Genomic DNA, 144,179 nt, shown 5'->3' on the forward strand with positions numbered 1-144,179 from the left:
GGAAGAATGAATGTTAGGAAGAGAACTAGGATAGTCTTCTTTTTCTTTTTGTGTTATTAGAGAACAAAAAATAAATATAAGGTACTACATTATTTCTCATATAGTAATACATGTTTTTCCACTGCTTAATTAAAAAAAATGAAGTAAATTTTTTTCAAACAGGCTAAATAAGAAAATTGATTGAAATTTATATTGTTTTACATTATTCACACTCATGTCATCACCTTATATTTATTTGATTTGAGAGAATTGTACTATTCTAAGGAATTCAGCATGTTATAAGAGTTAGGCTAATTTCCCTTTGCACACTAGTTTGTTTGGGATTCAGTTTCTTTTAGGTAACCTGAAATAACCACATGTTCCAAAACGATAATTTACTATAGTATAACATGATCTAGTATGCAGAGAATTCATCAGATTTTTTTGTGAGCTTAGAACCATGAGAATCAACAGACAGACCAGATGTTTTATGGGCTAAAAAGAGATACGATGGCAGTGTTGAGTGAGATTATCTAAGTGAGAATACCTGCACTTCCTGGGTGTAATGGTGAGTATGGATGCTTGAGTTTCACATTGTTAAGTCTGGCACTGAACAAAAAAATCCTATTCAAATCTTGTCTCTATAATACAGCACAGAGGAATAATTTTAGTCTGAACTCTGGATGCAGTGTAGAAAAGGATAGATACACTATGGCACTAACTCAAATGAATGGTAGTTTAAGTAGGGCAAAGGAACATAAAGACTGGAATATATGTATATTCAAATTACCCATCTGCACCATCTTAGGCATTTCTGCATGCTTATGACCCAGGAACATTTTAATGAGGTGCTCACTCTCAGTACTTGAGCTAATTTTCTTCTCCTAAAACACTATATTTGATGTGATTCTAAAAGAAAAATAAGAGAGGACTGAATATTTCATAAGTATATTTCAGAGGAAAAGCCCTCTCTTTATAAACCATCTCAATGGGCATAGTTCTGTTATTGATAACGTGTAAGACTAATGCATGTACCCATAACTTTAATTAAAAATAAATAATATAACTGAGATAGAAAAATGCATCCTCAAAATATCAGTTTTTATTGTTGACTTGTTCATGTGGAAAAAATTATAAAATTATAAAATGCTAGATAGTAAAAGGTAAAGATATAAGTAAAAGTAAACATGTAAATCACGTCAATTTTAAAAGTATTTTATATCTGAAAGCATACTTATAAATGTTAAGAGCAGTCAACACTCTAATCAAACCATTATATATCTGATTAAACATTTTAAATAGAATCAAGAATTAGAAAACCTTGGCCCATAATCCATAATATTGATCTCATCACATGGAGAAATATGACTTAAGTAAACTGCAAGCTTGAATTTTTGTAACAACTATCAATTCACAGACAGTGGAAAAACTGTAAATAATAAATATATTAGACCATCAAAAAATGAAAGACTTTAGAACATGCATATGGTTAATGCATTTGTATGTTAAATTACAATGTACAGACTTTTAAGAATGTTTATGAACATATCGTGAATTATGACAAGCTTCCTTGAATGAAAGTTATATTTATTATATCTATGATTTTTAAATTTCTAATTACCATAGATAAAAAATATTTTCCTATACGATCTCAGCTATATGTAAAAATGATACAGGCCTCAGTCTTCTCTTTTGTGAAATAAAAAATATTTCCTCAATCTACTTTCATGTTGAAAATTGTATGATTTTTGTCAATGAATAACAAAGTAAGACAACAAAAGATAAAAAGACAGACAGAAGACCTAAAAGACAGACAGAAAACAATTAACAAACTGACAATTGTAACCCCTTACCTATCAATAGTTACTTTACCGTGGTGCCCTGCCCCAGTTGACACGAATATGTAATGCCACACTGCTCTGGCTGGTGGCACATGGGGGTGAACACAAATCCTTCCGTCACTGCCCTGATGAAATGCTGTGGCTGGCACCCCCATTCAGAGACTTGTGGCCAGCAGACTGGGAACACATTGGCCCCTCCAGTGCAGCACATTCCTAACCTTAAGGGGCCAGGTGACAAAGTTGGGGGCACAATACCAGCACCCCCAGAGTTACAGCATGCAGGCCAGAAGTGGTGAGTTGAATCTTTGCCCTCTAAAATCTTCTGGATATGATGCCAGTCAACTGATCCCAACTTATACCACAATTAAACCTTCAAATGCACCAGAGAAGATAAAAGCATAAATCCTCATCCAAAGAACAGCAGCTTCAAAGACTAAAGGAACATCAGCCCACACAGATCAGAAAGAACCCGTGAAAAAACTGGCAACACAAAAAGCCAAAGTGCCTTATTACCTTCAAATGACTGCACTAGATCTTCAGCAATGGTTCCTACCCAAGCTAAAATGACTGAAATCGCAGACATAGAATTCCAAATAGGGATAGAAATGAAGATCATCAAGATTCAGGAAAGAATTGAAATCCATTCTAGAGAATCTAAGGAATACAAAAAATATAGATGAGCTGAAAGATAAAATAACCATTTTAAAACAAAACCAAACTGATCTGGTAGAGTTGAAAAACTCACTTCAAAAGTTTTATAATACAATCTCAAATATTAATAGCAGAATTGAACAAGCTGAGGAAAGAATCTCAAAGCTTGAAGACAACTTCTCTAAAATGACTCAGTCCAACAAAAACAAAGAAGAAAAATATAAAAAGAATGAACAAAACCTCTAAGAAATATGGAGTTATGTAAAAAGATGAAATCTATGACTCATTGGCATCCTTGAAAAAGAGGGAGAGAAAGCAAGCAACATGGATAACATATTTAAGGATATCATCCATGAAAATTTCTCCAACCTCACTAGAGAGGCCAACATTCAAATTTAGGAAATAAAGAGAAACCATGTGAGATACTATACAGAATTATCATCCCCAAGACACATAGTCATCAGATTCAATAAGGATGACATGAAAGAAAAAAAATGTTAAAGGTAGATAGAAGAGAGAAGCCGATCACCTAAAAAGGGAACCCCATAGGGCTAACAGTGGACTTTAAAGAAGAAACCATACAAACCACAAGACATTTGAGCCCTATATTGAGAATTCTTAAAGAAAATGTATTCCAACCAAGAATTTCATATCTAGCCAAACTAAGTTTCACAAGGGAAGGAGAAATAAGATTTTTTTTTTTCTTTAGACAAGCAAATGCTAAGGGAATTCATTACTACCTGATTTGCCTTACAAGAGACCCTTACCAGAGTGTTAAATATGGAAAGGAAAGACCATCACCGACCATCAGAAAAACACACCTTAAGAGCATAGACCATTGACACTTAAAAAGAAACTACACAATCAGCTCTGCATAATAACCAACTGACAACATAATGACAGAGTTAAGTCTGCATATATGAATATTAAGTTGGTGCAAAAGTAATTGCGCTTTCAGACAATGAATTTTAAATTCTTATAACTAGTCTTAAACACATCTTTGTTAATCAAAGTATGAACCATTACAATCAACACATTTTTGCTAACGAGAAATAAGTGTGTTTATTCCTGTAGCATAAAAATCTGTGCTTAGGGATTCAATGAACTCTTGGAAAGCATTTTCTGCATCTTGCTGGTTGTGGAAGCATGTTCCTTGCAAAAAGTTGTTGAGATTCTCGAAGAATTGGTGGTTGTTCATTGGCAAGGGGTCAGGTGAATATGGCGGATGAGACAAAACTTCGTAGCCCAATTTGTTCAACTTTTGAAGCATCAGTTGTGCAACATGCAGTCAGGCATTCTTGGGGAGAAGGATTGGGCCCTTTCTGTTGCCCAATGCCAGCTGCAGGCATTGCAGTTTTTGGTGCATCTCATTAATTTTCTGGCTGTATGTCTCAGATGTAAATTAATGAGATGCACCAAGAATGCCTGACTGCACATTGCACAACTGATGCTTCAAAAGTTGAACAAATTAGGCTACGAAGTTTTGTAATTTGCTGGGATTCAGAAAACTGTAGTGGATCAGACCAGCAGCAGACCACAGAATGTTAACTATGACCTTTTGTTGTGCAAGTTTGGCTTTGGGAAGTGCTTTGGAACCTCTTCTAGGTTCAATCACTGAGCTGATCATCACCAGTTGTCATATAAAATCCACTTTTCATCACACATCACAATCTAATCAAGAAATGGTTAATTGTTGCATAACAAAAGAGAAGACGACACTTCAAAATGATGATTTTTCTTTTTTTTGGTCAGCTCATGAGGCACTCACTTATCGAGATTTTTCACCTTTCAAATTTGCTTCAAATGGTGAATAACCATAGAGTGGTAGACATTGAGTTTTTTGGCAACTTCTCATGTCGTTGTAAGAAGACAAATTGTTCTCAGTTGGTTGTTGTCAACTTCTGATGGCCAGCCACTACACTCCTTATCTTCAAGGCTTTCTTCTCCTTTGTGAAACTTCTTGAACCACCACTACACTGCAGGTTTGTTAGCAGTTCCTGGGCCAAATGCGTTGTTGATGTTGTGAGTTGTCTCCACTGCTTTATGACCCATTTTCAACTCGAATAAGAAAATCACTCAGATTTACTTTTTGTCTAACATCATTTCCACAGTCAAAAGTAAACATAAAATAGACAGCAAGTAATAAATCATTAGCCAAAAAAAAGTGATAAATGCCCATTAAAATGATATATAATGTAATCACCTTTAAGAACATATTCCAATATCAAACAGCAAATTTCAACAATGCAAACTGCAATTATTTTTGCACTAAGGTCTGTGGGATTCATAATCCAAAAATTGTGGATAAAAAACAATACATACCATAGCAACACAGTACTGAAGTATGTTTGTGCGGTGGCTGGTAACATTCTTTAGTTTTCATGTTTAGCACTCCCTTAAGGATCTCTTATAAGACAGGTGTGGTGATAATGAATCATTTGAACTTTGCTTGCCTTAAAAAAAAATTTATTTCTCTTTTGCTTTTAAGTATAGTTTGGCTGGATATGAAATGATGGGTTGAAATTTATTTTCCTTAAATGTGTTGAATATAGACCCCCAATGTCTTCTGGCTTTTATTGTTTCTGATGAAAGATTCACTGTTAGCCTGATGGGGCTCTCTGTAGGTGACCTGCCCCTTCTTTCTAGCTGTTTTTAATATTTGTTCTTCATGTAGACCTTGAACAGTCTAACTATGTGTCTTGGAGATGGTTTTCTTGTATAGTATCTCACAGGAATTCTCTGAATTCTTGAATTTAAATGTCAAACTCTCTAGTGGAGTTGAGGAACATTTCCTGGACAATATTCTCTATGTGTTTTCTAAGTTGCCTGCTATTTCAGGGACACTAATCAGTCATAGGTTTGGTCTCCTTACATAATCCCATTGTTCTCAGAACTTTTGTTCACTTTTTAATATTCCTTTTTTAAAATTTTGATTTGACTGAGTTGTTTAGGAAAACTAAACAACTAGTCTTCAAACTCTGAGATTCTGTCCTTGGCTTGGTCTATTCTGCTGTTAATACTTCTGATTGTATTAGGAAATTCTTGTAGTGAGTATTTGAGCTTTGTTAGATCAGTTTGATTTTTTTAAATAGATATTTAATCTTTTAGCCTTTGACTCATTTTAGTGGATTTCTTAGATTCCTTGGATCGGGTTTCTCCTTTCTACTGAATCTCAGTGATCTTCATTTCCATCCAGATTCTGAATTATAAATCTGCTGTTTCCGCCATTTCAGTCTGGTTAAGAACCATTGCTGGAGAGCTCCTGTAGTCATTTGAAAGAAAAAGAAATCACTTTGACTTTTAGAGTTGCCTAAGATCTTGCACTCATTCTTTTTCATCTGTGTGGCCTAATTTTTTTTTTTAATTGTAGTGTAACTTGAGTATAGTCAGTTGGCTTTATTTCTGTGTTTTCAGAGGGCTGAGGAATTGTTTGGGGTCTTTATTTGTGGCTTAATTTTTGCTTTTGGTTTCATAGTGTTCTATTAGCAAAGTGTGTTTTATGACGTTTGGGCTGTGATGCAGTAGATGGCGCTTAAATGTAGTGGCCGGTAAATTGGCTCTTACTCAGCTGCTGGCTCCTCTGTATTTGCTTGTATTTGCAACCATATTCCATCCTAAAGTCCTGAGAGTGTGGGCTCCTCCCTCACTAGAGTGCTGACCACAGATTTTAGCTTGGCACTGTTAGGCTGTGCACCACAGCCCTGGGGCTAGCTCAGGCTTTTTGTTCTTTCCCCAGCTTGGAGGCAGCAGGAGCAAGGACCTTGGCAGTGGCAGTGGCAAAGGGCAGAGGACCTTTCACTTGTCTCTGAGGGTTCCACCACAGAGAAACACAGAGTCACTGAAAATTGGAATAATCAGCCAAAGGTGTGTCAGTTCTGTTGTTGGCCCAAGCTGGGGGCCCCGCCTAGTAAAGAGCAGGGGCGTGAGGGGCTCATAGAAGACAGTCTGGTCCCTTTTCAGGGTGGTTCTAGCATGCTGGAGGTGCAAGTAAAGCACTCAGGCCTTTTGTTCCTTCTCTAACCTGATGTCAGCAAGAGCAGGTACTACTGCAGTGGCAGTGGTAGAGGGGCTGAGAGTTGTCTCTGAGAATTCCACCCCAGAGAGACATAAAGTTGCTGCCAATGGGAATGTTTAGCCTGGGGTGGGATGGCTGCATTAAGGCCCACCTAGGGGACCCGCCTTGTGAAGAGCAGCATATCGAGGGCTCACGGGGAAAGTATACCAGTCTCCTCTCCATATGAGGGCTGCAGTGTACTGGAGATGTGAGGAAAGAAATCAAGGTCTTTGTTCATTCCGAGCCTGGGGAAGCAAGGGCAGGTACCACTGCTGAAGCAATGGCAGAGTGCCTGTCAGTGTTCTCTTGAAATTCCACCTCAGAAAATCACAAAGCCACCACCCACTGAAGTGATAGGGTGGGGGTAGGGTGGCTGTACTGTGGACCCCGGTCAGGAAGCCCTATCCAGTAGGGAGTAGTAGGGCAAAGAGGCATGTGGAAAACAGCCCAGTTGCTTTTCCGTATGACAGTTCTGGTGTCCTGGAGGCTTCTAGCTGTTCTTGGGCTCTACATTCCCTCTTCTCCAGCTGGAGGGCCATGGGGTGGAGGCCATGGTAGTGGCAATCATGGCAGGTCTTTTGGTCACACCTGGAAGCTCCATCCCAGATAAATGGATAAAGGCAACTGGCTGGAGTGCTCAGGTAGGAGTAGAGTGGCTGTGCTGAGGTCCTAGGCCAGTGGGCTTTGTTTGGCATGGTGCAGTGTAGGTGAGGCCTACAGTTTGCTCCTCAGCATCGTGGATGTGGCCTCTATTATTGGGGGCATAAGAAAATGTTTCCTCCCTTGTTTGCACAGTTATAGCAGCTAACATCAGTATGCTCAGGGATCCAAGGTTCTTGGGGCTCCATGTGGGCCCGAGTGGTAGCTCTTCTAGACTTTCCACACCTTTCTCTGTCTGTCTGGAGGCCCTGTGGGAGGTGAGATTGGGGGGAATCTCCTGTGCCCAGGGTTGTAAAGGTTCATAGCATTATTGTGGGTCCCTGGGGGCTCTTGCTCACTTACATCTTCAATGAAGTGGGGAGCCTCTCTTGGCTCCATGCTGCTACTGGGTAGGCAGTTGTCCTGCTTCACTCCTTTCTACTTTCCTTGGGTCACATTGTTTCTTTGATGAATCCCAACATATTCTCTTTGGTGATCCAGTTGAAGAGCTAGTGTTCACTGGCCACTCTATCTCCTCTTCATGAGAGCAGTGCCCATTAGCTGCTTCCAGTTAGCCATCTTGGCACCTCCCAATGTAAGAGGCTTGTTTACACCAACATCACCACAAACACATAAGTAGTGTGTTGTGCTATGATGTTAGGACAGCTACAATGTCACAAGAAGTTTTCAGCTCCATTATTATCTCATAGGACTCATATATGAGGTCCACCATTAATTGTACCATTATTATGTGTCCCATGGCTCTATAGGCTGCCTACAAGAAACTCATCCATGTTTAAGAATATACATAGGCAAAAATGAAGGGATAGGAAAGAATATTCTATGTAAATAATAACCAAAAGAAAGCAGGCATGGCTATACTTATATTAGACAAAATAGGCTCTAAGTCAAAAACTGTCATGAGAGACAAGGAAAGTCATTGTATACTGGTAAAAGGGTAAATTTATTCGGAAGACATAACAATTACAAATATATACATACACAATATCAGAGTATATAAATATACAAAGCAAACATAGATCTGAAGGGAGAATAGAAAGCAATACAATAATGGTAGGAGACTTCAGTACTCTAGTTCTAATAATGAATACAATATCGAAACAGAAAATCAATCAAAGAACAGCACACTTGAATAACACTATAAACCAAATGGACCTAATAGACATACATGAAACGTTTCACCCAGCAGCAGCAAAATACACATTCTTCTCAAGCACACAATGAACATTCTCCAGGGTAGACACATGTTAGGTCACTAAACAAGTTTTAACAAACTTAAGATTGAAATCATTCCAAGTATCTTTTCTGACCACAATGGAATGAAACTAGAAATAAATAACAGAAGGAAAACTGGAAGATTCCCAAATATCTGGAAATTAAACAGCACACTCTTGAACAACAAATGGGTCAAACAAATCAAAAAAGAAATTAGAAAATAAGACAAACAAAAATGAAAACAAATTATACCAAAATCTATGGAATGTATAAAAGCAGTGCTAAGAATGAAGTTTATAATAGTAAATGCCTACATTAAAAAAGAACAAAGATCTTAAATTAACAACCTAAGTTTATACCTCAATAAACCAGAAAAAGGCCAAATCAAGTCCAAATTTAGCAGAAGGAAGAAAATAATAAAAATTAGGGCAGAAATAAATAAAATAGAGGCTTGAAAAACAAGTGTAAAAAGCAATGAAACCAAGATGTGGTTTGTTCTTTATGTTTTTAACTGACAAATAAAAATTTTGTATCTTTACTGCATACAACATGAGGTTTTGTAAACGTATTAATATATATTGTGAAATAAGTGATGCTATTTAACATAAGCATATACTTATGTTATATATACTTATATTACTTTGGTGAGAAAACTTACCTACTCTCTTAGCAATTTTCAACTATACAATAAATTAGTAACCATGATGTATAATAGATTTATTGAACTTATTCTTCCTAAGTGAAATTTTGTGTCCTTTGACTAACATCTCTTCAATCTTCCAACTCCCTAGCTGCTGGAAACCATCATTTTGCTCTCCGTTTCTATGAGTTTAATTTTTTTAGGTTTCACATATCAGTGAGATCATTTGGTATTTTAATTTCTGTACCTGGTTAATATCACTTAACATAATGTCTTGAGGTTCGTTCACATTTTCACAAAGGACAGGATTTTCTCATTTTGGAAAGCTCAGTAGTAATTCATTGTGTATATATACCACATTTTTTCATATCCATTCATTTATTGATGAAGGCTTAGGTTTATTCTATATCTTTGCTTGTGTGAATAATGCTGCAATAAACACAAGAGTGCAAATATCTCTCTGATGCATTGATTTTATATCCTGTAGATACATATGCCATAGTGGGATTACTGGATCATATGATACCTCTATTTTTAAAATTTTTAGAAAGCTCCATACTGTTTCCATAATGACTGTACTAATTTACATTGTCATCAAAATGTACAAGGATTCCTTTTTTCCACATCCTCCATAACACTTGTTAACATTAATCTGTTTGATAATAGACTTCTAACATGTGAGATAGTGTCTTGTAGTTTTAATTTCCATTTCCCCAATAATTAGGAATGTTGAGTATTTTTTCATATATTTGTTGGCCATATATTTGTATGCCTTTTGTTGAGAAATGTCTATTCAGGTTCTTTACCCATTTTTCAATCAGGTTATTTGTTTTCTTGCTATTGAGTATATTATATATTTTGGATATTAACTTCTTATCAGATAAATGGGTTTAAAATGTATTCTTCCATTCTGTAGTCTGTCTCTTCACTCTGTTGATTGCTTCCTTTGCTGTTGAGAAGTTTATTTTTATATTTGTTTTTTTCTTTTGAGACAGAGTCTCACTCTTTCGCCCAGGCTGGAGTGCAGTGGCACGATCTTGACTCACTCCAACCTTTGCCTCCCAGGTTCCAGCAATTCTCCTGCCTCAGCCTTACAAGTAGCTTGGATTACAGGCATGCACCATCATGCCTGGTGAATTTTTGTACTATTAGTTGAGATGAAGTTTTACCATGTTGGCCAGGCTGGTCTTGAACTCCTGATCTCAGGTGATCCACCTGTATCGGCCTCCCAAAGTGCTGGGATTACAGGTGTGAGCTACAGCGCCAGGTCGAGAGGTGTTTTAGTTTAATGTCATTTCATTGTCAAATTTTGCTTTTGTTACTTGTGCTTTTGAGGTAATATCCAAAACATCCTTGCCCAGATAAATGTTGTAGAGTTTCCCCCTATGTTTTCTTCTAGTAGTTTTATAGTTTCAGGCCTATCATTTTAGTTTTTCATCGATTCTTTGTTGATTTCTGTCAGTGGTGTGAGATAAGTGTCTAATTTTTTTCTGCTTATGGATATCCAGCACCAATTTTTGGAGAGCCTGCCCTTTTCCCAGCACCAATTTTTGAAGAGCCTGTCCTTTCCCTAATGTGTGTTCTTGGCACTGTTGTTAAAAATTAATTCCCTGTAGATGCATGAATTTGTTTCTGGGTTCTCCATTCTCTTCCATTGGTCTGTGTGTCTATTTTTATGCCAGTACCATGTTGTGTTAATTGTAGTAAATTTTGAAATCAAGTAGTGTAATGCCTCTAGCTTTGTTCTTTTTGCTCAAGATTCTTTTTGACTATTTGGGAGCTTTTGAGGTTGCATACAAATTTCAGAACTTTTTTTTATTTAAAAAAAATGCCAGTGGAGTTTTCCCAGCAGTTGTATTGAATCTGTAGATTTTTTGGGGTTGTATGGATATTTTACCAATATTATTTATTCCAATTCATGAATATGAGACATTTCTTGTTTTCTTCTTTATTTTTGTCTTCAACTTCTTTCATCAATATTTTATAGATTTCAGGGTACAGATCTTTCATTTCCTGGGTTAAATTTATTTCTTAGTATTTTATTATTTGTAGTTATTGTGAAGGCAAATGCTTTCCCAACTTCTTTATTGAATAGTTCATTTTTAGTGTATAGAAACACTACAAATTTTGTATACTTATTTTGTATCCTTCAAGTTTATTGAATCTTTTATTAGTTCAAATCCTTTTTGTTAGAGTCTTTAGAGATTTCTGTATATAACATCATGTCATCTGTAAACGAAGAAAAACTTACTTCTTCTTTCTGATTTGGATGCTTTTCATTCTTTTATCTTGTTTTATTGCCCTGGCTAGGACTTCCAGTACTGTGTTAAAGGTAAGTAGTAAGAGGGAGCATCTTTGCCTTGTATCTGATCTTGGAGTTAACGTTACACCATTACACCATTGAATATGATGCTATCTATGGGTTTGTCATATATGGCCTTTATACTGTTGAGGTACATTTCTGTTATTTCTTGAGAAATAATGCAGAATTTTATTAAATGACTTTTCTGCTTCTATTGAGATGATCTTAGTTTTTTCTCCCATTTTGTTAATGTGATGTATCACATTTATTTATTTGTGTATGTTGAATCATTCTTGCATCATAGTGGTAAATCCCACTTGACTATGATGAATGATCTTTTTAATGTGCTGTTGAATTTGCTTTGCTACTATCTTGTCAGGATATTTTGTATCTATATTTATCGGGGATATCTGCCTGTAATACTTTTTTCTTAGACTGCCCTGGTCTGGCTTGTGTATCAGGATAATGCTGGCCTCATTAAATGAGTTTGGGAGTATTCATCTATTTTACATTGAAAGAATTTGTGAAGAATTGCTATTAGTTGTTCATTAAATGTTTGTAGAATTCTGCAGTGAAGCCATTAGCTCCTGGGCTTTTCTTTGATGGGAGATATTTTGTTAATCAATTTCCTAATTAATTACTGGTCTGTTTAGATTTTGTATTTCTTCATGATTCAATTTTGGTAGGTTTTATGTCCAGAAATTAATCCATTTATTCTAAACTATCTGGTTTGTTGACACACATTTTTTTTCAGTGACCACTTATGATATTTTGGATTTCTGTGGTATCAGTTGCAATGTTACCTGTTTCATTTCTGATTTTATTTATCTGAGTCTTGTTTTTGTTTTCTTAATCTAGCTATGGGCTTATCAATGTTGTTTATCTTTTCAAAAACTAACATAGTTTCTTTGATATTTTCTATTGTTTATTTAGTTTCTAGTTTATTTCTGTAAATTATTATTTTTCTTTCTTTTTACTAACTTCAGGCTTCATGTGATTTTTTTTCTAGTTCTTTTAGGTGCAAGTTTAGATTATTTATTTGAGATCTTTATTCATTTTGATGTATGTGGTTAGTGCAATATACATCTATTTTAGAACTCCTTTTGTGACTTCTGATAAGTTTTGGTATATTGTATATCCCTTTGTGTTTTTCATATGTTTAGATTTCTTTTTCAAATTCTTCTTTGATTAATTATTAACGAGTATTTTCAGGGACAGAGACTGCTATGAACAAACAACATACAAAATGAATTAAATTGGACTCTTATCATACACTCTACACAAAAATAAACTCAGAATAGATTAAAGACAAATATAACACTTGAAACTGTTACTCTCCTAGAAGAAAACATAGGGAAAAAAGTTTATTGACATAGATCCAGGCAATGATTTCATGGATATGACACCATTGCACAGGCATCAAAGACAAAAATAAAGTGGGACTATTTAAAACTAAAATCTTTTGCACAGAAAAGGTAACAATCAGTTGACTGTAAAGGCAACATACAGAATTAGAGAAAAACAATCCCAAAGCATATACCAAATGAGAAATTAATATCAAAATATATAAGAAACTCCTACAACTCAATAGCAGGAATAAATAAATCAATACATAACTCAACTTGAAAATGAGCATAGGTCTTGAATAGATATTCCTTCCAAGAAGAACAACAAATGGGCAATACGTATATGTTGATATGCTCTACACCACTAAAGTTCTTTGAAACCAATAAGAACAAATACACAAGGTACCAGAATCTCTGGGATACCACTAAAGCACTGTTAAGAGGGAATTACATAGCACTAAATGCCCACAGGACAAAGCAGGAAAGATCTAAAATCGACAACCTAACACCACAATAAAACTAACTAGAGAAGCAAGAGCAAACAAATTCAAAAGTTTGCAGAAGGCAAGAAACAACTAAGATCAGAGCAGAACTGAAGGAGATAGAGACACGAAAAACCCTTCAAAAAAATCAATGAATCCAGGAGCTGATTTTTTTAAAAGATTAACAGACTAGATAGACCACTGGCCAGACTAATAAAGAAGAAAAGAGAGAAGAATCAAATAGACCCAATACAAAATGATAAAGTGAATATCACCACTGATCCCACAGAAATACAAACTACCATTAGAGAACACTATAAACACCTCTATGCAAATAAACTAGAAAATATAGAAGAAATGAATAAATTCCTAGACACATACACCCTCCCAAGACTAAAACAGGAAGAAGTCAAACCCCTGAACAGACCAATAACAAGTTCTAAAGTTGAGGCAGTACTTAATAGCCTACCAACCTAAAAAAGCCCAGGACCAGACGAATTCACAGCCGAATTCTACCAGAGGTCCAAAGAGGAGCTGGTAGCATTCCTTCTGAAACTATTCCAAATAATGGAAAAAGAGAGACTCCTCCCTAACTCATTTTTATGAGGCCAGCATCATCCTGATACCCAAACCTGGCAGAGACACAACAAAACAAGAAAATTTCAGGCCAATATCCCGGATGAACACCAATGTGAAAATCCTCAATGAAATACTGGCAAACTGAATCCAGCACCACCATCAAGTCAGCTTCATCCTTGGGATGCAAGGCTGGTGCAACATAGGCAAATCAATAAACATAATCCATCACATAAACAGAACCAATGACAAAACCCACACGATTATCTCAATACATGCAGAAAAGGCCTTTGATAAAATTCAACACCACTTCATGCTAAAAACTCTCAATAAACTAGGTATTGATGGAACATATCTCAAAATAATAAGAGTTATTTATAACAAACCCACAGCCAATATCATACTCAATGGGCAAAGGCTGGAAGCATTCCCTTTGAAAACCGGCACAAGACAAGGATGCCCTCTCTCATCACTCCTATTCAACATAATATTGGAAATTCTGGCCAAGGCAATCAGGCAAGAGAAAGAAATAAAGTGTATTCAAATAGGAAGAGAGGAAGCCAAATTGTCTCTGTTTGCAGATGACATGATTGTATATTTAGAAAACCCCGTCATCTCAGCCCAAAATCTCCTTAAGCTGATAAGCAACTTCAGCAAAGTCTCAGGATACAAAAATCAATGTGTAAAAATCAGAAGCATTCCTATATACCAATAAGAGACAAACAGAGCCAAATCATGAGTGAAGTCCCATTCACAATTGCTACAAAGAGAGTAAAATACCTAGGAATACAACTTACATGGGATATGAAGGACCTCTTTAAGGCAAACTACAAACCAGTGTTCAAGGAAATAAGAGAGGACACAAACAAATGGAAAAACATTCCATGCTCATGGATAAAAATAATCAATATCATGAAAATGGCCATACTGCCCAAAGTAATTAATAGATTCAGTGCTATCCTCATCAAGTTACCATTGACTTTCTTCACAGAATTAGAAAAACCTATATTAAATTTTATATGGAACCAAAAAAGAGCCTGTACAACCAAGACAATTCCTAATCAAAAAGAACAAAGCTGGAGGCATCATGCTACCTGAGTTCAAACTATCTTACAAGGATATGAACAGACACTTCTCAAAGGAAAATAAACATATGAAAAAGAGCACATCATCACAGATTATTAGAGAAATGCAAATCAAAACCACAATGAGTTACCATCTCACACCAATTAGAATGGCAATCATTAAAAAGGAAATAACAGATGCTGGAGAGGATGCCGAGAAATAGGAACACTTTTACACTGTTGGTGGGAGTGTAAATTAGTTCAAACATTGTGGAAGACAGTGCGGCGATTCCTCAAGGATCTACAACCAGAAATACCATTTGACCCAGCAACCCCATTACTGGGTATATACCCAAAGGATTATAAATCATTCCATTATAAAGACACATGCACACGTATGTTTATTGCAGCACTGTTCACAATAACAAAGACTTGGAACCAACCCAAATGCCCATGAATAATAGACTGGATAAAGAAAATGTGGTACATATATGTCATGGAATACTATGCAGCTCATAAGTTTTAATTCCTATGCAACACATATATATATTTTTTTTAATTTGGGAAAAATAAACTGAAGCTTTCATTTAAATACCAAACCAAAGTGCTATCCTGCCCTTCCTTACCCGTGCTCTTGTCATAAACATTAAAATATGTCTTGGACTCTTGGACCTTGCTTTCCAAAGAGTCAATGTACAAAGAGAAAACCCCTATACCTGTAAGCTTTCTTAGGTTTACTTTAGAGTATAGAAGCTTAGTCAGTGCCTGTCTTTTGTCTCATTGTTCTAATTTCCCCGGCTCCCTGCAGTTCTGCCTAATAATTGACCATAACTGCAAGAATATCCCATTTAATTCCTCAGCCAATATTGACATAAGCAAGTTATATACTAACAGTGTTCCATACCTTAGCTTGTCCTCCAGTTCTCAATCTGCATTTTGTTCAGTAATTTCATATGCTGCCTCTTTCATGGACCTTCAGCCCTCTGCTTCTTTAGAAATGATAAATAAGACTATGACTCTTCTCACAAGAATGCCATAATCCAGTTTTCTCTCAAAGAAAAGTAATGGCTTTGAGTTCCAGTCTACTGGACCAGAGCCTATATCTTGTCCAGCTTTTGGTGGGCTTCTTTTCTGGGGTACAAAGCAACTGTGTCCTTTGTAACAAGTGGCCAGGTGAGAAAGCAGTCACAAAGCTGGAACAGAGTAACATTTGGGACAAAAGCCTCGTGGAAGAGGTACACAGCAATTAACCCAGCCACTAATGTTTGCACTGAAGAGGTTGGCCAGGCAGTTTTAATACAACTCTGACTCTTGGGTCTTTCTGTAGGGAAATGTCTAATTCTATGGGCGACCTGTAGTACATTGGACTTCAGACAATGTGGTTCACACTCATGAGTTAGGATCTCTTTGATGTTCCTTACAGTAAGGCAACAAGTTTCTATTTTCAAGAAAGCACTGTTTCAGTTCAGTAACTCCTCCATTTCTCAACAGAGTCTAGGACTCGTAAGATATGAAGAGCAAAGTTAAAATTTATAGGACGGGACTTGAATATTATTAGTGATAATCTATGTGTAAGAAATTTGTACATGTGATAGACAAGAATAAACATTACTAGGAGTAAATGGAACTATTGGTTAAGAGTAAATCAACATCTTAGTCAATCATTTGTTACTGATTCAACAATATTTTTCAGCACGTAGTGTATGTGGGCTATTCAAGCACTGGGAATTCAACATTACAAGAAACAGGCTAAAAAGTCCCTGGGTAATGGAGATTTTAAATGTACTTCTTTTCTCTGAAATTTTACTCGGGAATAGAGAACAATAAATGAACTTAATAAAAGGTAAAGTTTTAAGGATAATCATAAAAGCAAGGTTACAGAGACAGAAAAATCTGAGATTGAAATGTGCCTCTATCACATACTACCTGAATAACAATGGGCAGGTTAATTAATTTGCATCAACTCTTAGCATCAACTTCTATATATGATAATCAGAAGTAATGAAAACTACTTTGGAAGATTTTTGTGAGCATGTAATAAGACAACATATGTAAGCCTACTAGTACAAGAACTTGATACACATCTTACCCTTTCCTTATGAGAATAGAAGAGGCATCCATACTTTTGTCCACCTGGCACAAGACACTCTTTTCCATTATCTTTGTCTACTCTGGATTGGAAACCCCTTTCTGTTTTATTTGATAAACTCATTATAATATTGTTCTTTTAACACTCCAAATTTAGTTCAGTTTAACTGGTATTTATTATTTACTTTGTGCCAGAAAAGATGCTAAATTTTGGAAATACAAAAATGAATAACAGAATTCTTCCTTTGTTTTTTCTCACAACCTAGTGGAAGAAATAGGCAAAAATAAATAAATTTTATGCAATGTGGTAACTGCTATTACAGATCTAATCCCAGAGTGCTATGAAAGGACATAGGAGGGACATCTAAGCCAGATTGGAGAGAAGGAGGTTCAGTGACAGCTTTGTGAAGCACATTATATATATAACAACCATTAATTCCCTAAAAATACGGAGATTCATGAATCCACAATTCTCTCAATTTTAAACTGAAGGCTAAGTGTCTAGGACAACACTTCAATATTCCTTTATAAGCATGCCATTTGTGTAGTACATCCTTTAATACACTCCATCAAGTGAAGCTCTTATTAGATTCATTAAGGAGAATGGACAACTCCATTCATGTAGCTTCAAAGGCAGTGATTTATGTCCAAAATGTTAGAGAGTCAGCATAATATAGTTTGGTAGTTCTCATTGTTGGTAGATAGCTGAAGTGGTTGAAGAGGGACTGGCTTAAGAAATACAGATGACTTGACCCTATTATCAATGAATTGAATCAAAATCCTTGGAGAGGAGGCCCAGACATCTGTATTTTTAAGAGCTCCCCAGTCAATTCAGATGCACAGTGAGTGTTAAAAATAAGTAGTATAGCGGTTTAAACAGCTTATACAGGTGTTCTCTTCATGGCTCAGTAATGAACTTGTCCTGTTACTTGAGTGAGTCATTTCATGTTTCTTGTCCTTAATTTCCTTCTCCACAAGATGAGACTGTCTCCAAGGTCTGACACTCTTATACCATGGCTCTCTTTCTTTATTTCTGGACAATATTTCTCCTGCTCATTCACTGCAAAACACACTTTGATATTTTGATTTGCGTACTATTTACTTTATTCAAGCACATGGTGATTCTCAAACTGATTTATACTGTGGAAGAAAATTAACATTCTCAAGGAAAAGATTTAGCCAAAGCACATTTTTTGAAGTCTTATGTAATTAAATCAAATTTAATAACAGTTGAGAACATATTTTCATGTAATGAAATAATCCAGATTGTGATATATTGGAAGGAGTTACTCTCCAAGGGACAGTACAATCAATGATAGATGGAGAAGAGTTAGAACAGCCAGACTTACTGACTTTTTAGAATTTAGTCTAAAGAAAAAATAAACATTTCTGGTGTTAAATATACTTCTTGTTTATGTTTCTGGAAAGGTAATCTAATCGATATTGAGAGAACTTGTTGATCTGGATAAATTTAAGGTTTCCTTCTCATAAAATGTATTTAAAATACAAGAATATACAAAGTACTGCATACAGGGCAATATGTCTATAATTCTGTGAAATAAATTAGAATGATTTAAAAACTAGAACCTCTGTGGCCAATAAAGTGATGCTGGCGTTAAGAATATTACTATCTGTGTTACAAGTTTTGAAGTAAATCAAATCCCCTGAAATGGCCAGATTATTTCTATTGTATTCTAAAAGAAAGTATATAGTCTATGAGTCCGAATGTTTGTCAATTGCTCCAGTTCATAAGGTCAATAGGCAATACTGTTCAGAGTACTTTATCTAGTGATAGCAGGAATAAATCATTGATAGGGATTAAAGCTTGTTTGGAAATAAAGCATAAATGTTTAACCCAGTACTATGTGCTAGTTCCCTCATTCAAGGTTATTCAAATTGGAAATAGTAGAATGAATGTTATAATAAAGGAACTGAAATCCAAAGTATCTGAAAATGTGGAGTACCTGGCTTCTTGGAGAGAGTTCAGGTTTTCAGGCCTGGATGAATTGGTTCCAAGCCTGAGAGAATGGCTTATGGACTATGAAAGACAGGTTTAGACACTGAAAGCCTGAGAAATAGAGACTATGTTTTCTCATTCCTTCCTGCTAATGAAAAAAAAAAAAAATCAAAGCTGTATACACATAGGACAAGGTTGTTTAGTGGAATAAGCAAAGACTTTGGAATGACATTAATGTGGCTTCAAATCCCAGCTATGTAATTCTAGCCCTGGGGATATCACTTTACATCCTGAGCCTCAGTTTTCTCAATTATTAAATAAAAATAACATGTCAATCTGGTACTATTGTTGTAAAGATAGAAGATAATAGAGATGTTCTTTGACACATGATGTGGTCATGTCCTAATGAACCCTTCATAATATGAAAATGTTGTCAGTTCAAAATGCATTTAATACACCAATCTTTCAGACCATCATAACTTAGCCTGGTCTACCTTAAAAGTGCTTAAACACTTACATTAGCCTACAGTTGACCAAAACCATCTGGCAACACGGCACACTACAGAGTATCAGTTGTTTACTCTTATGAAAGCATGGTGGACTGGGTGCTGTGTCTGGCTGCGGCTACCCATCACTGTGAAAGGGAATCATACTGCATATAGCTAGCCTGAGAAAAGATCAAAAATCAAATTTTGAAGTATGGTTTCTATTGAATGTGTATCACTTTCACACCATTCTGAAGTCAAATGATCGTCAGTTGAACCATCGTAAGTCAATGATTTTCTTTATATGAAAATGACCAAAATAAGTTTGTTACACTACAGGAATTCAACTAATGATAGACCCTCTATTATTAAAAACAGTCTGCCTTAGGCTTGCTTATTTTTGTACCCATTCTTGAGTTTCTGGAAGCCCTGAATAACTTTTTGTGAAGATATATCATAAATAACACTGACACCAATGTTCTTACATCCTCTGCATAAGTTTAATGAACTTCTGAAGTTCCATAAAAATATAGAGTGAAACTAGTTTCTCCCCTACTGGGAAAAAAGGTTTTAAAGGAGATATTTAAAAAATAATTTCAACTTTTCTTTTAGACTAAGGGGAAACATGTGCAGGCTTTTTACATGGACGTATTGTGTGATGTTGAGGTTTGAAGTATAAATGAGCCTGTCACCATGGCAGCAAGGATAATACCTAATAGAAAGTTTTTCAGCCCTTGCCTCCTTCCCTTTCTTCCCACCAGTAGTCTCCAATATCTATTGCTCCCATTTTTATGTCTATGCATACCCAATGTTTAGCTTCCACTTATAAGTAATAACATGCAGTATTTGGTTTTCTGTTCCTGCATTAATTTGCTTAGGATAATGGCCTCCAGCTGCACCCATGTTGCTACAAGGAATATAATATTATTTTTTATGGCTGCATAGTATTCCATGGTGTATATGTGCCACATTTTCTTCATCAAGTCCACCACTGATGGGTACCTAGGTTGATTCTATGTCTTTGCTATTGTAAATAGTGCTGTGATCAACATATGTGTGTATGTGACTTTTTGGTAGAATGATGTAATTTCCTTGACGTATATACTCAGTAATGGGATTGCTGGGTCAGATGGTAGTTATGTGTTAAGTTCTTTGAGAAATCTCCAAACTGCTTTCCACAGTGGCTGAACTAATTTACACTGTCCACCAACAGTATATAAGCATTCCCTTTTTCCCATAGCTTCACCAGCATCTACTTTTTTAAACTTTTTAAAAATAACCATTGTGACTGGTGTGAGATGGTATCTCCTTGTGGTTTTTCTTTGTGTTTCTATGATGATTAGTGATATTCAGCATTTTTTCAGACTAGTTACTTATTTGTCTTCTTTTCAGTAGTGTCCGTTCGTGTCCTCTGCCCATTTTTTAACAGGGCTATCTCCTTTTGCTTGTTGAATTGTTCCTATAGATTCTGGATATTAGACCTTTGCTGAATGCATAGTTTGTGAATATTTTCTCCCAATTCTGTTGGTTGTCTGTTTACTCTACTAATAGTTCATTTTGCTGTGCAGAAGCTGTTTAGTTTAATTAGTTCCCTCTTATCAATTAAGAATTAATTTTTTCATGTGCTGCTGGATTCGGTTTGCTAGTATCTTGTAGAGTACTTTTGCATCTGTGTTCATTGGGGATATTGGTCCATAATTTTCTTTTTTATTGTATTTTTGCCAGGTTTTGGTATTAGGGTGATGCTGGCTTCATAGAATGAATTAGGAAGAAAAACCTTCTACTCTATTTTTTAAAATAGTTTCAGTAGAATTGGTACCAGCTCTTCTCTCTACGTCTCGTAGAATTTGGCTTTGAATTTATGTAATTCAAGGCTTTTTGGTTGATAGGCTTACTACCAATTAAATTTTAGAACTTGATATTAGTCTGTTCAGGGCTTCAGTTTCTTTGTGATTCAATCTTGGGAAATTGTGTTTCCAGGAATTTATCTATTTTCTCTAGATTTTCTAATTTGTGTCCATAGAGGTGTTCATAATAGTCCCTGAGAATCTTGTATTTCTGTGGGGTTAGTTGTAGTGTTCCCTTTGTCATTTCTGATTGCATTTATTTAGATCCTCTCTTTTTTGTTAGTCTTGCTAGTGGCCTATCAATCTTCTTTATCCTTTCAAAGAAACAATTTTTGGTTTTGTTGATTCTTTATATGGATTTTGGGGTCTCAATTTTCATTCAGTTCTGCTTAAATGAGGTATTTTTTAAAATCATGCTAACTGATTTAATGTTTTGAATTCTCTCTGTAGGTAAAAAAGTCTCCTAGAGTGGTTTGTTTAAAAGACAAGAGTTAGTGTTTGTTTTGTTACATATTGTTTTGTTTTCCGGATGACCTATCATTCTGTTTTCCATCTAATCTTTTTGTGTGCTGGGCAAAAGTATTACCTCTGCGTGTTTACTATCCCATGAGTCAGTTACCAACAGTGATGATATATGTGTGTAGTTTGGAAAGTGGCTTGATAGAAAATATAAAATATAAATGTAAAATATTGCTTGCAATAAGTTTATTTGAAGCTATAAAGCACAGAGATCTTAATGACATTGTACAAGAAGAAGAGTTTTCATAGCATAAAAATGGATGTGATTGGAAACATATGGTTTTTCTCTCTCAACTACAGCTTAAAGACCCAGTGGTGGAAAGTTTCCTGGTTCTGTATTGTATGTACCTTTTTTCTTTGCACAAAGCAGGTGCTCGAAATAAATGTGCATTTAGTACTTGAATGAATGAATGAATGAAGAATATATTTCACAACCAGTGCATAAAAGTGCAGTTTGTAAAATTATGTGCAAATAGGTAGATCATCACGGCCTCAGTGTGAACCACTGGTGACCAAAGTTTGTAAATTCTCAACATAACTTGAAATAAGGCTATTGGCAATGTACATAAGTTGCACCTGAATTGAGATGAGCAAATCAAACTATTCAGTACATTTATATGAATACATTTGAATTCAAACATTCATGTCTTAGAAAATACAAACTAATCTTGGAGTTGCAGCCTTACCAACAACTGTAACAATTTGTAACAATTCACTTAATATTTATAAATCTATGAGTCCCTATGTCTTTTTCTTTTCTTTTCTTTTATTATTATTATACTTTAAGTTCTAGGGTACATGTGCATAACGTGCAGGTTTGTTACATATGTATACTTGTGCCATGTTGGTGTGCTGCACCCATCAACTCGTCAGCACCCATCAACTCGTCATTTACATCAGGTATAATGGGTTGCTATAAAAAAATACTATGAACTTGGTGGCTTATAAACAACAGTAATTTACTTTTTCCAGTTTTGAAGACTGAAAGTGTAAGTTCAGGGTGTCAGAACCCTCAGGTTCTGCTGAGGGTCCTCTTCCAGGTTTCAGACTGCCTTCTGGCTTTGTCCTCATAAGGCAGAAGGAGTGAGAGAGCTCTCTGAGGGTCTCTTTTATATGGAATCTAATCCCATATATGAGACTTCTGCCCTACTCAGCTCACAAAGGCCTCACCACCAAATATCATCACATTGGGAGGTAGAATTTCATCATATGAATTTTGGGGGAGACATAAACATTCAATCCATAACACTCTATAAAAATTAGAGATTTCCACTAAATAATCCTTAAATTCCCTTCTGTTACTCTTTACAATTATACACACACACACACACACACACACACACACACGTGTGTATGATGTATATGTATCTAGCTATTTATCTCTCTATATGTAATGTTATAATTCTATAATACCACTAGGTATGTGTTGTGTTTGTTCGTGTTATCACTGATGAATTTTGTCTGCCTGAAGATCTTTAGTGAGCCCAGCTAGCGCACATTCATGACATGTGGTTGCTTTGGCTGCAGGAATCTAAAACTGAATAAAGCCAAGAAGCCTGTTCTTTCTGATTCTCTCCAAAAAAGGTCAAACTAAATCTTCCATCATATAACTCTAATGCGAGGAAGCAAGAAGCAGAACTATATCCTGCCATTTGCCCCTTGCCCCTGCCTAAGGAGACAGACCAGAATTAAGGGATTTCAGGGCTCTGAACTGCTACTCTATATATATTTGGACAGGACACAAGTTAGTACTCTTTTCATAGATGAGCCCACCGGTAAATGACAAGTTTTCCTAGCAAATAAAATACGAGAGAGAGCACTTTTTAAAATTAGTCCATAGCAACATGCAAAATTTGATGAAAGAGGCTACAAATGATGTTGTTTATGTAAAAGCATTTTCTTTGCTAAATTAATATGGTTATAAATTGAAAAATAGTTTTATCTTCCTTTTATTGAGTGTGGTCTTTCACAGCAGTACTGGGATCACAATAATAATGGTATGCTAATAAAATACTGGACATATTCCTCTGCTATAGAATGTCTTTTAAAAAATCAAGTCAAAGAATTATATTATTTATTGATAAAAATCTTTAACATGAGATCTACCCTCTTAACAAATTTTTAAGTGCACAATACAATATTGTTAACTCTAGGCACAATGTTGTCCAGCAGATATCTAGAATGTATTTGTCTTATATAACCTAAATTTTATCCCTATTGAACAGCAACCTCCCATTCCATTACCCACAATCCATGGCAACTGCCACTGTACCTCTGCTTCAATGAGTCTGCCTATTTTACATTCCTTATATAAGTGGGGTCCTAAAGTATTTGTCTTTATGCAACTGGCTTATTTAATTTAGCATAGCGTTCTCAAAGTTTATTCATGTTGTTGCCAAGAGCAGAATTTCCTTCTTTTATCAGGCTGAATAATATTACACTGTATGTATGCCATATTTTCTTTATCCATTCATGCATTTATGGGCATTTGGGTTGTCTCTTTATCTTGGCCATTGTAAATAATGCTGCGATGAACATGGGAGTGCATATACCTCTTCCAGATCCAGATATCAGCAGCTCATAATTGCCATATGATACTTAGAATATATGGCAATTCTATTTTTAATTTGGGGGAACCCTCAGTACTCTTTTCCATAGATGCTGCACCATTTGTCGTTTCCACCAATGGTGTACAAGGGTTTGCCAACACTTGTTATATGTTATTTTTTGATAATATCTATCCTAACAGGTGTGAGGTGATATCTTGCTAAGGTCTTTATTTGTATTTCTTTTTTTAAAAATTATATTTTGAGTTCTGGGATACGTTGAAGAATGTGCAGGTTTGCTACATAGGTATACACATGCCATAGTGGTTTGCTGCACCCATCAACCCATCACCTACATTAGGTATTTCTCCTAATGCTATCCCTCCCCTAGCCCCCGACCCCCAGACAGTCCCCAGTGTGTGATCTTCCCCTCCATGTGTCCATGTGTTCTCATTGTTCAACTCTCAGTTATGAGTGAGAACATGCAGTGTTTGGTTTTCTGTTCCTGAACTTATGAGCTCAAGGTTGGGGCAAAGAGGTTGGGGCAAAGTTACAGATTAATAGCATCTCAGGGTAAGGCAATTGTTCAGGGTACAGGTCAAAATGGGGTTTCTTATGTCTTCCCTTTCTACATAGACACAGTAACAGTCTGATCTCTCTTCCTTTTCCCTACATGCCCGTTTTCATGATATTGATTCTTCCTATCCATGAGGATGAAATGTTTTTCCATGTTTTATATCTTCTCTTAATTCCTTGAGCAGTGGTTTGTAGTTCTAATTTAAGAGGTCCTTCACATCCCTTGTTAGCTGCATTCTGAGGTATTTTACTCTCTTTGTAGCAACTGTGAATGAGAGTTCATTCACTATTTGGTTCTCTGCTTCCCTATTGTTGGTGTAAAGGAATGCTTGTAATTTCTGCACATTGATTTTTTTTATCCTGAGACTTCGCCGAAGGTGCTTATCAGTTCAAGAAGTTTTGCAGCTGAGATGATTGGGTTTTCTAAATGTAAAATTGTGTCATCTGCAAACAGAGACAACTTGAATTCCTCTCTTCCTATTTGAATACCTTTTATTTCTTTCTCTTGCCTGATTTCCCTGGCCAGAACTTCCAATATTATGTTTAATATGAGTGGTGAGAGAGAGCTTCCTTCTCTTGTGCTGGTTTTCAAACGGAATGCTTCCAGTTTTTGCTCATTCAATATGATATTTTCTGTAGGTTTGTCGTAAAGAGCTCTTATTATTTTCAAATATCTTCCATCAATACATAGTTTATCGAGAGTTCTTAACACGAAGGTATGTTGAATTTTATCAAGGGTCTTTTCTGCGCCTATTGAGATAATCAAGTGGCTTTTGTCATTGGTTCTGTTTATGTGATGGATTACATTTATTGATTTGCATATGTTGAACCAGACTTGCATCCCTGGGATGAACCTGACTTGATCGTGGTGATTAAGTTTTTTGATGTACTGCTGATTTCAGTTTGCTAGTGTTTTATTAAGGATTTTTGCATCAATGCGCATCAGGAATATTGGCCTGAAGTTTTCTGGTTTTATTGTTTCTTTTCCCGGTTTTGGTATCCGGATGATGCTGGCTTCATAAAATGAGTTAGGCAGGACACCCTCCTTTTCAATTGTTTCAAGTTTCAGAAGGAATGGTATCAGCTCCTCTTTGTATTTCTGGTAGAATTCAGCTGTGAATCCATCCGGTCCTGGGCTTTATTTATTTATTTATTTATTTATTTATTTAATTTTTATTGTTAGGCTATTAATTAATGTCTCAATTTCAGAACTTTTTATTGATCTCTTCATGGATTTAACTTCTTCCTGGTTTAGTCTTGGTAGGGTGTATCATCCAGGAATTTACCCATTTCTTCTAGATTTTCTATTTTATTTGCATAGAGGAGTTTATAGTATTCTCTGATGGTAGTTTGTATTTCTGTGGGGTTAGTGGTGACATGCTCTTTATCATTTATTATTGTGGCGATTTGATTCTTCAAAATTTGCCTTTTTTTTTTTTTTTCCAAAAAAGCAGCTCCCAGATTCATGACTTTTTAGAGAGTTTTCATGTCTCTATCTCCTTCAATTTTTCTCTAATTTTAGTTATTTCTTCTCTTCAGCTAGCTTTTGGATTAGTTTGCTCTTATCTCTCTAGCTCTTTCAATTGTGATGTTAGGGTGTTGATTTGAGATCTTTCTAGTTTTCTGATGTGAGCATTTAGTGCTATAAAATTCCTGCTTAACGCTGCTTTAGCTGTGTCCCAGAGATGCTGGTATGTTTTCTCTTTTTTCTCATTGGTTTCAAAGAACTTGATTTCTGTCTTAATTTTATTATTTATCCAGGAGTCATTCAGGAGCAGCTTATTCAATTTCCATGAAATTGTGTGGTTTTGAATGAGTTTCTTAATCCTGAGTTCTAATTTGATTACACAATGGCCAGAGAGACTGTTTGTTATGATTTCATTACTTTTGCATTTGCTAAGGAGTGTTTTAGTTCCAATTATGTGTTCAACTTTAGAATAAGTGCCATGTGGCACTGAGAAGAATGTATATTCTATTGATTTTGCGTAGAAAGTTCTGTAGATGTCTACTAGGTTCACTTGATCCAGAGCTGACTTTAAGTCTTGAATGTCCTTGTTAATTTCCTGTCTCATTAATCTGTCTAATACTGACAGTGGGGTGTTTTAGTCTCCCACTATTATTGTCTGGGAGTCTAAGTCTCTCTGTAGGTCTCTAATAACTGGTTTTATGAATCTGGGTGCTCCTGTAGTGGGTGCATTTGTATTCAGAATAGTTAGTTCTTCTTGCTGAATTGTTCCCTTTACCATTTGTAATGACCTTCTTTGTCTTGTTTTAATCTTTGTTGGTTTAAAGTCTGTTTCATCAGAGACTAGGATTGCAACCCCTGCTTTTCTTTGCTTTCATTTTGCTTGATAAATTTTCCTCCATCCCTTTATTTTGAACCTGGGTGTGTCTCTGCACGTAAGATGGGTCTCCTGAATACAGCACACTGATGGGTCTTGACTCCTTATCCAATTTGCCAGTCTGCGCCTTTTAATTGGAGCATTTAGCCCATTTACATTTAAGGTTAGTATTGTTGTGTGTGAATCTGATAATTATATGTTTGGGGTTGATCTTCTCATGGAGTATCTTAATGGTGTTCTCTGTATTTCCTGAAATTGCATGTTGGCCTATCTTGGTAGGTTGGGGAAATTATCTTGGATAATATCCTGAAGTGTGTTTTTCAGCTTGTTTACATTCTCCCTGTTTCCATCTGGTACTCCAATCAGTTGTAGGTTCTGTCTTTATATGAAGTCCCATATTTATTGGAGGCTTTGTTCATTCCTTTTCATTCTTTTTTTTTTTCTATTCTTGTCTGTAGGTCTTATTTTAGTAAGGTGGTCTTCAAACTCTGGTGTCTTTTCTTCTGTTTGGTCAATCTGGCTGCTGGTACTTGTGTATGCTTCATGAAGTTCTCACGCTATGTTTTTCAGCTCCATCAGGTCATTTCTGTTTCTCTCTAAACTGGTTGTTCTAGTTAGAAATTCCTCTAACCTTTTATCAAAGTTCTTAGTTTCTTTGCGTTGGGTTAGAACATGCTCCTTTAGCTCATCATAGTTTTTTACTACTCATCTTCTGAAGCCTACTTCTGCCAATTCATCCATCTGATCCTCCATCGAGTTCTGTGCCCTTGATAGAGAGATGTTGTACTTATTTGGAGGAGAAGACGCACTCTGACATTTTGGGTTTTCAGCATTTTTAGAAACTGATTCTTTCTCATCTTCATGAGTGTGTCTAGTTTTAGTCTTTGAGGCTGCAGACCCTTGGATGGGGTTTTTGTGGGGGCCTTTTTGTTGTTGATGTTGTTGTTAATGCTGTTTCTGTAACTTTCTATTTGTTTTTAATTTCAGTACTCAGGTCCCTCTTATGTAGGGCTGCTGAAGTTTGCTGGGGTTTGCTTGCGCCTTATTCATCTGATTTCTTCCCACACCTGGAGATGTTACTCAAGGGTGCTGAAGAGCAGCAAAGATGGGTTCCTTCTCCTTCTTCTGGGACCTCTGACCTTGAGGGGCACCAACCTGATGACAGTAGGACTGCTCCTGTATAGGGTGTCTGACAACCCCTGTTGGAGGGTCTCACTCAGTTGGGTGGCAGTTGGGGAGCAGGACCCTTTTAAAAAAGCACTTTGTCCCTTGGTGGAGAAGGCATGTTTTGCCAGGGTGGGAACCTACTCATCTGGGCTGCTGGGATTCCTCAGAACTACCAGGAGGAGAGGGTAAGTCTACTGGTCTGCAGAGACTGTGGCCACACCTCCACTTAGGGGCTCAGGCCCAGGGAGATCTGACTTCTGTCCCTGAGTCTCTTGCCAGAGTTATTGGAGATCCTGCAGGGAAGACCTGTCCAATGAGGAAGGATGGGTTGGAGTAAGCCTGAAGGGGCACTCTGGCCACAGACTGCCACAGCTGGTGTGTTAGGCTGTGGGGACAAGTCTTGTGAACAAGCTATCCAGCCTCCCTGGCTCCAGCAGGGGAAAGGCACTGCCTGGAGCTATAGAAATGGGTGTCATCCTTCCCTTGCCCAGGGAGCTTAGTGTGTTGCAACTGCTTAGGCAGTTGCAAGTATCAGTACTGGCTGCTGCCCCTCCCCCAAGGAGCTCAAAGGGATGAGACAGGGACAGCTGATGGTGGTTGCCCCTTTCCCCAGGAGTTCAGTAGGTTTAAGCAGATTCCTGCTGAGAGACTGTAAGAATCTGTGCATTCTGGATTTGGGACACTAGGCCTTGGTGGCATGGGTTCATAAGTGGGATCTTCCGATCCCTGGGTTGCACAGCTCCATGGAAAAAACACAGTTTCCATGGCTGGATAGTGTGCTCACTCACTGCCTCCCTTGGCCGGGGGAAGAGAGTTCCCCTTCCCTGTGTGGCTCTCAGGTAGGCCGCAGCACCACACTGCTCTTCATTCTCTTTGTGGATCTAGCCAGCCTTCTAGTCAATTTTGATGAGAGTACCTGGATATCTTGGTTGCTAGTGAAGAATTCACATGCTTGTTATAGTTTTATCCTTGAGAACCTGGGAACACAACTGCTTCTAGCCAGCCATCTTGGCCCCGCCCCCTCAATAATTTTCTTTTAAAAACTTCAGTCTGGATATAAAAATAAATATTTGGCAAATAATTATTTTTTAATTTAAAAATAAAGCATAAATTTGATGATTTTTATTACTATTCTAAATTAATAATCATAGTGTGATACTGGCATAAGAACTGATATATACATCAATGTAACAAAGTTGAAAATCCAGAACTAAATCCACATATTTATGACAATTAATTTTCATTTGAAAATTCTTATTAATTTTTACTTTTTATGGATACATAATAGTTGTACATATTTATGGGTGAATGTGATATTTTGACATAAGCATACAATGTGTAGTGGTCAAACCTGGATAATTGGTATGTACTTTAACTCAAAAACATTGAGGCTTTTGAAAAAAAAAGAGAGCATTCCAAATCTTCTCTTCTAGCTATATTGAAATATACAATAAATTATTAGGTAAAGTTGCACTATTGTGCTATTGAACACTAGACCTTATTCCTTCTACCTAACTGTTTTTTTGTACCCATAAACCAACTCCTGCTTATAACCCACTCACTACTCTTCTCAGCCTCTGGTAACCACCATTCTATTCACTACATCCATGAGAGCAATTATTTTACCTCTCACATATGGGTGAAAACATGCAGTATATGTCTTCGTGTTCCTGGCTTATTTCACTTAACATAATCTCCTCCAGTTCCCTTCACGTTGCCACAAATGAAAAGATTTTATTTAATAGTTGCTGAATAATATTCCATTGTGTGTATATATGTATTTTATTTATCCACTTATCTATTGATGGACACTTATGTTGATTCCATATCTTGGCTATTATAATTTTCGATAAGGGAACCAAGACCAATAGGGGAACAAAACAGTCTCTTTAACAAATGGTTCTGGATAACTGAATATCCACAAGCAAAATAAATGTAGTTAGATTCTTACCACTCAAGATATGAAAAATAACTCAAAATGGATTAAAAACCTTAATGTAAGGACTCAAACTAAAATATCTGCTTGAAGAAAATATGGATGTAAATCTTCAAGAATGTGCATTATGCAATGTTTTCTTAAGTGTATCACTCAAATAAATGACAACCAAAGAAAAGGTGAATGGAACTTCACAAAAATTAGAAACAATTGTACATGACACAGGGACAATTATACATTATACAATTATACATTACACAGGGAGAAGGAAGAACAAGATGGCAGAATAGAAGTCTCCACCTGTCATCCACCCAACTCTGCAAGGACACCAATTTAACAGCTACCTACAAACAAACAAAAAGAAATCCTTTATAATAACAAAAAATCAGGTGAGCACTCATATTACATGGTCTTAACTTTCTATCACTGAAAGAGGAACTGAAGAGGTAGAGAGAACAGTCTCAAATCACTGATGCTAAGCCTTCTCCATCCTATTGCAGTGGTGGTGTGGTGCAGACAACTTTCCTGGGCCTGGGGGAGAACAATTGTGGGACATTAAACTCAGTGCTGTCCTGTTAAAGCAGAAATAAAAAATATACCAAACTCAGCTGATGCCCACCCACAGAGGGAACATTTAAACCAGCCTTTGGCAAAGGAAAATCCCCAATCTCAGCAGTCAAAACTCAATCCCTGCAAGCCTCACTACCACAGGCTAAAGTGCTCTAGCTCTCTTAAGTAAATTCAAAAGGCAGACTAGGCCATAAGAACTGCGATTCTTAGACAAGTTTAGTGCTGAACCAGGCTCAGAGGCAGTGGACTGGGGGGAGCGGGGGGAAGGGGTGTCATGCAACGTACTAAGACACCAGCTGGGATGGCTAATGCAATGCTGGCATTACCCCTTCCCTAACCCCAGGCTGCACAGCTTGTGGCTCCAAAGGAGACCCCTTTCATTCTTCTGAGGATAAAGGAGGGAAGCGTGAGAAGGAATTTGTCTTGCATCTTGGATACCAGTTCAGACACAGCAGAACAGGGTATCAGTTAGATGCATGAGGCCCTCATTCAAGGCCCTAGCTCCCAGATGATATTTCTAGACACATCTTGGGCCAGAAAAAAACCTGCTGTCTTGAAGGAAAGGACCCAGTCCTGGCAGCACTCATCACCTAACTGAAGAGGCCTGTGGCCCTTAATAACCAGCAGCAATACCCAGGTATTACCTTGAAAGCCTTGGGTGAGCCTCAGAGACATTCTGGCTTTAGTTGAGACTCAACACATTACCAACTGCAGTGGATATAGAAAGAAATCCCTTCAGCTTGAGAAAAGCAGAAGAAAGAGTAAAGCGAATTTGTCTTGGACTTTAGGTACCAGCTTGGCCACAGTGGGGTAAAGTGCCAAGTGGGTTCCTGAGGATTTCAAATTTGAGAATTTAATATTGAATGTCATTTTCTGGACCCGCCTTGGGTCAGAGGGGAGCCCACTGCCCTGAAGGGTGAGTCCCAAGCTATGCAGCATTCATCACAAGCTGATGTAAGAGCCCTTGGGTCTTAAGGGAACATTTGCGATAGGCTGGTAGTATTCCCCATGGACCTGTGGGAGTAAAGGCTATAAGATGAAGCTCTTCTGCCTTTGGAAAAGGGAGGAAAGAATGAGAAAGACTGTGTCTTGTGGTTTAAGTACCAGCTTAGCCACCTTAGCCACAGTACAGTAGAACACTAGGTAGATTTCTTACATTTTTGACTCTATTTTCAGACACCTGGATGGCAGCTCTGGATATATCTCAGGACTAGGGGATGGCCCCTAGTTATATACAATGGCCTAGTTATATACAATAGTTACATACTATATACATTGTTATATACAGTGGCCTAGTTATATACAATAGTTATATACTATACACATTGTTATATACTATACACATTGTTATATACAATGGCCTAGTTAAATACAATAGTTACATACTATTGTATATGGCCCTTAGCCATGTACAATTGATTCTCAGCAAATATCATACTGAATTTGAAAAACTGAAAGTCTTTCCTCAGAGATCTGGAACACCACAATAATGCCCACTTTCTCCACTGTTATTGAACATAGTACTGAAGTCCTAGCTAGAGTAATAAGGCAAGAGATAGAAATAAAAGGCACACAAATTGCAAAGAAACAAGTCAAATAATTTGTTTGCAGGTGATATAATCTTATATTTGGAAAAACCTAAAGAGTCCACAATAAAACTATTAGAACTGTTTTGGTACCAGTACCATGCTGTTTTGGTCACTGTAGCCTTGTAGTATACCTTGAAGTCAAGTAGCATGATACCTCCAGTTTTGTTCTTTTTGCTTAGAATTATCTTGGCTATATGGGTTCATTTTTGGTTCCATGTGAAATTTAAAGTAGTTTTTTCTAATTCTGTGGAGAAAGTCAATGGTAGCTTGATGAAAATAGCATTGAATCTATAAATTACTTTGGGTAGAATGACAATTTTCATGATACTGATTCTTCCTATTCATGAGCATGAAATGTTTTTCCATTTGTTTGTGTCCTCTCTCATTTTCTTGAGCAGTGGTTTGTAGTTCTCCTTGAAGAAGTCCTTCATGTCCCTTGTAAGTTGTATTCCTAGGTGTTTTATACTCTTTGTAACAATTATGAATGGAAGTTAACTCATGATTTGCCTCTCTGCTTGTACATTGTTGGTGTATAGGAATGCTTGTGATTTTTCCACATTAATTTGTATCTTGAGACTTTGCTGAAGTTGCTTTTCAGCTTAAGGAGTTTTTGGGCTGAAATGATGTGGTTTTCTTAACATGCAATTGTGTCATCTGCAAGCAGAGATAATTTGACTTCCACTCTTCTTATTTGAATTCCTTTTATTTCGTTTTCTTTTCTGATTACCCTGGCCAGAACTTTCAATACTATGTTGAAGAGGAGTGGTGAGAGACAGCCACCACACATCTACAACCATCTGTTCTTTGACAAACCTGACAAAAACAAGCAATGGAGAAAGGATACTCTATTTAATAAATGATGCTGGAAAAACTGGCTAGCCATATGTAGAAAACTGAAACTGGACCTTTCGTTACAAATTATACATAAATTAATTCGAGATGGGTTGAAGACTAAACTGTAAAACCCCAAACCATAAAAACCATAGAAGAAAATCTAGGCAATACCAATCAGGACATAGGTATGAGCAAATACTTCATGACTACAATACCAGAAGTAATTGCAACAAAAGCCAAAATTGAAAAATGGGATCTAACTAAACTAAAGAGCTTCTCCATAGCAAAAGAAACTATCATCAGAGTGAACAGGAAACCTGCAGAATGAGAGAAAAATTTTTGCAATCTATCCACCTGACAAATGTCTAATATCCAGAATCTACAAGGAACTTAAACAAATTTACAAAAAGTAAACCAACCTCATCAAAAACTGGACAAAGGATATGAACAGACACTTCTCAAAAGAAGACATTTATGCCATCAACAAACATATGAAAAAAAAGTCATTATCACTGGTCATTACAGAAATGCAAATCAAAACTACAATGAGATACCATCTCACGTCAGTCAGAATGGCGATTATTGAAAAGTCAGGAAACAACAGATGCTGGAAAGGCTGTGGAGTAATAGGAATGCTTTTACACTGTTGGTGAGAGTGTAGATTAGTTCAACCATTGCGGAAGAGTGTGGTGATTCCTCAAGGACCTAGAACCAGAAATACCATTTGACCCAGCAATCCCATTACTGGGTATATACCCAAAGGATTAGAAATCATTTTATTATAAGGACACATGCACATGTGTGTTTATTGCAGCACTATTTACAATAGCAAATACACAGAACCACCCCAAATGCCTATCAGCGATAGACTGGATAAATAAATGTGGCACAGGTACACCCTGGAATACTATGCAGCCATAAAAAAAAATGAGTTTATGTCCTTTGCCAGGGCATGGATGAAGCTGGAAGGCATCACCCTTAGCAAACTAACGTAGGAACAGAAAAGCAAACGCAGCATTTTTTCACTCATAAGTGGGAGTTGAAGATGAGAACACATGGACATGGAGCAAGGGGAACATCACACACCGGGGCCTGTCAGGGGGTGGGGGGCAAGGGGAGGGAGAGCATTAGCACAAATACCTAATGCATGTGGGGCTTAAAACCTAGATGATGGGTTGATAGGTGCAGTAAACTGCCATAGCAAATGTATACCTATGTGGAAAACCTCACGTCCTGCACATGTATCCTGGAACTTAAAGCAAAATTAAATAAATCCATACATACATAAATACATAAATAAAATTTAAAAGAAAAACTATTGGAAATGATAAACAAATTCAGTAAAGCTGCAGGATACAAAATCAACATACAGAAGTCAGTTGCATTTCCAGATGCCAAAGGAGAACAATCTGAAAAACAAATTAAAAAGGTAATTTTATTTGTGACATCCACAAATCAAATTAATCACAGATTGGAGGAATCAGTATTCTTAAAATGTCTATACTGCCTAAAGCAATCTACAGATTCAATGCAATCCCTATCAAAATACCAACGACATTCTTCACAGAAATAAAAATAATACTAAAATTTATATGGAACCACAGAAGACCTAGAATAGTCAAGGCTATCCTAAGGGAAAATAACAAAACTGGAGGAATAACATCACCTGGTTTCACATTATATTACAGAGCTATATTAAACAAAAAACTTGGTACTGGCATAAAAACAGAAACATAGACCTATGGAACAGAATAGAGAATCCAGAGACAAATCCACATACCTGTAGGTTTTTCTGTAAAAAAAAAAAACAAAAAAAAAAAACAAAAAAAAAACAAAAAAACAAAACAAAACACTCATTTCTTTTTTTTTACAAAAGTACCTGGAACATACACTGGGGAAAAGATAGTCTCTTCAATTAATGGTGCTGGGAAAACTGGATATCCATATGCAGAAGAGTGAAGCTAGACCCCTATCTCTCACCATATACAAAAATCAAAACAAAGTGAATTGAAAACTTAAATTTAATACCTCAAACTATGAACTAGTATAAGAAAGTTTGAGGGAAAATCTTCAAGACATTGGTCTGAGCAAAAATTTCTTGAGCAATATACCACAAGCACAAGCAACCAAAGAAAAAATGGACAAATGGATTCACATCAAGTTAAAACACTTTTGCACAGCAAAGAAAACAATCAGCAAAATGAAGAGACAACCTACAAAATGGGAAAAAATATTTGCAAACTACCTATCTGACAAAGGATTAATAACCAGAATACATAAGGAGCTCAAATATATCTATAGGAAAAAAATCTAATAATGCAATTAAAAATAGGCAATATATTTGAACAGACATTTTTTGTTCGTCTAGTCCAGCAAATGTCAAACACACCTAGAGTGAACTCACATATGGTGAAACACACCTATAGTGAACAAACAACTATTTATTTGCCATTTGTTTTAATAGAAAAACAAATGCCAAACAGACATATGAAAAGGTGCTCAACATCATTGATTATCAGAGAAAAGCACATCAAAACTACAATGAGATGTGATCTCACCCTAGTTAAAATGGCTTATATCCAAAACATAGGCAATAACAAATAATGACAAGGATGTGGAGAAAAATGAAATGCTAGCATGCCATTGGTGGGAATGTAAATTAGCACAAGCACTATGGAGAACAGTTCAGAGATTCCTCAAAGAACTTAAAATAGAGCTTCCATATGATCAAGCAACTCCATTCTTGTGTATATATTACAAAAAAAGAAAATCAGTATATCTATCAAAGAGATATCTACACTCCTGTTTGTCGCAGCACTGTTTACAATAACTAAGATTTGGAAGCAAGCTAAGTGTTCATCAACAGATAAATATATGAAGAAAATGTAGTAAATAAACAGAATGGAGTACTATTCAGCCATAAAAAGAAAGAGATTCTGTCATTTGTAACAAAATGAATGGAACTGGAGGTCACTATGTTATGTGAAATAAGCCAGGCAAAGAAAGAAAAACATTGTATGTTCTCACTTATTTGTGGAGCCTAAAAATCAAAACAATTGAATTCATGGAGATAAAGAGAAGGATGGGTACCAGAGATTGGAAAGGGTAGTGAAGTGTGTGGAAGGAATGTGGAGATAGTTAATGGGTACAAAATATAGGAAGAATGAGTAAGACTCGCTATTTTATGACAGTAGGGTGAGTATACCCAATAATAACTTAATTCTACATTTTAAAATAACTAATAGAATGTAATTGGATTGTTTGTAATGCAAGTGATAAATGCTTGAGGAAATGGATACCCCATTTTCCATGATGTGATTATCACACATTCATGCCTAGATCAAAACATTTTAGGTACCCCATAAATATATACCCCTACTGTGTAGCCACAAAAATAAAAAAATCTATACATAGGTATATAACACATACACACACATATACACACACACACATACATACACACACACACAAACAATTGTACTTTAAAGGACACTATGTATAAAATGAAAATATAATGCACAGAATAGGAGAAAACATTTGCAAATCATATATCTGATAAGAGGCTAGCATTCAGAATATATTTTTAAAAATCTTACAATTTAACAATTAAAGGACAAATCATCCAATTAAAACACAAACAAAAAATTGAATAAAATATTCCCCAATGATGATATGAAATGGGTAACAAACACATGAAAAATGTTAAACCTCATTAGTGATTAGGTAAATACAAATCAAAACCACAATGAAATCCTACTTCAACCCCACTAGCATGGATAAAATTTTAAAAATGGACAACAACATAAGGGAAAGAAAACAGTCACAAATACCCATTTATTATATAATTCCACTTATGTTAGATGTTTAGAATGGATAAATCCATAGAAATAGGAAGCAGATTAGTGTTTGACAGGAGCTGGATGGAAAGGGAGAATAGAGAGGGACTGCTGTTGCATATGAGGTTTATTTTGGGGGTGTTTAAGATATCTGAAAATAAACATCGTGATTTTTTGCACAACTCTGTGAATATACTATAAATCATGCACTTTAAAAATTTGAATTTCATGTTGTGTAAATTATATCTCAATAAAGCTGTTATTAAAAATATGATGGCTTTTGAGAAACTTACTGGAAAATATAATGCATTCAGGATGATATTTTCAAATTTTTCATAAACATTTCTACTTCCTAACAATTTGTAAGATTCCAATTTTACTAATTTGTTCCAAAGAAAATATGTACACACACACACACACACACACACATGCATGCACACAAGCATACATCTCCTAACACATTACACATTGCCAAGGAAAACAAACTCAGCACTTGTGGAAACTTAAATAAAAATGAGAAGCTTTATCTATGCAGAAATGTGGAATATTCTGTCATGAGCAGACATGGGAAAACCGAGCTTATTTTTTAACTTCTTGTGTTACAAGGTTCTGTGTTAAAGTGGTTGAGTCTGGTAACATAACTGGTGGCAAAAATCATTGGATATTTCAGTATTCATTTAGCTCAAAATGGAAATTTCAATACAACATCAATCAGTTGGCTTTATGACATTTCAGAGAATGAAAGCAGAATACAAGAGAGAAAGTCAAAATAATAATCTTAGAAATGAAGACTTTTCAGTGCTCTGGAGGCTGCTAGAGACGTGTGTGTGTGTGTGTGTGTGTGTGTGTGTGTGTGTGTGCTTACAAAAGCAAAGGAGTTTGTGCTAAAGGTACAAGAGTCAGAGGATAATTTAGAAAGATAACTTGCCAGACTTGCAAATAACTAATGTCCAAGAAGTTTAAATATTCATTTCTACTTTTCTGGAGGAACCTGTAATGTTTCCAAAGATCTTGATTGTTGAGCATCATAGAACAAAGACACAGAATGTCAAAAAGTGTCATAAAAGCCTGTCATTTTCTTTTTCTTTTTAACAGAGGTGAATAGGATGTAGGATATGTTATTTTCTTAATAGCTTTACTGAGGTATAATTGATATGTAATAAACCTCATTGTTTGTGTTTCAAGTGTATAATTGCGTGGTTTTGACACATGTTCACAACTGTGAAGCCATCACCACAATCATGAAAGTATCAAATCTAACATCGCCAGAAATTTTCTAGTACTCCTTAATAATTTATTCTTTCCATCTCTTTTCACACACCACAATATGTCTACACCTACCTCTATGACTACCCTCCCTTCCCCTGTGTGTAGCAGCTGCTAATCTGTTTTCTGTCACTATAGGTTACTTTTCAATTTCTAGAACTTTCTATTAATAAGTTTTTACATAATGTACTTTTTTCTTTTTCTTGCTTCTTTTACAGATCACATTACAGATGTTCCTTGACTTGCAATGGGCTATGTTCCAGTAAGCCCATTGTAAGTTTAATATATTGCAAGTCAAAATGCATTTGATGTACCTAACCTATGGAACATCATAACTTAGCTTAGTTTACCTTAAACGTGCTCAGAACACTTACAGTAGCCCACAGTTGGATGAAATCATCCAACACAAAGCCTATGTTATAATAAAGTACTAAATTTCTCATGTGATGTATTAAATACAGTACACTGCAGAGCACAGTGTTATTTCTTGACACTCATGGTGCTGTGGCTGACTGGGAGCTGTGGCCGGCTGCCACCGTACAACATTGCAAGAGATTATCTTTATTACTATATGAGTAGCCTTGGAAAAGATCAAAATTCAAAGTATGATTTTTACTAGGTGCATATCACTTTTGTACTCTAAAGTTAAGAAATTTTTAAGTAGAACCAATGCAAGTTGGGGACTGTCTGTATTTTGAGGTTCTTTTTTTTTTTTTTTTTTTTTTTTTTTTTTTTTTTTTTTTTTTTTTTTGAGACGGAGTCTCGCTCTGTCGCCCGGGCTGGAGTGCAGTGGCCGGATCTCAGCTCACTGCAAGCTCCGCCTCCCGGGTTCACGCCATTCTCCGGCCTCAGCCTCCCGAGTAGCTGGGACTACAGACGCCCGCCACCTCGCCCGGCTAGTTTTTTGTATTTCTTAATAGAGACGGGGTTTCACCATGTTAGCCAGGATGGTCTCGATCTCCTGACCTCGTGATCCGCCCGTCTCGGCCTCCCAAAGTGCTGGGATTACAGGCTTGAGCCACCGCGCCCGGCCTGAGGTTCTTATGTGTTATGTACGTCAAGAATTAATTCTTTTTATTGCATATACCACAAATTTTTTATTCTTTCATTTGTTGATCAACAATTTGAGGTTTATTAGTTTTAGACTATTAAAAGCAAAGCTTCTATAAACATGTGTGCATTAAGTCTCTGTGTGAACATAAGCTTTCATTTATTGGTTAATTTTTAAAAACATACAAGCCATTAAATGGTATCAGGAGTCAAGATTTTTATTAACTTAGTAATAGCATATCAATTTTTTTTACTTCAGAATGCATTTTTTTCTAGTGAAGTTATATAAAATCATTGCCACAAAATGGCAAAACTGCTTATTACTGAGTTAGTTTGTGTAATAATCTGCGAAATCATCAGTTGATACAATTATATAGTTGCCTTGTCATCCCATGTAAATTACTGTTTTTATTTTAAAATACATTTTATGTTAATGGTAGGTGTTTCTGAGTTGTAGGTGATCTTTTCCATTTACACTTTTCATTTCCTTTTTTGTCCCTGAGTGTGTATTATATGTAAAATAAAGAAATATTATTTCAAATTGTTTAATTATTTTTATTTTGCCCTCAAACTAATCACAATAATATTTATATTATTATATGGCATATTAGTCCATTCTTGTATTGCTGTAAAGAACTACCTAAGTCCAGATAATTTATTTTATAAAAGAGGTTTAAATGGCTCATGGTTCTGCAGGATGTACAGGAAGCATGAATAGTGAGGCCTCAGAAAACTTACAATCATGGAGAAGGTGAAGAGGATGGAGGCACTACTTACATGGCTGGAGCAGGAGGAAGATAGTGAAGAGGAGGTGTTATGCACTTTTAAACAACCAGATCTCATGAGAACTCACTCACTATCATGAGAACAGCAAAAGGAAATCTGACCCCATGATCCAATAACCTCCCATCAGGCCCCTCCTCCAACATTGGGAATTATAAGATTTGTGTGGGGAAACAAATCTAAAGCATATCATTTTGCCCCGGCCCCCAAAAAATCTCATGTCTTTCTCACATTGAAAATACAATCATCCCTTTTCCACAGTCCTACGAGTCTTAACTTATTTCAGCATTAACTCATAAGTTCACAGTCCAAAGTCTCATCTGAGACAAAGCAAGTATCTTCTGCCTATGAGCTTGTAAAATCAAAAACAAGTTAGGTACTTCCAAGATACAATGGGGCTACAGGCATTTGGTAAATACACCAATTTCAAAAGAGAGAAATAGGCCAATAAAAGGAGGCTACAGGCCCCATGCAAGTTCAAAACCCAGCAGAGTAGGCACTAAATCTTAAACCTCCAAAATAAACTACTTGGAGTCCATGTCTCACATCCAGGCCACACTGATGCAAGGGGTGGGTTCTCAAGGCCTTGGGCATCTCTGGCCCTGTGGCTCTGCAGGGTACAGTCCCATCAGCTGCTTTCATGAGCTGGCATTGAGTGCCTCCAGCTTCACCAGGCACATGGTGCAGGCTGTCAGTAGATCTACCATTCCTGGGTCTGGAGGATGGTGGCCTTCTTCTCACAGATCCACTAGGCAATGCCTCAGTGGGGACTCTGCATAGGGGCTCCAAACCTGCATTTCCCCTCTGCACTTTCCTAGAAGAGGTTCTCCATGAGGGCTCCACCTCTGCCACAGACTTCTGCCTGGACATCCAGGCGTTTTCATGCATCCTCTGCAATGCAGGTAGGAGCTCCCAAGCCTGAACTCCTGCCCTCTGTACACCTTCAGGCTGAACACCACTTAAATTTGCCTCTATGACCCAATCACCTCCCACCAGGTTCCTCCTTCAACATTGGGGATTACAATTCAACATGAGATTTGGGTGGGGACACAAATCAAAACCATATCATATAGTATAGTTATTTTTAATCTTTTGTTTCACTTGTGATGTATCTGAACATGCAAATTAAAAATTGTAATTTTAATAATATTCAAGTTGAAAAATTTGCCCTTTAAATTAATACCTTTCTTTTTGTAATGACATAAGGCATTAAGCAAGAATTATCCAGGTAAGTGCTTCAGCATTTCACTTGGCTGTATATGTGATGGCATTCATAAATATGGATTTGGACATCCTGCCTTCCATGAGAAACACTTTGTCATATAATATGAATGCACCTGGCAGCTGACAACTTTATCACATTATAATAGAAAAAATTGGAATTTAAGTGATCTTTAAAAAGAACAAAGTATTTTGAAAAACACTAATTTTCCTGCCACAATCCTGTTGAGGTTCTGTCCCATATCTTCTCTTTCTTTGACTATAACAATAATTTGCAAGATATTTTCTCAGTTTGGCCCACGTTGATATATTGTGAGAGATATATTGTGCCTTTTATAAAGATTTGGGTCATTTGAGACCAAAAGTAGCTTCACCATGTTTGCTGAAGAAAGGAAGAGAGGAAAGATAAGAATTGTGTTGCTTGCATCCTGCATATATTAGTATTGGTACATTTTTGAAGCAAATTTTAGATGAACCACTAATGTTATCTACTTACTGTCTTGTGAGAAACATCACATATGTAATCCCATACTAGGCTATAATCTTCAAGAAAATCTCACAGGATAATTAATAATATTATTGTCTTTGTACAGATTGCTAAGGTTAGAGAAGTTAAATAGTATGCCCTCAAACACACGAATAAAAAGGCAGAATGAAAGTGGAACTTGGATTTGATGAACTCCCTTGAAGAAGGGAGATGTTTATTTGATATTTTTTGGAGGTTAGAAACTTTGCTAGGTGCATTAAAAAGTTGTTTCAGAATGTAATCACCAGAGATAGCCCTATTAAGTAAAAACCATTAAGACCTACACTTTATTTTTTAACAAGGAATCCAATCACAAGGAGTTTTAATAATATGCCCAGTATCACACACACTGGATGCAAACAGAAGCCTGGGAAGGTAATCTGGGTTTTCTTACTCCTGACCCAATGTTCTTTCTTCTATGCTACACCTAACGCAATGTTAGGGGAATTATCTTGGGAAAACATGGACAATAATCATCTTTTCTGTGCATTTTACAAATTACCTGGGTCTCGGGTTTATGCTTTCTGCCAGAGTATTAGTAAGAATTCTGGAGTTTGAGAGAATTTGGGGAATGGAAAGAAGTTAACATGTTTGTGATGCTGTGCCAAACATAATGAAAAAATTATGTTTCATTAGATTCCAATTGATACCATTTTCTCATTTCTGTTTACAATCATTATAAGCAGATAATACAATCAATGGTTTTGGAACCAAAATCATCTTGAAAATTCATAAGCCATACACCTGCCTCCTTTTGCTCAGAATCTTAAAGAAAATCCATGGAGATTCACAAGATGGAAGGCCACAGATTTTAATCAAAGCTTATTTTTTTATTTTAATAAATTAGGCAAGAGAGCAATGTCACCCTTTATACAAAAGTATAACAGTGCTCAGATAAATGGAGGTAAATATCAAACTGAAGAAAACTCTATTAGAAAATAGATTACAGTTTATTAACAAAGATGTATGTTCATGGAATACCAATGTTATAACATTTTAGGTATTTTAATGTCTAATAATAGTTACTAATCAGAAGCATTATTTTTTAAAAATTTACAAAATTAATGGCAATATTAATTTTATTTAATATTCCAGACTGTTCAATAATTCTCAGGAATTCAAAGTTTAATTATATTTAAATTTGATGTGGAATAAATTCCCAATCATCATACTTTTAAAAAGTTAAATCTAGAGTAAGTATTGTTGAAGGAATTGTACAATTTAAATATACTGAGATAATGTACTAAAATGCCCATTTATAGCCATTTAACTTCAGAAAGATTTACATTATATTCAAGTCAAAGACTTAATGGAAGGTCAAAGATCTTGTAATTTCCTTGAATTATCAACTTCCAGCTCTATTTTTTGAAAGTAGAAAATGTTGATCTAATATATTTGACATCACTGAGGGAATCATATTTAAATACCCCAATTTCATCAAACATGAAATAATTTTTTTTATCGTTCAATGGCTGAAATTTGCATTTAAAATAATGTTAATTGCATTTTTAGAATTATGTAAAGAACATGTAACTATTGTAAAAATTGTATAATTTAAAAATCGTGTGAAAAGGAGCATTATCTCACTACTTAGAGATAATCCATTGTTATTTTAATGTATATTCTTTTCAGTTTTTTTGTCTTTATATAATATAATAATATAGGAATCTCACTCCACATATGACTTTGCAACCTGATTTTTCCCTTAATGTGATATTACTGAAATGATTTCTTCTGTCTTATGCTTCAGCCCACTCTGACACAACTTTTGTCCCCTCCATTCCAAGAAAACTGAGGTACCAAATGGACAATTGTCTGTGTTCATCTTTCAAAGCTCAAGCTGCACTGTTTAGTGTAACAGAAACAAGGCACATTTGGCAATTAAGATTGAGGTAAAACAAAAAGTTCAGTTCCTCAGTTGCAGTAGCCATCCTTCAAGTGCTTAGGAGCCACTTGTGGATAGTGGTTACTGTGTTGCACAGCACAGATATAAAATATTTCCTTCACCACTTAAACTTCATTTGGAGAGTTCGGAAACTTTTGACAGAGTTGTTCGCTTCTTGCCTCTCGGAAAGTTTCCCTTCTGCTTCTAGGAAAACACACTCCCCTGGTTTTCATCTTATGTTACTGAGGCCTCTTCCTGTGCTCCTTTGCTGAATCCTCTTCCTCCCATCTAAAAATGTTAAAATGTTATTGACTATAGTCTCCTTGTTGTGCTATCAAATCCTAGATTTTATTTATCATATGTAACTACTTTTTGTACCCATTAACCATCCCCATCTCCCTGCCACCAGCCTTCCACTACCCTTCCACCCTCTGGGAACCATCCTTCTACTTTCTACCTTCATCAGTTCAATAGTTTTGATTTTTAGATCCCACAAATAAGTGATAACATATGATGTTTGTTTTTGTAACACAAAGTACAAATGCTTGAGAGAATTTGTACCCCATTTTCTATAATGTGATTATTACACATTGCATGCCTGCATCAAAACATCTCATGTACCTTATAAATATATACACCTACCAAGAAAATAAAAATAAAAAAGTAAAAATAAAAATGTTAAAGTGCCCTAGAGCTTAGTGCCCTAGAAGTCCACAGACTTCTATTGCTTTCACTCTTGTACCCTCACTCAAGGTGATCATATCAAGTCTCATAGATTTAAATATCACCTATCAGCTGGCTACTCCAAAAATTAAATCTCCTAAACACTAACTTTGAAATCCAGACTTGTGTATTAATTGTCTACTAATTATCTTTGCATCCGACTGAATACATCTGAAACACACTTATTTCCAACTCTCCAAACCTATTATTCCCCAGGTATCCCTTAACTCGGTAAATGGTACCATAATCCACCTAGTTACTCGGTCTAGAAAAACAAAAGAGTAATTTTTTTAATAAATATCTTTCCCTCTACTGACATAGCAAATACATCTCTCTCTCCTAGTTCATAAAGAACAATGCTTAAAGCATAATGAAATAAAAAGTTCAAAAAAAGGAATGAGAAAAGTACCAACACATTAAGGGCTAATATAAAGAAAGTGGGCTTCGTGATGTTAATATCTGAAAAAAAAATCAAGGGGTTGTAAGTTTGGATAAAAGTAATATTTCATGTTAATAAAACAGGTATTCTAGATAGAAAATAAGGTTTATATCACAAAAAAGGAAACATTAATGAACGTGCAAAGAGAAACAGCAGACAAACCCACATTGGAATGATTTTTTTGTCATAGAATTTAACAAATCAAGGTAACCCAAATGCATAAGAATTTTATGAATTTAAATATTTCATTTAATTATCTTGTTCTAAAATATACTGTATTGTACCAGAGAATATATATTCTGTTCAAATATTAAATATCAACAGAAAAATAACTATTATCTTTAAAAGTATTCTATGCCAGCAACAAAAATGATAAAATCTCTTAGAATAACTTTGGAAAATGTGTTGGATCTCCATCAAGTAAACTGTAAAACTTTACTGTGGTAAATAAAAGACAAAATCTTCTATAAAAACAAGATATGCCATATTATTTGTTAGGAGGAAAATTTGACAAACTGATCTAAATATCATCTCTAAGTGCTAATGAGGTGATACAGCCAAGATAATTTTGAAAATAAGAATAATGAAGAGACCTTGCTTGCACTATTAGATTAAAAATATTGATGGAATATAAAGCTAAAATAAATCAACTTAGTACTGGTGCAAGAATAGCAAAAAATGTTTATGTAATCTACATCTTTATATATGTTGATAAACTTTATAAATCCTAAAGGTGTTATTTCAAATTAGAAAATAATGACAGACAATTGAAAAACTTCATAGGATAAGACAAAAAGAATCAACTACAATTTTATTTTTAAATTTCTGTATCTAAACAATCTCAAGAACACTTAAAATTGAAAGGTGAGTGAAATGCAGGTAACATTTGCAACATAGAGTAGAGTTCAAACCCTTGCTATGTAGAGTTCTAACAAATAAATGAGACAACTGCCTACATCCCAGTAGAAAAATGTTTGAAGGATAAAAATAGGAAATTCATAAATAAAGAATACAAAAGGTAAACCTATGAAAATAAATTGTATATTATTAAAAATTGAATAAATTTGCTTAGTATATTGTTAGCAATCAAAGAGATTTAAACATAGATACTTTGAAAAATTGCTTCTGTATCAAACTGGCCCAAATTTCTTTATGATAAAGTATTGAATATAGGCATATATCTGTATATATGTTTAAATATATATATAGATATACATAACTAATATATACACATAATATATACACACATATATTTATATATGTGGCATATTCTACTAACAATGTAAGTGTATATATACATATACCAAATATATATTTTAAAATATATACACTTTATATATATTTATATTTAAATATGTACGTATATTTAACAATATATACCATTTATATCTATATATAAATATGTATTTAGTATATAGGTTTGCTACATATATATATTTATGAAAGTATATTAATATATCTCAAGTATATATTAATATAATGATATACATATTTACTGATCCTTGAACAAAGTAAGAACTATTCAAACTTGCTGACTGCCATCAAATGAGATATTTAGATCATTCTTGTCCCACACTTTGTCCAAAATAATGACACAAACCTCTTTTCAGATATAGCAAGGCCTTTTTCTGTCTCCACCCACAAACTTTAGTTATGGAACTGTATTTCTCAGGATATAATATCTGTCTTAGGCTTCTTGACATGCTGTATTCTCAGAGTTGAAATCTCTATATAAATTTCGAATGAGTGGAGACGGGTGACGCAGTATAACAGCATTAGCCTTATTTCCAAAAGCAAGCAGCTTCCTTGAAGCAGAGAGAAGCCTAACCATTTCTGTCCTTGGTCCGATACTTGAGTATCAGATTCAGGGTACAAACAACCACAAAGAGATAAAGGATTTTCTATCTTTTTACTGGTTGGCATGCTTAATCTAGTTGTTGCTGGTAAGTCAAAGTTTTTGGTAATAGATTGCCAGTACAGAATTTTGCTTTAGCTCTTACCTTTTTAATGTCCTCATAAGTATTTTGGTGGGAGATAGAGAGAGGCTGAATCAGAATTTGCTAGGCATTTTAATTTTAAAATTGTGAACTATTGATCTTTTTCTTGACTGTGAAAGCATTCTTTGAATCTTACAGAGGAAGATGTAATTATTGTGCAATTGTTATGCATAATAAATATCTTTTTGGAGAAAACAGAGTATAATTTTTAAAACTACTCTAGTGGGATATATACCTATATACCTATATTCGCATGTCATGCAATTTATCTGTTTAAACTCTACAATTAATTTTGAAAATATATTCCGAGGGGGGCAGATGACTAGGTCAGGAGATTGAGACTGTCATGACTAACATGGTGAAACCCCGTCTCTAATAAAACCACAAAAAATTAGTCAGGCGTGGTGGCATGTGCCTGTAGTCCCAGCTACTGGGGAGGCTGAGGCAGGAGAATCGCTTGAACCTGGGAGGCAGAGGTTGCAGTGAGCTGAGATCATGCCACTGCACTCCAGCCTAGGCAACAGAGCCAGACTCTCTCTCTCTCTCTCCATAGTGGTTGTAATAGTTTACATTCCCACCAACAGTGTAAACGTGTTCTCTTTTCAGCAATCCATGCCAATATGTATTATTATTATTTTAATTATGGCCATTCTTGCAGGAGTAAGGTGTTACTGCACTGCGATTTTTATTTGCATTTCCCTGATTATTAGTGATGTTGAGCATTTCTTCATATGTTTGTTGACATTTGTATATCTTCTTTTGTGAATCATCTATTCATGTCCTTAGCCAACTTTTTGATGTGATTGCATGATTTTTTTCTTGATTTGTTTGAGTTCCTTGTAGATTCTAGATCTTAGCGCTTTGTTGCAGCTATAGATTGTGAAGACTTTCTCCCACTCTGTGAGTTGTCTGTTAAATCTGCTATATTTCTTTTGCTATGGAGAAGCTTTTTAGTTTAATTAAGTCCCATCTATTTATGATTGTTTATGGCACATTTGCTTTTGGTTTCTTGGTCATGAAGTCTTTGCCTAAGCCAATGTCTACAAGGGTTTTTCCAATGTTATCTTCTGTAATTTTCAGGGTTTCAGGTCTTAGATTTAAGTCTTTGATCCAAATGGAGTTGATTTTTGTATAAGGTGAGAGATGAGGATCCAGTTTCATTCTTCTACATGTGGCTTGCCAATTATACCAGCACTATTTGTTGAATAGGGTGTCGTTTCCCCACTTCATGTTTTTATTTGCTTTGTTAAAGATCAGTTGGATGTAAGTATTTGGCTTTATTTCTGGGTTCTCTATTCTGTTCTATTGGTCTATATGCCTATCTTTATACCAGTGCCATGCTATGTTTGCTACTATGGCCTTATAGTATAGTTTGAAGTTGGGTAATATGATGTCTATAGATTTGCTCTTTTACTTAGTTTTGCTTTGGCTGTGTGGGCTCTTTTTTGGTTCTATATGGATTTTAGGATTGTATTTTCTAGTTCTGTGAAGAATGATGGTATTTTGATGGGAATTGCATTGAATTTGTAAGTTTCTTATGGCAGTATGGTCTTTTTCACAATATTGATTCTACCCATTCATGAACATGAGATGTGTTTCCATTTGTTTGTGTCATCTATGATTTCTTTCAGCAATGTTTTGTAGTTTTCCATGTAAAACTACATGGAGCTCTGTCACGTCCTTGGTTAGGTATATCCGTAAGTTTTTTTGTTTGTTTGTTTTTTGTTTTTTTAGCTGTTGTAAACGGAGTTGAGTTCTTGATTTCATTCTCAGCTTGATTGCTGCTGGCGTATAGCAGAGATACTGACTTGTGTACATTAACTTTGTATCATGAAAGTTTGCTGAATTCATTTACCAGTTCAAGGAGTATTTTGGATGAGTCTTTAGGGTTTTCTAGGTATATGATTGTGTCATCCGTGAATAGCAACAGTTTGACTTCCTCTTTACTGATTTGGATGCCGTTTATTTCTTTCTCTTGTCTGATTGCTCTGGCTAGAACTTCCAGTACTATGTTGAATAGAAGCGGTGAAAGTGGGTGTCCGTGTCTTGTTCCAGTTCTCAGGGGAAATGCTTTCAACTCCTCCCTGTTTAGTATAATGTTGGCTGTGGGTTTGTCCTAGATGGCTGTTTTTGCCTTAAGGTATGTCCCTTCTATGCCAATTTTGCTGAGGATTTTAATCATAAAGGGATGCTGAATTTTGTCAAACGCATTTTTCTGCATCTATTTAGATGATCATGAAATTTTTGTTTTTAATTCTGTTTATGTGGTGTATCACATTTATTGACTTACATATGTTAAACTATTCCTGCATCCCTGGTATAAAACCCACTTTATCATGGTGGATTATCTTTTTGATATGCTGTTGGATTCTCTTAGTAATTTTTTGAGGATTTTTGCATCTATATTCATCAGAGATGTTGGTCTGTTGTTTTCTTTTTTTGTTATGTCCTTTCCTGGTTTTGGTATTAGGGTGATACTGGCTTCATAGAATGATTTAGGAAGGATTCCCTCTCTATCTATCTTTTTGAATAGTGCCAATAAGATTGGTACCAAATATTCTTTGAATGTCTGTATGATTCAGCTGTGAATCCATCTGGTACTAAACTTTTTTTTATTGGCAATTTTCTTATTACCACTTCAATCTTGTTCCTTGTTATTCATCTGTTCAAAGTTTCTATTTCTTCCTGGTTTAATCTACGAGGGTTGCATATTTCCAGGAATTTATCCATCTCCTCTAAGTTTTCTAGTTTATATGCATAAAGGTGTTCATAGTAGCCTTAAATGATCTTTTGTATTTCTGTGATATTGGTTGTACTATCTCCTGTTTTGTTTCTCATTTAGCTTGTTTGCATGTTCTCTCTTCTTTTATTGGTTAATCTCACTAATGGTCTATCAAATATATATATATATATATATATATATATATATATATATATATAGCAACATATATATGTGTGTATTAAAGAACTAGCTTTTTGTTTCAATTATCTTTTGTACTTTTTGTTTCAATTTCATTTAGTTCTGCTCTGATCTTTGTTATTTCTTTTATTCTTCTAGATTTGTGTTTGTTTTTTCTCTTTTTTCTCTTGTTCATTGAGGCGTAACCTTAGATTTTCTATTTGTGCTCTTTCAGACTTTTTGATGTAGACATTTAATGCTATGAACTTTCCTCTTAGCACCACTTTTGCTGTATCCCAGATGTTTTGATAGGTTGTGTCACTATTATTGTTCAGTTCAAATAAATTTTTAATTTCCATCCTGATTTCATTGTTGACCCAAAGATCATTCAGGAACAGGTTATTTAATTTCTATGTATTTGCATGGTTTTCAGGGTTCCTTTTTGAGTTAATTTCCAATTATATTCAGCTGTGGTCTGAGAGAGTACTTGATATAATTTACATTTGTTTTAAATTTGTCGAGACTTGTTTTGTGGCCTACAATATGGTCTATCTTGAGGAATGTTCCATGTGCTGATGAATAGAATGTAGATTCTGCAGTTGTTGTGTAGAATATTCTGTAAATATCTGTTAAGTTCATTTGTTCCAGGGTATAATTTAAGTCCATTGCTTCTTTGTTGACTTTCTGTCCTGATGACCTGTCTAGTGTTGTCAGTGGAGTACTGAAATCCCCCACTATTATTGTGTTGCTGTCTATCTCATTTCTCAGGTTTAGTAGTAATTGTTTTATAAATTTTGGACCTCCATTGTTAGGTGCATATATATATAGGACTGTGGTACTTTCCTGTTGGCTTAGTCCTTTTATTATTATACAATGTCCTTCTTTGTATTTTTTAACTGCTGTGGCTTTACAGTTTGTTTTGTCTGATGTAAGAATAGCTACTCAGCTGGGTGCAGTGGCTCACACCTGTAATCCCAGCACTTTGGGAGGCTGAGATGGGTGAATCACCTGAGGTCAGGTGTTCAAGACCAGCCTGGACAACATGGTAAAACCCTGTCTCTACTAAAAATATAAAAATTAGCCAGGCATGGTAGTGGGTGTTTGCAAATCCCAGCTACTCAGAAGGCTGAGGCAGGAGAATTGCTTGAACCCAGAAGGCAGAGGTTGCACTGAGCCAAGATCATACCAGTGCACTCCAGCCTGGGCAACAGAGCAAGGCTCTGTACTGAAAAAAAAAAAAAAGAAAAGAAAAGAAAAAAGCATAGCTACTCTGGCTTGCTTTTGATGTCCATTTTCACAGAATATCCTTTTCCACCCTTTTACCTTAAGTTTATGTGAGTCCTTATGTGTTAAGTGTGTCTCTTGAAGACAGCAGATACTCGGATGGAGAATTCTTATCCATTTTGTTTCTTTTAAGTGGACCATTTAGGCCACTTGCATTCATTGTTAGTATTGAGATATGAGATACTATTCTATCCATCATGCTATTTATTGCCTGATACCTTTTAAAAAAAAATTGTTATTGTTTTATAGGTCCTGTGAAATGTATGCTTTAAGGAGATTCTATTTTGGTGCATTTCAAGGATTTGTTCCAAGATTCAGAGTTCTTTTTTTCAGTTCTTGTAGTGCTGGCTTAGTAGTGGTAAATTATCTCAGCATTTGTTTCTCTGCAAAAGACTGTAACTTTCCTTCATTTATGAAGCTTAGTTTTGTGTGATACAAAATTCTTGGTTGCTAATTGTTTTAAGGAGGTTAACAACAGGACTCCAATCCCTTCTATCTTGTAGGGTTTCTGCTGGGAAATCTGCTGTGAATCTGATAGATTTTCCTTTAGAGGTTACCTGATGCTTTTGCCTCACAGCTCTTAAGATTCTTTCCTTCATCCTGACTCTAGATAACCTGACTACTATGTGCTTATGTGATGATCTTTTTGCAATGAACTTCCCAGGTGTTCTTTGAGCTTCTTGTATTTGGATGTCTAGATCTCTAGCAAGGCCACAGAAGTTTTCCTTGATTATTCCCTCAATTGCATTTTCCAAACTTTTTTATTTTTCTTCTTCCTCAGGAACACCAATTATTCTTAGGTTTGGTCATTTAACATAATCCAAACTTCTTGGAGGCTTTGTTCATTTTAGAAAAAAATTTTTTCTTTGTCTTTGTTGGATTTGGTTAATTCAAAATCCTTTTCTTTGAACTGTGAAGTTCTTTGTTCTGCTTGTTCCATTCTATTGCTGAGACTTTCCAGTGCATTTTGCATTTCTCTAAGTGTGTCTTTGATTTCCAGATGTTGTGATTGTTTTTTGTTTCTGTTATCTACTTCAGTGGAGATTTTTTCCATTCATATCCTGTATCTTTTTTTTTTTTTTAATTTCTTTAAGTTGGACTTTGTCATTCTCTCATGCCTCCTTGATCAACTTAACAATCAATGTTCTGCATTCTTTTTCTGGCAGTTCAGAGATTTTTTCTTGGTTTGGACACACTGCTGTTTAGCTAGAATGATCTTTTGGGGTTGTTAAAGGACCTTGTTTTGTCATATTACCATATTACCTTCTCATTTGTGTAGACTATGTCAGAGGGAAGATCTGGGATTAAAGGGCTGCTCTTCTGATTCTTTTGTCCTACAGGGTGCTCCCTTTATTTAGTGCTCCCCTCTTCCCCTAGAGATGGGGCTTTCTGAGAGCCAAATTGCAGCTATTTTTATTTCTCTTGTTGACATAGCCCCCCCAGGAGAACCACTAGGCTCTGGGCTGGTATTGGAGAGTGTTTGCAAAGAGTCCTGTAATGTGATCCATCTTAATGCTCTCAACTGTGGATAATAGCATCTACTTCAGTGGAGGTACCAGGGGAGTGAAGTGGGTTCTGTGAGAGACCTTGGTTGTATTTTTGTTTAGTGAGATGCTTTTGTGTTTGTTGACCTGCAGCCAGGAGGGTGCACTTTCAAGAGTGCATCACCTGCAGTAGTATAGGAAGGATACAAGCTTGCCCTAGGGTCAGGCAGGGGGCAGAGCCATAGAGATCTCAAGATATTATGTCTTTTGTCTTTGGCTACCAGGGCAGGTAGAGAAACACCATCAGGTGGGGGCACCAATAGACGTGTCTGAGCTCACACTCTCCTTGGGTGGGGCTTGCTGCAATGGCTGTGGGGAATGGGATGTGGTTTCCAAGCCAATGGATTTCATGTTCCAAGGGGTATTATGGCTGCCTCTGCTGCATCACACAGATAGCCATGGAAGTGGGAGAAAGCTGGCGGCCACAGGTCCCACCCAGCTCTCATGCAGCCTGTAATCTGAAAGGCCTGTCTCACTCCTACTGTGCCCCCACCCCCCAACAGCACTGAGTTTTTTTCCAGGCAGTTGGTGAGCTGGGCCAAAAACTTGCCCGAGGTTACAAATCTCACAGCTGAGAAAGCAAGCAAACTCCATTCCTTGGCTGTCCTACAGAGCCTGCAGCCGCAATCCACCTCCTTCAAAGGGTCTGTGGCTTCCCTATGCTTTCCTGGTATATTCCTGCCACAGTTCTTGAAGCAAAATTTACCATGTGAGTCTCTGGATGCTGCTCTGTCCATCTGAGTGGAGCAGCAAGTTGGTTCTGCCTCCTATTCACCATTTCCCATGTTTTAAACACTTTTTCTTTTCTTTCTTTCTGATTCTAGCCATCCTGGTGGGTGTGAAGTGGTATCACATTATAGTTTTGATTTGTATTTACCTGATGACCAATAATATTGAATATCTTTTGATGTGTTTCTTGGCTATTTGCACATCTTTCTGAATAAATGTCTATTCAAATCAATAGATTATAATTTCTAAAATTTATGGCATTTAATGTCAGTAGCCAGATATGAAATGATATTTGGAAAACATTTTAAAAACAAAACGCTTAATGCATCACATCTTCCTCTTTTTATTGCATTCTGCAGTTCTTTGTGTATTGATCAAATCTTATCAGAGACACTGTGTGAAACCATTAGAATATGCCTTATTTTCATGTTACATTTCTAATTATATCAGTCTGCTGATGTTAAGACCCCTTTATTTATGTTTTCTTACTTACACAAAAAGCACTGTTTCCTCATTTTTAGAATTTTGAACTAGAAAGTGCATTAAATATTATGGTAAATTTAAATTACAAAACAAAAAGCCTGGTTTCTTAAACCAAATTCATCTTTAAAAATATAGAGGATTTATTTGGGACAGACCAACATAATTCAGACATAAACTTACTTGGTGCCTATGTCTACTGGGAAAATACTTCAATAGTACTATTTTTATATTGTAGACTATTTGTTCTTTCTCCCTGTCTTTGGTGCTACTAGGTCTAGTTGTGAGCCTGATTGGACCATGTGCTCTTACTACCCCCTGTGGCTTCTAATCAACCTACAGTTGAACCTACTAATAACAGAAAATTTACCACCTTTAGAAACAGCTCTCTTCATATTTGGACAACTTTGACATAAAGGAGAATTATTTTCCTACTTCTTTAATCCTTCTGATTTATAAAGAAAAAGTGAGGACAGATTGCTAAAAAGGAAATTCCATTTTGGTTACAACTGTTTACAATAAGGGCTATAGTGGAAATGAAATTATAGTGAAAATAAAATGAAGGGAAACTACTCTTCCTTACATACATATACTTTTTTCAGCATGCTCTGAGGGCTGTCCATTTGGCTCCATAGCCTACACTATGTCTTTAATTTCTGGCCCCTTTTTGCACTATTCACTTGCCTTCTTTTTCCATCCACTGTATTGTGCCAAAAAGCAATTCCCCACTTGTAGGAATGCTGACTTAGAGAGAAGTATTTCTCCACAAATATTTTTCCAAAAACTTCCTAATATTTTCTCTGCCACATATTTTATGCAATATGACCTTTGGCTCATTAATCAAATTTTATATGCCTTCTTAGAAATCTATCTGCTGACTATTTGTCCCAAATAAAAAATTAAAAATAAGATTATTTTGAGGGTAGATATTTAGGGAGGTGGGGGAAAGTATTTGAGATCATTTTATGGATTCTTCTTCTCAATGAGGAGAGAGTGAAAAATTCGACGGTTAATTATTCAAACTTATGTGTGTGTGCCGGTGGGTGTAACTGTCTATTCTTTTCTCAATTTACATTAAGTGTAGAGCACATTCACAAATACTTATTAACTGAATGATAAATCTTTCCTCAATAATAAAAAGTTCTGATCACAGTTCAGAAAGGAGGGAGGGAATCTGGGGTTACAATTCAATTGTTTGAAAGAAAAATTTAATTCATACAGAAGCTTGTTGCAGAAATAAATTGCCCCTAATGTGTTATTATATAAAGGCTTCCTTCCTGCTCCCTCCTATTACCTGAAGGTGGCATCCTTTTATAAACTAATTTTTCATTACCATGCATCACAGAAATGCATGTCCATCTTGCCAACATACATAATACTACAAAGGTCAAACCACCACGGTAAACCACTTCACCTCGCAGAATATATTAAGCAAGAAAATTAAAGATTATTTATGCCCATCTCAAAGATGACAACAAAAAGAAAAATGGGAATCAAGTCTCATCATACAGCTGTATAACCAGACCTTTAACAAGAATCAGAAGAACATATAAACAGAAGAGATCTTGTCTTAAATGTTAACTTTTGTACTTTATCAAAGAATGAATTAAAATGCTTCAAAACTTCTGCATGCTAATAGTACCTGTGAACCGAAACAAACTGCCAGAATATAAAGTATATTGCTTAAAAATAACTGCATCTAAAAGGAAGTTTTTAAGGAGAAGTTATTCGATAATTACTATTACAATCCCCTGTTTAAAGTGACCCTTTTCAGAGGTTCCATATCTCCCATGACAGTCCTGGGCAAAGAATAACTTCCAGCATTTCAAAAATGTCTCAGAAATGCCAAGTAGCTGATTTGTTCTTGGCTTTGCTCAAGTTATGTGTTTTATAATCCATTAAAAAATAAAAGCAAATTTAAACTTCATCTACCCTTGGAACAAACCCTAGATATTACATGTGTTTTGTCTACTCTGGCCCACACAAGAACAAAATGTCAGAGATGAGTTTTTAGCGTAGAGAGTAGACATTGTAAGACTGTGCTTCATTGAGGCACACTTGAAAAGCAACCAAAACTGTGACTCAGAATATGAAAAGTTTGAAACTAAATCATTTGATAATAACACAAAATGATTTAAGAATGTTCTATGACATGTCTTGTACACCTTAATCATAATAATTCCCTATTTTCTGCAAGACAGTGCAGTTTTATATTCACCATTCCTGTGCAGAATTTAAAAGTCTTAGGAAACTGGCTTTCACAGGCTCATTCTGGTTTTACCTGCCTTTATAATGAAAAAGAAATCCCCTGTTTTGCTGCCATTTCATTTCCTGTATTCATGATTATGTATTTAGACCAGTGTTGGAAAATTACATCCCTAGCAAAAAACCTGGCCCACCACCTGTTTATGTAAATAAAGTTTCATTGGAATATATCCACACTCATTAATTTATGCATTTCTATGGGTACTTTTGTACCACAACCACAGGCTTGATATATGTGGTAGAGATCATCTGGTCTATAAAAGCTGCAAATATTTTTACACCAAAAGTTTGTTGACCGCACTATACAATGTAATATCCATGCCACTCCAAGAAGGTAAGTTTCATGGCAACAAGCACTATATCTATCTTATTTGTTGCTGTATTCCCTTTCCCTAGAACAATGTCTGGTATATAATTGAGGCTCAATAAACACCAGTTGATTAATGAGTGAATAAATGTTACCTTGATCACATTCAAGCAGCCAGTCTTTCCATACTCTGATATAAGAAAGACTAGACTACTCCACTGACCCTACGTCTTTCAGTCACTTGAGTCATGGAGCCTGGACAAGGAGAATGGAAAGTAATCAGGGATGGAGAAGCAGCCAGTGGCTTAACATCTGAATCACACTGTTTTCATTGACCATGCAGAGGGAAAACTCCTTAAAGTTTTGTTTTGTTTTTCTATGCAGCGCCGAGCATGGAAGAAGCAGAATTAAGTAATTAACACACATATTATTGTTGTTGTTGTTGTTATGATAATCAGAACAGCAATTATGTAATTTGGTCACTGCCCTGTAAAAATCCTTTCTGATCACAAACATCAACTTTACCACCTTCTATTCTTAAGGCACAAAACAAATAGGAGGTATCTCCTAACTTAGTTCTTCAAAGGATAAATGCTGATGAAATAGAGGATTTTCTAAAGTCAGAAATTAATTATAACAAATGATTAAGAGATAGTGATATAGAATATAAAGATATGAACACTGGATTTTCTAACCTTTGCTGGAATAGTTTCAATCAAAGTGTGAACTTGTATACCTAACTGCAGGAGATTAAAAGAAAATGGGTATACCCAAACCAGACAAATATTAAAAGAAAAAAACACACAACTATAGGCCAATATATTTTATAAATACAGACATAAAATTCTAAACAAATGCTAGCAAAAAAAAATCCAGCAATATGCAAAAAGAAATACTTAGCACAACAACATGGGATCTATCCCAACATGCAAGGGTGATTCAACATACATAAGTAAATCAATGCAATATACCATATTAATGGCATTAAGAACAAAAATCCCACGATGTTCTCAAAAGATGCAGAAAAAGTGACAAATTTCAACATCTTTTCACCATGAAACAATCAACAAATTAGTAATAGAAGAAAATGTCTTTAACCTAATAAAGAGCAAGTATGAGAACCTAGAACGAGTATCATACTTAATGGTAAAACAATGAAAGCTTTCTCATTAAGATCAGGAACAAGACAAAGCTGCTTGCTCTCCCCATTTTTATTCAATATTGTAGTAAGGTTCTAGCCAGAATATGTAACAAAAGAAATAAGTCATCCAAATTATAAAAAAGTAAAGCATCTCTTCTCACAGATGACATGATCTTATGTACACAGAAACTCATGAGGATTCCACAAAAACTATTATAAATAATAAACAAATTGAGCATGTTTTCAGGATACAATGTTAATACCAAAACTTAAGCCCCTGTAATCAAGACTGTGTGATACTGACATACGGAGAGTCATACATGTCAAATAAATATAATTGAAAGTGTAGAAATAAACCAACACATTTATGGTAAAGAACAGTCTTTTTGACTGTAAGTAAGAAAGTCAGTACAGGAGAAAAGGGTAGAGCACTACCATGTTTCATTTTGTTGATATGCAAATTAAAGCCTATGTAAGTCAAAATCAGGCTCAAGGATATTTCACTCATGCAAATCGGTGTTTTAAAACCATTTCTATCAGAGGATGAAAACAGTTTTAAGAATACATATGCTTCTTGGGAGCCAAGATGGCTGACTACATGCAACCAGGAAGAACTTCTAACACCAAGAGACAAGACTGTCAAGAGGACCAGACAACTCTGAGAAGATCTTTGGAAGAAAGACATTGAGAGTGGGTGGAAGGAGAATGCAGACCCTGAGCTGAAGAAGCTGGGAATCATGGGGTTGCTGAACACAAGAACTCTTTCCTGGTCCTGAGTGGCTCTGGGGAAGGGGTGAATTAAATAGGTATGGAGTGTCCCACTATCACCACGGACTTAGAGAGTCCTAGCTGCAGGAGACCACACAACTCCCCAAAACAATCAAGCTGTCAGGGATTGCTGCTTGGAGAGTTGGAAGGGATGGTACTGGAGACTGCATGAGCCCACAGGGTTTGACACGGGAACAGCTGCAGTGGAATACAGCTAGGAACACCAACCCAAGGCTTGCCACACTCCTCTAGGTGGCTTTGGCCTTTGTTGACTATCAGACCTGGACAGCAGAAAAAGAACCAGTCTGATCTCAGCGCCTCCCTGTCTGCCGGCCTCTCCTGGGGTCCCTGCCTGGCCACACCTGCTTGCCGTGAAACCTCAGAAGCCCAACTGGGTAGCTTGCCAGCAATCACTGTCATCGCTCCTTCACTGGCAGACCCTGCCTACAGAGCAGAGAGTTTTTGCAGATGGGCCCCCACCAGCATGCACCTGCCCACAGCCTTTGCCCACCACTTTGCCAACATGAACTGACCCACAGAAACCACCAATGCTTTGCCAGCACATGTGTGCACACCATCTCCACCTCCACCTCGACAGCCACGGGCACGCAAAGCTCAGGGCACATTCCCTCACCCTCTCCTTTTCCAGCCCGGGTGCCTGGGCACATCCACAGCATGCAAAGGCTGTGCCCAACAGCCATGAGGGGAAATATATAAAAATAAATAAATTAATTAATTAATTAATATAAACACGGCTATTGCTGGGACCCCAAAAGGCTGACAGGTGGGTGCTTCTCAAGCACCATGCCAATGGAACACTTTCCCCCTGGCCATGGAATTCAACCCGGTCTGAACCAGGGGAAGAATACAAGGATTAAAGGGACCCACTAGTACTGAGCAAGGGTTTCTTTCCCCAGGACCTGCCCATATCGCCTCTTAAATTCTTTTTCTTTTCTTTTATTTTTGTCCCCCCTTTTCTAAGTGAGAGGGCTCCTCCTCCGCAGCACTCTGTTTCTGATAGGGCAGTTAATGGATTAACGATCCCGGCTGGCTGATAACTGCAAATTCGGCAGGGCCCATTTGAGACAAACAGCCCCTGAAATATCTTTTAAGTCCCAAACTTGACTCCAAGTTGCTGGCTGAGGCCCTACAAAGAAAAACAAGGTCTGAGGGATCCAAAGCCAGGCAACAGGCACAATGTAAATGGGCAGGACCAATTCCTGCCCACTGAACCCCTCAGCCCCCACCGCATGGAAGGAGGCCATGCTCCATGGCATAAACAGGCGCAGGAAACTCAAAGGTTGTCCACAGCAGAGGAAAACAGGCACAGGTGAGGGAGGTTAATTCCTATTCTCTAGGTCTTCCCTGCTACATGGGTGCATACCGCATTGATACCTATGGCCAGCACCTGTGAAGTTCGCCAGGACTCAGGGATACAAAGGTGGAAGAGAAACGGATGATCACTTTCTCTCTCCATCACACCCTGAGTTTTCACTAAAAGAAGTGAGGGAAATGAGAGATACCTCTATTTTCTGTCTTTCAGAATGAGCCATCAGCTCTCTTCACCACCCCCAGCTTATACACCTCTGGGTTGTATCCTGCTTTGACACTCAGAATCTGGAGGAAAAATGCCTCCTAGCCCTCTGCACAAAGGTTTGGCAAAATTGTGAAAGATAGGGTTCGCCTCAGGAAGTAACTATTTGTTTCAATACCGTCCGTCAGTTGGAACTTTTCTGTAGATGTGAGGACAGATGATTTGAGGCACCATATTGTTGCAGAACTTTTCCTTAGTTCAGCTAAAGATCGGGTCCTTGCCACAGGGCCATGAAAATCTAGGATCATAGACAATTTGAAGGGTAAGGTAGGTTTTATTTGGGTGAAAAGGAAGAAAAAAAGAAAACAGGGACCCTCCACAAAGCCAGAGTCCCTGCTGGTGCACTTCCTGCCTCACAGTTTGAACCCCAGGTTCCACACAGAAAGAGGGGTCAGACTCCTCCACGCTGCAAACTGCACAAACTTCTGCAGCTCCACCCCAGTATGCACCCCTCTCAGTGTGCAGCCCAGCTGGAGTTTTGCCAGGTAGCTCTTCCCACCTGTCTCATTTCCCCCTCTAAAGAAGTACATCCAACTGACATTAGAATAAAAAATATAGATAAGGATGAAGACCAATCTTAACTGCTTCCTGGAGATAGTGGCACTGTTTTGGGAGAAGCAGCAGTCACAGCCCCCTCAGAGATATATCTAAGGGTTTCCAGTAGAAGGGGCCATCATCCAAGGCTTTGGTTGTATGATCGTTTGGAATTTGATGGCCTGAAGTCAAGAAGGAACAAACCAGGTTATTAGAAAACAGGCAACAAAATGCAACAAGGAGAGAGGTAAGGACAGCTCATAAATCCTAAGGCCTTTTTCCAGTTTGCACAGGAAGAAGGAGGTCAAAAGCCCTACTGGAAAAAAAAGAAAAAAAATCAACCAAAAAACTTTACCCTTTAGCCAACATGTTGGGCTTCTATGTTCCCTTCCCCTGAGCCCAATCCTAAACCAACCAGTTTAAGGATTGGGAAATTAATTCTTTCTAGTTTGGAAGATGCATGGGTAGTGTCCCATAGTAAAAAGACACAATTGCCTATCTGTGAAGATAGAACCGAGGAGAAGAAAAAATAATAATAATAATGCTTTTTGCAAAGGAGTTCAGAAGTTCAGAATGCATTCAAAAGGGGTACAGACTGGGCCGGGTGCAGTGGCTCATGCCTGTAATCCCAGTACTTTGGGAGGCCGAGGTGGGTGGATTACCTGAGGTCAGCAGTTTGAGAGCAGCCTGAACAACATGGCGAAACACAGTCTTTACTAAAAACATACACACACACACACACACACACACACACACACACAAAATTAGCTGGATGTGATGGATGCCTGTGATCCTAACTACTCAGGAGGCTGAGGCAGGAGAATTGCTTGAACCCGGAAGGCAGAGGTTGCAGTGAGCCGAGATCGCACCATTGCACTCCAGCCTGGGTGACAGAGCAAGACTCCATCTCAAAAAAAAGGGGGGTACAGACTGAAGATGAATGCTTACCCCTATAGAAAGGCGGGGAGCAGGCATCTTCTGAGCAGATACACAGGGTATGTGAGGGAGAGAAGAAAGAACATCCTCTTTCCCTCTTCCATCCTTGCATCCCTGAGTCCTGGCAACCTTGGCAGGTGCCACCATGAGTGCCAAAACAGCTTGCACACATGAATCAGGGCTGCCTAGGGAGTAGGAATCATCCACTCTTACCCATGTATGCCCTATCTCCCCTGCTATCAGTAACTTTGAATTCCCCAAAATTCATTTACACCATGGCCTTTATCCATGACATGGGAAGCTTGAGCTTAGCTTGATCGGCAGGAGTTAGCCATGCTTACCTGTACTGTGCCCTTTTAACCTACGTTGTCATCTGCCTCTGGATCCCTTAGATACACTTTTCTTTCCTAGGGCTTTGACCCAAAGTTTGGAATTGAGTTTGGAGTAAAATGTGTCTGGGGGGGGGGGGGGTTGCATGGACTTCTTATCATAAGCCAAATGCTAAGGTGAAGCTGTGGAACTGAGCCCTCCTCCAGCAAGAAAGAGAAAAGGATGTCTTGTGACACAACAAGATAACTGGTAGCTATAGTTATGCTTGTTAGGATTTGGGTGCATGGTACCTGGTCTTGGTTAGCTCCCTTGGTCTTACTTTCCCAAAACAAAACCTTGGAGTGATGGGGGTCCCATTACCTGGCAGGTCTTGCAAGATTAAATTGCTCAGAACTAGAATATTAATCCAGATTTCTACAATACCCATCCCTTTTGTTATTTCTGAGTTGTAGCTGCATATTGCTGATTGTTTCACAGGAACAAGCAGGGTTAGTCTAAGAATGTAGGCAAAAACTTAAAAACAACTAATAAGCTCAGAATTTAATGACAAATGCATAATAAGTTTTAAAACATATTTTTTCTCTCTCCAGTTCTCATTTTTGTTAAAAAAAAAATCATCATAGGACTGAGTGGCTTGCAAAGTAGACTTTATTTTTATTTATTTATTTATTTATTTTGCATTTCAATTAGCTTATTTTTTAATCAGTAAATTCTGAATTAGCCCATTTTAGAACTGAAACAACATAGCTCTTTCAATTGTAAAGAACTAAAAACAGTGTTCACCAATTTGAGATGGTTTGGAAAGCAGATGTAGTAGGATTACACTTTCACACAAATCTTAACAAGGAATAGCCAACACAGTAGTTCCTAGTTAAGTAGTGCTATTCTAGGAATTATACTGTTTCTCATAAATCCTAAAGAAATATATCCATAGAAAACAGTCCCTTTACCATGGTGATCTTATCTAGGATGCTTAACCTCTAGGCCTCAAATTCTTTATCTCTAAAGATGAGAATAATAATAGTACCTACTTCACGGGGCTGCTATGTGAAGTAAATGAAATAATATATGCAAAGTTGTTAGACTTAGATCTAGCACATAAGACCTTAAAATGTCAGCTATTGAGCTGAACATTTTCTTTATTTTCTTTTTTTTTTTTTTTTTTTTTGAGTAGAATCTCACTCTGTCACCCAGGCTGGAGTGCAGTGGTGTGATCTCGGCTCACTTCAACCTCTGCCTCCCAGGTTCAAGTGATTCTCCTGCCTCAGCCTCCTGAGTAGCTTGGACTACAGGTGCACACCAGCACACCCGGCTAATTTTGTATTTTTGGTAGAGATAGGGTTTCACCATGTTGGTCAGGCTGGTCTTGAACTCCTGATTTTGTGATTCGCCTGCCTCGGCCTCCCAAAATGCTGGGATTACAGGCATGAGCCACTGTTTCTGGCCGAGCTGGACATTTTCCTTCTTTTTGTTTTATTATTATACTTTAAGTTCTAGGGTACATGTGCACAACGTGCAGGCTTCTTACATATGTATACATGTGCCATGTTGGTATGCTGCACCCATTAACTTGTCATTTACATTAGGCATATCTCCCAATGCAATCCCTCTCACCCTCTGCATGCCATGACAGGCCCTGGTGTGTGATGTTCCCCTTCCTGTGTCCAAGTGTTCTCATTGTTCAATTCCCACCTATGAGTCAGAACATGCAGTGTTTGGTCTTTTGTCCTTGCGATAGTTTGCTGAGAATGATGGTTTCCAGTTGCATCCATGTCCCTACAAAAGACATGAACTCATCCTTTTTTATGGCCGCATAGTATTCCATGGTGTATATGTGCCACATTTTCTTAATCCAGTCTGTCACTGATGGACATTTGGGTTGGTTCCACGTCTTTGCTATTGTGAATAGTGCCTCAGTAAACATATTTGTGCATGTGTCTTTATAGCAGCATGATTTATAATCCTTTGGGTATATACCCAGTAAGGGGATGGCTGAGTCAAATGGTATTTCTAGTTCTAGATCCTTGAGGAATTGCCACACTGTCTTCCATAATGGTTGAACTAGTTTACAGTCCCACCAACAGTGTAAAAGTGTTCCTATTTCTCCACATCCTCTCCAGCACCTGTTGTTTCCTGACTTTTTAATGATTGCCATTCTAACTGGTGTGAGATGGTATCTCATTGTGGTTTTCATTTGCATTTCTCTGATGGCAAGTGATGATGAGCATTTTTTCATGTGTCTGTTGGCTGTATGAATGTCTTCTTTTGAGAAATGTCTGTTCATATCCTTTGCCCACTTTTTGATGGGGTTGTTTGTTTTTTTCTTGTAAATTTGTTTGAGTTCTTTGCAGATTCTGGATATTAGCCCTTTATACTTGGCCTAATTATTTGCATGAAGTGTAGTAAGAATAACTCTTTCTATATTGGTCTTTTGGATTGGCTTTGATGGAAGTCTGTTCCACAAGAACCTCAGATGAGGCCTTTAAAGCTAAGCCCAGCCATGGGTTTGTATCCTCAAATACCTGTGAGTTAGGTGATCCTCTCCTGTTAATGTCACAAGATATACTTGGAGATCCTGGACCTGTTAGAAAGTGACATTCTTAACTGACCACAGGTCAAGAAAGAACCCTGTACAGGGACTGTGTAGATGAGGGTATAAGACCAGTCTCCCATGGGGCTTTTACTAGCTCTGCACGTTGAGATTTACTCCTTAAAGAGAAGCGTACACTTCCAGTCAAAGCCTTGGTAAAATATCCAGTTTTTCCAATTGCATCCTGTCGCAAAAGAAAAATGGATTCTTATTGCACAGATGCAAACAACTATATTGCCGTAGGTTAAGAACACTTCCAGATAGATAGTTTCCAAATTCTAGAGGAACCAGGCAGAGACAGACAAACATGCTCTAAATTTTGATCACAGGAGTATGCTCAATTATTAAAGGCCGTAAATAGTTCAAAATAAGTTTCCTTGACTCTGAAAAACAAAACATGGACCAGCAATTTTTCAAGCAAAAGTCAAAAAGGCAATTTCAGCTTTCTCAGTTCAGTCCATTTAGTTAAAACTCTTGTTTTGCATGATATTCATGAACATATCAGCTCTTCACGAGTCTTGTGAAGTTTCCTTTATTCCAATGTCACAATCTCTAAAGTTTTCAGAAGCTTGCATTTGAGAGCACCTGTTAAAGTTCTATAGCTTATTATAAATCATCTTTTGAAAAGGATAAAACAAGACAATAATTGTCCATGAATAGCAAAATGTCCTGGATAGTTACAGTTACTAACACAATTGACAAAGAAGTTTGGTAATTTCTGTGGTTTACAATGACTTAATATAATGACCTTAATTATGACTGATAGTATATATTTGGACGTTAGAATTTGAGAAATCCCATACAATTTTGGAACATATGTTAGCATTACTCACAAAAATATAACCTAAAGAAAATTGAACATAATTTTGGCAACACCATGTACCTAAATATGTCAAATAATCCTGTTTATCTTGCTTTTCTGGATACAGTAGGGACCCTCTGAAGTATCCAAAAAGCTAGGCATCAGGAAAGACAATTTTGAAACTGAAGTTTGATTTTGGGAAGCCTATTAAATATGTTTAAAGCACTTGATATTATGAAATAGAATTCCAGATTACCATACATTATTTATTTTTCCAGAACTGTGACTCAGAAATTTTAAGAAGCAAAAACCTTTTATAACCGTTTACAAATTTTGCCAAAGAGCATATTAGCATCTTAAGAACACCTTGTTGTTGTTCTCTTTCAATGCTCAATTTACAGAAAAGTCATATAATATCCTTTTGAATTTAGTCAATATGTTCACATAGAGAACCCCTTTGTGAGATTAGTTTCCACAATCCTTCCACCACTTGTTTGAGCCTTCAGATTTTCCTAACTCAACACAATTCTTTAACCCTAGGCAAAAATTTACATATCCATGACTTCTTACAACCTTTTGCTAAAACACACATTTTATTGTTCTTACACACCTTGCATGTAAATTTATTTTCAGTAGTTTCAATCACATGTTATAATGGTAACTCCCAGTAATTTTTAACTTTAAGGTAAAATCTGGTAAGTCGCTTTAATTGTGTGCTAAGTACAGCCAAAGTTTGCTTTCCAGCATAATTAGGGGTGTGGTTAGTTCTATATGTCCTCAAGCCTTACCAATTTTGAAGCAGGCAAGTCAAATAGTTCTTAAAACCCATAAATCAGTTTGTAACCTCAGAACACTGAGCAAACCTTGCATCTCACTTGCATAATTTAGTTCAGCTATTTACATTTTAATGACACCTGCATTTTACCAATAATCTTCAAGGCTGTTTTTATTTTTCAAGGATTAAAGTTACGTGAAATGAAAGGTACCATGGCTTTTATCTTCCCTTAAAGGAATATTTTATCCAAGTGCTTGTCTTTCTTTAGGCCAAATTAATTAGAGCTCTTTTTACAGACATTACAAACAACACACACACAGACAGGCAGAAGAAAAACCAGTCCCCACAAGATCCTTTTTCACAAGCAAAACTTTACAGAGAATATAAAGAGTGATAGTTGGGGGTCCTGGCCTAGCAAAATGCCTTCTAAAAAACAAAACAAAACAAAACAAGATACTGGCTTAAAACTTAACTGCAGATGGCGTAGAGAAGGAGAAGAAAAAAAAAAAAGTTTAAAAATGCCTGGGGAAGAACATCTTACTCTTATGCAACTGGTTCCTCCACCTGGAGAAAAGCTTAATTACTGTCTGATGAAGTTAAACCCCTTAGCAAGGGAAGCAGAAGGCCCGTGGCAGGAATGGCAGTGCAGGGCCCTTGGGCCATGTGTCCCAGCCCCAGAAGGAGCCGGGAGTGGTGGAGTGGTGAGGGGAGAAAAGAGCTGCAGCTCACTGGTCCATGCAGAAAAAGAAAGGAAAATGCCATGAAGACCGAGGCTGACATTCCCAAACCCCAGGAGCAATGGGGGTGGGGGCACAGTCTCCCCTATGCTCAGAACTCCCAGGATGTAAAGGCTTAGAAATGACAGTGAGAGGTTTTGAGTCCCCATTTCACTCACCGCTTCTTGAGCTCCCATGTTGCATGCCAAAAATGTTGCAAGACTATTCCTTAGATCAGCTAAAGAAGTGGTTCTTGCCACACAGCTGCAACTGGTGCAAACTTCTGTGGCTTCACCCCAGTGTGCACTTTTCCCAGTGCAAAGGCCAGATGGAGTTTTGCCAGTAAGCCATTCCCACCTGTCTCTCTCAATATGTGTACGCTTTCTACATCTTTCCAGACCTTTGCTGACATTGTAGGTTTGATCCAGCCCTTCTGTTTGCCATCTCAGAGAAGGCTGCAAGGGGCAAGCTCAGGGAATTAAAGATATGAGTCCCAGATTCACCCCCAGCAGAGGCACCAGCTCCCTCCAGCCCTGCTCCTCTGAGTCCATCCTGACATTCCTATCCAGCTTCAGCCTCTCACTTGCCCCCTCCAAAAAATCCTCACCCTAATTCAGCCCCAGTCTCAGTCTTGCCCTTGCAACAGATGCCCAGTGAATTTGGACCAAGTAAGGCCAGGTCCCTGTCTCCCTACAAGACTTAAAGTAAATTAAGGGGGATCTTGGAAAGTTTTCAGATGACCCTGATAGATATATAGAGACTTTCCAGAATTTCGCCCAAATATTTGAACTCTCCTGTAGAGATGTTTTGTTACTTTTGAATCAGACCCTGACAGACACCAAGAAGCAGGCCACTCTGCAAGCAGCAGAGGGATTTGGGGATGAGCTTTGTATTATATATAGCATCAGGAAAGGGAGCAGACATTATCCAACTGGAAGAGAGGCAGTACCAGTAAATGACACTAAATGGAATCCCAGTGATGAGATGGGAGACACTTCTAGGTGTGCATAATGGAAGGCTTATGTCAAACTAGGACCAAGCCTCTCAATTATACTAAGTTGTCCATGATTGACCAAGGATTTGATAAAAATCTCACTGCCTTTCTGGAAAGGCTAAGAGAAGCCTTGATGATGCACACCTCTCTATCTCCTGATTCAGTCAAGGGACAGCTAATCCTAAAGGATAAATTTATTGCTCAGGCAGCTCCTGAATCGGAAGGAAGCTACAAACAGGCGCTAGGACCAGGTAGTATTTTAGAGAACTTCCTGAAAGTAGCCACCTCAGTCTTTTATAAAAGAGATAAGGAGGCCCAGAAGAGAGCAAGGAAATACAGGAAAAAGACAGTGGCCTTAATGGCCACCAGGAAAGCCCACAAACCCCAGAATTCCCAGGGTACACCTGCTAACTGCTAAAGATATGGCAAGAAAAGTTCTCTCTCTTCTTAAGTTTAACCACTCCTACACAAGGTTTAATTTCTTTCACCAGGGTGAAACAGCTCGGGGTACAATGTTGGGATTAGTATATTTCACTTCTTGTCTCTGTAATCTTTGGTACTAAATTCTTTTCTTGTATAATACACATATTTAACCCATGCATACTTAAACTTATAAAACTTCTTTTTTTGTCTCTCTCACCTAGAAGCCATCTAACTCCAAACAGTCAGGCAACTGGAGCCTCAGACAATGGTTCCCGTTTGCCAGGAAGCCTTAGATAGACCTCTGGAAAGAATCTGACTGGTGTTCTTCCCAAAACAATGTGCCCTGTCAGCAGGAAGTAGCTAAGACTGGTTCTCATCGATATTCTAACGGCAGTTAGATGTACCTCTTCAGAGTACATGAAAGAGGGGCAGGGAAGTGCTGGGTAGAGAAGAGTGTGGTCCTTGGTGAGGACTCCACTCCCGGGACTGTGCCCACAGACCTAAGTGAGGACAGGCACTCCTGTTTTCATGCTCAAATGTTGCATTTTCCAAGACCACTCTGGCCCACCACATCCCCCTCCATCCTGTGTGCATATAAATCTGAGACACTCTAGCTGGCACATATGCAAGCAGCTGGACATTGAGAGCTGCAGAGAAGCAGAAGAGCACACTGATAAACATCAGCAGATGCTGGCAGGCCAGCGATGGAGGGACGACGTGGAATTCAGTTGGGGGCGGTTGGAGGGGAGTCCAGCCACTGGGTGACCTGACTCCATCCCCCTTCTGGCTCGCTGTCCATCTGAAAGCTACTTCCACCACTCAGTAAAACACTGCACTCATTCTCGAGGCCCACGTATGATCCGGTTTTCCCAGTACATTAGGGCAAGAACGCGGGATATAGAAAGCCCTGTGTACTTACCGTAAGGCAGAGGGTCTAACTGAGCTGATTAACACAAGCTGCCTGCGGATGGCAAAATTGAAAGAACACACTGTGAGGGCTTCAGGAGCTGTAAACACTAAACCCTAGATGCTGCCATGGGGTTGGAGCCCAAAAATGCTCCCCATGACCTGCTCATCTGCATGCTCCCCCTAAGGGTTTCAGCAGTGGAGCACTGAAGAACTGAGGCACACCTCATCACATGCCCTGTGAGGGGGTAAGAAAACATTTCCCATTTTACAATGACTAGAAAATTGCAGAGCCACAGGTGAGACCCAAGTCTATCTGGCACCACAGCTAGAGCTTTTTCTGCTTCACCACATGAAATTCTGAAAAGTTAAGTTGAAACAGAGGTTTTTGTTTTGTGTTGTCTCACTCTGTCACCAAGTACTGAGTGTAGTGGCCTGATCTTGGCTCACTGCAACCTCTGCCTCCTGGGTTCAAGTGACCCTCTCACTTCAGCTTCCCAAGAAGCTGGGACTACAGGCATGCACCACCATGCCTGGCTAATATTTGTATTTTTAGTAAAGACAGGGTTTTGCCATGTTGGCCAGGCTGGTCTCAAACTCCTGATCTCAAGTGATCTCGCTCCCTTGGCCTCCCACAGTGCTGGGATTACAGGCGTGAGTCATGGCGCCCAGCCCAGCAGTATCATTTCTTATGATTAATCATTTTTTCCCCTGATGTCTTATACTACGTTTGATTCTATACACAGCTATCAATCTTCTGCCACAAATCATTAATACCCAGGTATATTCTGAAAATAAACCGATAAGTAATTGAAGAACATATTAGAAGTCTAAACACAGCCACCAAATGACCCTACACACCTATATAATATGTATGATGCTAAAGCTTCTATTATAAGGCAAATTGACTTACACCCAGTTTTTCCAACATGGATGTAGCTGGAGGATGCTATCTTACCTGTATTATCCAAATAACACATGTTCTGACATACAAAAGGGAGCCAAACATTGGTACACATGGATGCAAAGAAGGAAACAGTAGACACTGGGGCCTACTTGATGGTGGAGTTTGGGAGGAGTTTGAGGATTGAAAAACTACCTATTGCATACTATGTTCATTATCTGGGTGATGAAATATTCTGTACACAAAACTCCAATGACACGCAATTTACTCATGTAATAAACCTGCACATGTAACTCCCCGAACCTTAAATAAATGTTGGAAGAAAAAAAAATAAAGAATTTGGAAAGGCAAAAAGATAGATATATAGGTGAGAGTATAAATTAATAAATTGACAGAAGTCTATTGAGCACTTTCTATGTCCAAGTAGTAGCGTCCAGTGTTTCTGGTGCTAGGTGAGGTAGAATTTGAAAAGCATTTAAAAATCATGAATTTATTCAAATTTTAAACTCAAAAATGCTTACACTCAAGTTGTCGAGATAGTAACTCTTCAATGCTATGACTTTTAGAGGAGGGGCTATGCTTATGTTAATTGCCTTCCTCGATTGTTTTCTCTTTCTATCCACATTTTATTTATTCCAACCAACTTATTTATTCCAAACAGCATCTAATATGAAGAATAAATTCAGCCTTGAACTATGACAAGGGAAAGTTATATCTCTTTCTGTGTCAGTTATTACGTTTGTCCTATTATTTTGTATCTATCTAATTATCCCCAAATCTGCAAAGACTACAAAGGCATAAACTTTAGTGTTAGTGTTCACCATTGGATTCTTGCACAATGTGAAAAAGCAGCTGATCAGTAACTATGTGCTAAATAAATATATGAATATAATTTTTTTGTTGTTGTTTTTGAGACATTGTCTCGCTCTGTTGCCCAGGCTGGAGTGCAGTGGTGCGATCTCAGCTCACTGCAACCTCCACCTCCCAGGTTCAAGCGATTCTTCTGCCTCAGTCTGCATAGTAGCTGGGACTACAGGTGCATGCCACCATGCCTGTCTAATTGTTGTATTTTTAGTAAAGATGGCGTTTCATCATATTGGCCAGGCTGGTCTCAAACTGCTGACTTCGTGATCCGCCCGCCTTGGCCTCCCAAAGTGCTGGGATTACAGGTGTGATCCACTGCGCCTGGCCCAATATATGAATATAATTTTATACACTATTCCTTATTTTATGTTTTGTGTTCATATACTATTGATAAAATAATTTTGTTTTATTCTTAAAGGATAAGTCTATGTCTTACAAATCTCTGTATCTATCTCTTACATGCTTTTACAGTAATTTTCACATAGTAGATTCTTAACATATTTTTCCCCAATTTTTTATAATCAGGGAGACCTGCAGAGTGAATTTAGATAGGTGTCTTTCTAAATTAGAAAAATAGTCAAATAAACAAGAAAGCATATGCATTTGCTTACATATACCTGCCTTGTCAATTAACAACATTTCTCATGGGGTTTAAAATAATATTTCCCAACTAATATAGTTTTAACATAACGAAATGACCAAGTTTCTAAAATTAAGTGCCTAAGGTAGTGTTGTAGTCCATTTTATGCTAGTATAGTGGAATATCATGGACTGGTTAATTTATAATAAACAGAAATGTATTTGACTCATGAAAAAAAATAGTCTTTTCAACAAATGGTGTCTGGAAAACTGGATATCCACATACAAAAAATGATTTTGAAATCTTACACAATATATAAAATTTAATTCAAACAGGATCAAATATCTACATGTAAGACTTAAACTATAAAACTCTTTAAAGGACAGGCATAAATCTTCATGACCTTGGATTTGGCAATGCTTTTTAAAATGTAATACCAAAAACACAAGGAACCAGGAAAAAAATAGATAAATTGCATTTCATCAAAATTAAAATATTTTGCATTTCAAAGGTCATTATCTAAACTAAAAAGAAAACTTACTGAATGGGGAAAGACATTTACACGTCATATACCTGGTAAGAGTCTAGTATTCAGAATATATAAAGAACTTTTAGAATTCAGTAATGAAAAAGACAATGGACCCAATTTAAAAATGGGCACAGAATTTAAAAAGATATTTCTTGAGTTAATTTTTGTACATGGTATAAGGAAGGGGTCCAGTTTCTCAAGATGAATTAAAAACTTAAATGTACACATTGAGAGACCGAGGCAGGCAGATCATGAGGTCAAGACATTGAGACCATCCTGGCTAACATGGTAAAACTCTGTTTCTACAAAAAATACAAACAATCAGCCGGGCGTGGTGACACGCTCCTGTAGTCCCAGCTACTTGGGAGGCTGAGACAGGAGAATGATGTGAACCCGGGAAGCGGAGCTTGCAGTGAGCCGAGATCACGCCACTGCACTCCAGCCTGGGCTACAGAGTGAGACTCTGTCTCAAGCAAACACCAAAAAACTAAAATGTAAAACCTAAAATTATAAAAGCCCTGGAAAACAACCTAGGCAATACCATTTAGGACATAGGCACAGGCAAAGATTTCATGATGAAGATACCAAAAGCAATTGCGACAAATGCAAAAATGACAAACGAGATCTAATTAAACTAATGAGCTTCTGCAGAGCAAAAGAAACCATCAACAGGGCAAACAGACAACCTACAGAATGGGGAAACATTTTTTCAAACTGTGCATCTGACAAAGGTCTAACATCCAGCATCTGTAAGAAACGTCAACAAATTTACAAGAAAAAAAACATTAAAAAGTGGGCAAAGGACATGAACAGACACTGCTCAAAAGAAGACATACATGTGGCTAAGAATCATATGAAAAAAAGCTCGTCACTAATCACTCGAGAAATGCAAATCAAAACCACAATGAAATATAATCTCACACCAGTCAGAATGGCTATTAGTACAAAGTCAAAAAATAACTGTCTCTGGCAAGGTTGTGGAGGAAAAGGAATGCTTATATAATGTTGGTGGGATTGTACATTCGAACAGCCATTGTGGGAGACAGGGTGGTGATTCCCCAAAGACCTAAAGAGAAAACTACCATTTGATCCAACAATCCAATTACTGTGTATACACCCAATGAAATATAAATCATTCTTTTATAAAGATGTACGGATTTGTGTGTTCATTGCAGCACTATTCATAATAGCAAAGACATGGAACCAACCTAATTGCCCATCAATGATAGACTGGATAAAGAAAATGTAGTACATATACACCATGGAATACTATGCAGCCATAAAAAGGAACAAAATCATGTCATTTGCAGGGACATGGATTGATCTGGAGGCCATTATCCTTAGCAAACTTACAGAGGAACAGAGAACCAAATACTGTATGTTCTTACTTGTAAGTGGGAGTTAAACTCTGAGAACACATGGACACATAGAGGTGAAAAATACACATTGGGAGGGAGGAAGGAGAGAATCAGAAAAAATAACTAACAGGTACCAGGATTAATACCTGCATAAAGAAATAATTTATACTCCAATGACAGAAGTTTACCTATGTAACAAACCTGCATTTGTACCCTTGAACTTAAAATGAAAGTTAAAAAAAAAAGACATTTCTCCAAAGCAGATCTACAATGGCCAATATACACATGAAAAAAAGACTCATCATTAGTCATCAATGCAAATCAAACCCATGATGGGACACCACTTCACACCCACTAGGCTTGTCTGTCAAAAAAACCAGACAATAACAAATGTTGGCAAGGATGTGGATAAACTGAAACCCCATACTTTTTATTTTATTTTATTATTATACTTTAAGCTATGGGAAACATGTGCAGAATATGCAGGTTTGTTACATAGGAATACACGTGCCATGCTGGTTTGCTGTACCTATCAACCCATCATCTACATTAGGTATTTCTCCTAATGCTATCCCTCCCCTGGCCCCCAACCCCTGAACAGGCCCTGGTGTGTGATGTTTCCCTCCCTGTGTACATGTGTTCTCATCGTTCAACTCCCACTTATGAATGAGAACATGCAGTGTTCGGTTTTCTGTTCCTGTGTTAGTTTGCTGAGAACGATGGTTTCTAGCTTCATCCATGCCCCTGCAAAAGACATGAACTCATCCTTTTTATGGCTGCATAGTATTCCATGGTGTATATTTGCCACATTTTCTTTATCCATGCTATCATTGATAGGCATTTGGGTTGGTTTCAAGTCTTTACTATTGTGAACGGTGCTGCAATAAACATATGTGTGCATGTGTCTTTATAGTAGAATGATTTATAATCCTTTGGGTACATACCCAATAATGGGATTGCTGGGTCAAACAGTATTTCTGGTTGTAGATCCTTGAGGAATCGCCACACTGTCTTCCACAATGGTTGAACTAATTTACACTCCCACCAACAGTGAAAAAGCGTTTCTATTTCTCCTTCCTATTTCTCTGTTGTTTCCTGACTTTTTAATGATGGCCATTCTAACTGGCATGAGATGGTATCTCACTGTGGTTTTGATTTGCTGTTCTCTAATGACCAGTGATGATGAGCTTCTTTTCATATGTTTGTTGGCTGCATAAACGTCTTCTTTTGAGAAGTGTCTGTTCATATCCTTTGCCCACTTTTTGATGGCGTTGTTTGTTAATTTCTTATAAATTTGTTTAAATGCCTTGTAGATTCTGGATATTAATTCTTTGTCAGATGGATAGATTGCAAAAATTTTCTCCCATTCTGTAGGTTGCCCGTTCACTCTGATGATAGACTTACAATTTAAATTATCTAGGGTATATACCTAGGAGAGAAATTGCTGGTAACATGGTAACTCTGTTTAAAACTTGAAGAACCGCCAGATTCTTTTTCAAAGTGTCGACACCTTTTTACATTTCTTGTGTAAATGTAAATTTAAACATAAATTTGAATTAATTGTAAATTTCTTGTTTAAATGTAAAAAGGTGTAGACACTTCGAAAAAGAGTCTGGCAGTTCCTCAAATTTTAAACAGAGTTACCATGTGACCCAGCAATTTCTCTCCTAGGTATATACCCAAGATAATTGAAAACATAAGTCTACACAAAAAATTGTACACAAGAGCGCCCAGGAGCAAGATGACCGAATAGGAACAGCTCCAGTCGCCAACACCCAGCGCGAGCGACACAGAAGACCAGTGATTTCTGCATTTTCAACCGAGGTACTGGGTTCATCTCACTGGGGAGTGCCGGACGATCTGTGCTGGTCAGCTGCTGCAGCCCGACCAGCGAGAGGTGAAGCAGGGCGAGGCATTGCCTCACCTGGGAAGCGCAAGGGGGAAGGGAATCCTTTTTCCTAGCCAGGGGAACTGAGACACACAACACCTGGAAAATCGGGTAACTCCCACCCCAATACTGCGCTTTAAGCAAACAGGCACACCAGGAGATCATATCCCACACCTGGCCCGGAGGGTCCCACACCCACGGAGCCTCCCTCATTGCTAGCACAGCAGTCTGCGATCTACCGGCAAGGCAGCAGCGAGGCTGGGGGAGGGGCGCCCGCCATTGCTGAGGCTTAAGTAGGTAAACAAAGCTGCTGGGAAGCTCGAACTGGGTGGAGCTCACAGCAGCTCAAGGAAACCTGCCTGTCTCTGTAGACTCCACCTCTGGGGACAGGGCACAGTAAACAATAACAGACTCAGCAGAAAGCTCTGCAGACGCAAACGACTCTGTCTGACAGCTTTGAAGAGAGCAGTGGATCTCCCAACACGGAGGTTGAGATCTGAGAAGGGACAGACTGCCTGCTCAAGTGGGTCCCTGACCCCTGAGTAGCCTAACTGGGAGACATCCCCCACTAGGGGCAGTCTGACACCCCACACCTCACAGGGTGGAGTACACCCCTGAGAGGAAGCTTCCAAAGCAAGAATCAGACAGGTTCACTCGCTGTTCAGAAATATTCTATCTTCTGCAGCCTCTGCTGCTGATACCCAGGCAAACAGGGTCTGGAGTGGACCTCAAGCAATCTCCAACAGACCTACAGCTGAGGGTCCTGACTGTGAGAAAGAAAACTATCACACAGGAAGGACACCTACACCAAAACCCCATCAGTACATCACCATCATCAAAGACCAGAGGCAGATAAAACCACAAAGATGGGGAAAAAGCAGGGCAGAAAAGCTGGAAATTCAAAAAATAAGAGCGCATCTGCCCCGGCAAAGGAGCGCAGCTCATCACCAGCAATGGATCAAAGCTGGACAGAGAATGACTTTGACGAGATGAGAGAAGAAAGCTTCAGTCCATCAAATTTCTCAGAGCTAAAGGAGGAATTACGTACCCAGCGCAAAGAAACTAAAAATCTTGAAAAAAAAGTGGAAGAATTGATGGCTAGAGTAATTAATGCAGAGAAGGTCCTAAACGAAATGAAAGAGATGAAAACCATGACACGAGAAATACGTGACAAATGCACAAGCTTCAGTAACCGACTCCATCAACTGGAAGAAAGAGTATCAGCGATTGAGGATCAAATGAATGAAATGAAGCGAGAAGAAAAACCAAAAGAAAAAAGAAGAAAAAGAAATGAACAAAGCCTGCAAGAAGTATGGGATTATGTAAAAAGACCAAATCTACGTCTCATTGGGGTGCCTGAAAGTGAGGGGGAAAATGGAACCAAGTTGGAAAACACTCTTCAGGATATCATCCAGGAGAACTTCCCCAACCTAGTAGGGCAGGCCAACATTCAAATCCAGGAAATACAGAGAACGCCACAAAGATACTCCTCGAGAAGAGCAACTCCAAGACACATAATTGCCAGATTCACCAAAGTTGAAATGAAGGAAAAAATCTTAAGGGCAGCCAGAGAGAAAGGTCGGGTTACCCACAAAGGGAAGCCCATCAGACTAACAGCAGATCTCTCAGCAGAAACTCTACAAGCCAGAAGAGAGTGGGGGCCAATATTCAACATTCTTAAAGGAAAGAATTTTAAACCCAGAATTTCATATCCAGCCAAACTAAGTTTCATAAGTGAAGGAGAAATAAAATCCTTTACAGATAAGCAAATGCTTAGAGATTTTGTCACCACTAGGCCTGCCTTACAAGAGACCCTGAAGGAAGCACTAAACATGGAAAGGAACAACCGATACCATTCATTCCAAAAACATGCCAAAATGTAAAGACCATCGAGGCTAGGAAGAAACTGCATCAACTAACGAGCAAAATAACCAGTTAATATCATAATGGCAGGATCAAGTTCACACATAACAATCTTAACCTTAAATGTAAATGGACTAAATGCTCCAATGAAAAGACACAGACTGGCAAACTGGATAAAGAGTCAAGACCCATCAGTCTGCTGTATTCAGGAGACCCATCTCACACGCAGAGACATACATAGGCTCAAAATAAAGGGATGGAGGAAGATGTACCAAGCAAATGGAGAACAAAAAAAAGCGGGGGTTGCAATCCTAGTCTCTGATAAAACAGACTTTAAACCATCAAAGATCAAAAGAGACAAAGAAGGCCATTACATATTGGTAAAGGGATCAATTCAACAGGAAGAGCTAACTATCCTAAATATATATGCACCCAATACAGGAGCACCCAGATTCATAAAGCAAGTCCTTAGAGACTTACAAAGAGACTTAGACTCCCATTCAATAATAATGGGAGACTTCAACACTCCACTGTCAACATTAGACAGATCAACGAGACAGAAAGTTAACAAGGATATCCAGGAATTGAACTCATCTCTGCAGCAAGCAGACCTAATAGACATCTATAGAACTCTCCACCCCAAATCAACAGAATATACATTCTTCTCAGCACCACATCGTACTTACTCCAAAATTGACCACGTAATTGGAAGTAAAGCACTCCTCAGCAAATGTACAAGAACAGAAATTATAACAGACTGTCTCTCAGACCACAGTGCAATCAAACTAGAACTCAGGACTAAGAAACTCAATCAAAATCGCTCAACTACATGGAAACTGAACAACCTGCTCCTGAATGACTACTGGGTACATAACGAAATGAAGGCAGAAATAAAGATGTTCTTTGAAACCAATGAGAACAAAGATACAACATACCAGAATCTCTGGGACACATTTAAAGCAGTGTGTAGAGGGAAATTTATAGCACTAAATGCCCACAAGAGAAAGCAGGAAAGATCTAAAATTGACACTCTAACATCGCAATTAAAAGAACTAGAGAAGCAAGAGCAAACACATTCCAAAGCTAGCAGAAGGCAAGAAATAACTAAGATCAGAGCAGAACTGAAGGAGATAGAGACACAAAAAACCCTCCAAAAAATCAATGAATCCAGGAGTTGGTTTTTTGAAAAGATCAACAAAATTGACAGACCACTAGCAAGACTAATAAAGAAGAAAAGAGAGAAGAATCAAATCGACGCAATTAAAAATGATAAAGGGGATATCACCACCGACCCCACAGAAATACAAACTACCATCAGAGAATACTATAAACACCTCTACGCAAATAAACTGGAAAATCTAGAAGAAATGGATAATTTCCTGGACACTTACACTCTTCCAAGACTAAACCAGGAAGAAGTTGAATCCCTGAATAGACCAATAGCAGGCTCTGAAATTGAGGCAGTAATTAATAGCCTACCAACCAAAAAAAGTCCAGGACCAGATGGATTCACAGCTGAATTCTACCAGAGGTACAAGGAGGAGTTGGTACCATTCCTTCTGAAACTATTCCAATCAATAGAAAAAGAGGGAATCCTCCCTAACTCATTTTATGAGGCCAACATCATCCTGATACCAAAGCCTGGCAGAGATACAACAAAAAAAGAGAATTTTAGACCAATATCCCTGATGAACATCGATGCAAAAATCCTCAATAAAATACTGGCAAACCGGATTCAGCAACACATCAAAAAGCTTATCCACCATGATCAAGTGGGCTTCATCCCTGGGATGCAAGGTTGGTTCAACATTCGCAAATCAATAAACATAATCCAGCATATAAACAGAACCAAAGACAAGAACCACATGATTATCTCAATAGATGCAGAAAAGGCTTTTGACAAAATTCAACAGCCCTTCACGCTAAAAACGCTCAATAAATTCGGTATTGATGGAACGTACCTCAAAATAATAAGAGCTATTTATGACAAACCCACAGCCAATATCATACTGAATGGGCAAACCTGGAAAAATTCCCTTTGAAAACTGGCACAAGACAGGGATGCCCTCTCTCACCACTCCTATTCAACATAGTGTTGGAAGTTCTGGCTAGGGCAATCAGGCAAGAGAAAGAAATCAAGGGTATTCAGTTAGGAAAAGAAGAAATCAAATTGTCCCTCTTTGCAGATGACATGATTGTATATTTAGAAAACCCCATTGTCTCAGCCCAAAATCTCCTTAAGCTGATGAGCAACTTCAGCAAAGTCTCAGGATACAAAATTAATGTGCAAAAATCACAAGCATTCTTATACACCAATAACAGACAAACACAGAGCCAAATCAGGAATGAACTTCCATTCACAATTGCTTCAAAGAGAATAAAATACCTAGGAATCCAACTTACAAGGGATGTAAAGGACCTCTTCAAGGAGAACTACAAACCACTGCTCAGTGAAATAAAAGAGGACACAAACAAATGGAAGAACATACCATGCTCATGGATAGGAAGAATTAATATCGTGAAAATGGCCATACTGCCCAAGGTAATTTATAGATTCAATGCCATCGCCATCAGGCTATCAATGAGTTTCTTCACAGAATTGGAAAAAACTGCTTTAAAGTTCATATGGAACCAAAAAAGAGCCCGCATCTCCAAGACAATCCTAAGTCAAAAGAACAAAGCTGGAGGCATCACGCTACCTGACTTCAAACTATACTACAAGGCTACAGTAACCAAAACAGCATGGTACTGGTACCAAAACAGAGATATAGACCAATGGAACAGAACAGAGTCCTCAGAAATAATACCACACATCTACAGCCATCTGATCTTTGACAAACCTGAGAGAAACAAGAAATGGGGAAAGGATTCCCTATTTAATAAATGGTGCTGGGAAAATTGGCTAGCCATAAGTAGAAAGCTGAAACTGGATCCTTTCCTTACTCCTTATACGAAAATTAATTCAAGATGGATTAGAGACTTAAATGTTAGACCTAATACCATAAAAATCCTAGAGGAAAACCTAGGTAGTACCATTCAGTACATAGGCATGGGCAAAGACTTCATGTCTAAAACACCAAAAGCAACAGCAGCAAAAGCCAAAATTGACAAATGGGATCTAATTAAACTAAAGAGCTTCTGCACAGCAAAAGAAACTACCATCAGAGTGAACAGGCAACCTACAGAATGGGAGAAAATTTTTGCAATCTACTCATCTGACAAAGGGCTAATATCCAGAACCTACAAAGAACTCAAACAAATTTACAAGAAAAAAACAAACAACCCCATCAAAAAGTGGGCAAAGGATATGAACAGACATTTCTCAAAAGAAGACATTCATACAGCCAACAGACACATGAAGAAATGCTCATCATCACTGGCCATCAGAGAAATGCAAATCAAAACCACAATGAGATACCATCTCACACCAGTTAGAATGGCAATCATTAAAAAGTCAGGAAACAACAGGTGCTGGAGAGGATGTGGAGAAATAGGAACACTTTTACACTGTTGGTGGGATTGTAAACTAGTTCAACCATTATGGAAAACAGTATGGCGATTCCTCAAGGATCTAGAACTAGATGTACCATATGACCCAGCCATCCCATTACTGGGGATATACCCAAAGGATTATAAATTATGCTGCTATAAAGACACATGCACACGTATGTTTATTGCAGCACTATTCACAATAGCAAAGACTTGGAATCAACCCAAATGTCCATCAGTGACAGATTGGATTAAGAAAATGTGGCACATATACACCATGGAATACTATGCAGCCATAAAAAAGGATGAGTTCGTGTCCTTTGTAGGGACATGGATGCAGCTGGAAACCATCATTCTCAGCAAACTATCACAAGAACAGAAAACCAAACACCGCATGTTCTCACTCATAGGTGGGAACTGAACAATGAGATCACTTGGACTCAGGAAGGGGAACATCACACACCAGGGCCTATCATGGGGAGGGGGGAGGGGGGAGGGGGGAGGGATTGCATTGGGATTTATACCTGATGTAAATGACGAGGTGATGGGTGCAGCACACCAACATGGCACAAGTATACATATGTAACAAACCTGCACGTTATGCACATGTACCCTACAACTTAAAGTATAATAATAATAAATAAATTTAAAGAAAAATTGTACACAAATATCCATAGCAGCATTATTCATAATAGCCAAGGTAGAACCAAGCCAAATGTCATCAGCTGATAAATGTATAAGTAAAATATTATATATCTATACCATTAAATATTCAGCCCTAAAAAGGAATGAAGTACTGATTTGTGCTAAAACATAGATGAACTTTTAAAACTTTATGCCTTGTGAAAGAAGCCAAAGATAAAAAGCCAAATGTTGTACGATTACTTTTTTCATAGTCTTAAATTTTTATTGTAGATTTCGATCTCCAATTATTTATACATAGTATACATAGTTTGTACTATATAGATATACAATTGAGTTTTGCATTTTGACTTTCTATCTTGAGACCTTGCTAAACTCATTTATTAGTTCTAATAAGGTTTTTTTTTTAACATTCCCATAGTGTTTTCTATACAATCATGTCATCGTTGAAAAATATAGTTTTAATTATTCTTTTCTTACATCTACCTTTTACTTCTTTTTAAATTATACTTTAAGTTCTAGGGTACATGTGCACAATGTACAGGTTTGTTACATATGTATACATGTGCCATGTTGGTGTGCTGCACCCATTAACTAGTCATTTACATTAGGTATATCTCTTGATGCTATTCCTCCTCCCTCCCCCTACCCCACAACAGGCCCTGGTGTGTGATGTTCCCCTTCCGATTACATTTTTATGGCATTTCCAGAACAGGCAAATTTAACAGAGACAGAAAGTGGATTTGTGGTTACCAGGGCTAAAAAAAGGAAGATTGAGTAGTGACTGTTACTGGGTATAGGGTTACTTTTTGGGGTGGTAAAAACATTCTGAGATTTGAAAGTGGTCATGGTTATGAACATGCTAAAACCCACAAATTGTACACTTTAAAATGATGAATTGTATAGTATGTAAATAATATCATAATTTATAGAAGGATTAGACAGGAGTAAATGGGGAATATGTACATGTTCAGTAAGTTTGATCATTCTGGGACTGACATAGCAAAGAACTACAGCAATTCCAAGATAGGAGGTTATAGTCAGCTACAAAAATGTAAAAATAAAGGAATCAGTGGAGAAACAGAAATTGCAAAAAAAGTTGTATAAAATCAGAGAATTTACATCTAACTGCACACCCACTAATCAAAATAGAGAATACTAGGGTTTTGAAAATTCGGATTGGCTGAAGTTTTGTTTACTCTGAAGTTCAGAGTGATCTAGACTTTCCAAAGTTCAGAGCCAGGCCTTTTAATGAAATGTCCTTGCCCCTTCATATTGATAGTATCTATTAATAAAGGCTCACAGGAGATTGATATATCAATAAGACACAATATTCATGAAGCTTCCCCCGGATAAATTATATTACAAAATGCAATGTATTTTCTATAACACAAGTGATTCTGTGATCAGAAAACGGCTTATGTGTTTCAGTAAAGTGGTGTTCCATGGGACAAGTGGAATGGGTAAGACTGCAGTAACTGGGTGGTATTTAGCACTTTGTTGTCTTCTGACTCGGCTCATACTTGGAGCAGCACTATTTAAAGGAATCAATTCCCCTGCCAAGGTAATTTGAAAAACATATTAGATAGTGATATAGCAGCTTTTCGATTTCATTGTAGTTCATTGTCAAGCATTATCAAAAGCATTTTTCTTTCTATAATGGAAGGATTCAAATATATGAAAAACTTTCTAAGCAGTCATCTTAAGCTGTAAGTAAATATATAGGATCTTTGTGGTTTTTTTTGTTTGTTTTTTTGTTGTTGTTTTTGGGTGTTTTTTGTTGTTGTTGTTGTTTTGAGACAGAGTTTCACTCTTGTTGCCCAGGCTGGAGTGCAATGGCGCGATCTCGGCTCAGTGCAACATCTGCCTCTCAGGTTCAAGCAATTCTCCAGCCTCAGCCTCCCAAGTTGCTGGGATTACAGGCATGCGCCACCACGCCAGGCTAATTTTGCATTTTTAGTAGTGACAGGGTTTCTCCATGTTGGTCAGGCTGGTCTCAAACTCCCGACCTCAGGTGATCTGCCTGCCTTGGCCTCCCCCAGTGCTGGGATTACAGGCATGAGCCACCGCGCCCAGCCCGGATCTGTCTTGCTAAATACAAAACAAACAAACAAAATAACTACTACTACTAGAGTTGCACAATTACTCAAAAATTGGACCCTTTTAGCTGATACAGCATTCTGAGGCTTGAGAGTATATTATAAAATTTCCTCTCCTACCATATAAAGAAGCATTTTGAATGGAATCATCTATTGCAATGTTTGGTTTGGAAAATCTAGATCCTTGTTCTATAGAGTAATAGTATCAGGAATCCCCTAGTTGGAGAGAGAGAGAGAAATATGTGTGTGTGTGTGTGCGCGCACGCGCGTGAGTGTGTGTGTGTATACACACTATGTATTTATTCTCTTAAATATTGCCAAAATGTACACAGAACATTTTCTCTCAGGGAAATGGCCTCTTTTGAAAAAAATTCTGTTATATTTTCTCACTTAATTGTTTACTTTTATAAACTTTCAGGGAGAATAATGGTGATTTAAGAGAACAAGATGAAATTTTCTCCGTGAATAGTTGCACAATACCCAGAAAAAAAAGTCTATGTGTTTTTAACTAGTCAGTGGAAATTTCCATAAGGTGGAAGACAGGAATAACTGGAGATCTTATCTTTGTATTCTCAGTACAATATCCAGCACATTCAATTAATGTTAAGTTGTAATGAGACAATGCTGTTACATCACAAAAATACTGTGAATATCACAAATCCAGTGAAAACTTCCTAAAATGTTTTAGTTGCACATTTTTTAACCCCTTGGTTTCCTTTTGATGTTAATATTGAAAGCGTCCATTAAAGGCCATTTACCCAGGCAATTAATTTTTATTGGTCTCTGAATGACTTGTTTAAATCATCTCCTTGGTTGTATTATAAAACATATGGATCAAGGAAATCATCCACATTAAGGCAAAGCTGGTCTCAAAGGCAATCTGCTCATCTGGAACCATGTGTTATCTAGTACAGAAGCAGTGTACTTGTATGTGTGCTATCAAACTTTCTTAATGGTAGCTGCAATAACAGTAACAAGTGTCCAGTATTCACTTCAATATGCTTTTCTGGGATTTGGATATCTACTAGAAAATATTTTCCTTCGTCTTGAAAGCTGAATATATACTAACCACTGCAGGGTTTAAAATCATTTCCCGCCTCACCTCAATGCAGTAATTTACTGAGAGAAGACATTCAGTCTCCTCAGAAACGTATAAGGATATTTTTAGGAAGGCATTCAATTTAGATCCCAAGTTATCACTGCTGATGTATTATTTATTTGTAACCTAAACCTAGGAAATTCTAATTAATACATCAAAGTGTTTTTTAAATGGATCATTTGAGAGTTGTGAGAACACAAATAAGAAATTATGCTAACTTTGCTATATCATCAGACCCTATGAAATTCCAGTACTTTATTTAAATAATCTCAACTTGCTAATAATTTTACTTGTGTACAATTATATATCATGATTTAAAAAATAACATTAATTTTTGGTTACTTTTTTTGATGGGTGTTATGTTTACAGCTCTTTTCCCCTATGTGGTCCTACTCATCTTGTTAGTATGACGTGCAACTCTGGAGGGTGGTTCAATAGGCATTTCATACTATATTGGAGCACGGTCAAACTTTACAGAACTTAGGGAAGCTGAGGTGAGTCTTATTTCAGATTTCAAACTATCTGAGGAGGTAAATCTTAAAAACAAATGCCAAAACTCTTTGGTTCCATATGAATATCATAATGTAGTAGCTTGCAAAATACATACAGCTAAATTGATTAGTTTCTATCCACTAGGATGTCTGATTTAGCTAATATTTAACATGCCATTAATTCTCTTTTGTTGATGGTGAGATAATTTTCAGAAATACGATTTTAAAATTCATTTTTATTCATTTAAACAGATTCTATTTGACCAACAAAATTTTGGGTTTATTAATCTGAAAAATAATATTGCATTCATAAATATCTGCAAGTTGATGACTAGGACTATGTGTTTTATTGGATAAACTCGTAGTAGCTTTAGAGACTACTGTTGAAAGTTTAATAGTCTAACATACATTTTAATTTTCTTCAAAATTTAATATCCCCAAAATATTGTCAAGTTTTGCCTAGTGAATTGTGAAGTTAAAACATAAATATGACATGGATTAAGCATTCCATAACCAAAATTGTTACTTATACCAAAAGTCTAACATATGCCATGAATAAGAATTAGGTAACACTCTTTTAACTTTACCTTTAGATAATGGCTGAGTGTATCACTGGTATGTAATATCATTTACAATTTTACTGCAGAGAGTATTAACAGTAAGTGTACTACAGATAGTATGCTTCTATCAGTATGGCCTAGAATGCTTTCACTTTTTTATTAGTCACATCACATTCTTAGCACACATTAAGTTCTGTTCAAGTAAAAACCTATAATCTTATGTTGAAATCAAGAGACACTATGTTAATAGTATCTGCCATACTAGTAGTACTATTCAAAATGGATATTAGTTTTAGTTTGCTATAGTATTCTTCATGGAACTCATGCCAATTTCCAGCCATTGCTGTTTTCTTTTCTAAATACTTACAAGAGGATATGTAATTATTTCTTGTAAATGTTTTGGTAAGCAGTGCCAAGTGTATGAGATATTAGTTGTGGAAATCTGTCATTTGTTTACAATTACCTTTCTGAAAATTGAAATGTCAATCATTGGTCTTTGGTTACATTTTCGTGCTCAATAATTTTCACTCAATGATTAATCACATAGCTTTAAATCATTTTAGATATATGGAATTTTATGATTATAGTCTTGGAGCTTAATATACTTTGATGTGTCCACAGGCCATCTTAATTTGTTTCTTCATTTATCTTGGGCCTTACTCTTTTTATCCCTGTTGGTTAATCTCTTCCCCATTTGAAGACCATTTTGGATGGTGAATAAGAAATAAAACGAAAGTTGGGATTCATCACCTTCTCTGTGTTAGGTTACTGAAGAAGATAAAATACGCTAATGCACTTGGAAATAGTAAACTTTTTAATAAATATGAGCTAATATACGATTATTTCAATTATTTCTGTTACATTATACTACCTTGTTATAGTTGCCACATTTTCCCTAAGAAGTAGATTCACCATTTTCTTTAAAACTCACGATTTGAGCATAGTTGAAAAGCACCTTTGATATTCTTTTGGTGGATTTTAAAAGCCCAAGATATCCGGGTTTTGTACTTCCTTGAAACCACTCTGAAAAATTTATATGATGCTTTTTTATAGGCCTGTGTTTCAGTATCTCTAATACCTTAAAAAAATTAGAGTGAAACCTAAAGCTCCTTGTGAAACATACAATTTAATATTCTCACCCTCTGCTTTCCAACACAACACAACCCAACTCCTTTTTTGGGTTTGTTGGCAATAAGAATTGTTTTTCTTAGATTTTTTTTTTATTCCTCACAATCTATATTCTAAACAGAGAATTATAATCAGGTGTCTTTCCTTTTCTTTGAATATCTGAAATCCATTGAGATCTCCAGGAGAGTAGAGAACCATACAAATTTATAGATAGAGAGGTCTTCAGGAATGCAGAAATTACTTTTCTAACTACCTCATTACAGTGATGAAACTAAAACCAAGATAGATTCAAATTGAGCTAAAAGTGTACAGCCAATTATTGCAATTTGAATTAGGATTTCCTAATCTCTAATGTAATAATATTGTATATGGATATGAGATTCATAGATATGGAGATTAAAATTAAGTTTGCAATTTCTTTTCACTTTTGTTTGCAACCTAGGTACACATCATGGTATGCAGTAGCATTCTTACACAACACAGAACTGCCACACTCCCAGCTCCCCTGTCACACAGGCACACATAATGTATCAAGCAAAAGAAGCTCAGAGACCAACCTGAGCATGCTGCTTATCTCTTAACATGGACAAGAGCCTAAGAAAAAACAGGGCATTTTATTTCTAATATGATTTTCTTAAATATAAATAAAATAACCTTGATCTATCCCAAAACAGTTTTCTATGGAACTTGAAAACTGATTGTAAATTTTATTCGAAAAAGAAAAAGGTCAAAACCCCAAGGTGTATCTGATGTGAAAAGGACTTGTCCTACCAGATATGAAACAATATTTATAATACTGTACTAATTAAAATAGTGAAGTGTTAGCATAGGTATAGACATATAGGCCAGCAGAACAGGATCGTAATCTCAGAAATAGATTAAAAAACAAATGGAACTTGGTATGAGGCAGAGATGGCAATGCAGATCAATAGGAAAAGGGATAATCATTCAGTTGATAGAATTGATATCTAACTGATTTAATCGATAATATCAATTATCCTTGAACAATTGATATCCCATTTAGGAAACAACATCAGTTGGAAATTTCACATATCATTCACATATCACATATATTGATATGCACAATGTCAATATTAGGTGAATTGAAAATTTANTCACATATCACATATATTGATATGCACAATGTCAATATTAGGTGAATTGAAAATTTAACAATATAGGCAAAACTTTAATTTCTTTAGAAGAAAATATAGAATAGTAACTTTATAACCTTGGGCTAAGCAGTTTTTAAAAGTAACAGAGGTCAAGGGCAAAACATATAATCAAAGATGGATACCTTCATTTTCAGTAAACCCCCAGCAACTGTGGTTAATCAAAGGACACAATGTTAAAAGGTAGAAAATGTAAGCCACAAATTGGGAGGAAAAAAATCAACATATATAATAGACAAAGAATTAGAATCCAAATGAAATCAATACTTATTAGAAACCAAGTGACACAGGCCAAATCAAAAACTGGCAAAAGACATGAACAGGAATTTCACAGAAAAAAAAAAATCCTATGGAAAATGAAGTGTTGGCAAGTATGTGGTGGAATGGCAACCCTCACACCCAGCTAGTGGGAGTGCANAGTGTTGGCAAGTATGTGGTGGAATGGCAACCCTCACACCCAGCTAGTGGGAGTGCAAAATGGTATATCCACTTTAAAGAACAATTTGGCAAGATTTAGTAAAAGGGGGGAATATGTATACTTTTAAACATCACAGTTCCACACCTACATATGGGGAATATAAAAGAATGTTTACAGCTCTATAACAGGAACATGGTGAATGACCTAAATGTCCATCAACAGGAGAAAGGAAAAATCGTGACATATGCAATTTGGCAATAAAGAATGATTAAAAGAACTATGTATATTTAATATAAACAAATGAATTTGCTTACATTCTTTCATTTTAGAATCATAAAGTGGACATTTTATATAGTTCAATTTTCTGATGGATAAATCTCACAATACCAAATACAAAAGTGCACGTTGTATATGTTTACACGCATTAAGATAACTTTTCTATAAATTCCAAAACATTCAAACCTAAGTATAAAAAAAAACAAAGAAATGATCAACACAAAAGTCAGGATAGCAATTACCACTGGAGGGTGGTAGGGTGATGTAATCAGGAAAGGACAGTAATATTTTGTTTCTTAAGCTGAGTAGTGGGCATTTGGGTGTTCATTTCACTGTTATTTATAATATATTAATTTGCATATGTGAGATACTATGCAAATAAGATATTGTGTATATGTTTTAAAATATTAAATTATTTTCTCTTACAGATTTGGGTAGATATTTTACTCCCTTTCAGTGGCTTGGGGTGACTTAGTTGCTCTATTATATGACAATAAGGTCAAAAACAACTGCTTCTTTGATGCCATTGTAGTTTTTTTGACAAACTATCTCACTAGTGTTTTGCTGGATTTGCCATTTTTTCTATATTGGGCCAAATGGCTCATATATCTGGAATGGAATTTTCTCAAGTTGGAAAATCAGGTATATAATACCATATATTATCAACTCTGATTAATTCAATGTATCTCACTTATGAAACTCTAATACAGTTTATAGAAATTTACTTAAAACAGTCATAATTTAGAGTATTGTGTTTTCTTTCTCACTTTCTTTTTGTACTAGGGTTCTCCAGAGGGACAGAAGTAATAGGATATGTGTGTATATATACGTATAAATATATATGTATGAATATATAGATATGTATAAATATATATATAAAGGGGAGTTTATTAAATATTAATTTACATGATCACAAGGTCTCACAATAAGCTGTCTGCAAGCTTGAGGAGCAAGGAGAGTCAGTCCGAGTCTCAAAACTGAAAAACTTGGAGTCCAACGTTCGAGGGCAGAAAGCATCCAGCATGGGGGAAAGATGTAGGCTGGGAGGCTAGGCCAGTCTCGCCTTTTCACGTTTTTCTGTCTGCTTTACATTCTCTGGCAGCTGTTTAGATTGTGCCTACCAGATTAAGGGTAGGTCTGTCTTCCCCAGCCCACTGACTCAAATGTTAATCTCCTTTGTCAACACCCTCACAGACACACCTAGTATCAATACTTTGCATCCTTCAATCCAGTCAAGGTGACACTCAGTATCACTCATCACAGTCTTATATAATTTGGTTGCTTTAATAACATAATAATTCTTAGATTATCTGTGTAAACAGGAGTATATTAGGAAAACATTGCTTAAGAAAATAGAATGTTTTCCCAAATTTTGTTTAGTCCTTAACATGAACCACTTACTGTACAACTACAAGGTTCAGACATCATGTTAAGCACTTCCCATACATTTATGAATACATATAAAATGTATATAAACATGGACAGAATAACATATATAATCCATGGTAACAATTGCCTCTAGAGAAAAATGTGAATTGTATCAGGAAGAGAAAGACAATATACAAATTCCTTACATAAAATTACAGTATTGGGACTGAATATTTAAAACATATGAACACTGTAAAGGTAAGAGAGTCAAGTGACTTTGAGTGTCCAGCTTTAAAGAAAACTTAGTGAACTCCCTAACTTTAACAAACAAAACAACCAAATCCAATGTTTTTATAAATGAAAGTGAAATAGTTGGTAAAGAATTTACGTCATAGATTGTGTTGCCAAATAAGATGAGATTTTTCTAATACCTTATTTTTTAAATGTTTAAATATTGGTAACTAATTTAAAATATCATACATTTTTGTATGTTTTGATTTGGCATTCATTGCCTATCCAGAAGCTCTAGTGCAACTACTAGGCGGTCCATTTTAGATCATATTGTTTTTTGCAAGCTTTTAAATTTGGGTCTCGATTCTCGGTTTGCTTCCGAGAATATTTCCAGCGTTAACATATTACTCATATATTTCATTTGTGTTTTCTCTAATTGACAACACGCTTTTATTACCCATATTGCCCCCTAGCTGTTAATTTCAGAATGACCTTTCTGAAAGCTGTTTTAACTTAAATTTAAATACAGAAAAATACTTGATACTCAAAAGGAATACACATTAATATTTTATCATACTTCTTTCAGCTATTTTAAAAATAAACTGTTGCAGGTGAATTTGAAGTCCCCTGTCTTTCTCTCCCTGATACAATTCATATTTTTCTCTAGAGACAATTGTTACCATGGATTGTGTATGTTATTTTGTCCATGTTTATATACATTTTGTATGTATTCAAAAATAACATATACATTTTTAAATTTTCACATAAATGTGAAGTTTCATAGCACATGTATTACTCTGAAAGCTTTTTTGCATTAATTATGAATTCAGTTGATACATAGGTATATAGATCTAATTAAATCACAATCTCTTTGTTACCATAATATTGGGCATTTGAATAATTTAATTTAAAAAATTACACACACTGCTGCAATGATCATACTTGTACATAGTTCTATGCACATATAGGGATTTACCTAGGTTATATGACTAGGGAAATTCTGAAAAAAATGTTCATCCTACCACTTTCTCATATAAAACAGTTTCATAGTTTACTCTGTTTATAGGATAAAATCCAGAGTTTTCTTGTTGACTTTTAAAGTCCTCGAAACTCTCAAACATCTTTTCTGATATTTTCATTCACACATCTTTCTACTCTTGGCCAGTTACCTATTTCATGGACACATTGATTTCTAAACCTAGAATCCTTTCTGTCGTTTTCACACCACGGATTCAAATATTTACCTTATTTAAAAGTCCTATTAGAATTCTTCCTTTTAGATGATTTCAGCTGACAGAGGAATGTTACCTTACAATTGCTATCAATGAAAAATCATATAAAACAGACTGAAAACAACAAATAGAACTGCATTCAGTTTCCAGCAGAGCCAAGTGATGAAAAGAAATGACCCTATGGGTTTTTAAAAGCAAGAAGCAGGGCTCAGAGTCTCTACTCAACATCTATTTGTAAATTTGATTAATAGACGTGGAATTCTGTGACTAACAGCACTGGCAAATAAGTTGATCTATAACATGTCATTTATCCCCCTCTGAAGAAATGATCATAACAATTCAAGATTTATTTCCCAAAGTGATGAAGAAAATGATGGTTTCCATAATTCTGGGCTGCTGCTTGGTTTTGTTTCTCCCTAGTCTTGTCGGTGTGACTCAGGTATACTACAGCATTTTTTTCATAGACAAATTATTAGTTGGAACATACTTTATAAACTAACGAAAGGAACGAAGTCTTAAGAGGTTGCTTAGTGACAAGTCCAGGTCTGACTTGGATCAAGGTTTTCTGAGTTTTAACCCATTTTTCTCCATTATTACTTTCCATAAATCTATTTTGCAGATGAGGAGGCCGAATAATGGACAGTTACCTCAGTTGCAATAAGATTGCAGACTTTAAACACTACAGATACAGATACTACATTTCTTGGCAACCACTACAGAACACACAGACATTGCATACCATTCTGATAATCAACTATTCGAAGTGCTTGTTTTTTTTTTTTCCAGTGACTCCATATAGATTGAAAGATTTTTGAGATATTTAAAGCCACATTTGGGTTTACATCTGAAACATTCCTTTACACATTTTAGCAGAAGTGAAACTAAGGAGCATATGTCAAGATTAAATTAATAGATTCAATTGGAATACCTCAGCAATCATAAAAACAATTAAAATATACTTAGAAGTAATCAATATTTTTTTGGTAGGCTGGAATTTACTGGATTCATCTGATTGACCACTTCTGTGCTGGATGGGGCATTTTAATTATAGCTATACTGGAACTAGCTGGAATCATCTGGATTTATGGTAAATAGTAACTATAAAATTATTTTCAAGTTTTATTAAAATAGTTTAGTTTGACTTATTTTCATTATGTTGACCTAATTATACTATTAATCTTTATACCATTATAATAGTAAAGTACAATATACTGGACAAAATATATTATGAAGAAAATGTAGTTACAGGTGTATGCTTCATTGTTGTACTACAGAAAAATGTTTAGACGCAGAAAGATAATTGATGCCACAATGGTTATTGGAAGAAAATATCAGCAAACATTCAATGTACTCTTTGTCTTGTTTAGGAGGGAACAGATTCATTGAGGATATAGAAATGATGATTGGAGCAAAGAGGTGGATATTCTGGCTATGGTGGAGAGCTTGCTGGTTTGTCATTACTCCTATCCTTTTGATTATAAGTAATAATATACCATGACATTGGTATCAATAATATATACATTCTAAGATAAACTTAGTAATTCACATTGAAGACAAAAGGCAAAGTAATTTTGTAAGTGAATGATTTTCAAGTTTTGCAGTATTTATGGATGGTGCTTCTAAGTTGCTTCAATTAAAATGCCTTTGCAGTATTATTTTGAGACCATCAATTTAAACATTTACCATTTGAGAACATAAACAGGTTCATACAGACTTAAAAGTTGTCAATAATTTAAAATTTATCAATAGAATAAATGAAAATAAATCATGAATTTTCTCATTCCCTAAAAAATATGTTGAGTCAACAATAATGTTCTTAACCATTCTGCCAGGCACAGAAAACACAGAGATACATAAGGCCCACATCCTGCCTTCAAGGAATTCACTTTCAATATACTAACTGCTGAAAAACACCAGTCATATTTTAATTCACATTTTATCTCTTAACGAGGCAGGTATTTGGCATCTGAAAATAAAGAAACTGACCTGTGTCAACAGGGGCAATGGTTTATGTTAATAAATTCAACAATTAATACTATTTAGGAGCTGAGGTAAAGCAAAAGTTGTCTTACTTGAGAGACATAACATATAGACTTAAAATCTTCAAATAATATTTTAGGACAGTAGATGGCTGAGCACCAAAATAAACACTACACTGGATGGAGAATGATTATGAACTAGAAATAATGATGGTGGGGTGGAGCAGTGTCAAAGCTTCATAGATCTGTTTTGGTTTTCATTGCCTTCATGCTTCAAAGGTTTTCCTAGAAAAGGCTATTAATTAATTCTATCCACGATTTGCATCAAATCTAAAGTGTCATATTTGTTTGCAGAGAGGATTACATTTCTTTAACATTATGAGATCAATTTCAAAAAGTGAGCAGTTTAGAAGTAGACGTGCTGAATTGAAATATTTGGATACTCCATATTTTTGCTAAATGACTTTGAATATGCTGCTAAATATTTTTATTTGACAAGCCTCCATAATAAAATAAGCCCCCTTGTCAATTTAGATGTCTAGCTGGACCTCTTAACAAGCTAATATTCAATGATTACATAGGTTTGACACCTGATTTTAATCGAAAATGCAAAAGTATTACGTATGAAATGATTTACATTGCCATCTATTGTGTATTGAACTCCATTATCCCTCAGTTATTCTCTTATAGTTAGGTACATTTATAATACTTATAAAATACATTTAAATTTCTGTAATTAAATTAATGGAATGAAGCCATTGAATTTTTGATATGGTTTGGCTCTGTCTCCACCCAAATCTCATTTTGAATTATACTCCCATAATCCTCATGTGTTGTGGGAGGGACCCAGTAGGAGATAATTTGAATCATGGGGGTGGTTTCCCCCATACTGTTCTTGTGGTAGTGAATAAGTCTCATGAGATATGATGGTTTTATCCGGGGTTTCCGCTTTTGTATCTTCCTCATTTCCTCTTGCCACTGCCATGTAAGAAGTGCCTTTCACCTCCTGCCATGATTCTGAATTCTCCCCAGCCATGTGGAACTGTAAGTCCAATTAAACCTCATTTTCATCTCAGTCTCATGTATGTCTTTATCCTCAGCGTGAAAATGGACTAATACAGTAAATTGGTATCAGTAGAGTGGGGCATTGCTGAAATGATACCTGAAAATGTGGAAATGACTTTAGATCTGAGTATCAGGCAGAGGGCTCAGAAGAAGACAGGAAAATGTGGGAAAGTTTGAAACCTCCTAGAGAGATGTTGAATGGCTTTGAAAAAAAAATGTTGAGAGTAATATAAACAATAGGGTCCAGGCTGAGGTGGTCTCAGATGTTGATGAGGAACTTGTTGGGAACTGGAGCAAAGGTGGCTCTTGGTGTGTTTTAGCAAAGAGACTGGCAGCATTTTGCCTCTGCCCTAGAAATGTTTGGAACTTTGAACTTGAGAGAGATGATTTAGGGTATCTGGTGGAAGAAACTTCTAAGCAGCAAAGCATTCAAAAGGCGATTTGGGTACTGTTAAAAGCATTCCATTTTAAAACAGAAACAGCATAAAAGTTAAGAAAATTTGAAACCTGACGATGCGGCAGAAAATAAAAACCCATTTCAAGCTGGCTGCAGAAATTTGCATAAGTAACAAAGAGCCAAATGTTAATCTGCAAGAAAATGGGGAAAATGTCTCCAGGGTATGTCATAAGTCTTCATGGCAGCCCCTCCCATCACAGACCCTGAAGCCTAAGGGAAAAACAAATGGTTTCATGGGCCGGGCCCAGGGTCCCCATGCTGTGTACGGCCTTGGGCCTTGGTGTCCTGTGTCCCAGCCGCTCCAGCCATTGCTAAAATGGGCCAAGGTACACCTCAGCCCATGGTTTCAGAGGGTGCAAGCCTCAATCCTTGGCAGCTTCCATTTGGTGTTGAGCCTGTGGGTACGGAGAAGTCAAGAATTGAGGTTTCGGAACTCCCACCTAGATTTCAGAAGTACGGAAACTCCTGCAAGCCCAGGCAAAAGTTTGCTGCAAGGTTGGGGCCTTCATGAGAACCTCTGCTAGGGCAGTATGGTAGGGGAATATGGGGTTGGAGCCCCCATACAGAGTCCCTACTGGGGCACTACCTAATGGAGGTGTGAGAAGAGGGCCACAGTCCTCCAGACCCCAGAATGGTAGATCCACCGACAACTTGCACCATGTGCCTGAAAAAGCCGCAGACACTCAATGCCAGCCTGTGAAAGCAGCCAGGAAGGGGGCTATACCCTACAAAGCCACAGGGTCAGAGCTGCCCAAGACTATGGGAACCTATCTCTCGCATCAGCATGACCTGGATGTGAGACATGGGGTCAAAGGAGATCATTTTAGAGCTTTAGAATTTGACTGCTCCGCTGGATTTGGGACTTCCATGGGCCCTGTAACCCCCTTGTTTTGGCCAATTTCTCCCATTTGGAATGGCTGTATTTGCCCAATAACTGTACCTACACTGTATCTAGGAAGTAACTAGCTTGCTTTTGATTTTACAGGCTCAGAGGCAGAAGGGACTTGCCTTGTCTCAGATGAGACTTTGGACTGTGGTCTTTTGGGTTAATGCTCAAATGAGTTAAGACTTTGGGGGACTGCTGGGGAGGCATGATTGGTTCTGAAATGTGAGGACATGAGATTTGGAGGGGACTGGGGGGGAATGATATTGTTTGCCTCTTTGTCCCCACCCAAGTCTCATCTTGAATTGTACGCCTATAATTCCCACATGTTGTGGGAGGGACCCGGTAGGAGATCATTTGAATCAGGGATGCAGTTTCCCCCATACTGTTCTTGTGGTAGTGAATAAGTCTGCTAGATCTGATGGTTTTATCAGGGGTTTCCGCTTTTGTATGTTCCTCATTTTCTCTTGCTACTGCCATGTAAGAAGTGCCTTTCACGTCCTGTCATGATTCTGAGGCTGCCCCAGTCATATGCAACTCTAAGTTCAATTAAACCTCTTTTCTTCCCAGTCTCGAGTATGTCTTTATCAGAAGCATGAAAATGATTAATACAATTTTAAAATTAAACTGATAGATCTACTTAAAAATATTCTTACAATGTATTGCTTTCTCATTGATTTTAGTAAAACAAAAACAGCTAAATAGGGTGTGTAAATGCATGTGTGTTTTTGATGTGCTAAAAGGGGAGCTTTGTGCAGTGGGAGAGAATAGAAGCAGTTCCTAAACAAGGAGAAAAGTGTGCCCATTAAAATGTACTTCACATTCTCATTGTATTAATCTATATACTGGTTAACTTATGGCATAAAATAAAATCACAGTATTATAAATCAAAGAGAAACGCTCAATAACAGAATATTTTAGATATTGTTTTACTTTGTATCTGATATATGGTCTAGTATTTTCTTGAAATATATGTTGAACAAGTGTTTGGATTTATAAATATATGACAGCATTTTGGAAAAATTTATTCCATGTAAAAAAAGTTATTTATTTAGGTTCTTTTCATAGTTATCTTCTGGCTTGTTACTAGATTATCTCAACTGCTTGAATGTATTTTCATATTAATTATTTTTGATAAATCACATCTAAAGAACAGAATCAAATTGCTAATCATTAGTGCAATAAAGTTGAATCTTTAGCTTTGTCTTTGCATATTTCACTTTTACAGGCAATATTTGTCTGGTAACTAATGCAATTCCATAGACCTGATTATGGCACAATTCCATACCCTGACTGGGGAGTTGCTCTAGGCTGGTGTATAATAATTTTCTGCATTATTTGGATTCCAATTATAGCTATCATAAAAATAATTCAGGCTAAAGAAAACATCTTTCAAGTGAGCGCATTAAATTTTTTTATATTTTATACAAATTACTTATGATTAAAGTGAAGATTACTCACACTATGTAATATGAGAACATATAAGATGCAATTAATTACTCCTACTTCTTCGCTACTTCTATACCTGACAACCATCTGTTACTAGTGTATAACATGGTATTATATTATGTATATATTTGCTGTGTTTCTCTATACTAGATTATAAGCTCCTTGTGGGAGAAGTCTGGTCTTACTTGTTGCTGTATAGCTGGGCCTTGCTACAGTGCTTAGCATATAACAGCTATGACATCTATACCTGTGCTGAGTTGTCCCTGAAGATGTCACAAAGCAAATGACCTGTTTGGTTTATATCCATAGTCACTACTTTTGAACCCGTATCTGGTTATAATATATATTTTAATAGTGTTTTTATACTGGAATAAGCCTGGTAAATATCTGGAACTCAATCTAGACCCTGAGTCACCTTTCTTCCATGGAGGTCTAAGGGGATAAAGTTTGTCATGATATCTCAGTAGGACAATGACCACGTAGGCTCAGGAGTCTTAGATTTAAATAAATTAGCAAGTCCATACAACAATGGATCCAATTCAATGGTTTGATCCTGGAACTTTTTTCCTTTGTTCTTGAAACATATCCCCGGTACACACTGATTTAGATCTTTACCTCACACTCATCCTAAGGCCAGGATGGAAATGTCTGAGAATTCAGTGAAGGTACAAATTAGACACACTGTTACTCTAATGGGTTCACATACTTTGTTTTGAATTCATTTACATACTCAGTTATTTTGGTTTAGTAGTTAATATAGTTCTATTAACAACTAGTTACATTTGACTATACTTTTATCTTGGCAAACTGTGCATTATTAAGAATTTAGATGATTGCTTTTTACCTTTCTATGATTCTTATTTTTTGTTAGTAAAGAAAAAAATTTAAATGAAAGTACAGTTCAATATTTACTTGTTTATAGATCATGGCACTTAAATTCTAAGACAATAATTTTTTTTTTTTTCATTTCAGTGCCTTGTAAGTTGCTGCAGACCAGCTTCTAACTGGATTCCATACCTGGAACAACATTGTGGGGAGAGATATAAAGGCATGATATATCCCCCAAAAAAGACTGACAGTCAAATATCTACTGTTAGTGGCAGCAGAAAACCAGAATGAGATCTCATTGACAAAATATATGATTGTATAATGTGATTTTTTTTAAGAATAGAGGGAAACGTTTTTATTTGTATGTTAACCGAGTAGGGAAATGTACATACTATTTTCATGATAGTGTGATTTTTCTCACATTTAAACAGGAATGCAGTATAAAAATGTGAATTTCTTAATGCTTAGCCATGTGATTATATTTCTTTTCAGATTATCTATCTGAAAAACACACACATACATACATAACTGTCTCTATATAATAATTATATTTTTGTAAATATTATAATGCTTTTCTAATACATTGAAGGCTTTTTGGGGCTAATTGCTTTGACATATTTGCATTTTCCATTATACAAGTTTTAAAATATTATTTACTTGTATTTTCTTAATATAAAATATTTCTTTTCCACAAGTCTGTGGGGAATATAAATCAATACTTTTTTTTAAAAAAGCATTAAAACTGAAGGCCTCACTTAATTAGAAATGTCATAAATATATGCAAACATGGACTATGTATACTATAAGAAGACTGTAGTTTAATATTTTTATCCAAATATGTTTAAAAACTTCAAGTGTTTGTTACAGTTCATGTTTTCTGTGTGAAACTTATAGTTAATGTTCTTTATAAAGAGTGACATAAGAGAAAAGTAAGGATTCTATGGCCAGTAAGTAAGAAATCTAGAAAATGAAATATTGAGTACTTCCTTTCCCATATACAATCTTACTTCCTTGGGTCATTTGGGACAAAACTAGCACCCATTTAATTTCTATTGTGTTTCACAAAATTAAGAGTTGTTCATTATACCCTCTGAAATATATGTTTAATTTCAAATAGCATATGGACCGAAATATTAATGAGAAAATGGCTTTAATCAAATCTAGCATTTTATGACTGTGATACCCAGCTGCTAGAGTGATGTTTGTCTTATATGAGTAAGATATTACTTACAGGTGACAACTTACTTACATACTATTAGAAGATAAACTTGTCAAACTTGTCAAGAATGAGAAAAGTGAAATTAGAAGTCCTATGTCCTAGTTTCCTTACAAAGGATAATTAAATATATTACTAAGAGCTTTACATATTTATTCTATATTGTTGACAACTGGTTTAAGCATCACAGCCTATGATGATAAACACTGCCTACATATATAAAGAACTTTTCATCAATTCTTAAGGTTCATAGGCTTCAGGGAACATATAAAACAGAAATTATATGGAATATTTTCTCTGTGTACTTCTACATGCATTTTTCTAGGGAGAGAGTCCATAGTTTTCATCAGAATATCAAAGAAACCTGTGACCTAAAGAAGTTTAAGGACCACATACACTACTGCTGACATTTTGTGCTTGGCAAATGAGTGACAATAGCAGGAATCATTTTTCTTAAATATTTTAAATTGTTTTCTCTTAGTCATAATTGAACATGAAAGGAGTAAGAAATTAAGGCATTTCTTTAATTTATACTGGTAATTTATTTAGAGGGGAGGGGACAGGAAAGTAGGTAAATAGGTAGGCCTCTAATTGAACCACCTCAGTAAGTTATGAACATATATATAAGATGAAAGTGTTTGACATTCTGAGGGTTTCCCTTGAAGGCAGGTCAAATGCTATTAGTAAACTTCAACAGATTGTTAATTTCTTAGATACAAGATTTTATAAAACAATATTTGAAAACAGATGGCTAATTAGAGGTTAGAAATACTTTTCCTTAATTTTAATCCACATTATATTACATGCATTCTACTACTACATTTTGGTACTATTTAAGGAGTCCAATTTTCTACATGTGACTTTTGCAATTCAGGGAAGATTTGGGCATTTTATTTTATTGTTTAAACTTCATTTTATTTTATTTATTTTTATTTATTTATTTTTGAGAGAGAGTCTCGGTCTGTCGCTCAGGCTGGAATGCAGTGGTGCAATCTCAGCTCACTGCAACCTCGGCCTCCCAGGTTCAAATGATTCTTTTGCCTCAGCCTCCCAAGGAGCTGGGACTACAGGCCCGTGCCACCATGTCCAGCTAATTTTTTGTATTTTTAGTAGAGACGGGGTTTCACCGTGTTAGCCAGGATGGTCTTGATCTCCTGACCTCACGACCTGCCGCTGTGGCCTCCCAAAGTGCTGGGATTACAGAAATGAGCCACTGCACCCAGCTGATTTTAAATGAAAGAATATCTAATTGGGAAAAGTGTGAAGGGAAAGAAATCTTTTTCAAAAGCTGACCACAAAGAACAGTTAAAAGTTTTTGTCACTATCTTCACAAATGTGTAAAGCACAAATCTTAACATAGTGCTTGGCATATTGTAGGGTGTTCCATAATAGTTATTATTATTATTACCCTGGTTCAACAGTGGCAAGAAACAGCATTCTATATAAGGGAAAACAGTTCCATCAAATCCCACTTACTTTAATGCAAAGTAATTTATGGAGACAATTTATAGTATTCTATTGTAAACCATTAGTGAAAATTGGTTTTCACAGTTGATTGAAATAAAAATCACTATATCTCAACTATATTCTGTTTAATGTAGCTTATTTATTTTTAAAAAATAAACTTTTGAACGGTTTTTCTTTTTCTATTGTGCTTACATTCCTTCCCCAGTAAATATATTTTAGCAACATGTAATCAATTATCTAAAGTATAAGTAAGAAACTCGATAAGTATCTGGTTTTTTTTTTAATCTGACTTGGTATCCCCTCCCTCTTAAAAAATAATTCATTTAGTATAAACACACAATCAAATGAATCTACTCAAAGTGTCTTTAATGATTTGCACCACTGGCATTACATCCTGTACGCTTTTAGGTGGATTTCCGGTGACCTGATGCACCTCTCAAACCCTGGCTAACTAGAATATATTCCAGTTCAGCCATTTTGTATTCCACCCTCTTGAGGTTTACCAATAGTCGCTTCTGCATGTCTATCGAGTGTGGGAAATTATTTAAAATATCCCGAGAGAGGTTGTTGAATGAAAGATTGTTGTCTGTATTGCTGTTAATTAACCCAGTAGAAGAGCGTCTTAGTAGTGCAAAAGCAGTAGAAATTGATGACATTTCACCAGTGTTTCTCTGTAAAGGAAGGGAATTACACATATGTAGTTTATCGAATTAAGCAATTTCCAAACTACCAAAAAACAACTTGTTTAATCTTGGTTACCAAAATAAACTGATTTCCGCTAATATGTAGAGATTAAAAATGTATTGAATTACTACATTAACTCAAACATACATTCTTCCAAAATCAGACTGAGAAAAAAAATTTATGAAAGTAGCCGTTAGTGCCGAAGTTCCATATCCTTTCCTTACATTTCCTGAGCAGCCTAGTAGGTAAACATATGAACCCTGTCTTTGACTTATCTAAAAGCACTTCACTTGTGACTTTAACACCAGAAAATTCACATTTACACTCGAATTATTTGTGAATACCCGGAAAGCACCCTTAAAATAAAGATGGCGAGATCAGCAAACAGACACATTGGGGAGGAAATGCAAGAGAAGAAAGAGAGAAGGTAAGATTCTTAAAGTGGGAGATGGTGGTGGGGAATGGGCACGGACAACTGCACTTTCCTCTCCAATGAGTGAAAAGCTGACCACATTACTTAGGGACTTGGGGCTTTTTAGAAGAGACCACAACTGTCGAATCACTGGTCAGAATACAGGAATTGCGGAAGTGAGCGGGTAAAAGTCTGGGGCTCCTTCGAGCGACAAAGAGGAATGAGATGATCTCCCCTTACCTCTCATTTTATTGTATTTTACTCTCTTACATATACACACTCCCCAGTCCACATACTTATCTAGCTTCATCTAATTCAAATCTCCCTCATATTCACCGTTACCTGAAAGCGATATTTCCAGAAGACAATCATCAAGGCACACAGAATGCTGCTCGCTAGGAGTAAATAGATGTTCATGGTTCCTCTTCGGCCTCTTCTCCCTTCTCGGGGCGGACCCCCTCAGCTGGTAGTAGGCCCCCTAGTCAGCCTGATTTGGGAAACTTCAGGCCAGGATACTATGTGTCTTGCACTGCCTGGTGCAACTGGGATGCTCTGTGTTGTCCCGCTTTATACACTGCTGAGGACGCGAGACCTCACAGTTGGGCACGCACGCGGAGGTTCTGCGCCACAATAAGATGACGTAAAAACCGGCCCTGCAGGAAACCAGGCGGCACTTAGTAACCGTCCACCTGGTTAGCGTCAGGTCCTTAGAGAGGAGAGTGAAAGACAGTGAGGAAGTGTGGGATTTCTGGGAAGCTGAAACGTGGTAGAAGTATAGCCTCCAAATGGATTGGTTAAATAGAGTATTTTAAGACTGCTCCTATTTAAAAAATATATATGTCTTAGCTACAACCATTCCTTTATTCACTTCAAAAACAAGACAGAAACGCATTGTAAAAAGTAGCTACCCACAAGTTATCTTTGCCAGAAACTACCTACTCCACACTCACATTGCTATTTTAGAATTTACTCCAGCCCTAGTCACATTGGAATCATTACATACATTTGTGTCATTATACAGTTTAAGAAATAATTTTGGGGACATTTTCACATATAAGCCTCAACAAATTTGCACTAAAGGTATCTTTTTTCTTTTTAATTTCACGTTTATACCATGATATTTATTTTTATTTTATTTTTTATTTTTTAATCAACTTTTATTTTAAGTTCTGGGATACATGTGCAGGATGTGCAGGTTTGTTACATAGGTAAACATGTGCCATTGTTGTTTCCTGCACAGATCAACCCATCACCCAGATATTAAGCCCAGCACCCATTAAGCTGTGCTTCCTGATGCTCTCCCTTTCCACCCATCCCACCCCTATCCCCCACAGGCCACAGTGTGTTTTGTTACCCCCTGCCATGTGTCCATGTGTTCTCATCATTCAGCTCACACTTATAAGTGAGTACATGTGGTGTTTGGTTCTCCAGAGCCAAGGTATTTTTACTACTGTGTCTAATTTTGCAAATGTGAAAACAGATGCAGGTGTTAAACTCATTTGAAACTATTTAGCAAATCAGGACTTGAATCCATGGAGTTTGAGCTCTGAGATAAACTCCCCCATTCCCATCCTAATTTACATGATCTCCACCTCCACCCTGATTTGTGAGCATCAGGTATTTAATATTCTCCAACCAAAGAATTGAACAGTGTGGTTGGATTTGTAACACATACAGGAATCATTGCTCTAGACAAGTTAGAAATGTTCAAGAAATTCAGTTAAATGTAGGCTATAGATACAGGAGTGAGACAGAGAAGTGCTGGAAGGGAAGGGCATGGTCCCTGGCTAGGGCTCCCCACCCTGGACCTGTGCCCACAGACCTAGGTGAGAACAGGCATTTCTGTTTTCCTGCCCAAATGTTGCACTTCTGAAGATAATCCTGGCCTGCCATGTCCCCATGCTGTGCCTATAAAAAACTGGAGCCCCTAGCAGGCACAGACACAAGTGGCTGGATGTCCAGAGGAATATACCAGCAGAACACACAAGAGGCTGGACATTGAGAGGATGTCGAGGGGTGAGAGCACACTGATAGGCACGGGCAAGTTGGCAGGCCATTGACTGGTGGAACAATGCAGAGTTTGTTCAAAGTGGTTGGAGGGGACCCCAGCCGCTGAGTGGCCCAACTTCAGGGGAAAACCACCTTTTCACTCCATCTCCCTTATGGCTCCACCATCTGCCAAAAACTACTTCCACTCAATAAAACTTTGCGTTCATTCTCCAAGCCCATGCATGATCCAATTTTTCAGATACACTAAGGCAAGAAGTCTGGATACAGGAAACTCTCTGTCCTTGCAATAAGGCAGAAGGTCTAATTGAGCTGTTTAACACAAGCCATGTATAGACAACAAAACTAAAGAGCATATGGTAACACATGCTCTCTGCAGTCTCAGGAGCTGTAAACATTCACCCCTAGAGGCTGCCATGAAGTCGAGTCCCACAACCTGTTCTTCTGCCTGGTTCGCCTAGGGGTTTTGTGCAGCGATACACTGAAGAAGCTAGCCACACCTCCATCACACACCCTGTGATGGGGACAAGGAAACTTTTCTGGATTCACTATGACACTAACCTAAGACCCAGAATTTAAAAACAATAGTCACCGTAATCTCAAGGTGAGCGTCTAACTGCAACCCAGTAACTCTGCTAGGTAAACAACTCTCATCTTCATATAGATGGGAAGCGGAGGAATTATATTTTTAATTTTTTTATATCACACCATTTCCTAGTTATGAGTACAAAGCTTAACATTTTATTGATTCAATGAATATTTATTAAACACTTAGATACTAGACACCATGTTGTATTTTAAGAATCTGATTAGGAACAAAAATAAAGTCTTTGTCCACCAGGAGTGTGCACTCTGGTGTAAGAGACAGATATTAATCAAATACAGAAATGCATGTGAAAGTACTGAGATAAATGATAGCAAGGAGTACATAGTGGTGTGGGAGCTCATAATAGGATATGAGATCTAAAGGGGAGTGAAGTACCTGGCTTTATGGCTTCTTCAATGGGATGGATAGAAAATGACCAAGTGTGGAGCTGCTGATCATTAATTTAGTCTTGGACATATCAAGTTTGAGGTGACTTTGAGGCATGAAATAAATGTTCCCATGGAGACAAGTGAAGACATAAATCTGTGAGCCATCTGCATGAAAATGATCATTGAAACTCTAGATAAAATAGAAATTTCTTCATGTCAGTGTAGGGAGCACAAATGAAGAGAAGTTTGAATGGAGCCTTGAAGGATTTTAATATTTAATGGCTGGGCAATAACACTTCTATTAGTATGTGATTGTGGGCTTCCTGACATCTAAATTTCCAGTTTCATTGAATAAAATTGAGGGAAGCCCTTTAACCTTATCTCTAACAATAGGATTGTGAATTTTGATCCTACTGGTATTTAAGTGAAAACTACAGAAATCTTGGAAAATATTCTCATCAAACACATTAGAGTACTGTTGCTAATCATTGATTTTTTTCATTTTATTTTAATTCTAAAATATATATGTAACATACAATTTAACATTTTAATCAATTTTAAGTGTACAGTTTTGTGGTAATAGGTACATTCACATAGTTGTGCAACCATCACAACAATCCATTGCCAGAGCTTTTTCATCTTCCCCAACTGAAACTCTATATTTATGAAACATTAACTTCCTATTTTCCTCTTTCCCTGCTTCTTGACAACCACCATTCTATTTTCTGTCTTTATTAATTTGACTACATTAGATACTGCATACAAGTTGAATTATGCAGTATTTCTCCTGTTCTGAATGGCTTATTTCAATGAGCATAATATACTCAAGTTTCATCCATGTTGTAGCATGTGTCACAATTTTCTTTCTTTCACGAAGGGAAGGCTGAATAACATTCCACTGTATGTGTATACCATGTTTGGCTTATCCATTCTTCTGTTGATAAACTCTTGTATTGTTTTCATGTTTTAGTATTATAAATAATGCTGCTTTGAACATGGATGTACAAATATATCTTCAAGATCCTGCTTTTAATTTCTTCGGGTATATACCCAGAATTGGAATTGCTGGATAATACAGTTATTCTATTTTTAGTTTTTTCAGGAACTTCATAGTGCTTTCCACAGCAGCTATACCATTTTATATTTCCATAAACAGTACACAGGGTTTCCAATATCTCTATATCTTCCTCAACACATGTTATTTTCTTTTTTCTTGCTTTTGTTTATATAGTAGCCATCCTAATGTTTATGAAGGACCTTTCATTGTGACTTTGATTTGCATTTATGATTAGTGATGTTGAGTGTCATGTCATGTGCTTATATCTTCTTTGAAGAAACCTCTACTCAAATCCTCTGCCCGGTTTTTAATTTGTTGGTTTGTTTTCTGTTGTTAAGTTGTAGAAGTTCTTTATATATTCTGGATACCAATCTCTTATTAGATATATGACTTGCAAAATTTTCTTTGTTCCTATGTGTTGCTTTTTCACTCTTTTAATAGTGTCCCTTAATGCACAAAAGCTTTTAATTTAAATGAAGTCCACTTTACCTATCTTTTCTTTTGTTACCTGTAATTTTGTTATCATATCCAGGAAATCACTGCCAAATCCCAAATCATGAAGCTTTTCTTAAATGTTTCCCCTAAGAGTATTATAATCTTACCCCTTAATTTTAGTTTCTTGATCCCTTTTGAGTTAATTTTTGTATATAGTGTAAAGGGTCCAGCTTTATTCTTTAGCATGTGGAGATCCAGATTTCCCAGCACCATTTATGGAAAAGACTAATTATTCATCATTGAATAGTCTGGGCACCCTTGATGAAAATCAATTGACCATGTACTCACAGGTTTATTTCTGTGATCTCTGTTCTGTTCCATTACTTCATGTGTGTCTTTTTTTTTTTTTTTTTTTTTGAGGCGGAGTCTCGCTCTGTCACCCAGGCTGGAGTGCAATGGCCGGATCTCAGCTCACTGCAAGCTCCGCCTGCCGGGTTTACGCCATTCTCCTGCCTCAGCCTCCCGAGTAGCTGGGACCACAGGCGCCTGCCACCTCGCCCGGCTAGGTTTTTTTTGTATTTTTTAGTAGAGACGGGGTTTCACCGTGTTAACCAGGATGGTCTCGATCTCCTGACCTCATGATCCGCCCGTCTCGGCCTCCCAAAGTGCTGGGATTACAGGCTTGAGCCACCGCGCCCGGCCCGTGTGTCTTTATGTTAGTAGCAAATTGTTTTGAGTACCATAGTTTTTGGTAAGTTTTGAAATCAACAAATGTGAGTCTTCTACCTTTATTCTTATTTCTCAAGATAGTTTTGGCAACTTGATTTCTCTTGTGCTTCCAAATAAAATTTAGGATGGATTTTGATATTTCTGCAAAAAAACATCTTTGGGATGTTTCCATAGTATTTGCATTGACTCTGTAGATCCCTTTGGGTAATATTGACATTTTGAGATTATTAAGTCTTTCACTCCAATATTACACTATATATTTTAATTTATTTGTATCTTCCTTAAATTATTTCAGCAGTATTTTGTCATTTTTAGTGTACAAATATTTTGCCTCCTTCGTTAAGTGCATTTCTGTGTTTTACTCTTTTTGAGACTATTGAAAATGGACTTGTTTTCTGAATTCTCTTTTCAGATTTCATTGTTAGTGGACAGAAGTAAAAGTGATTTTTGAGTGTGGATTTTACACCTTACAACTTTGCTGAATCTTCTTATTAGTTCTAATTGTGAATGTGAGTTGATGTGTGCGTGTATGTGTGTGTGTGTGTGTAATGTTTAGGGCTTACTAAATATAAGACTATGTTATTTGCAAACAAAGATCAGTTTACTTCTTCCTTTTCTATTTGGAGACTTTTGTTTCCTTTTTAATTGCTCTTGTTAGGACTTTTAGTATCATGTTAAGTAGAAGTGGCAAAAGAGGGCATCATTGCCCTGTTCCATGACTTAGAAGAAAAGTTTTCAGCCTTTTACCATTGAGAAATTTCAATTTTTAGTTTGTTGAGTGTTTTTATCTTGGAGGCTGTTGAATTTTGTCAAATATTTTTCTGCATCAATTGAGATGATCATGTGCTTATTTCCTTTTTATTCTGTTAATGTGATGTATTATGCTGATTGATTTTTATACATTGAACTATCCTTTCTTTCCAGGAATAAATCCTACTTGGTCATGGTGTATAATTTTTTAAATATTCTGTTCTCTTCAGTTTGCTATCATTTAAAAATATACAATTTTAGAGAAGCTTCAGACTCACAGAAAAAAATGAGCAGAAAGTAAAGATATTTGCCATACGCCTTCAGCCCTCACAGATGCATTGACTCCCGAATTTTGAACATCTCATGACCAGAATGGTAAATTTGTCACAACTGATGAACTTAAATTAACAACTCTTTGTGACACAGAATCCATAATATACATTAGGATTCACTTGAGTGTTTTACATTCTATGGGTTTGGCAAATTTATATGTATCCACCATTATAGTATTGTACAAAGTAGATTCACTAAAAATCCTGTTGTACTCCACCTATTTATATCTACCTGACCTCAACTCCTATAAATCACTGATCGTATTACTGTATCCATAGTTTTGCCTTTTCCAGAATGTTATATATTTGGAATTGTACAATGTGTAGCATTTTCTGAATGGCTCCTTTTACTTAGTAATATGCAGTTAAGTGTCCTTCATGACTTTACATGGATTCATAGCTCATTTCTTTTTAGTCTTGCAAAATATTCTGGTATCTGTATATACAAGAGTTTATCTATTAGCCTACTCAAAGACTCTTGCTTGCTTCCAAACATTGGCAATTATGAAAAAAGCTGCTATAACCATACATGTGCAGGTTTGTGTGTGGACATAAGTTTTTAACTCTTTTGAGTAAACATCAAGAAATATGACATTATATGCTAAAGGTAGATTTAGTTTTGTATGAAACAACTGTCTTCCAAAGTGACTATAACGTTTTGCTTTCCACCAGCACTAAGTGAGAGTTCTTGTTGCTTCCACATTCTGGCTGACATTTGGTGTCAGTGCTCTGGAGTTTGGCAATCCTAATAGATGTATAGTGATATCTCATTCTTGCTTTAATTTGGATTTCTCATGTGAAATCTGATTCTGGGAATATTTTTGTATGCTTATTTGCCATCTGTATATTTCTTTGGTGAGGTGTCAGTTAAGGTTTTTGTCTCATTTCAAAATCAGGTTTTTGACTGGGTGCGGTGGCTCATGCCTGTAATCCCAGCACTTTGGGAGGCCGAGGTGGGCGGATCATGAGGTCAAGAAATCAAGATCATTCTGGCCAACATGGTGAAACCCCATCTCTACTAAAAGTACAAAAATTAGCTGGGTGTGGTGGTGCTCTCTCCTGTATTCCCAGCTACTCGGGTGGCTGAGGTAGGAGAATTGCTTGAACCTGGGAGGCAGAGGTTGCAGCGAGCTGAGCTCGCACACTGCACTCCAGCCTGGCGACAGAGCAAGACTCCGTCTCAAAATAATAATAATATTAATAATAATCAGGTTTTTTGTTTTCTTATTATTGAGTTTTAATAGTTCTTAGTATATTTTAGATAGCAGTACATTATCAGATAATGTTCAAAAATATTTCTTCTAGTCTTTGGCTTATCATTTTATTACCCTGACTGTGTTTTTCATAGAGGAGAAAATTTTAATTTGAATGAAATCCACCTCATCCCTTTTTTCATGGAGTGTGCCTTTGGTGTTGCATCTAAATTGTCATCACCAAAGCCAAAGTCATTCAGATGTTCTCTTACCTACTATTAGTTATATATTTTTCCATTATACATTCCGATCTGTGATTCATTCTGAGCTCATTTTTATGAAGGTTTTAAGATCTGTCTGTGGATTTATTTTGTGCACATGGATGCCCAGTTATTTCAGCACCATTAATTGAAAGACTATGTTTGCTCCATTGTATTGACCTTGTTCCTTTGTCAAAGATCAGTCAACTATATTTATCTTGGTCTGTTTCTGGTCTCTGTATTCTTTTTCATCAATCTATTTGTCTATCTGTGTTACTGAGATGAGAGCTTCCTATGTTGCCCAGGCTGGACTTAAACTTCTGGGCTCAAGAAATACTCCCCACTGAGCTTCTCAAATACCTGGGACTACAGACATGCACTGCCATGACAGTGCCAGACTTATCTGTTTATTCTTCTTGCCAATATCACACTGTCTTGAGTACTGTAACTGTTTAGTAAGTTTTGAAGAAGGGTAGCACCAGTCCTCCAACATTGTGATTTTCATTCAGTAATACTGTTGTCTATTCTATGTCTTTTACCTCTGCATACAAATTTAATAATCAATTTATTGATGTCCACAAATTAATGTTCTGAGATTTTTGTTGGTATTTCTCTGAATCTATCAATCTGAGAAGAACTGACATTTTGACAATATTGACTCTTTCTATATATGAACATAAAATATCTATTTAGGTTTATTTGTTTCATTCGAGGTTTATAATTAACTTTGCATATACATCCGGTATTTTTTAAAAAATTTACACCTGTTTTATTTTTTATTCCTAATGTAATAATTATGTGTAATATAATTTATGTATGATATAATTTGTAGTTATATATTCCTAATATAATTTTTAAAATTTCAAATTTCACTTGCTCAATGCTGGTATATAGAAAGCAGTTGACTTTCATATATTAACTTTATATCCTGCAACCTGACTGTAGCTTCTTATTAGTTCTAGAAGGGTTTATTTTGGGAGTTGTTTGAGATATTCTACATAGATGAACATGTCCTCTGTGAATAAAGACAGTTTATTTCTTCCTATTCAATGTGTAGACTTTTTTTTTTCTTTTCTTATTGTGCAATCTAGGACTTCCCATACAATGTTCAGAACCAGTAGTGAGAGCTGACACTCTTGCCTTGTCCTTTTTGTAAAACATTCTTTTATTTTAAATTTTTGTGGGTACATAGCAGGTATATATATTTATGGGATAGGTGAGATGTTTTGATATAGCCATGCAAGGTGTACTAATTGCATCATGGAAGATGAGGTATCCATCTTTCCAAGCATTTATCTTTTGTATTACCAGCAATCCAATTATAGTCTTTTAGTCATCTATTTATTATTTATTTTTTAAAAATTATAATTAAATTATTGTTGGTAGTTACGCTGTTTTGCTACTAAATACGAGGCCTCTTTTATTCATTCTATTTTTTTTGTACCTATTAACCATCCTCAGTTTTCTACCACCACCTTCCTCGCTTCCATTCCCAGCCTTTGGTAACCTTCCTCCTACACTCTATGTTCATAAATTCAATTGCTTTGACTTTTAGATCCCACAAATAAGTGACAATATGCAATGTTTGTCTTTCTCTGCCTCGCTTATTGTGCTTAAACATGATGATCTCCAGTTCCATCCATGTTGTTGCAAATGACAGAATCTCATTCCTTTTTAAGGCTAAATAGTACTCCATTGCTTACCTGTACCACATTTTCTTTATCAATTCAACTGCTGAAAAACACTTAGGTCGCTTCCAAATCCTGACTATTTGCAACAAACATGGGAATGCAGACATCTCTTTTATATACTGACTTCTTTTGAGTATATACCCAGCACTGGAATTGTTGGAGTATATACTAGCTCTCTTTTCATTTTTGTGAAGAAAGTCAAAAGTGGTTGTACTAATTTCCATTCCATCTAACAGTGTACAATGTTTCTCTTTTCTCCACATTCTTGCCAGAATTTGTTATTGCCTATCTTTGGATATAAGCCATTTTAACTGAGGTGAGATGATATTTTATTGTAGTTTTGATTTACATTTCTCTGATGATCAATGATGCTGAGCACCTTTCCATATGCCTATTTACCATTCATATGTCTTCTTCTGAGAAATTCCTATTCAATCCTCTGCTCATTTTTTATTGTATTATTGGTTTTATTCCTATAAAGTTGTTTGAGCTCCTTATATGTTTTGGTTGCTAACCAAACATTGTCAGATAGATAGTTCAGAAATATTTTCTTCCATTCTGTGGGTTGACTCTTCACTTGTTGATTGTTTCCTTTGCTATACACAAGCTGTTTAGCTTGATGTGATCCCATTTGTTCATGTCTACTTCTGTTTTCTGTGCTCAATAAACTTTTGCCTAGAACAAAGTCCTGAAGGACTCTCACATAATAGCCACCACAGCTGGGAAGGTACTGAGTCTCAAATTAAGCCAGGAAGTCTGAGTCTCATCCAAATCTCTAGATATATTTCATGGGAATTGCTGCTGGTTACTCAGGGTGCAATGACTCTACAGTTAGTAGGTGACAGATGCTGTCAGGACTGGTTCCTTCCCTTCAAGGCAGTGCATTCCCTTCTGGCATAGAGTGTGTTTAGAAGTGTCACTCAAGAGCTAGGGCCTGGAAAAGAGGCCTCACAAAGCTGACCGGTGCCCTATCTTGCTGGGTTCAGCTCTTATCCAAGATGCAAGGAAAGTCCTTCCCACTCTTTTCTGTCCTCTCCTAAAACAAAGGGAAATCTGTCTCCTTTGGAGCTGCAAGCTGTGTAGCCTGGAGTTAGGGGAGGGGTGATGCCAGCACTCCCTTATCTGCTTCAGCTGGTATCATGGTAGGTCATGTGCTTTCCTATTCCAATGGCTCTTGGCCCAATTCAGCACTAGAATTTACCTAGGTGTTTCAGTCCTTGTGGCGTAGATTGCCTTTCAGCTTCATTTAGGGTCCCAGAGTGTTTTAGCCTACTGTGACAAGGCTTGTGGGAACCAAAGTTTGGGCTTCTGGGATTGGCTATACCTCTCTGGCTATGACTGGTTTAAATGTTCACTCCATAGATGAGCATTAGCTAATTTTCTTCTGGTTTTGTTTTCTGCTATAACAGGGGAGTGCTGAGTTCAATTTCTGCAGTTTTTCTTTTCCTGGCACACAGAAACACTCTTTGCACCATACAGCTACTGCTGGGGGATGTGGAAAGGGTGGTGTGATAATTCAAGACTGTGTTTCCTACCTCTTCAGTGCCTCTTTTATTGATAAGAAGTTAAAACCAGATACTGTGAGTACTCACCTAATTTTTCAGTTCTTATGATGGTGTTTTTTGTGTAATTATTTGTTAAATTTGTGTTCTTGTGTGGGGGATAATGAATGAAGCCTTCTATTCTGTTATCTTACTCTTATCTATTTTGTGATTTTTTAAATAGAAAAATTGCATGGTTGCTGTAGATCTTTGATAGGTTTACAGAGATCCTGTATTTTCTTTAGTTTTAGAATATTATTATTTTTATTCATACCTCAGGGCAAATGTGTTTGATACTATGATGTTGGGCCCTATATAGACAGCAACAATATTGAGATGCTACCTTGAGGGCTTTGAGTGAGACTCTCAGACTATCTGAACTCAGGTTAGACTCAGCAAATTCCCAACTATGGTGGCTACTGGATGAGAGTCCTTCTGCTTGAGAAAAGCAGAGGAAAAAGTAAATGGGACTTTATGTTGCACCTCAGGTACCAACACTGCCACAAGCGGGTAGAGTACCATGCCGGCTCTTGGGGTCCTTTATTTCAGGATTTGGCTCTTGGACACCATTTCTGGACCTGCCCTGTGCCAGAGGGGAGCCCAATGCCCTGAAAGTTGAGTCTGAAACCAGGCAGCATTCACCACAAGCTGACTGACTGAAGAGCCCTTGGGCCTTAAGGAAAGATTGGCGGCAACCTGACAGTATTCATTGTGGCCAGTGTTGACAGTGGCTACAGGGTGAAACTCCTCTGCCTTTGGAAAGAGGAGGGAAATGTGGAAAAGACTGTGTCTTGTGTTTTGAATGTCAGCTCGGCTGCAATACCATAGAATACCAGGTAGATTTCTAAGGGTTTTCACTCTAGTCCCCGACTCCAAGATGGTACTTGTGGACCCATCCAAGTACTGGAGGACCTCGCTGCCCTGAACGGTAGAATATAGGCCTGGCAGGCTTTTCCACCTGCTTATTGTAGAGCCACAGGGCCTTGAGTGAACATAGACAGTAGCAAGTCAGTGGCAACAGCAGGCCTTGGATAAGGCCCAGTGCTGTGCTGGCTTCAGGTCTGACCTAGCACAGCAATAGTGGTGGTGGCCACAAGAGTGCATGTGTCACTCTACCCCCAGTTTTAGATGGCTCTGAACAAAGAGTGAGAGAGTCTGTATGTTTGGGAGAAAGTAAGAGAAAAGAAAATGAATCTTTGCCTGGTAATCCAGAGAATTCTTCTGGATCTTGTCCAAGATCATCAAGACAGTTCCTCTATGAATCTGCAAGAGCCACAGTGTTTCTGGAGCTGGGGTTCCTCCCAAAGCAGAAACAGCTTAAATCACGACATCTAAGTTCTTTCAAATACTTTGAAAGCCTTCCAAAGAAGGATGGCTACAAATAAGTCCAGACAGTGAAGACTGCAGTAAATACCTAACTCCTTAATACCTGGACACTAAAGAACATCTGCTAGCATCAACACAATGCAGAAAAATATGACTGCACGAAATGAACTAAATAAAGCACCAGGGGCCAATCCTGGAGAAACAGAGATTATGTGACCTTTCAGAGAGAGAATTCAAAATAACTGTGGTGAGAAAAGTCAAAGAAATTCAAGATAACGCATAGAAGGAATTTAGAATTCCATCAGATAAATTTAACAAAGATTAAAATAATTTAAAAGTGTCAAGCAGAAATTCTGGAAGCGAAAATTGCAATTGACATATGGGAGAATGCGTCGGAGTTATTTAATAGCAGAATTTTTCAAGCAGAAGAAATAATTAGTGAGCTTAAAGACAGGGTATTTGAAAATACATAGGAAAGGAAAAAGATAAAAGAATTTAATAAAAATGAAGCATGCCTGTAGGATCTAGAAAATAGCCTCAAAAGAGCAACTCTAAGAGTTACTAGTCTTAAATAGAAGGTAGAGAAAGAGATAGGGGTAGGAAGTTTATTTATGAATTTACACTTTCACCAACATTGTATAAGCATTTCTTTTTCTCACAACCTTGCCAGCTCTGTTATATTTTGGTTTTTTAGTAATAGCCATTGTGACTGGTGTGAGATGTTATCTCACTATGGATTTGATTTGTATTTCTAATAATCATTAATGTTTTCTTTTTTAATTATAATTGCTGGCCCATGTATGTCTTCTTTTGAAAAGTTCCTGTTCAAGTACTTTGCACACTTTTTAATGGGGCTGTTTGTTTTTATCTTGTAAATTTTTAAAAATTATTTACAGATGCTAGACTTTAGACCTATGTTGAATGCAGTTTACAGAAATGTTCTCCCATTCTGTAGGTTGTCTGTTTACTCTGTTGACAGTTTCTTCTGCCATGCAGAAGCTCTTTAGTCTAATTAGATCTCATTTGTCTTTTTTTTTTTTTTAACTTTTGTTGAAATTGCTTTTGGCATCTCCATTGTTAAATATTTGCCCATGCCTATGTCCTGAATGGTTTTGCCTAGGTTGTCTCTTAGCGTGTCTATAGTTTTTGGTATTACATTTAAGTCTTTAATCCATCTTGAGTTGATTTTTGCATATGATATAAGGAAGGATTCCAGTTTCAATCTTCTGCTTATGACTAGCCAGTGATCCCAGCACCATAAAATTGAATAGGAAATCCTTACCCATTGCTTTTTTTTTCCGTAAGGTTTGTCAAAATCAGATAGTTGTAAGCATGCAGCCTTATTTCTAGAATCTCTATTCTGTTTTATTGGTCTATGTGTCTCTTTTTATTGCCAGTACTATGCTGTTTTAGTTAATGTAGCACTGTATTGTAGTATGAAGTCTGGTAGCATCATGTCTCCAGCTTTGTTTCATTTGCTTATAACTGCCTTGGCTATTTGGACGTTTTTTGTTCCATATGAATTTTAAAATAGTTTTCTTTCTAGTTCTTTGAAGAATCTCAATAGTAGTTCAATAGGAATAATATTGAATCTATAATTTGCTTTGGGAAATATGGCCATTTTGATGATGTCGATTCTTTCTCCCATGAGCATGAAATCCTTTTCCATTTGTTAGTGTCATGTCTAATTTCGTTGAGCAGTGTTTTGTAGTTCTACTTGTAGAGATATTTCACCTCCATAGTTAGCTGTATTCAAAGGTATTTTATTCTTTTTGTGGCAATTATGAATGGGAGTGTGTTCCTATTTGTCTCTCAGCTTGACTGTTGTTGCTGTATGGAAATGCTAGCGATGTTTGGGCATTGATTTTGTATCCTGAATCTTTGGCAAAGCTGTTTATCAGCTTAAGGACATTTTGGGCTGACACTATTGAATTTTTTAGATATAAGATCATGTTGTCTGCAAATAGGGATAGTTTTCTCTTTCTACTTGGATGCCCTCTGTTTCTTTCTCTTGCCTTATTTCCCTGACCAGGAATTCCAATACTCGGTCAAATAGAGGTGGAGAGAGAGAGTATCCTTGTTTTGTGATGGTTTTTCAGGGGAGTGCTTCCAGCCTTTGCCCACTCAGTATGATGTTGGCTGTGGGTTTTTCATATATAGCTCTTATCATTTTTAGGTATGTTCCTTCAGTGTCTAGATTATTGAGAGATTTTAACATGAAGGAACGTTGAATTTTATGAAAAGTCCTTTCTGCCTCTATTAACATAATCATATGTTTTTGTCTTTATTTCCGTTTATGTAATGAATCGCATTTATTGATTTGCACATGTTGAACCAACTTTGCATTTCAGAAATAAAGCCTACTTGTTCGTGGTTAATAAGCTTTTTGATGTGCTGCTGGATTCAGTTTGCCAGTAGTTTGTTGAGAATTTTTGCTTCAACGTTTATCAAGAATATTAGCCTAAAGTTTTCTGGTTTTTTTGTATCTCTGCCAGTTTTCACTATCACAATGATGCTGGCCTCATAGAATGAATTAAAGTGAATTAAAGAGGAGTCTCTCCTCCTTAATTTTAGGAATATTTTTGGTAGGAATGGTACTAGCTCTTTTATGTAAATGTGGTAGAATTCAGCAGTGAATATGTCTGGTCCTGAGATTTTTTTGGTTGATAGGCTATTTATTACTACCTCAATTTCAGAGCTCATTATTATTCTGTTCAGGGATTCAAATTATTCCTGTTTTAGTCTTGGCAGGGAGTATGTTTCCAGGAATTTCTCCATTTCTCCTGGATTTTGTTGTTTATCTTCATAAACCTGTTCCCAATATTTTCTGATGGTTGTTTGTATTTATGTAGTGTTAGTGGTAATATCCTCCTTGTCACTTCTGATTATGTTTATTTGAATATTCTTTCTTTATTTATTAGTATAGCTAGTAGTCTATTTTATTAACATTTTCAAAGCAGCTCCTAGGTTTGTCGATGTTTTGAATGAATTTTTGTGTCTCAATCTTCTTCAGTTCAGCTCTGATTTTGGATATTTCTTGTTTTTTGCGATCTTTGGGATTTCTTTGCTCTTTATTCTTCAGTTCTTCTAATTGTAATGTTAGGTTGTTGACTTGAGAGATTTCTAACTTTTGCATGTGGGCATTTTGTGCTATAAATTTCCCTCTTAACGCTGCCCTAACTGTGTCCCAGAGATTCTGGTACATTGTATCTTTGTTCTCACTAGTTTCAAATAATTTCTTGATTTCTGCCTGAATTTCATTATTTACCTGTATTAGTGTATTCACTAATGCTATAAAGAACTAGCTGAGACTGGGTAATTTATAAAGAAAAAAGGTTTAATTGCCTCATGGTTCTGGTGGCTGTACAGAAAGCATGGCTGGCAAGGCCTCAAGAAACTTACAATCATGGCAGAAGGCAAAGGGGAAGCTGGCACATCCTACATGGCTCGAGCAAGAGGAAGAAAGAGAGTGAAGTGGGAGGTGCCACACACTTTTAAACAACTGGACTTTGCCAAACTCTATTATTAGAACAGCAAGTGGTAAGTTCATCCCCATGATTCAGTCACATCTCACCTTCTCTATCATTAGGAATTACAGTTTTATATGAGATTTGGGTGGGAACACAGAGCCAAACCACATAATTACCCAAAAGTAATTCAGGAGGAGATTATTCAGTTTCCATGTAATTATATGCTTTTTTAGTGAATTTCTTAGTCATGATTTTAATTTAATTGCACTGTGGTCTGAGAGCTTGTTTATAATGATTTCAGTTCTTTTGCATTTGCTAAAGAGAGTTTTACTTCTGATTATGTAATCAATTTTAGAGTATGCACCATGTGGTGATGAGAAGAATGTATATTCTGCAGTTTTTCGGTACAAAGTTCTGTAGATATCTACCAGGTCTTTCTGACTCAGTGCTGAGTTCAGGTCCTGAATATCTTTGTTAATTTTCTGTCTTGATTATCTGTCTAATATTGTCAATGAGGTGTTAATGTCTCACACTATTATTCTGTGTAAGTCAGTCTCTTTGAAGGTTTCTAAGAACTTTCTTTATGAGTCTCACTGCTGCACTCTCCTGTGTTGGGTGCATATAGATTTAGTTAAATCTTCTAACTTTTACCATTGTGCAATGACCTTCTTTTTTTATCTTTGTTTATTTAAAGTCTGTTTTATCGGTAATAAAGATTGCAACTTTTAGTGTTTTCTGCTTTTTTATTTACTTGGTAGATTTTTTTAACCCTTTATTTTAAGCCTATGTTATTACTTGTGAGATAGGTTTCTTGAAGACAGCATAGTAATAAGTTTTGGTTCTTTACCTAGCTTGCTTGTCACTCTGTGTCTTTTAATTGGAGAATTTAGCACATTTACATTTACAATTAGTATTTATGTGTGTGGATTTGATCCTGTTATCATGATGTTTTCTGGTTATTTTGCAGACTTCTTTATGTGGTTGCTTTACAGTGTATGTCACTGGTTTGTGTACTTCAGTGTGTTTTAGTAGTGGCTGGTAATGGTTTTTTCTTTTCTTATACAGTGCTTCTTTTAGGAGATCTTATAAGGCAGGTCTGGTGGTAACAAATTGCCTCAGCATTTGTTTCTCTGAAGAGGATCTTACTTCTCCTTTGATTATGAAGCTTAGTTTGGTTGGATATAAAATTATGTGTTGGAATTTCTTTTCTTTAAGAGTCAGTGTGATGGACTTCTTTTTGTAGGTGACTTGACCTTTTCTCTCTAGCTGCCTTTAACATTTGTTCTTTTATTTTGATCTTCTAGAATCTGATGATTATGTGTCTTGGAGATAATTTTCTTGTGACATATCTTAGTTTCTCTGCACTTCCTGTATTTGGATGTTGGCCTCTGTAGCTAGGTTAAGGAAGTTCTCATGGACAATATATTTTCGAAGTGGACTCACTCTCCCTGTCTCTTTCAGGGGACACCAATCAGTCATAGATTTGGTATCTCCACAGAATCTCATATTTCTCAGAGTTTTTGTTTATTCCTTTTCATTATTTTGTTCCATTCTTGTTTGATTGTGTTATTTCAGAAAGCCAGTCTTCAAGCTCTGAGATTTATTTCCTCACAGTCTATTTTTCTATCAATACTTGTGATTGTATTATGAAATTCTCACAGAGTGTTTTTCAGCTCTATCAGGACATTACATTCTTTTTATACTGGCCATGTTTTCTGTCAGCTCCTGCATTGTATTTAAATTATTGTTAGCTTCTTTGCATTGGGTTTCAATGTACTCCTGTAGCTCAATGAACTTCAATCATATCCATATTCTAAATTTAATTTCTGTCATTTCAGCCATCTCATCCTCAGCCTGGTTCAAAACCCTTACTGGAGATGTCCTGTGGTTGTTTGGAGGAAAAAGAGTGCTTTCGTTTTTTTGAGTTTTCAAGGTTCTCATGTTGATTTTTCTCATCTTTGTAGGGTTATCTCCCTTCAGTCTTGGAGGTTGCTGACCTTTGGATGTTTTTTTCTTTTATCTTATTTGATAATCTTGAGTGTTTAGTTGTAGTATAAGTTGGATTCAGCCAACTGGCTTTGTTTTTGGGAGAATATATGGGGCCAATGCTCAGCTCCCAACTCCTGGACAGTGTGCTCTAACTCTGAGGGACTTGTATTGAGCCACAACTTTGTTCTCTGACTTTTTGAAGTTTGGAGTCCACTGCACTGAGGAGGCCAATGTGCAGAAGCTTCAGCAGAGTGGTAGTGGATGCGGGGGTGCCTGCCTCCCTAAGGGCACACACCACAGTGGTGGAGGCAATGCAGTTTGTGAAGGGGTGCGGAGGGCCCCTGCTGGAGACTGTGTGCACTGTTGCACTGGAAGTGGTGTTGCCTTGTGGTGGGGTGCTAGCCGGCATAAACCTGGGTGCCTTCTCTGTGCCCCACAAGCAGGAGTGATCCAGAATATCATTTTCAAACAAGCAAATACTAAATGAATTAATTACCACTCACACCTGCCTTACAAGAGGACTTAAGGGAGGGTTAAACTAGAAACAAAAGACTGTTAGCAGCAACTGCAAAAACACACTTAAGCACATACATCATTGCCACTATAAAGTAACTGCACAATCAAATCTGCATAATAACTAGCTAACAAAACAATGACAGGATCAAATCCACACATATAAATATTAGCCTTGAATGTAAACTGGCTATATACCTCAGTTAAAAGGCGCAGAGTCTCAAGTTGGGTAAAGAAACAAGACCCAACTGTATGCCATCTTTAATTGACCCAGCTCACATTCAATGATACATATACTCTCTAAATAGAGAAACGAAATAAAGTCTACCGAGCAAACGGGAAACAGAAAAAAGCAAGGGTTGATATTCTAATGTCAGACAAGACAGACTTCAAACTAAAACTGATTTAAAAAGACAAAACAATATGGGAGCACCCAGATTCATAAAACAAGTTCTTAGAGGCTTATGATGAGACTTACATAGCCATACAATAAAATGGGATATTTCAACACCACACTTATGATATATTAGACAGATTATCAGGCAGAAAATTAACAAAGATAAACTGAACTTGACACTTGACAAAATTGACACAACAGACCTCTACTTAACTCTCACCACAGAACAGCAGAATACACTTTCTTTTCATTGGCACATGGAACATACTCTAAATTTGACCACACAATTGGTCATGAAATAATTGTCAGCAAATTCAAGAATACCAAAATCATACCACCCACACTGTCACAATACTGTTCAACAAAAATAGAAATCAATGCTAAGATGAATACTCAAAACCACATGATTACATGCAAATTAAACAACTTACTCCTGAGTGACTTCTAGGTCAACAGTGAGATTAAGACAGAAATAAAGAAAATTATTGAATCGAATGAGAGCAAAGATACAGCATACCAGAATCTCTAGGACACAGCTAAAACACTGTTAAAAGAAAAGTTTATAGTGCTATATGTCCACATAAAAATGAGAAAGATCTTAAATTAAAGATCTAACATCACACTTAGAACTAGAATAACTAGGGCAAACTAACTCCAAAGCTAGCAGAAGACAAAGAGAGAAAAAATAACTAAGTAAACACACTCAGAAATGACCACAGAAATTACCGACACAACAAAAATAGAAAAAACTTTCAGAGACTATTATGAACACCTCTATGCATGCAAATTAGAAAACCTAGACAAAACGGATAAATTCCTGCAAACATACAACCTCCCAAGTTTGAATCAGAAAAAAAATGAAACCCTGAACAGACCAATAACAAGTTCCAAAATTAAATCACTAATAAAAGCCTACCAATCAAAACAAGTCTAGGACCAGATTATTACCTGCCAAATTCTACCAGATGTATAAAGAAGAAATTATGTTATTCTTATTGAAACTATTCCAAAATATTGAGGAGTAGAAACTCCTGCGTAACTCACTATATGAGACTAACATAATTCTGATAAGAAACTGAGCAGAGACACAACCAAAACAGAAAACGTAAGAATAATATATTTCATGAACATAGATACAAAAATACTCAACAAAATACTAGCAACCTGAATCCCACAACACATAAAAAAGCTAATCCACAGTGATCAAGTAGGCACTATCCCTGGAATTCAAAACTGGTTCAATTTACACAAATCAGTAAATGTTATCCATAATGTAAAAACAACTAAAAACATAAACCATATGATTATTTTAATAGATGCAAAAAAGGCTTTCACTAAAATTCAACATTCTGTTATGTTAAAACCTCTCAACACACTAGGCATTGAAGGAACATAGCTTGAATAGTAGCAGGCATCTATGATAATCCCACAGTGAACATATCAAAAGGCTAAAAGTGGAAAGCATTTCCTTAGAGAACTGAAAGAAGTTAAAGATCCCCTATTCAACATAGTACTGAAAGTCATAGCCAGAACAATCAAGCAAGAGAAAGAAGTAAAAGACAGCCAAATAGGAAGAGAGAAAATCTACCTATTTTGGAGTGCAGATAATATGATTTTATCACTAAAAATCATAGTCTTTGCCCCAAAGGTTCTAGATCTTATAAACAACTTGAGCAAAGTTTCAGAATACAAAATGAATGCAAAGAAATTTACTAGCATTTTAATACACAAACCACATACAAGCTAAGTGCCAAACCAAGAATGCAATTACACTCATCATAGCCATAACAAAATCTAGGAATATAGCTGATAAGGTAGCTGAAAAATCTTTACTATGAGAATTACAAAACGCTGCTCAAAGAAATTAAAGATGTCACAAACAAATGGAAAAGCATTCCATGGATAAGAAGAGTCAATATTCGTATGCTGTCCATACTGCCCAAAGCAATTTACAGATCGAATGCTATTTCTATTAAATTTCCAATGACATTGTTCACAGAATTTAAATATATATCTATTCTAAAATTTATGTGAAACAAAAAATGAGCCTGAAAAACCAATGCAATACTAAGCAAAAACAAACAAACAAGCAAAAAACAACAATAACAACAACAAAAAACAGTCAGAGGCCTAACACTTCTTCTTGACTTTAAAATATACTAAAAGATGGCAGTAACCAAAACAGCATGGTACAGGTATAAAACAGACACATAGACCACTGAAACACAACAAAGAGCCCAGAAGTAAAGTCACACACCTGAAGCCATCTGATCTCTGATTTGTTGACAAAAACAAGCAAGAGGGAAAGGATTCCCTATTCAATAAATTGTGCTGGCATAGCCAAATGTAGAATATTGAAACTGGACACCTTATTTATACCATGTAAAAATAACAAGTCAAAATGAATGAAAGAACTAAATGTAAAGCCGAAAACTATGAAAACCTAGGAAATACCATGATGGACATAGGCCCTGAACAAGATTTGATAATGAAGATGTCAATCGCAATTGCAACAAAAGCAAATACTGGCAAATGGAACCTAATTGAACTAAAAAGATTCTGTACTAGAAAAGAAACTGTCAGCACTGTAAAAAAAAACACCTACAGAATGGAAGACAATACTTGCAAACTATGCATCTGACAAAGGTCTAATAACCATGATCTGTAAGAAACTTCAAGCTGTACAACAAACTAGACAAACTATAAACTATGCAAATTAACAAGCAAAAACCAAACAACCCTATTAAAAATTAGACAAAGGTCATGAACAGACATTTTTTTAAAAAGAATAAGACATACAAGTGGCCAAAAAGCATATGAAAAAATACCCAAAATTCCTAACTATTAGATAAATGTAAATCAAAACCACAATAAGATAACATCTCACACCAGTCAAAATTACTATTATTAAAAACTTAAAAATTAATAGATGCTGACAAGGTTGAGGAGAAAAGGGAACACTTATGCATTGCTAGTGGGAATATAAATTAGTTGAGCCACTGTGGAAAGGAGTTTGATTATTTCTCAAAGAACTTAAAAAACAGAACTACCATTTGACCCAGCAATCCCATTATTGAGTACATATCCAAAGAAATATAAAGTTTTCTACCATAAAGACACATGGATGTGTATAATCATCACAGCACCATTCACTATAGCAAAGTTGTGGAATCAACCTAGATGTCCATCAGTAGTAGACTAGATAAAGTAAATGTGGTATATATACACTATATTAGTCTGTTTTTACACTACTATAAAGAACTACCTGAAACAGGGTAAATTATGAAGAAAAGAGTTTAATTGACTCACAGTTTTGCAGGCTGTACAGGAACCATGGTTGGGGAGGCCTGTGGAAACATACAATTATCACTAAAGGGCAAAGAAGAAGTAAATACCTTCTTCACATGGCAGAGCAGGAGAAAGAGAGCAAAAGGGGAAGTGCTACACACTTTTAAACAACCAGATCTGCTGAGAACTCACTATCACAAGAACAGCATGGGGGAAGTCTGTCCCCATGATCCAATAACCTCCCACCAGGTTCCTCCCCCGACATTGGGAATTACAATTTGACAGGAGATTTGGGTGGGAACACAAAACCAAACCATATAATTCCACCCCGGCTCTTCCCAAATCTCATGTCCTTATCACATTTTAAAACACAAACATGTATTCCCAATACTCCCTCAAATTCTTCACTTATTCCAGCATTAACTCAAAAGGCAAAGCCCAAAGTCTCAACCGAGACAGGGCAAGTCGCTTCTGCCTATGAGCATAGAAAATCAAAACAAGTCAGCTACTTCCTAGATACAATGTAGGTACAAGCATTGTGTAAATAGACCCATTCCAAGAGAAAGAAAACAGCCAAAACAAAAGAGCTATAGGCCCCATGCAAGCCTGAAACCCAGCAGGACACTCATTAAATCTTAAAGTTCCAAAATAATCTCATTTGAGACAATGTCTCACATTCAGGCAAGAAATGATGGAAGGGGTGGGCTCCCAAGGCCTTGGGCATCTCTGGCTCTGTAGGTTACAACTCCCATGGCTGACTTCACAAGCTGGCACTGAGTGCCTGTGGCTTTCGCAGGTGCATCGTGCAAGCTGTCAGTGGATCTACCATTCTGGGGTCTGGAGGATAGTGGCCCTCTTCTCACAACTCCACTAGGCAGTGCCCCAGTAGGGACTCTGTGTGGGGGCTCCAGCCCCACATTTTCCCTCCACACTGCCCTAATAGAGGTTCTCATTAATGGCTCTGTCCCTGAAGCAGACTTCTGCCTGAACATCCAGGCATTTCCATATAGCCTCTGAAACCTTTCTGGAAGCAACCAAATCTCAGCTCTTGCCTTTTGCACACCTACAAGCTCAACAACACATGGAAGCAAAAAGGATTGGGGCTTGCACCCTCTGAAGCAATGGTCTGAGCTGTGCCTTGGCCTCTTTTAGCCACGGCTGGAGCTGGAGTGGCCGGGACACAGGATACCATGTCCCAAAGCAACACAAAGCAGTGGGACCCTGGGCCTGGCCCAAAAAACGTTTTTTTCCTCCTAGGCCTCTAGGTCTGTGTTAGGAGGGGTGGAGAACACAGAACCAAACCATATCACACACCATGAATACTACACAGCCATAAAAAAGATTGAGATTATGTCCTTTGCAGCAACATGGATGGAGCTGGAGGCCATTATTTAAGGAAACCAATACAGGAACATAAAACCAAGTTATGTATAATCTCACTTGTAAGTAAAAGCTAAACAGTGAGTACATGTGGATACAAAGAACAGAACAATAGTGATGTGGTTTGACTCTCTGTCCACACCCAAATCTTATCTCAAATTGTAATCGCTATGTGTTGAGGGAGAGACTTGTAATCCCCACATATCAAGGAAAGGAGGTGATTGGATCATGGTGGTAGTATCCCCTGTGCTTTTCTCATGATGGTAAGTTTTCATAAGATCTGATGGTTTTATAAATATCTGGCATTTCCCCTGTTTACACTTCTCTCTCCTGCTGCCATGTAAAGAAGGTCCTTTCTTCCCCTTGCCTTCTGCCATGATTGAAAGTTTCCTGAGACTTCCTCAGCCATGTGAAACTGTGAGTAAATAAAAACTCTTTCTGTGGCCGGGCGCGGTGGCTCAAGCCTGTAATCCCAGCACTTTGGGAGGCCGAGACCGGCGGATCACGAGGTCAGGAGATCGAGACCATCCTGGCTAACATGTTGAAACCCTGTCTCTACTAAAAAAAATACAAAAAAACTAGCCAGGCGACGTGGCGGGCGCCTGTAGTCCCAGCTACTCCGGAGGCTGAGGCAGGAGAATGGCGTAGGCCCGGGAGGCGGAGCTAGCAGTGAGCTGAGATCCGGCCACTGCACTCCAGCCTGGGTCACAGAGCCAGACTCTGTCTCAAAAAAAAAAAAACTCTTTCTGTTATACATTATGCAGTCTTGGGCCTTCCTTCCCCTTCCTTCCTTTCCTTCCTTTCCTTCCCTTCCTTCCCTTCCTTCCCTCCCTCCCTCCCTCCTTTCCTTCCTTCCTTCCTTCCTTCCCTCCTTCCTTCCTTCCTTCCTTCCTTCCTTCCTTCCTTCCTTCCTTCCTTCCTTCCTTCCTTCCTTCCTTCCTTCCTTCCTTCCTTCCNCTTCCTTCCTTCCTTCCTTCCTTCCTTCCTTCCTTCCTTCCTTCCTTCCTTCCTTCCCTCTCTCTCTCTCTCTTTCTCTCTTTCTCTCTTTCTTGTTTCACTCTTGTTGCCCAGGCTGGAGTGCAATGGTGCAATCTCAGCTCACTGCAAACTCAACCTCCCAGGTTGAAGTGATTCTCTTGCCTCAGCTTACCAAGTAGCTGGAATTACAGGCACTCACTACCACACCCAGCTAATTTTTGGTATTTTTAGTAGAGATGGGGTTTCACCATGTTGGCAGGCTGGTCTCAAACTCCTGACCTCAAGTTATTCACCTGCCTTGGTCTCCCCAAGTGCTGGGATTACAGGCATGAGCCACTACATGGGTATTTCTTTTTTTTCTTTTTTTTGAGACAGAGTCTTGCTCTGTCGCCCAAGCTGGAGTGCAGTGTCGCGATCCTGGCTCACTGAAAGCTCCGCCTCCTGGGTTCACGCCATTCTCTTGCCTCAGCCTCCCGAGTAGCTGGGACTACAGGCGCCCGCCACCGCGCCCGGCTCATTTTTTGTATTTTTAGTAGAGACGGGGTTTCACCGTGGTCTTGATCTCCTGACCTTGTGATCCGCCCGCCTCGGCCTTCCAAAGTGCTGGGATTACAGGCGTGAGCCACCGCGCCCGGCCTGGGTATTTCTTTATAGCAGTGTGAAAAGGGACTAATACAGTAAATTGTTACTTAGGTAGTGGGGTATTGCTATAAAGATACAAAAAAAATGTGAAAGTGACTTTGGAACTTGGTAACAAGCAGAAGTTGAAACAGTTTGGAGGGCTCAGAAGAGGACAAAGATGTGGGGATGTTTGGAATTTTTTAGAGACTTGTTGAATGGTTTTGACCAAAATACTTATAGTGATATGGACAATAAAGTTCAGGCTGAGGTGGTCTCAGATGGGGATGAGAAACTTATCGAGAACTGGAGCAAAGGCCACTATTGCTATGCTTTAGCAAAGAGACTGGCAACATATTGCCCCTGCCCTATAAATATGTGGAATTTTGAACTTGAGAGATGATCTGAAATTATACCTTACATTTAAAAGGGAAGCAGAACATAAAAGTTTGGAAAATTTGCAGCCTGACAATGCAGTATAAAAGAAAAACACCAATTTCTGCAGAGAAATTTAAGTCCACTGCATAAATTTGCATAAGAAAAGAGGTTAATCACCAAGATAATGAAGAAAATGTCTCCAAGGTATGTCAGAGATCTTAACAGCAGCCCCTCCCTTCACAGGTCCTGAAGCCTAGGAGGGAAAAAACGGCTTGAGGGTCAGGCCCAGGGCCCCCTGCTGTGTGCAGCCTGGGGACTTGGTGACCTGTGTCCCTGCTGCTCCAGCTCCAGCCATGATGAAAATGGGCCAAGGTACAGCTTGAGGCATTGCTTCAGAGGGTGCAGGCCCCGCACCTTGGCCGCTTCCATGTGGTGTTGAGCCTGCAACTACACAGAAGTCAAAAATTGGGGTTTGGGAGCCTCCACCTAAATTTCAGAGGATGTATGGAAATGCCTGGATGTCCAGACTGAAGTTTGCTGCAGGGACGGGGATCTCATGGAGAACCTCTGTTCAGGCAGTGCAGAAGGGAAATGTGGGGTTGGACTCCCCACACAGAGTGGCAACTGGGACACTGCCTAGTAGACCTGTGAGAAGAGGGCCACCATCCACTAGACCCCAGAATGGTAGATTCAATGACAGCTTGCACTGTCCACCTAGAAAAGTGCAGACACTCAATGCCAGCCTATGAAGGAGCTGTCCAAGTCTGTGGGAGCCCACCCCTTAGTTTGGCATGCCCCGAATGTGAGAAATGGAGTCAAAAAATATCATTTTGAAGCTTTAAGAGTTATTGACTGACCTTCTGGATTTTGGACTCGTATAGGGCTGTAGCCCCTGTGTTTTGGCTAAGTTTTTTTATTTGGAATTGGAGCATTTACCTCATGCTTGTACCTCTGTTGCATCTAGAAAGCAACTAACTTGCTTTTGATTTTACAGGCTCATAGGCAGAAGGGACTTGCCTTGTCTCAGATGAGACTTTGACTTGTGGACTTGAGTTAATGCTGAAACGAGTTAGGATTTTGGGGAACTGTTGGGAAGGCATGATTGGTTTGAAAATGTGAAAAGACATGAGATTTTGGAGGAGATAGGGGTGGAATAATATGGTTTTGCTCTGTGTTCCCACCCAAATTGTCACTAGTAGTTAGGCATGAGTAGGGCAGGAGATGGCTCTTCCCCCACCCGCTAGAAATGTCAGGTGATAGTTCGGCAATTATCGCATTGCCTCTCTAAACATGATAATTCAGCAATGCCAGGGAGAGGCAGTTTCTTGATGGTCCACACCTGTTAACATCAAACTCTTAATTGAAGGCAGGTCCCAGGGAGAAACAACTTCCTGGGCATGCATATTAAAACACAAAAATTATGAAGTGTGGTCTTCTGGGTACACTCTACCAGAAAACAGAAGAAAACCTCAGATGGACATGTTTATAACTCCCTAAACACACTGTGCATGCTCACTTCCTAAGGGTAAGGGGGGCTCTGTGCATGAAGAAAACCCACCCTAAGAGAAGAATCATGGGGAAAGGTGAGTAAAAATCCTAGAATCCCAGTTAAAGGGGGCACTTGACCTTCTTTCTTTAACCTTCACATGCCCATTTGGGTCTTTTCCAAGTGCATCTTCCTTTCTTTCCTGTTCTGAGGTCTTTTTATATAAACTTCCATTTTTTGCTCTGGAAATTGCCTTGGTCTCTTTTTCTGCTACATGCCCCTCAGTTGAATTCTTCCTTCTGAGGAGCCAAGGAGTGAAGCTGCTGTGGACCCATGAGAATAGGCTGCTGGTAACTTGGGGTAACTCAGATCTCTTCCATGGTAACAAAATTTCATCTCTTATTGTAATCCTCATGTGTCAAGGGAGGAACCTGTAATCCCCACATGTTGAGGGAGGAAGGTGATTGGATTATGGTGTAGTTTCCCCCATGCTGTTCTCAAGAGTGAGTTCTCATGAGATCTGATGGTTTTATAAGCATCTGTCATTTCCCCTGCTTGCAATTCTCTCTCCTGTCACCATGTGAAGAAGGTTCTTACTTCCTCTTGCCTTCTGCCACGTTTGAAAGCTTCCTGAGGTCTCCCCAGTCATGTAAAACTGAGTCAATTAAACCTCTTTTCTTTATAAATTACTCAGTCTCAGGTATTTCTTTATAGCAGTGTGAAAACAGACTAATACAAATAGACACCAGAGTTTTCTTATGGGTGGAAGGTGTGTAGGGGGTGAGGATTACAACAATACCTATCAGATTTCATGTTTATTAGCTGGGTGATAAAATAATCTATATACCAAAGCCCTGCAATATGGAATTTACCTGTGTAACAAATCTGCACATGTTTGCCAAACTAAAATAAAAGTTTAAAAATAGAAAATAAAAAAAAACAAGTTAAATTAAAAAGCAGTTCAAAAACTCAGAGCTACATCTGATATTCCTATTAAAGTCTCAGATAAAATAATGATCTCTAGCATCAGTTGACACTTTGCTATTTGTCCTGCAGCAGAAATAATTGTTTTTTGTTGGGCATGCATTCTATAGCATCCCAAAAGGTGAAGGCCATTAACCTGCAGCAAGCTAACACACCCATAAGTGGTTTGTCATCAAAGCCTATGACACATATAATGCATGTGGAGAATCCCAAATTCTGAATTAAAATGGCAAACTAAGACCAACCTCAAATATCAATGATATGTCTGCACATTTTAGCACCATGTAATTGCTTTTCAGGTGTTTCTTTTCTCAGTGCCACTGGTTTATGCATAAAAAATTTAATTTCATAAAGATAAACGTTTCATTATTTTAGCAAACAAAGGCAGAATTGCAGATGTATAGATGATCTACAATTTTATGTTAGTAGATAAGTACTTAAAATAACTATGACTAAAACATTAATGTATATCGATAAAAAGGTACCAAATTATTAAAAAGAAAAATCTTACAAATAATTGGAAATTTTAAAAAATCAAGTGGACAGTATTAGGTGGCTGTGGGAGAAGTATGAATTATTAATGGCTACAAAAATAGAAAGATTAAATAAGACCTACTATTTGATAGCACAACAGGTTGATTATAGTCAATAATAACTTAGTTATACATTTTAAAATAACTTAAAACATGTAATTGGATTGTTTGTATCTCAAAGGATAAATGCTTGAGGGGATGGATACCCCATTTTCCATAATGTGCTTATTTTACATTGCATGCCTGTATCAAAACATCTCATGTACCCCATAAGTATATATACCTACTATGTACTCATGAAAATTATAAATTAAAAATTTAAAAATCAAATGAACTCTCTAGAACTGAAAATCAAATATCTGTAGTTTAACAACAGAATCCACACAAACAGAAGAGAAGATTAGTAAACATTATGACAAGTCAATATAAAATATGGAAAATAATAATGGAAAATAGAAGTGTAGAAATAAAGAATGGGGGGAAGAAAAATAACATACAAGACAGAACACAATCACATTGTTAAAATATACGTAATTTTCATCTTAAGAATATAAGAGAGAGAGGAAATGGGAAATAAACAATATTTGAAAAGAAAATCATACAAAATTTTCCAAATATGATGAAATATTGCATCTTAAAAATTCATAACACACAGCAAATTCCAAACAAAATAGCTGCAAATAAAACCACACTTAGGTTTATCATGGTCAAACTGCTGAAAACTAGTCATAAAGGTAAAAATCTTCAAATAATTCAAAAGAAAAAGACTACCTTAAAAGGAAGAGCAAAAGAAGTGGAGAGCTAGAATTTCAATGGAAACTATGAAAGCCAAAAGACAATGTAACATCATCTTTAAAAATACAGAAATACTTCAGACATAGGTTTTCAATCCTAGAAAAGTGTACCTTCAAAAATAAAGGCAAAGAAGGGTATTATCACACAAGCAAAAGATGAAAGAATTTACTGATGACACATTTGTATTTCAAGAAATACTAAATAAGATAATTAAAGTTGAGGGAAATGATCCCAGAAATAACTTCAGGAATTAATGAAGATCACCTAAGTAGGTAAATGTGTAGCTAAACTATCTTTGATCCACTTTGGTGACATCAAACCCAACTTAAACTCTAAGGGAATTCCTAAATGTAAAGACCTGCAATCATAGAATATTATGCTAGAAGAGACCTTTGAAATCATTTAGTCTAACTCACCTTATTTGACAGATACGAGGAAATAATTTCGCAGATGAATTAGTTATCTGGTTAAAACTGGAAATAAATCCCAATTTGTAATGATTCTAACCCTTAAGTTCTAACATTCTGAGCTCCAGGCCGTTCACAAACTCCTAGGCCTTTAAATTCTCTTGGAACAACCTTTTGTCATTATGTATAGCCTCTGGTTACTTTTCATTTTCTATACTGACCATGCCCAATTAACTGTATAATCATTCTCTGCACTAAGAATCTTGAAGACATAACCTCTGAGCCTCTTGAACCATTTGGAATGCCAATTTCTTGTAGGTTTTCTTTTTTTGGATCTTGAACAATAGATCTTGCATCAAGAATATTCCACATTCACAGATGAATATGTGCTAATTCTAAAGTAGGAAAATTATTTGTGAGGGTTCTTGACTATAGCAATAACTCAAATCAGACCCAGCTGCTGTAGCAGTCATATCTCCACCATTTGCATTCTTAGGTCTGATGAGACAGAAAACTTGCACAAGTCTACAAGTAATAAAGAACCTTTATCACTCGTAGATAGAGACTAAGAATCAACAGTAACATATGACCTGTGGCAAACTGGCCCTTCAGTGCTCAAGAAACCTATGCAGGGTGGATGGACTATCATCTACACATGCCCCATGTTGCACAACAGCTTTGGGATCCCAAAAGCCCTCTGCTCTGGTTTTATACTCTAGAGGCAAATTGTTGGCACACTGAGTCCAAGTGTTGCAGGATATCCAGTTCTACGAGTGATGGGGACAAAGTCAGGGCTGTTCTATGCAGTTCCTTTTTATCTCAGGATTTTGTATTATCAGCACATTTTACACTTATCCTGAGAAATACAAGCAGGAACGGGAGAGCTGGATCAGCCAAGGGTACCCAAGGACCTATCATCCTGCAATAATATTTCCCCAATAAGTTTTTATACTTGGAGATAAAAGTGATATTCTTATACAGTAATTATAGTGGCTAGGAGAAGATTGAGTTATTGAAAATATGTCCTTGACAACTTGTCCTAACCACTCCCTCTTGTCAATCAAGCAGTACAATTTGATCAGTTGATACTAAAATATGCACATATTTAGAATTTTTTTGTTGCCATATAACATTGAGCATAAACACTTTTAATCCAGTGACTTTAGAAAAATAATATTTTTGTAAAACAAATGTTGTTCAATATTTGTTCTTATTTTAGACATGAGTTTCTACAGTTGACTCATTTTGACTACATTTCACTCTATAAAAGTTATCATTTTAAATGTAATATATGTGTCATTATACTATTTTGAGACTGAGTGGCAGTCAATTCTTTGGTCATGTCCCTCTGACTCTGCTGACCTCAATTCATGGAACTGTTATCTTTTGATAGTGTATACTTGCTGGTACACCTGCGCTCATTGCCCTGCTGTGTGAAATAGATGCTTAGCAGCCAGGAATTCTGTAATTCTTGGAAAAGCCTTTTCTAATTTGTTTCTGTCTGTGACCTAAACCACTAGCATATAGGAATCAATCATTCCCTTATTTAATCATTTATTCATCTACCATTTATTGAGACAATACTAACACAATATTAGACAAGGATAGGTCACTTCATTTTTATACAGGGAGGTTGTGGATTGATATCCTGATTCTGCTACTTGCTAACTAGCAAATTAGATTTTGGGTAAACCATGTAAACTCCACGAGACTGTTTTCTCTTCATGAAAATGGGAATAGCTACTATAAGAAAAATAAACTATTACTTGATCTTCACATTTCTGAACAAGATAAAGCCTAAGAGAGTGTTACTCACAAACTTCCAGTCTGATTCTATGTATATCATAGCAGGTCTATCTTCTTAGCCTATCATTTGAATTAAAGAATAAAGAGACATAAGATTGACAGAAACTGAACATCAATATTCATGATACTGTTGCATGGAGACAGAGCATTTATGATATTTTCTTAAGCTGTTATGTCTGGTTTATAATCAGTATCCCAGAATAAGCAAAATGGTAGACGTTCAAGTCTCCAAAGTGTCATTCAGCTGTATGCATCTGTCTAAATTTGAATAATGAAGTTCTTCATGAACGAAAAGGAAAACCAAGGAAAAGAGAGCTAAGTATATTATGTGCTTATATGGAGAAAATTTAAGAATGATTCTCCTGCTTGTTAAAATTGTGCCTACAAATTTACACAGATATACATCTATACCATAAGTTATCACCAAAAGTTCAGAGTGAAATGAAACCTCTTTGTGCCCTTCTGGTCCTTAAATGGGGCAAAGATAAGGTAGTATTTAGGTTCTACTATCTAGGGTGGTTTAGCAGCATCTGCAAACATGACATCTTTTAAAATACTGGAGTTGTATTTTAATTTCGGTTGCACATTCTTTATATACAGAGTCAGAGATGTGCGGAAAAAAAATAAAAGAGTACGGAAGGGATGCTGTCTTATCATGAAAATATCCTGGTTCCTCTACTCTCGAAAAGATCTGTCTAAGGTCTATCTCTATCTATCTGTCTGTCTATCATCTATCTACCCACCAAGAGAGACAGAGAGAGGGGTCCAAAAATCTGTAGTTAGCAATCAAGAAACCCAGGAGAGCTCTCTTTATATATATATATATATATATATATATATATATAAATAGAGAGAGAGAGAGAGAGAGAGAGATATGTGTATATACATATATATGTGTGAGTATATATATATATATATATATATGTGTGGAGAGAGAGAGAGAGAGAGAAGTTTACCATAAGGAATTGGTTCACACGATTATGGAAGCTGACAGGTCCAAAGATCTGTAGTCAGCAAGATAGAAACCCAGTAGAGCTGATTGTTTAGTTCTGGTCCAAAGGCAGAGAAAGGCCCTTGTCCTACTGCTAAGGAAATCAGGTTGAAGGAGTTCACTCTTATTTGAGAAAGAGTCAGCCTTTTATTGTATTCAGGCCTTCACCTGATTGAATGAACACCCCCTACATTTATGAGAGCAATCTGCTTTACTCAGTCTATCTATTTGAATGTTAAACTCATCCAAAAACACCTTCACAGAAGCACCTGGAGGAGTGTCTTATCAAATATCTGGACACTTCTTAGACCAGAAAAATTGACATATAAAATTAACCATCACAAGGATTCAGAGATCAAGTCCAAGGTGCTGTCAGGAAAACATCACTTGGTAAAGATGAACTAAGGATTTTAACTGTGAAACATTTTGTGACTATCTCAGAGAATAAGGTAGTTTTTACCCTTTGAAACTGACCCTTTGAAACAGACAAAAGTCCTTCAAAGAGATATAGTTGCAGATAACTCAGAAAATCACAGTCTGTCACATGTCAGTAGATTTTCTCCTGAACTTTATCCCACCTTTCTGATCAATACCTCATTTCCCTACAATGGCTTTCCCTTTCTCAAACCACTTCTCAATATAACAAGCTCTGGCTTCTTTTACAGAATATAAACATTATATAATCTTAATTTTTTAAAAATGTCCAATGTTTTCCAGTATAAAACAATATAAAACAACACAGCAAAAACTGAGCCATTACTTTGTTTTATATTAATGTTTAATAAAGTGTCTTTTCATAACCCACATTATTTTCTGCATGTTCCATTGCCTGGGGCTATAGAGGTCAAATAATAATTCATACTCCAAACTTAAGCAGTTAATATTTTACTTAATATTTTCATATTTTAATAAGCTTACAATGTCAGCTATTTCCAGGCCTATATAGAACGAAGGGAACTTTAAACCTCAACAATACATTAATGTATTCCAGTTTACAACCCCTTTGACCCCATAAAACCCTGTAGACCTGAATTTTTTTTTTGTTCTACTTTTATTTTAGATTCCAGAGGTACATGTGCAGGTTTGTTACATGGGTAAATTGCATTTTTCTAAGGCTTGATGGAGGAATAATCCTGTCACCCAGGTAGGGGGCATAATACCCATAGGTGGCCTTCCAACTCCTCCCCTCCAGCAAGAAGTTCCCAGTATCTATTGTTCCGAGTCTTGTGTCCATGTCTATTCAATGTTTAGCTCTCCCATAAAACTGAGAACATGTGTTATTTGGTTTTCAGTTTCTGAATTAGTTTCCTTAGAATAACGGCATTCAGCTACATCCATGGTGCTGCAAATGAAATGATTTTATACTTTTTATGGCTGCATAGTATTCCATTGTTTGTTTATTATCTTTTATTTATCCAGTCCACTATTGTTGGCATCTTGGTTTATTACATGTCTTTGCTATTGTGAATAGTGCTGCAATGAACATATGAGTGCATGTGTCTTTGGTAGAACAATTTATTTTCCTTCGGGTATATACCCAATTATGGGATTCCTTGGTCAACTTTTTTTTAAGTTCTTTGAGAAATCTCCACTTTGCTTTCCATGGTGGCTCAACTAATTTTCATTCCCACCAGCCGTGTATAAGTATTCCCTTTTCTCCTCAACCTCCCCAGCATCTGTTTTTTGTTTGTTTGTTTGTTTAACTTTTTAATAATAGCCATTCTGATGGTGTGAGATGGTATCTCATTTTACCTTCGATTTGCATTTCTCTAACGATTAGTGGTGATTATCTTTTTTTCATATGTTTGTTGGCCACATGTATGTCTTCTTTTGAGAGTGCCTGTTCATGCTCTTTGCCCAATTTTTAATGAGGTTATTTGTATTTTGCTTTTTAATTTGTTTAAATTCCTTATAAATTTTGGATATTAGACCTTTGTCAAATGCACAGTTTCAGAATATTTTCTCCCATTCTGTAGGTTGTCTGTTTACTCTGTTGATAGTTTCTTTTGGTGGGCAGAAGCCCCTTAGTTTAATTAGGTCCCACTTATCAATTTTTTATTTTTCTTACAATTGCTTTTGTGGACTTAGTCATAAATTCGTTGCCAAAGACAATTAGTCCTGAATTTATATGCTTCTCACAATATGAGATAATTATCACAATTTAATAAAAATGTTGTAATAGCATTTTCAAAGTAAATATGAAAGTCTAGGATTTATTTAGCAATTTCCAATATCCAGGCTGCAATTCTTGTGTTAAGGTATATTTATGCTAAGAGAGACGTTCCTTTGTGCAACAGTGTCCATCCAAGTGAGTTAGTTCCTCAGGAAAGAGTGAACATCTGCAGAGATCAGAAAATGTTTCTTGAAGGAGATAATATCTGAACACAATTATGAAGTCTGAATATTTTTTCTAAACGAATATATGAGTATCTTAAAGATATGTACTCACAAAAACAATGACAAAGGCTAAAATAACAAATATTGTATTATGTAACAAAGTATAAGCAATTCATTGTTGCTAGACTATAAAGTACAAAACAGCACATGGTAAGTAGTGAATATTGAGCAGTGGTCTGGAGGTAACTCATAAAAACTATATGTGATATCCTGTAGTTTAGACATATGGGAACTCACTGGAAAACTGAAGAATGACATAAACTTCCTTGTTATTTTTATTTTCATTTATGTTTTCTGTCTTTCATAGGATATTAGTTTGAATTTTATTTTATTTTTATTTTTGTTTTCTAATAATTTCAACTTCTGTTTTTGCTTCAGTGGTCATATGTGCAGGTATGTTACATGGGTATGTGCGATGCTGAGCTTGGGGGTACGATTGATTCCATCACCGAGGTAGTGAGTGAGCATAGTACTTGGTAGTTTTTCAACCCTTGTCCCCTCACTCCCTTCCTCATCTACTAGTCTCCAGTGTCTATTGCTGCCATCTTTACTTCCATATGTAACCAATATTTAGCTCCCATTTATAGGTAAGAATGTGTGGTAATGTGTGGTATTTGGTTTTCAGTTTCTGCATTAATTCGCTTAGGATAATGGCCTACAGCTGCACCATTCCAGCAAAGGATGAGATTTCGTTCTTTCTGTGGCTGCATAGTCTTCTCTAGTGGATATGTATTACATTTTCTTTATCTGATCAGCTATTGATGGGCACTTAGGTTGAGACCATCTTTTGCTATTTTGAATAGTGCTACAATGAACATATGAGTGCATGTGGCTTTTTGGTAGAGCAATTTATTTTCTTTTGGACATATTCCCAGTAATGGGAAGGGTAGGTTGAGTAGTAGTTCCGTTTTAAGTTATTTGAGAAATCCCCAAACTGCTTTCCACAGTGACCCAACTACTTTACATTCCCACCAATAGTGCATAAGCATTGTCTTTTCTCTGCAACCTTGCCAGTATTCGTTGTTTTTTGACTTTTTAATAATAGCCATTCTGACTGGTGTGAGATGGTATCTTGTTGTGGTTTTGATTTTCATTTCTCTGATAAATAGTGATGTTGACCTTTTTTTCTGTTTATTGAACACATGTGTGTCTTTTGAGAAATGTCTGTTCATCTTCTTTGCCCAATATTTTGCTTTTTGATTTGTTTAAATTCCTTATAGATTCTGGATATTAGACCTTTGTCAGACTCACAGTTTATGAATATTTTCTCCCACTCTGTTGCTTGTCTGTTTGCTGAAAATTTCTTTTTGCTGTGCAGAAACTCTTTAGTTCAATTAGCTCCCACTTGTCAATTTTTATTTTTATTGCAATAGCTTTTGGGGACTTATTTATAAATTCCTTCACAAGGCTGGAATCAAGAATGGTGTTTTGTAAGATTTCTGCTAGGAATCTTACAATTTGAAGTCTTACATTGAAATATTTAATCCACATTGAGTTAATTTTTATATATGATGAAAGGTAGAGGTCTTCATTCTTCTGCCGATGACTATCCAGTTATCACAGCACCATTTATTGAATAGAAAATCTTTTCTCCATTGCTTATTATTTTCATCTTTGTCAAAGATCAGATGGTTGAAAGTGTGAAGCTTTATTACTTGGCTCTCTATTCAGTTCCACTGGTATATGTATCTGTTTTTTGTACCAGTACCATGCTGTTTTGGTTAAGGTATACTTGTAGTAGTTTTAAGTTGGGCAATGTGATGCCTCCAGCTCTTTTTGTTTAAGACTGCTTTGGCTATTTGAGGGCTTTTTTAGTTCCATGTGAATTTTAGAATCGTTTTTTCTCATTCCATGAAAAATGACACTGAGAGTTTTATAGGAGTAGTATTAAATCTGTAGAATCTTTTGGGAAATGTGGCCATTTTAGCAATATTGATTCCTCCAATGCATGAGCATGGGATGTTTCAACTTTGTTTGTATCATCTGTGATTTCTCTCAGCAGTGTTTTGTAATTCTCCGTATAGAGATTCTTCACTTCCTTCATTAGATGTATTTCTAGGTATTTTGCTTTTTGTGTGGCTATTGTAAATGGGATTGCATTCTTAATTTGGCTCTCAACTTGAACATTATTGGTGTATAGAAATTATACTGATCTTTCAAGACCAGCCTGGCTAACAAGGTGAAACTCCGTCTCTACTAAAAATACAAAAAATTAGCCAGGCGTGGTGGTGGGTGCCTGTAGTCCCAGCTACTCGAGAGACTGAGGCAGGAGAATGGCGTGAACCCGGGAGGTGGAGGTTGCAGTGAGCCGATATTGCACCACTGCACTCCAGCCTGGGCGACAGGGCAAGACTCCATCTCAAAAAAAAAAAAAAAAAGAAATTCTACTGATCTTTGTACATTGATTTTGTATTCCAAAACGTTACTGAAGTCTTATATCAGTACCAAGAGCCTTTTTACAGTATATTTAGTGTTTTCTACGTATAGAATCATATGGTCAGCAGAGAAAGGTAGTTTGATGGCTTCTCTTCTTATTTGAATGCCCTTCATTTCTTACTCTTGCCTGATTGCTCTGGCAAAGGCTTCCAGTACTATATTGAATAGGAGTGGTAAGGATGGGCATCCTTATTATACTCCAGTTTTCAAGGGGAATATTTCTAGCTTGCACTCACTCAGTGTAATATTGGCTGTGGGTTTATCATAGATAGCTCTTATTATTTTGAGATATGTTTCTTCAATGCCTAGACTGTTGATGGTATTTATTATTAAGTAACGTTGGATTTTACTGAAAACTTTTGCCACATCTATTGAGATGATCATGCAGTTATTGTTTTTAATTGTCTTTAGGTGGTGAATTCCATTTATTAATTTATATATGTTGAACTAACTTTGCATTCCAGGATTGAATCCCACGTGATCGTGTTGAATTAACCTTTTGATGTCCTACTGGAATTGGTTTGCTAATATTTTGTTGAGGATTCTTGTGTCTATTTTCATCAGGGATATTGCCCTGCAGTTTTCTTTTGAAGTTGTGTCTTTGCCAGGTATTATCAGGGCGATTATGGCTTTGTAGAATGAGTTAGCAAGGAGTAGCTCCTCTTAAATTTTTGGGAATGATTTCAGAAGAATTGGTACTAGCTCTTCTTTGTATACATAAAATTACACTGTGAATCCATCTGATCTGGGACCTTTTTTCAGTTGGAAGGTTTATTTTTAATACTGACTCAAATTTTAAACTTGATATTAGTCTGTTCAGCACTTCAATTTTTTGCTGATTCAATCTTGAGAGATTGTGTGTTTCTAGGAATTTATCCATTTCCTCTAGATTTTCTAGTTTGTGTCTGCAGAGGTGTACATAACAGTCCAAGGATTGTTTGCATTACTGTGAGGACATTTGTAATGTCACCTTTGTCTTTTCTGATTGCACTTATTTGGATTTTTTCTTTTTTTCTCCTTGTAAATTGAGCTAGCAGTCTATTCATCTTGTTTACTTTTTTGAAAAAACTATCTTTTGTTTTTGTTGATTCTTTGTGTGGCTATTTGGATCTCAATTTCACTGAGTTCTGCTCTGATTTCAGTTATTTCTTTTCTTCTGCTACCTTTGGGGTTATTTTTTCTTCTTATTATAGCTTCTATAGGTTTGATGTTATATTGTTATTCTGAGATCTTTCTAACATTTGAAGTAAGCATTTAGTGCGATAAACTTTCCTTTTCACATGACTTTTGCTGTATCCCAGAGATTTTGGTATGTTGTGTCTTTATTTTCATTTATTTCAAAGATTTTTTAAAACAATTTCTACCTTAATTTTATTTAAGCAGAAATCATTCAGGAGCGGGTTATTTAATTTTCATGTAATTTTTTGGTTTTGAGAAACCTCGCTATTGGTTTCTATTTTCATTCCACTATGATCCAAGATTATGGTTGGTATGATTTCAATTATTTTTAATTGATTGAGACTTGCTTTACAGCTAAGCATGCTATTGACCTTAGAGTGTGTTCCATATTCAGATAAAAAGAATGCATATTCTGTGGTTGGTGGGTGGAGTATTCTGTAGATATCTATTAGGCCCAATTGGTCAAATGTCAAATTTGTTTGTTAGTTTTGTGCCTCAATGATCTGTCTAATGCTGTCAATGGAGTGTTGAAGTCTTCCACTATTATTATGTGGCTATCTCAGTCTTTTGTAGGTCTAGAAGTACTTGTTTTATGAGTCTGGTTTCTTCAATGTTGGGTGTTTGTATATTTACAATAGTTGAATCTTCTCATTCAATTGAACTCTTTATTATTACATAATGCAAGTTTGTTCTTTTTCACTGTCGTTGGTTTAATGTCTGTTTTATCTGATATAAGAATAGTGACCCCTGCTCTGTTTTGTGCTCCATTTGTGTGATGTATTATGTTCTATCCCTTTAATTTGAGCCTTTGTATGTCATTACCTGTGAGATGAGTCCCTAGAAGATGCAGATGGATGAATCTTATTTTATCTAACTTGCAGCTCTTTGCCTTTTGTTGCATTAAGACTATTTTCATTTAAGGTTAATATCTATATGTGAGGCTTAGATCCTATTGTGAAGTTATTATCTGTTCATTTTGTATTTTCTATAGTGTGGCTGCTTTATATGGTCTGTGGACTATATACTTAAGTGTGTTTTGTAGTGGCAGGTATCATTTTTTTCTTCTGTGTTTAGAGGTCCCTTAAGTATCTCTCTTTTTTAAAAATTATACTTTAAGTTCTAGGGTACATGTGCATAACATGCAGGTTTGTTACATATGTATACATATGCCATGATTGTGTGCTGCACCCATTAACTCGGCATTTACATTAGGTATATCTCCTAATGCTATTCCTCCCCCCTCCCCCCACCTCACGACAGGTCCCGGTGTGTAATGTTCCCCACCCTGTATCCAAGTGTTTTCATTGTTCAATTCCCACCTATGAATGAGAACACGTGGTGTTTGGTTTTCTGTCCTTGCGATAGTTTGCTCAGAATGATGGTTTCCAGCTGCATCCATGTCCCTACAAAGGACATGAACTCATCCTTTTTTATGGCTGCATAGTATTCCATGGTGTATATGTGCCACATTTTCTTAATCCAGTCTATCATTAACGGACATTTGGGTTGGTTCCAAGTCTTTACTATGGTGAATAGTGCCTCAATAAACATACATGTGCATGTGTCTTTATAGCAGCATGATTTATAATCCTTTGGGTATATACCCAGTAATGGGATGGCTGGGTCAAATGGTATTTCTAGTTCTAGATCATAACATCTCACACCAGTTAGAATGGTGATCATTAAAAAGTCAGGAAACAACAGGTACTGGAGAGGATATGGAGAAATAGGAACACTTTTACACTGTTGGTGGGACTGTAAACTAGTTCAACCATTGTGGAAGACAGTGTGGCAATTCCTCTCTCTTTTTTTGTTTTTAATAAGAGACATATTTTATTCAGTTTCCCAGTAAATCAATTACAAACATGCACTGCTAAAATGCAATTTACAATTCAAATGGTACCACAAATAATTAGAATATACACTGAGCATTTTCAGAAATCAGCTTGCATATCTTGATCACTAAATGGAAAGGTTCTTCAGAACAGTCCTTTACCCTTAGCTCACGTCTTCTGGTTGTCATCATCGTTCACTGAGCTGCACCTTGTTAAGCAGGTGAAGCTGGTGTCTCAGCAAATCAGACCCCTTGGCGAAGGCATTGAATGGCCTGTGCCCCATTTTCCTTTTACTCTTCAGTGTACTGAATGCTGCACACAACTTGCTTTAAAAGACCATCCCTGCAGGCAGGTTCAAGAAGGAACAGACCCCTTTCAGCACTGACTACATCAAGGGCATGCTGCTGTGGCCTGTACACCCACACATTAATAAACTGATGTGAAATTTCTTCAGTCTTTGTATTTACTGAAACCCTTGGAGTTTCTTCATCTTGTTTAAAATTTTTCCTGGATGAAGGCATGCTGTAGGGCCTGGTTGATGCTAATTCGTTTAACTGGGTCCAACATCAGAATCTGGTCCAACAAGTCCTTTAGCTGGTGTACTTTCTTATGTTGGTCTTCAGAAAGTCTCTGGCACCCAATCAAGTCAGCCAACAGGTCCTTAGTTGGATTAATGGTGCTTATAACAGTAACTTTCTCCCTCTCTCTTACTTTATCGACTTCTACGTACATGAAGTTGAGATTTTGATCAAAATGCTGATCTTTGAATACACCTTTTCGAGTCATCTTATTTGGCATCTTTCCTTTGAGATCCATTGCAAGTTTCAGCATATGGTTATTGGTATCTCTTAAGAGATCCCTTAAGTATCTCTTATATGGTTGGTGGTCTAGTAGGAATAAATTTCTTTTTGCACTTGCTTGTCTGGAAAAGACTTTATTTTTTCTTCACCAGTGATACTGAGTTTGCTGGGCTATGAAAGTCTTGGTTGGCAATAATTTTCTATAAGAATGCTGATAATAGGCCTTCAATCTCTTCTGGTTCTTAACCTTTCTGCAGAGAAGTCTGCTGGTAGATGTTTGGTGTTTCCCTGGTATGTGATCTGATATTCTTTCTATCTGCCTTTATGATTTTTTTTTCTCTAGCCTTGACCTTCGACAGTCTGGTGACTATATGCCTTGGTGGTATTTGTTTTAAATAGTATCTTGCAACTGTTCTCTGGATTTCTTGTATCTGGATGTTTAGCTCTCCAGCAAGATTAGGGAAATTTTATTGAACTATTCCCTCAGCTATGTTTTCCAGTTTGCTTATATTTTCTACTTCTCTCTCAGCAATGCCAGCAACTCATAGGTTTGGTTGCTTTACATAATTCCATTGTTGAAGACTTTGCTCATTTTTAAAAATTATTTTTTCTTTATTTTTTTCTTACTAGGTTCATTAGAAAGATTGGTCTTTTTCTTCCTGGTCTCTAGTGTACTAATAAAGCTTTCAGTTTTATTTTTAAATTTATTAAATAAATTTTTAAATTTCAGAATCTTTTATTGATATTTTAAAGATTTTTATCTCTTCCTTCAATTCCTGTATTACTTTAGAAGTTTATTTTTGTTGATTTTCATCCTTGTCTTGTATATTATTAAGCTTCTTTGCAATCCATGCTTTGAATCCTTTATCTGTCATTCCTGAGTTTCCATTTTGGTTATCAACCATTGCTGGATAGCCAGAATGAGACTTTCGTGGTGTCACTACATTCAGATTTTTTATAGCACCAGAATTTTTATGATGGTTTCTTCTCATCTGGAGACACTGAAGGTTCTAATTTTTGTAATTATTTTTGTGTGAGTAGGATTTTTTCTTTTTCTTTCTTTCCCTATAGTATTATGGTTTTATTTTTCTTTCCCTTTCATTTTCACCCCTTCTTTTCGGGGTGTCACTATAGTGAATGTTAGGTAGGGTCTTTTGTCTTTGCTTCTATAGCCCTATGCACTTCTATTGGCAGGTTTTATATTGGGCTTCATTATTTGACCTTAAAGCCAGTAGAGGGCATTTATGGATAAGGATAAACTGCTGCCAATCCAGCTGGGTATATACTTGATCCTTGTTTACTGGGAGAAGCTCTCTGTTGCCTCAGGCAATGAGCTGATCTATGGAGTGCACAGTAATGTGAGCTTTCTGTTTCAGTCCCAAGGGGGAGGGATTAGATGGCCGGGGCCTGACTGGGCAAGTCCACCTACAGTTCTTTCAATAGCAGGCACAACACCAGTGCTTATAGAGAATCCAGTGGGCATCAAACAAATACCTAGAATTGTATCTAGGTGTCAAGCTAGGAAACCTTTTCCTTACATTCTCAATATAGGTAGAGGGGTGGTCTATACTCCTAATCCAGGA

At 36.8% G+C, this 144,179-nt stretch overlaps 1 protein-coding gene and 1 pseudogene across 1 annotated transcript; one reads left to right on the forward strand and one right to left on the reverse strand.

The window, feature by feature from the left end:
- The first annotated feature begins 15,874 nt into the window (after positions 1-15,874).
- On the forward strand, positions 15,875-98,152 carry LOC112615245 (annotated as a pseudogene).
- Positions 98,153-100,893: 2,741 nt separating this feature from the next.
- Positions 100,894-102,184, reverse strand: LOC112616455 (kita-kyushu lung cancer antigen 1 homolog). Its single transcript, XM_025373432.1, has 2 exons — positions 101,983-102,184; positions 100,894-101,215 (listed from the first exon to the last, which is right to left on the reverse strand). The coding sequence occupies exons 1-2, from the start codon at positions 102,055-102,057 to the stop codon at positions 100,949-100,951; spliced, it is 342 nt and encodes a 113-aa protein (XP_025229217.1). The 5' UTR covers positions 102,058-102,184; the 3' UTR covers positions 100,894-100,948.
- Between the last annotated feature and the right edge of the window lie 41,995 nt (positions 102,185-144,179).

Source organism: Theropithecus gelada, chromosome X (assembly GCF_003255815.1).
Source record: "Theropithecus gelada isolate Dixy chromosome X, Tgel_1.0, whole genome shotgun sequence".
NCBI classification, from domain to species: domain Eukaryota; kingdom Metazoa; phylum Chordata; class Mammalia; order Primates; family Cercopithecidae; genus Theropithecus; species Theropithecus gelada.

Coding starts and splice junctions, on each gene's coding strand:
- LOC112616455 (XM_025373432.1), bottom strand. CDS start 102,057: ATGAACATCTATTTACTCCTAGCGAGCAGCATTCTGTGTGCCTTGATG. Junction 101,216..101,982: donor TCTGGAAATATCGCTTTCAG/GTAACGGTGAAT, acceptor CTTCCTTTACAG/AGAAACACTGGTGAAATGTC.